Source organism: Cinclus cinclus, chromosome Z, assembly GCF_963662255.1.
Source record: "Cinclus cinclus chromosome Z, bCinCin1.1, whole genome shotgun sequence".
Lineage (NCBI taxonomy): Eukaryota > Metazoa > Chordata > Aves > Passeriformes > Cinclidae > Cinclus > Cinclus cinclus.
Window position 1 is genome coordinate 51,378,236 of NC_085084.1, and position 144,179 is coordinate 51,522,414.

Consider the following 144,179-nt stretch of genomic DNA (forward strand, 5'->3'; position numbering starts at 1 on the left):
AATATCCTTCAAATTCCTTAACCAAAACACCTGTTTTTATCTACAGATTTTTTTCCTGTGTTAGAAGTGGTTAGTCAAGAGCACTCATCTCTGGCGTACATGAATAGTCATTCTTGCATAATTCCTTATAATTTTATTTGTTTCAGGATCAACTTTTGTGTAAATTTAAACAGTTTTCTTAAGTTTTGGTAAGAAGAACATTTTTAAAAGGTACCACATAGGTATTCTTACATCCTACATTTATTCCTGAATGCATGACATAAAACAAAATGAGGGGCGAAAGAAATTTTTGGCTTGGCTCATCCAAGAGAGTGTCTTAGGTCTGATCAGAAGCAATCCAAGTTCCCTCTGTAAACCTGGGTCGATTTTACAGAGGAGTGAAAGAAACTTCCATTTCAGTCCTGTTCCAGCATCAGAGTGTTCTACTTACACATCAATGCTTGTTGCTTTGTGCACACATAACAGTTCAATTAATGCTGCCTCAGCTGTCTAAAGGTCTGATGAGATGCTTGTTAGCACTTTGATTGCTTTTTCTGGCACTATTGCCCCTGCATTTGGGATTTAGACATTACATGTTCATAGCAGAAAGTAATTACAGCAGGTAATAATCTTTGGGATATCCATTAAAATAATTGTTTCTTCATTTTTGTATAACATCTGGGGACAGTTTTTACCTTCCAGTAGTTTTTTTGTTTGTTTAGTTGGTTGTTTTGTTGTTGCTGTTGTTTTTGGTTTTTTTCTTTGTCAGCAACTGAGGAGAGCAGTGGCTCAGAGGCATATGAGAGCCATAAAATGAGTGTTGGTAAATTGTTATCCACAGGGTTACTGCTTAAAAAACCATACCACTTCTGTGTCTGGTGGGATGTGACAGAGCTTTATGTTACATATTCTGCTTCAAATTTTAAATGTAACCTGGTCTGTAAAATGCTTTCATAAGTTTCTAATCACTTCCTGTTTCACTAATATCAATAATATGTTTGTCCTTTTAAGATGAATGAAGAAAATACATCCTGTGAAGAGTAAAAGTACTTGATTCTGGGAAGACTCCTACAGCACTTCTAACTTCAAAGCTGGAGAAAAGTATGAAGGAACAGTCCATCTGACTCCCTCAGCTTCTCGCACAGAACACAAAATGGCTCTCCAGAAAAAAACTGTAGTTGGTGTCTTGGAGGAGTGGTGTTTGGCAGAACCGCTGTTTGGTTGCAGGTGGCACCAGAATGTTAGGAAAAAACTGAGACTGATACGAATTGTAGGGCTCCTTGTCAGTGTAGTGGCCATTAGTACTTTCTCGCTTTCAATGAGTGCCTTTTTCAAGATGGAACCACATAGCATGGCACTGGTCAGCAGCCTAGATAGCCAAAAGCTGGTGCATGGGCACCAAAGAACTCTCTTGGATTTCACAGAACAGAATGAAAACGGCACTCCGGATCCGCATGCTTCTATGAAATATGAAGCTGGGCACGACAATGAAACGGATGATCATGCGAAGGGAGAGTACCCCGAGGACCTTTTCTCTCTTGAGGAGAGAAGACAGGGAGCAGTGATCCTCCATATAATTGGAATGATTTACATGTTTATAGCCTTAGCCATAGTCTGTGATGAGTTCTTTGTTCCTTCCTTGACTGTCATCACTGAAAAACTGGCCATTTCTGAGGATGTGGCAGGGGCAACCTTCATGGCTGCTGGTGGGTCAGCCCCAGAACTCTTCACTTCTTTGATAGGAGTGTTTATATCCCACAGCAACGTTGGCATTGGTACAATAGTGGGATCTGCAGTGTTCAATATCCTATTTGTTATTGGAATGTGTGCTTTATTTTCTAAAGAGATCTTGAACCTTACTTGGTGGCCACTCTTTCGAGATATGTCCTTTTACATAATTGACTTGATCTTGCTAATCATCTTTTTTCTGGATAACTTCATAATGTGGTGGGAAAGCATAACACTCCTGACGGCGTATTTTTCCTATGTGACATTTATGAAGTTCAACGTCCAAGTAGAAGAATTGGTGAAGAAATTTTTAAACAGGAACAAGGTTGAGAAGGTAACAACAGATGCTGAAGGGAAGGTTGGTCAATTTTTAGTTGAATTATGTGTACTAATGTCCTTGTAAGTGCTGAGTCCTACAGCACAAGGGTTCTATTATATAGTACAGTCACTAATATAGAAAAGTTCCATATTTTGCTCAAATGTCTTTTGTTTAATCAAACTAATATTATTGAAAATCAAAAAAACAAGTAGCCTTCTAGTAAATCAATGTAAATCTAGTAAATCAGAATAATCCTGATCATACAGAAAGCAGGAAAGAAACTGCCAGTAAAAAGACATAAACCTTTACTCAGCATTTTGGCACATTGATGAGGTCTGAGCTATTTTTTCCCTAAGCTTTTGGATTAAGCAGTGAGAATAACTGGGGAGGATCTTGTGACAAAATTTGGCTTTCTAAAGACTTTTAATGCACTTTCTTCCTCAGAGAAGGTGCTAATAATTCAGAACAGTATACAAAGATATTTTCATACGTTTCTCATCTACCAATGCTGATATTACAACATTAACTTGCTGTTGTAAATAGTGACAATTACATGAAAAAACTCATGAAAAGAGTAACCACAATGGCAAAAGTCATAGGTTCTCTGTTTAAGGAGGACGGTTTCCCATATGCTATTTGCCACTGTGCAAAGTAATTTTTGTCCACAAGTGGCTAATGAAATTTATGCACAAAGGGCTTGGTTGGGTCTTCAGCAATTATAATAATCTTTTAAACAGTTTTCTTCTTAAAGCAAGCAATATTTAAGGGACCTATGAAGCTGAGCTGGTTAATACTTACAGATGTAGCAATATGTTGGAATGTCTGGGTTTATGGGACTTTGGGTATATTCATCAGATAAGGTTTTATTATGATGTAATTATTCAAATTATCAGGGACCTAGCTGCTCACAGTTCAGTTTCTTTTTTTTTTTTTACCAGTCCTATATAAAATTTGTCTCAGAAGAGACAAATCCACCAATGTAAGTGAACAGGCATATAAAGAAGAGGAGAAAGACATACTAGACAGAGCTGGATATTTTAAAAGTTGTGACAGTCACATTCAGTTCTAGGGCAAGCCATAAACCACCAAAATTAAAAGCCAGAAAGTATCTTTTTTTAAATTTTATTTTATTCCTTAACCAGGTTTAACAGCTGTGCACTTACTTGTGACTTTATCTTTTCCCTTTTGTTTTGGGGTTTTTTTCCCAAAATCAGCATGCTCATCTTCATCTTTCTGAAAATGCATTAATTGAGACTTTATGAGTAGAGTGGAAAGAAAGGTCAACACCAAAAAAATTCTTGCCTTAATTAGCAAAGGGTTTCTTTAACTACACTAGTTAGTTTCTAAATAATCTAAGAGTTCATAGTGCACTGTAAGTCTTTTTTCAGTTAATGCTAAATATATGTGATGATAGAAAGACTATGGTTTATGAAGCAAACTTCATCTGTCCAAAACTGGATAGAAAATATAAATCTGTAACTGGTCTGAAGCAATTATCAATATGAGAAGCAACTGCCTTGCATTATCCAGACAGACTACAAGCTAGGGGAGAGTAGCTGTGTATCAAAGTGTTTAATTATTTTCAGCTGAACAGAAGAATAAATAATCTGTGAGCCATATTGAACACTATTTATATTTGAAGTTCTCTAGATGGACTTGATTTTAAAAGGATACCTTTAGGACCACTCATTTGTTGTTTAACACTAATTACTTAGAGTTTGTTTATAATACAGGTTCATGGGTTTCACATAGGGTTGGGGAAAAAAAGGCTACTTTTCCTAAAATCACAGTCTTTGCATCATATGTTTAATGAAAATATTTTTCCAGAATTAACTTGAATTTAATTAAAATGCTAAAATAATGTATTCATAAATCATTGAGGAGTGAAGAAAGATGGAAGATGCTGTAATTTTGTTGCAATTTAACTAATACATATTTTCTGCTTCAAGGTGTCAGACCATGGTTTTATTCTGTGAGCCATGCTCTAAAGACATATTTTTTAATATTCCACTGACACTTTGAAATTATAAGTCATCATGAATTATATTATTCTTCAGCTAAACACCATTAAGCAGGATGAATGGAATTATTTTCTTATAGCAAGGATGTCACAGATTATGTTTGCTGCATAAAATCCCAGTGAAGTTCTCTCTTAATTTATTTGCTGTAATTTGGTAATTGGTTGTCTTGCTTTTTAAATAATAAAAAAAAAGCAAAAAGAAAAACTGTTATGTGTCGTCCTAAGCCTGATTGAGATGCCTAGGACTTTCAGCTTGAAGTTACTGTCTAAAGCAAAGGATAAAATGCTTTTATAGTCCAAGGTCTGGTGCCTTGTAGTGAACGCAATGCACATGGATGTTTATTTCACATGGATGTGAGGGTTATAAGTATCACAGAAGTCATAGTCTTGGCTTTTGGTGGCAAAAAATATTTCATTTCTGCAGTGTTAGCTGTTAGCCTAGATTGCTTCCACTCATCAAAAGTGTGCATGTACAATTGTATGCATTTAATTAGTATACTGAACACAGAATTTGCAATCTCAGTTGTTTCTGATGGAAACTTTTTCACTATCTCTTCCCCCATTGAGGCAGAGATTTACTAGGCAGCTATCTGGAACTGAGTATGATAAAGTCTCTTGAAATATTTTAATTTCAGGAGAGTAGAGAAAATTCTCTTTCCTATAACCAAAACTCCCTCTGCCTATCTGTTGTTGATTCTGCAGCTGTCAAACTGGGAAGTATTCTAGAAAAACATGTGTGTTGTATTTATCTTTAAGTCTGGTGTAATCTGCAAGCAGCTCAACAAATTTGAGATGTCTAAATAAGGCATCATAAAGCTGGATAGTGAAGGGTTAGGTGGCTTATTAGCAAACAAGTATCAAAGAGTAAAAAACTGATCAGATGGGAGACCTCTTGAGATACTAAAATGTGTTTTATGTTCATGTCAATGCTTTTATTTTCAGTTGCCTTGAGAGGTTGAAGAAAATTTTACATTCTCAAGGGCAGTATTTCCCAAGAGGAAGGATTTTAGATATGAACTGATTTTTTTTTTCTAGCTTTCATTTGCTCTAGGTGTATTCACCAGGTTCCTGGAAGGCTTGTATCTCTGCAGATGAGTCTTAGATTACTATCCCCATTTTTAAAAATTAAAGCACATATTTTTTACTAGAAAACTGTGAATATTTGAACTTCTGATCTTATTTTCTTTGCTGTATTGGTTGAGTACTCTATGGCAGAGTGAATTTATATGAAAATCTATATAAATTTCGTTGTACTCACTATTTTCCTTCACATGCTCTCAAACATGTACAGTCTGGACTATTAAAGTGTCCAATTTGAGAAAATCTGGTAACTTTAATTTTCAGAACAGTTTTGTGACACTGGTGAGAACAGACAAGCTTTTTGCATTTAGAGTTCATAGGGTTCATTGGAAAGGTTCTGTTTGAACTGTGGATAGTTCTGTGTCTTGTGCCACCCCTTAGAAAGCCTGATGGCAGTCTGATACTGATGAACTCCAGAGATCACTGTGAAAAGGATGAAAAAAAAAAAAAGGAGGATAGATGAAAAAGCAAGACAGCATGAGAAGACAAGATAAAAACCAGATGGCTGAGTTCTACAGTGTAGGATGGCATATGGTACATGTGGATCAAGATGGGTCCCTGACAAGTCACACTGAGCTGGCCCTACAGTCATAAAGCCATCCCACCACTAGACAGCCCCAGAAGTCCCTTCCAGTTTAACTTAATATGTGGCATGATTTTTAGGTTTTATGTAGCTATCCTGCAAAGAATGGATGATTTTTAGGACTGAGATGGAGACTTTGGTATTAATTTGGTATCTTCTTCAGCTGAACAAAGGTATTTAAAAACATAAGCTTGAAGTTGATTATAATAGGAAGAGGGAAACAGACAAAGCCAATGGACAAACTTCTTAAAAATAAGACTTTTAAAAACTTTCTGCTAAGATTACAGTCTATTCTTCATTGTCTGTGTTGCTGAAGATATGTTGAATGTATTAAATCACATTAAAACATCATGTGGAACTATATTTCAGTTTTCAGTACTTTTTTTTCCTTTAATGTAGTATGGAGATCATTGCAGAAATACTTGTTCAGTAAATAATTCAAAACAGCTCTGTTTGGCAACTAGGAGAGCAGAATGTGGGTGGTGCAGGGATATTGTGCAATGACATCTGTTTGACTATTATTTTAGATAAATATCTTATGGTATATGCAATACCAAAGATAGTTGCAGTTTTCCTACATTTACAGATAACTGCATTTGGAAAAGGAGCTATTTTTAGCAACACAGCACAGTTATTATTTTATTGCCAATTTTGTTGTCTTGAGAAACTTGAATAGCTTGTGTGTGATATTTTAAGATTCACATTGATCTCAAGTGTTGCCACAGTATACTTAATTGCAGTATTTACATTCTAAAGAAAAGTAACAATATTTTAGTACTTCTCTGCTTCGTGGTTGTATTAGCACTGCACATGCACATTCTGTGTTGTAATATCTGATCTAATATTTATTCAAGGTAAAACACAATTACCTGCATGCATACAGGAAAAACTGAAACTTTGTTTTTCATAGCTTCTTAATTTTGAATCCACAGATCCAGTAACTGTAACTCTAGCTATGGAAAACCTTTCTTTTCTCACTACTAAGATTTTTTTTTTTCATAGTTTTCATAGTTCATAGTGTTTAACGGTTCTTAGGAAGATTTGACTTTTATTCTGGAGAGATTTGTCAGTTGTTCTACTTGTGCAAGAATGTGTGTGAATGCAGAGCTATGAGTATCTGTAGCTTGAAGGACAGTGGCATTGTTTTAAGTATATGCTTGAAATGTAATCGCCAGCACTGACATTGAACCATCTTTTGTTTAGATAAATATCTGTTTTTGTATCATGTTTCACCTGCATTTATTCTCTCAAAAAACTCTCAGTCGACTTCTGTGATAATTTGATGGTACTCCAGTAACAGTAACTACAAGTTAATTTGCCTTGAGTTTTTAGCATTGTTGTTCAATTTAGGACTATTAACTGACATAACCATCGGCTGGTACTTTATATGTGGAACCATTTGTACAGTGAAATAGATACTATCCTCAGTTTCTTTTAGCACTTCTCAGTAATTTATTAACTTTGAAGCAATGATTTTAGTTTTCACCGCTGGACTCTCTGGTATTTTTGGTAATGAGCAAAAAGTGACAGCATGCAAATACAGTGTAGATCAAATGCTCTTAACATATGGCCATCTGCTAAGATACCACCCTTGTTATTATGATGGGAAAAGGAAATCTGGAGTAAACTATCACTAATTAATAACAAGGGGAAAAATATCCATCAATATATTTAAAAATAAAAAGCATCTGTAATTAAAAAGAAGTCAAATGATACATCTTGGAGGCTATGCAAAACCAGCTCTGTTGGCAAATGTTCACCATGCCGTGTCTCAGAACTCAAGACACAGTTAAATTTGTTGTACCAGAAGCTGTACAAAGAGAGGAAAACTGGGGTACTTTATAAATATTTTCCCCTCTGTCATCTCAGCTTTGCATACTTTGGTCCAGTTCCTCCACAGAATATGAGAGCTATGAGAGAGTGTAGGTGGAATTTCACCCCAAATCAATATACCAAAATATCTGCCAGCTTTGGGGTGCTTGATCTCTGGAGGAGCTTTACTTTAAAATTGAAAAGAGGTTCAGAGATCTTTTCTGGCTTAGAGGCTTGTTCAGAAATGCCAGACATGGGTCCAGCAGTATGGTATTGCTCTTCCATCTGACCCATATTCCTCTACTTTTTCCCCCAAGATAGTTCTCCAGATTTATCTCTCAGATAAATGTTTAACAAAATCCGAAGGCTTTTACAAAGCCTTCAGATTTTGGGGATGAGAGTGCTCAACTTCTATGAGATTACATACAGATCTTCCACATTTTAAGTTGGTGCCACACTCATCAGTAGAAGTTTTGAGTGGCAAGGCGCAGCTGACTGACCTACTTTCCTGGCCATGTTTTAGAAGGCTGTAATGACCACTCCACAGCGTATGTTTTAGACTGTGGGTATGGGATGTGGGTAGTGGAGGCTGCCCTAGGGCAGTGTTTGTTGCAGTGTTGAGGGTGCCACATTTGGAGTGTATGATGCTCTGAGCACTGCTGACTTCAGAGTCACCTTGGCCTTTCTGAGTGGTGACATTTCCCAGGCAGCCAGCACTATACTGCCAGGGCCACAGGCCAAAAAATTAGGTTTGATGAAGTGCCTTTTTCCTGCTAATGATCTGAGGTTTTGTTGGTGTTATTAGCAGGAGTCAGTTCTCCACTGCCAGCTGCAGAGGTGAGAAAACAGGCTCTATTGAGTCCTTTCTCCTCTGATTTTGTTCCCTGACAATTAATGGATTTTGCTTTTGTAACTACAGAAGAAGATTATAACCAATTTGAATTTTTTAGTGTGTAATGGATAGTGTGTTCACAACAAAGAGAGCCCTGCAACGAAAGTGATGTAGAAGTGGAGATCAGGAAAATTCTTAAGAATAAGGTATGCGTTCATGTTTCTCTTGAAAAGATCTGTGTGGGATGAATGAGTATTAAAAGTGTTTTATACATGACATATAGAACAGATGGGAAGATGTTTTGGAAATGAGTGTAAATGAACAGCTGTAAAACCTGTAACTCTTAAGACATTCTATCTAGCAACCTCTTTTTTACTGCTTATAAAATAAACTTCAATATAAAGAATAAGACTTCCTTATTTCTCCCCAGACATGTACCAAGTTTTGTCTAACCTGCAAACAGTGACTAGGGTGATGTTAATAACTCTGTAGAGTAAATGGTGTTTCCTCCCCCTTAAACTAGATCAGCCATGTCCTGTTGTTTTCCAGCCAGCTTTTATTTAAACACCACTTTTTATTATTTAACTTAATGGCTGCTATCATTAATCTTTGCAGCAGTAAGTATGCTATTGGCACAAACCAGTGATTCAAATGTTTTCTTGGCACTGACAAGTTTTTTTGAACCTAAAATGACAAGATAGACCAAATACTGGGTAATTGTAAAAAACTTATAATGCACAGATATGTATCATGAGATACAGATGGCTTAGAAAATGAAAGGTGACTAGTTTTGTGATTTTTTTTTCTTAAATTCAAAACCGCTCATTAAATACTCCTGAAAATCACTATCTTCCTTTATCAGTGCAAACCAAATACCTTAATAATACTTAGCTGTGCATTTCAAAATACTGTGAAATTGATCTCTCAAATAGAGTGCCTTATAGAATGCCCCTGACACTGTATTGTTCTGAGACAGGCACATATTTTTAAACTATTTTATTTTTTCTACCAAAGTAATGTGATGATACCTTGTCTCCCTGAGACTAGGTGCTTAGATAACTGCATGAAATCAGTTTCTTTCCTCAGTGGAAAGGAACTCATAGTGGAAAAAGATAAATGTGATTCACAGCACCTGATAAGAAGAATGTGATTTGTCATGTATACAATTTTATGTACAGTTAGCCTGTACATCAGTCTTTTCCTCCTCACCCAAGCTGTCCTTGAGTTGTTGATTATTTATTAAACATAGATGTCCAAGATGTGATTTGAAGTAGCTTGTTTCTCTATATGATCTTGCAATAGATCTTCCCAAGTGTCATCAATGATATATCTGGTAGCAGGCAGCACCTTTTTATATTACAGGACCTAAATCAAAACAGTACTGTTGATGTTCTGTTTTGCTTTTGGGGGAAAGTCAGATCGGATGGTTTGGATCTAGTTTGGTTTTATTGTAAATTTGGGCATTTTAAATTTTTCCAATTGTATTGTTAAGTGTAGGTCAGTGTCACAGGCAAACTGCAAATCCTAAGTTTGAGCAGCCTTAGAGCATGCTTTTGGCCAACAAATTGCAACTGAGAGAATATGTATTGTAATACATTATCACATTTTGTGGTATTTTGCAGGCAATAACTGTGTCTTTGAGGAAATTAGTTATTTGCTGTCATTGGTGGTTTGTTCATTTACCTGTGTTCTGATCTGAAAAAAGGAAATGAGAAACAATGCTGTGTTGGAAAAACAGCCACTGCCTTGCTGGTAACAGAAGTGGGCCTCAGGGTTGGGGAGAGCAATGAGAATTCAGTGTGTTGATCATGTATTTGTTTCCACAGGAGGTGGAGGGTTCAGAGCTCATGAAGCCTCTGAAGCAGCTTTACCTAGAAGTATAGCTACTGCCCTGCCTTAACCACTCACTCACTTTGGGTGATTTTACTGTCCCTGTCAGGTACAATTTCATCAGGGCAGCTCAAAGAACAATTAGTGCTAAGTTACTGTGTTTTGCACATTTCCATTACCATTCCATTGCGTCCATATTGTGATTTTCACGGCCAGCTATAAGTAGTTGTGATCTTGGATGACTTCCTTTAAAGTGAGTGTGTGTAAACAGGCTTAAAGGTGTGTCTGTGCAATGGTATTAGAACTGCTATGAAGTCCTGCTCTTAAGGGAATAATAGATTGGTGCAAAATATTTTCCTGTATGAGGAAGAATAAAGGTAGCAGGGAATTTGTACTACAAACTGTGCTGACAAATTAATCAAAAATTTTCCTCAGGAATTAATCCTGCTTTATCACCTCTTAGCTGCTTAATGCTATGAGTCTAGTCTGAAGTCAGCAGTAATACCAGTGACATTTATTGCATAACCAGCTAGTGTAAACTCTTCACCCTCTCACACTGATGTAAAACAGCTCCAGCTGATATAGATCACTGAGGAAAAGGCATGTGTACTGTCACAGCCTTTGTTTGGTGATCTTCAGGGCATCATTTGAGACCTGTCTAGATATGCAGACTTTTGCCCAAGGGAGAAGATTGAAGTTTGTAACATTAGGGGGTGAGCCCCTCTTTTGGGATTAATCAGTTTTGTTATTTGTTTATTTTTCAAATTCGTGCTGCAAGCTTTTATCAAATTGCTAATTAAAATTCTTCAATTGCTACCAGACACAATCACAAAGTTATCATTTAACTAGAATTTATGGCAATCAAGTGTTCGAATGGAAAACCCCCAGATTTTAGAACTCCAACAATTTCTATGTCCAGGAGTAGTTTGGAATAATTCAATAATTCATACTATTTGTTACTTATGGATTTTTAAAGTCAACTGAAATACTTTGAAAGCATCATGCTGTCTTACAGCTAATTTTTTCCCATATATTTTTATTTAAATATTCCTGGTTTTCTGCTATATTCTTAGTATTAATTGTATTTATTCACTACACTTTCTTTTAATTTACAATGTTTCTGGGTAGAAGCATATTCTGTTTGAAGTCTTTATCCTGGCTGGATTTTTAAATGCTGCAGTGATATTAATATTATTAAATACTCTGCAAAGTTTGAGTTAGGAAGTGGTTAGTGTTTCCTCTCTATATTAGAAATCCTGGAAAGCTGCTAAGTTTTCCAATTCTGAATTAATTTTTTGGAAGCAGATACAACAGTGCTAATTTCTTTCCAGAAGCCACAGGCAGAACACATGAGTCTCCTTGTAAAACCCATGGCAAAATTCCTTTGAAATTTAGTCAGAGAATGATCCTGGGACTACATTGCAGAGGAACATTTCCATAGGTTTTTTTGTTCTGTTTCTGAAAGAAATTCACTACTTGCTGCTGCTCCGAACCATTCTTTGTGCATTATGATGAAGTGGTTTTGTAACCTTTTGCCTGTCTCATTGTCAGTCTGTACCTGAGCCATTTCCCGTTTCTGTGTGTGTTTGGCACACCTACATGTACTTGTGCTTGTGTGCACACCCCATCAGTCTGAAAGGTGCCATACAGGAGGCAAATCAGGAATGGTGCAGTTCTCCAGGATGGTAATTTGCATGCTTTCTGCAGCATTTCACCTGACTTCTGCCTAGTAACCCTTTTCTGTAGGACTCACTCAAATATTTAAGGTTTCTGAGGAGCAAATTCCTCATAGGGTATTTCCAGACTAGTTATTCAGGAAAAAAGTCTCTGTTTTCTTCCTAAATATGGACTCCTTCCAAGCAACAAAAACACTCCTGCCTGAGGATGAGGACATGATGTTCTGAACTATTGACATATTTTACTGTACCTAATGTATCACATTAATGATTCCCTATCCTGTACCTCTACAGAGACAGAAACAGGAGGTCTACATCACTATAGTGGGATGATTTCTTGCTTTGCAGTGAGGTAATCGTGATTTGATTCTGTCATGGGAATGGCCCATGCTGCTATTCTTTACTACATGACATTTCATGCAGAGAAAAGGCATTTCTTATTCAGGTGAAAGGCCTACATCTCTAATTATAGTAACTAAAATTTGTTACATAAGTAAGAAACTGTGCAGTAAGTTGGGGTGAGAATTTATTACTTTATTCATTTAAAGTTGCCTACAAAATGTAAGTCCTTCTAAGCAAAGGAAGAGGTGTTTCTGCACCTATTCCTTAATTATCTCTTACAATACAAAAACACATTGGTAATTATTAGTAAATGTCAGTCTTGAAAATCAGTATTTTCAAGCAGATTAGTATTGAGATTACTTACGGAGCTATTTGGATAACACTGTGTGTCCATTTTGGACTTGCAAGAAACACCATAACGATATTTAGAATGTAATATAGTGCTTATACGTTTAACATTAAAAGAGCCAAAACATGCAGCCTCTTCTTTTTAGGGCCATGGGAAATAAATGTTGATTTATAATCTCATACATAGACACGTGCGAAGAAATACAGACTCATCTTAAAATAACAGCAATAGGCTTAGTAAGAGGCTGGACTGAATTGCAAGCTCATGCCTTAGCTTTGGATTTAAGGGTCAAGATGTGGTTCTCTCATTTAATTGTCTTAGAAACCTGTGGTTTTCAAGCTTCATAGAACATTGTACAGTGTGCTGCAGGAAAGTTTTATTTCTTCTTGCTTCATTGAACTACTGTATGCAAGAAAAGAAAAAGTCAGCATATTGATGGCAAAATGGTCTTGAGGTAAAGCAAGAGCATGGTGGCATCTGAGAAACAGGTGGTCAGGCTTAGTGGAAAGAAACCCGAAACCATACAAAATTAGGCTCTCATTTTGCATCATACTGGTTTTGAAGCATCTTGGTAAGCATATCCCCTTTGCCAAAGCTTAAAATGTAAATTTTCTGCTTAAGAATTCTTCCCATCATTAACATTATTATCCTTCCCTAAAATGTTAGGAAGGATAGTAGGGAAAACATCAAATGGAACTTGATTAAACCCTATATGTGCAGATTTTTATAATTTCAGTAATTATTTTGTTTTCTGCTTTTGTGAGGGAAAGGACTAAACTCAATGAAAGGTATCTTTGAAGTTGATGACAAGTTTCCCTGTTGGTTTTGATGAAAGTGAAATTAAGCCCAAAAGTCAGTTATGATCTGGCTGCTTCTCTGATCTCTGTGTGCCACTGTATGATTCCAAGCCTGAGCTGCTCTCCTTCCATATTAGATCACCCCTAACAAACAAAAAAGCAATTTCTTTTGCACTTGTAGCAAGTGAAACAGGCTTTATCAGCTTTCTGTGCCCTTGGACTCAAACTGGAAAAGGGCACTCAGTGTTTTACAGCATGATCTGTCCTGTCATGTGGATTATTGATAAGTATCAAAGCAATTTTAAGTGATGGGGTCATAATTGTCTTTTCCCAGACTGCTGCTAGAAGTCACTGCTGCTTTCATCCTTTTTCCCTTTTTAAAGGGAAGAGTGAGCATGGGAAAAGTCAGTTAATTCCTTTCTTAAAGGTAGGATAAGCTATTAGCTATTTTGTTAATTAGGTACACATCCAGGCACATTTTTGTGAATGATCAAGTGGAAGAAAACTTTCCTCTGTGAATTAGGTACTCTTCATATTGAAAACTACTCTGCAAAAATACAAAGACTGATTTTCAGATTTAGCTGATCTACATTCAGAATTATCAATGAGAAGCTCAAGATACAGCCAATTGCAGAACCCAGGTCTTGGCTCCAGATTCACCTGGCTTAGCTGTGCTGCCTGACCTGTGAATATAGTCTCCTCATGTCACTTACCTAATCACTGCAGAAAATGGGCATTTTTATAGTGTCATAGATTCATTGAGGTTGGAAAAAGCACTTAAGATTACTGAGTCCAGCTGTTAACATTGTCAGCTCTACCACTAAACCACGTCCTTAAGTACCGCATTGACACAGTTTCCAATTATCTCCAGGTGTGATGGAGAACATTCTGTTCCAATGTCTGACCACCCTTGCACTGAAGAAATTTTTCTTAATACCCAGGTGCAACTTGAGGCCATTTCCTGTTGGCCTATCCATTGTTACTTGGGAGAATAGAATGGCCCCCACCTGGCTACATATTCCTTTCAGGCTAGTAGTGGTAGTGAGTGAGTGGTAAGTCATTCCTGAGCCTCCTTTTCTCCAGGCTGAACAGCCCCAGCCCCCTTAGCCATGCCTCACAGGACTTGTCCTCCAGATCCTTCCCTGGCTCTGTTGCCCTTCTCTGGACATGCTCCAGCCCCTCAATGTCTATCCTGAATTGAGAGCCCCAGAACTGAACACAGGATTTGAGGTGTGTCCTCAGCAGTGCTGGGTACAGAGGGACAATCCCTGTCCTGGTCCTGCTGGCCACACTATTGCTGGAACAGCCCAGGATGCCATTGTCCTTCTTGGCCACCTGGGCACTGCTGGCTCATGTTTGACTGGCTGTGGACCAATACTCCACCAATAGGATCTTTGTTTCAACGTTTAATCCTCTCCTGACCTGGAACTGGGCAAAAATCTCAGCTATCACCTGCAGCAATAGATTGGTAAAACCTGAAAAGCTTTCTCCTGTGCTTTTATTGCAATACCATGAGTAATTACCGCAGCACTGCCTTTTCTAAAACCTGGAATTACCATGACATTGTGTGAGGGTGATAGGCTGATGTCATTTAGCACAGGGTTACCTTTGAGATAGAGGTAATTCTGTTTTTCTGTGCCACCAAGCAAAATAAAATGCTTACATTTATTTAATGTATTTAGTCTGTGAACATTTAATTTGCCCTCTTTCTAGTCAGGTCAATATGTAGATATTACAGATGGTTCCAAACAGGTACTTGGGGAAAATAACCTATTAAGTGAGTCTTACTGTTATTTATAGAAAAGTTATTGGCACTGCAGCCACAGACACTGTTAGTGTACATGATTCATAGCAGATTTTCCTGGATTATCTTTTTTATAAAATGAGGCATCCTTTTAACTTTCAGAGAATTACAATATTGATTAACTACTTAGTCCATTCTTTAATTGATCAAATTTCTAACCTTCCATGTGGATGACTAACATTTACAACGAATGAATTAAGTTGCACAGAGCTCCTAAAATAGCAGGGAAACCCTTGCTAGGATTCAGCAACTCCGGCTTCCAATAGAAAAAGGAAAGGTTAATTTTGAAAATTCAGATTACATTGTTCTTCCTCCATCTGCTTATAACTGTTTTTGCGTGTTTGTTCTTCACAATTAAATGGTAATTGTTGTTTTCAAATATTTCACCATTTAGTGAGGGAACAGAGCCTGCTGTAAGGAGGTGTGTACATACAGCCCTTAACAAAAGGGAATCAATTTGCAGTCGTGGCTCTTTCAGACTTGTTTGTTGAATTTCAGCAAGTAATTTATTTCACAGTGTCTCAGATCCCCTCACAGCTGTAAAATACTATGCCTGCCTTACTCATTTGTGATAAAGAACCCAGACCCTGAATGTCCTTGGATGTCATCCCATTAAAATAATCAGTGTTACATCTGTGTGAAGCAAGATGACAGTGGCATTTCACTGATGAAATGTAGAGCATCATCTGTTTCTTCCTGTTGCAGTGGTTCTGATCATCACCCTATTTTGACATAATGAATAAATCGTCAGAGTAATGATTACCATGTTCTATCAGTGTAAGGGTAAAAGAATAAGCCATAAGTGTAGGAATTTAGTATTGAGAAATGGGTATTTTTGAAAAAGCAAAATTTCTTTTATTACAGTAAAGATGTCATGCCACACTTCATTGTTATGCCTGTGTTACTTCATCCACTGATTTTGTACCATGCCTATTAGTGACCATTGGCCATGGAAAACCTAAAATTTACTCTGTTCCCTTTTCAGACCACCCCTTTGAGACATGAGCACCTTCTTTCTAAATGTAGAGGATGGGTTGGGGGGGATTGGCCAGTGGTAAGCCTCAGCCCCTGCTCCCTGACCTGTTCTAGGGCCAATGCTGGTTGCAATTTGTTCACCAAGCCTCTTAGAGCAAGGGAAGAATAAAGAAAACCATCAGGTTCTGGTCAAGGAGCCTTTACTTACCTGATTTCTTAATATACTAACATTTCTGTTCCAATGGGTCTGCTTTGTCAGGTGCTGTCAGGGACTAAGATTTGTTGCATCACTGTTTCCCAAAGTGTGGGCCAAGAAATGCTTTCTGGCAGCCTGTGAAAGACCACATAGCAAAGTGCATCTTGACATCCAGAGCGGAAGGATCTGTTCTTTCAACTCCAAATGTCAGCCAGGGATTGTGCACTCCAGAGAGCTGAACAGCTGCATGGGACTGGCTTTCTGCTCACAGTAGATGGATATCAGCATTGTTGGTCTTAATGGGTTTTGGATAGATTCAAAGTGCAAGGACTTTATGTAATTGCAGCATGTTCTGTGCAGAAAGTGCTGACCATTATGATGTTGTTCGGCATCAAACATTGCAGAAAAAGGAAGCAGGATTTTCTAATTCATAATGATGTCCTGTACCTTTCTGAGTTTTTGTGTTGGAGGGAAGCTATTCTGCCCAGTATTAACCCCTCCAGCAAGGAGAAGTTTGATAGAAATATAGTTTTTCTAGGCTTTAACTATTACTGTGGTCTGCAGTGTTCCTGATATAAGAAGCTTACTTAGGTTCGTGAAAATATGTGGGATGAATATAAAGTGCAGTCTTGAGCAGAGCTGCTAATTTCTATGATCAGAAATAACTATGGAATGTATCTGTGTTTATGAATTTTACTTTTGATGAATGCAGCACCATTTCCTGTGAAAAATACTGTTGCCTTTTTCAGTTTGCTTCCAAAATATGGTGCTGCTATATTGTCTGCTGGGTGAATTTATTCCTTGTAAAAGGCATGAAAGCTTATAAAAGAAATACAAGTAAAATGTCTTCTGTGTGATTGAACAGTGTGGGGACTTCTGGCAGGGGTCTCCCAGACCTGTGGTGGCTATTCTCTTGCTTTTGGTTAGTTTCACTTGGGTACTGAATGTCCAGGGAAGCATGAACTCTCCAAACTGGAATTTAGGACAAAATCTTTTGTTCAGATGACAAGATTAGATACAATACTGAAAAGCTAGACTCCTTGTCAGCACAAATAGTCATGCTTCTGGTGTTAGCCAGTGTTTTTCTTCAGCAAGATTGGTGGCTTCTCCAGTGCAGCATACACTTGACATGAAGTAAACTTATTTCATTAATTCTGCTACCGCATTAATCCCATTCAAGATTATGAAAAAGTGACTGCATTTTGTCAGAAAAAATTCAGTCATCCTTGTGGGAGTCAGGACTTCTGTAACAGTTGGCCATTTCCATCCAAAGTTTATGGCCTGTTGCATTTTTCCTTACGAGTTTGCTGAAGTATAAGATAGAGTTGACAAAAAAATGTGCTATGAATGGGATACATGAAAGCAAAATAATATTTTACTGAGTCTATTTCTTTGTCCTGTGAGTCAGGAAAGAACTGTTAGGCAGCTTGTATAAGCTTTCAATAAAGCTAAATCTGAAGGAAGCCAATCTGAACAAAGCTAAATAACACCTACAACCTTGAAGCATTAGCAAGTCTGAATTACTATTCTAAATTACTATTCTAAATTACTCTTTTAAAAAGCTATAGAACTAATCATGACACACATATCAGGAGATCGTGAATTAATAGCCACAAAACTGAGCAATGGTTTTCTGTTGTAAAATTAGGAATTAGCAATTAGGAATGTTAAGGCAAATATTTCTTCTCACACTGCTAAAAGATGAGCTGAGGACGATCATGAGAGGTTCAAATGCCAGCTTTCATTGTGCACAGTATTTTTCTGATAGGTACGCAGATGCATTTTAATTGGGTCCAAGATGCACCTTGGATATTCTGGCTGTCTGTTAGTATAACAGAGAAAAGTACATATTATAAGTATGCCTAGGGCTTTTAATCTCCCAGTAATGACAGCAGAGGGTTTCTGCTTACCAAGGAGGAGAAATCAGCATAGGCAAATATGTGTGCGTTCCTGCTGTGATGTGCTCCCATTACATGCTAGTCCTTGAGCAGAGACATACTTAAATGACAGAACAGTCCGTACCTTTCCTCTTCTTATGTCTGTATTTAAACCTGCAAAAGAACATCTGGTTCTCAGAGGACGGTTCCTCTGGAAGAACTTGTTAAGGATGCAGAGATTAAAACAGAGATGCTACTCTTCACACTTGCCCCTAATAAATATAATGCTACAGTAATAATAACACCAGTTCTTCCACAATCAAAAACTTTTTGTGTGTATTAAGAAACTGAAATCAGGATGACAATGTGTAACAGTGCCATCTGGTGACCTTCTTTCAGATTGTAAAGTGAAAATATGTGATTCAACATAAGACATTCCATTTAGAAACACAACAAGTCTTTAGGTTTAAGTTTTTAGATTCAAATTCCCTTAAAATTCAGAGTTATCAAGAGAGGATATTTTATCAGCCCATTAGAGATAGGTGAGGGTATGCTGTTTAAGTGCTGGTATGAAAAAATTGGAGTGTTTGTTTCTCTAGTGGTACTGATATGGAGAAAATACAATTTTTGGATATCCTGATAGGTGCATGTGTCTTGCTTCAGCTGAGAACTGTGGTACCCATTCAGTTTGGTGGGGAATTCAGATTACTCTTAATGCACTCTTTCTTCAGCAAGTCAAATGACACCTCCTGTACAGGCCAGCCTTGCTGTTGCTGATTAGAGCTGATCAGTCACGGCATTTGTCATAGGGCTCAGTCTCCTGTGGGAGCAGCACATTCTCCACACAGATACAAGCTATGACTCTCAGTCTCTTGCTTGATCCTGAGATAATAGGGCTGAAGATCCTGTCCAACTTCTCAGCTGCAAAGAGCCACAATAAAATAAAAATATAGCCTCCTAGCTTTGCAGATGGATCACCTGGAGATCTCTGTACCCCTGCTGGGCTCACACAGAGACGAGATAAGAAATCTGATAATGCATCTTGCTCAGCAGCAGTTGAAAAATGAAAGAACATCTTAAACCTTTTCCTAAATATATTTCTCATTTTCTCTACCTTCTTGTTTCTGAAGCAGGGCAGAGGTAAAGGAGACATGGTTGAGACCTAAAGTAAAACAAACCTATTGCAAGTACACTGTTATTGTTATAAAATATGGTATCATGTTTCCTGCTCTGTAATTATAGTCACTTGTAATAGGAAATGCCCTTTACCTGTCTGTACAGATAATTAGTTATCGACGCTTTAGGCCAGAAGCACTAAGTCCCATAACAGATCAGTCATCAGGTGTATTGTGTGCAGTAAATAAGTTCATGCAAAGGCCCAGATGTGTGTGGGATGATTTTCAGTAGGTTGCCAATGTTGCAAGTATTAACAGAAATGTGCAAATAAATAAGAGCTTTTAACAGGCAACACTATACTCACAAATACTATGATTTTATTTAATTGCAGCAGCTAAGAAAAACCAAACAAACCTGCAGGGCACACACCAACAAAAAGTATTTTGTCCTTCAAGTCCTTAAATTCTGGAAGTCAGATGCCTTTGTTAAATTTTGTAAGCTTGAAAGATATGATGAATGTAAGTTAAGTTTTAAGCTTTCTTTTGTTATTGAAGGAGTTTGAATATATTGCCCTTCTGAGCACAGAGAGTATAAGCAAGCTCATTGAAATAAACAACTTCCATTAAATTATCTCTAATGAGGTTCTCCATTTAGAATCACACCTGGGTTGAGGCTTACCTACCTCTGGAGATTGTCCAGACTCAGCCCACCTCAGGCAGCTCAGCTACTGTGGGTCACGTCAGGGCCATATCTGGCTGGACTTACGAATCTCAAAGGAGAGAGGATCCACACTGCCCCTAGGAAATCTGTTTGACCACCCTTGTAGTTCAAAATAATTTTCTTCCAAAGGTTAAGAAAAAATGTCTTGTACTTCAGTCTGTGCCATTGCTCCCTGTCCTTTCTCTGAGCACTGCTGAGGTGGGTCTGGCCCCTTTACCCCCTCCTGTCAGGTACTTAGGCACATGTGGAAGCTGTCCCTGAACCTGCTCTGCTCCAGGCTGACCAGACCCAGCTCTCTCAGCCTCTTTTCCTACAACATGCTCTGTTCTGCCTACTACCGTGAACATCTGGAATGAAAACAGGCAATTATTTTTTCTTTCCTATGGGCAAATTCAAGTGTTCAGTATCTTTCCTGAATCTGAAAATTGTCAGTATTTTAAGGAGATATTTTCATGTCTGGGTATTAATTTTCAGAGGTTTTTATTTTATACATTAATTTTATACAGAACACCCTCACATTTGTTTTATATTTGAAATTAAAAGGAAGCAAGATGTGATTAGGCTGAGTTATGTATCCTGCATCAATGTAACTATGTATCAAGCAGAATTCTTTTTGGTAACTTCCAAGTCCAAAACCTCTATGTTTTTAGACAGGGCAGCATGTGTTTGCATTATGGTGTATTAAGTGTTGTAGATGTGCTTCTCCCAGATCAATGTTTTAGGTTTTGCAGAATAAATTCACTCCAGTGTATTTCAGTTTACCTAACTGTTTTGAAAGGGCTAACTTGCTCTGCACAGCATGAGGTCTGGAGGAATGGTATGGAGAGTTACTTTAATGTTTATCTGGACTTCTTGCTGCCTATTTAGGGTATCTTAGCGAAAGCATCAAAAAAATGAGTATATGGAGAGGACATAAAAGGACTCATTACCTGATGTCCATGAAAACATGACATAACCAGAGGTGAGCAGGTTGTCCTTGTGGTGCAGATGGACTATGAATGAGCAGGGAATGCAGCACTTTTCTTACAGGGCCAACAAGTAAAAATGTTTGTTGAAAATGCTTAAGATATACTACTTTTTAATAGGACAACCTATTCCTGCTGGTCACTTTGGCTGTCTTGCTCTGGGCAGCCTCACGGCTTTCTCTTGCTGGAAAAACCCTGAGTAGTGCAGAGCTGCTGGAAGAGATTGAGAGATTGATTTTTTGAACAAAAAAAAAAAAGGTAAAAAAAAGGTACCCTATAGCACCACTAATGCCAAATTCTAGAACAGCTGGTGTACATTATAGAAATCCTTTTATATCTCTGATTTCTGTTGGTCCATCAGCCTGATATGAGCTATCTTTGCAATTATGATGAGACAAGTTTAACTGAGACAAAACCTACTTTTATTTTTTGTGTGATTATATTTTAAACCAGTCAGCCTAATGGCGACATTCTGAAATTTTGCCTTTTTTAATTGTAGACTCATTTTTTCAAAAGTCTTGTCACAAGAGAAAAGTTTTTGAGAATTTTTGGTAGCCCTGTCTTATCACAGCAGGTACATTGTCCATCACAGTTTGATCTGACAAGAGAAATGGGAAGCTATATCTCTTTTCTGATAAGTACTTGCTTTTTGCAGTGGACAAATGTAGTTTTGGCATACTGGTTTAGTTGCTTGATTCATATTAAATCTCTTGTGAAAAGCACATAAAATTTGTATTTATGTAAATGAGTTATTCTAACAAAACATACAGAAATGCTGTTTTAATGATAATAAAGTATGAAGCACCTGAAAAACACTTACATGAAATGGCAACAGGTAACATTTTGCATGCAGAATCATACCTTGGTACCTGGCCAGCCTTAGGAGAAAACAGCTGAAATGATGATGTGACTGTTTTCTAGAGATTACTGTAAGCAATTTTTTTACCCACTCTCAAATCTTATAGAAAAACGTACCAATCTCTGATGAACTTTTCTTCAGGCACAACATAAAGAAGAACTAAATTAGTTATTTGATTACTTTATACTGTCATGATGGGTGCCACAGTGGAAACCAAATGCTCCAAATTCTTTCTCTGTGAGCAGTCTCTAAAATATTAACTCAGACTAACTCAATGGGTCTGTTTTCCACAGAAGTAACATCTTATTGGAAACCTGGACTTCCAAGCAGCTCTAAACTGGATTAGAATTCCATGTTCTTCCCAACCATCCCATCCTTTTTGTTTTGTTTTGTTTTGTTTGTTAAAATTAGTATTAACAGAGCTTGTTCCTGAGTAGCTGATATTTTTCTCATGATATGAAAATAGGTTTATTATCCGCTTTATTTTATCAACTGTTTCTTCTTCAATACATTTATCCTCTGTGCCTCACAGATTAAAAAAAAAACATTATATTTACTTACTGTTACAGCAGCATTTTATTTTGGAAGGCAATAAAAATACATAGAAAGCCATATGTGCTTGCTTTCATGTATACCAAGATGAGAATTATCTGGTGTAAGACTATTCTAGTATGGGTATTATGATCTGACTCTCTTTATAGTCCAGAAATAGAAGTAAATACATCTGCAGTGTATATCTAAGACAAAAAATCCCATGTTGCACCCAGAAAGTGTTTGAGTTTTTTTAATTTTGTGATGTGCACGAAAACTGTAAATGTCCATAAGAGTTTAATTACTACATTTAAACTAATGCGCCCTATCTTAGTCAGCTGAACAAAATTTGTCTTTAGTTATGTATTCTCTGCAAGGAATGAAATGTCAATCAAGTTCAGGGCTAACTTCAATTCATTGAATCGCCCTACTATCAGCTGATTTCCTTCCAGTTATTGGACCATGTCTGACAGTCCCTAATTGTGAAAATCCTTCGAAAGAGACATAATCAAGCAAGTATATGAGACATGAAGTGAGGTGCAATGGGGTGCTGCACCCTACCTTTTTAAGGTCCACCTTATTCCCCAGGAAGACTCTTCAGACATGGCTTCAGAAACAGTCTTCAGAAGAGTGATCAAGACTGCTAATACAGGATTGACCTATGTCTGGGATCCTTTTAGCTAGCAGCCATGATGGGCAGGTAGGACACAGTTTTCTGGCTAATGTGTGGCAGGTATTAGGATCACATTGCCATGAACCCTTAAATCAGACTGAATTTCAGTAATTGCAAGAAAGTGGTGACTACCTTCAGTATCTAAATCACAGAGTCACAAAGATTCCAAGGATTCACAATGATTTACCACCCCCTTTGTTCCCCCCCGCAGAAAGTAAATCACCACATCAGGAGGAATAGAAAGGATTAAAACAATTGGCTAGTGAGTAACTGCCAAATGCAAATTGTAAATTATCTAGAGGTGGAAGACGGAGTAGAAAAATCAGCTGGCAGATTGTTGTAGCATTGCTATTTTCTATCTTCTGTATGCTGATGATAGAAAAATATCCTCAATCTTTGTGAAAATAGAGCTACTTTACTGATGAGTTAAACAAGATGAATGGCATCTGTAAAGCAAAAGGGTTAATTTCAGTTTTAATGAGTTATTTAGGAATGGGCAGGAACAGGCAGTGGCCGTTGCAACCTTGACTGAAATAGACACACACAGTTATTTACTTATTTCAGGTTTTTCTACTGACAGCTTTATGCCAGTGTCCTGAACAAAGAAGTATTTATAAGAAATCCTCTGTAGGTACACCAGTGCTTAAACTTCCATAGATATGACAGCACACTATAAGCACTAGGACATAGCACTAGGACTAGGAGAGCAGTAAAAGCTGTGGTTTGCTTATGCCTATCACCAGTGGTTTCAGCTGTCTGCAGCAGCTTGCTGTGGCCTAGCAGTGTTCTTTGCATTCAGTAATCAAAGGCCAATTTTAAAGCAGTTGCCTTGTTCAAACGAGGTAATTGTTGTAGCAGGGAGATTTCTCTGTGTAGGGGTCCTCACTGAATTAGAGCTAACTAGGCATGTTGCATAAATCACAGTGGGACTAAGTAATTTAGTAATGGGCTCTGTGGGGCTGTTATTGAGCAAGAGTGGCAGAAACGTCTCTCTTCCCTCATGCACTGTCGTAATTCTGTGAAGCGAGAACACTTTGTGACAAGACGTACTTGCTGTTTGTAAGACCAAGTCCTTCTGTGGTAGCTTGTACAGTCAATGGCAGGGTGCCTCGTGCTGATGGGCAGTCAAGCCAGATGCAGATGGGAGTATTGTTGTAAAAGCCACCCAAAAGCAGTTTTGTGTCTGAGGATGCTTTGGCATTTTATCTTTGTCTTACTAGAAGATAAAGGCAATGGATGAGGGTAATAGTGAGTTAAGACTATATGATGTCTGACTGAAAATATTTGGGGAAAATTAATTCTTGGACAATGCCTAAGTACTGCTGGATCCTATGTTTATTTCTTCTTTCATGGAAATGTGCAAAATATCTGTGAAATAGGTTCTGAAAAATATAAATAGGTATTTGGTGGTTCTCTGGATAGAAGATAATCTTTCTGTCCTCACAGGTAGAGTGGTGTTTTATCCTGTATATAGAGCATGATATGAAAACAGAGACATTCAAAAGCAATACTACCTTCCATTTATGATCCCTGCTAGACTTAATCTTTTTAAGTTCTTATAGAAGGTTTTTAAGACTTGTATATGATAGCTGAGTCATAGAATGAGGAGAATATAGAAGTGAAGACAACTTTATTATAAAGGTCCTCAAGGAGTCCTCATCTATAGGAAAGGACTCCTCAGACCCTACATCATCTTATGCTTTGCAAAAATCTGTGGAACACTGGTGAATAAAAGGTAATTAATTTTAAGGAAACTAGTCAGCAAGGATAATGTTCCTTCTGTCATATTAAAAGTGTAGAAAGCCTAGTAATTTCTTCAAGTGAGTATCTACATGACAGCTAGAATTTCAAAGCTGAATTGCTTTATTAACCAGCAGGTATCCACATACCAATCGGTTAACCTAGGCTGGTTAACAAAAAAGGGAAGGGAGAGAAAATCATGTTTCACAGAAAGTTCAGTTCTGAACAGGTCTGTGGGTCCTGGTGGTTCAAAGCAAAGCTGTCTTGTAACTTGTCTTTGACTTTCTGTAGAAACATAATTCATTTCAGTCATCCATCAGGAAGAAGAAATACGTGATTTAGTATCATTTTAATCTCTTCCTACTTTAGGCACGGCTCTGCACTTTACACAGACTTAGCATTCATCAGCACTGTTATGTAAACTGAATTATGCACCACTTTGTTGAGTGGAGCTCAGTAAAGCAGGTTGCAATCACAGTTCCTAGTATTTGAACAAGCACCCCATTCTGTAGGTTTAGCTTGGAATGGAATTGTTGACACTATGAGTAGTGGTTACTTGTTTTTTAATTAAAGTCCATATTTGCCAGCACTGTCAACTGAGAAGGTGATTCTTTCACAGGGTCACACAGCTATTTACGTCTCTCAATAGAAGCAACAGAAACTATGGAGTCTCTCAATAGAAACAATGAAATTTCTAATTCCTAAATTGCTGCATTGCAGGATCTGTTATCTCATTTAAGTATTGTGCTGATCCTAACCATCAGATAAATCAACAGCAGCACTATGATTCCTTATATTCATGAGCTGACTTTTCTGGAAACTTCAATATTATTTGGTTTAATGTTCATGTAATATTCATGTAATTCAAGAGTGAATTTCTGAATTACAGTGAATACTGTTAAGAGAGTTGTTTATGTAGAAGCATCTGCACCCCATCATTTCCTAATCCTTCATTTTCATGGACCTGGATTGCTCTGTCTGTGGGCAAGGGAGAGGCAATAGATGCAGAGAACCCATGTAGTGAACACAAGGTCAGGGAGGCTATACTGCTGTTTTTCCTGGGAACTTCTGCAGCAGTGGCACTGGTGGCTGCGTGGTGTCTGTAAACTCTGAGGTGGATTGCTGCACCATAGGGCTTCTGGGTGCTTCTGAAATGTGGTCAGCAGCAACAGAAGTGGCTCTTCAGCAGGCAGGAGCTTTCTCAGAGACAAGGCTGACATTCAGGATCCATCTGTAAGCTGGGGCACAGAAGCAGAAAGCTGCATCTTCCTGCCACCTGGAGTGAGGTACCAAAACTTTCTTCTGTCTTTGTCACCACACCTACTGTGTCCTACTGCCTGTCCCAGCAGGTTCCCGGCTTGTGAACGTGGGCAGAGCAGGACTCCATTTCAATGCACTTGCTCCATGCACTGAATGTGAAGCCAGTGGGCCTCAGGTAGAAATCTGGTTCCAGGTTTCTGTCCCTAAGATCCTCTCCCACCTGGAGTACTGTGTCCAGCTCTGGAGTTCTCATCACAGGGAGGATATAGACCTGTTGGAGAGAGTCCAGGATGCTCAGAGGGCTGTAGCACCTCTTCCCTGAGGAAGGGCTGAGAGAGTTGGGATTGTTCATCCTGGGGAGGAGAAGGCTATGGGAAGACCTAGCTGTCACCTGCCAGTACCTGAAGGGAGCCTGTAAGGAAAAGGGGCAGAGACTTATTACCAGGGCCTGTTGTTATAGAACAAGGAATAATGGTTTTAAACTAAAAGTGGATATCTAATATCTAATTTGGATTAGATATTAGAAGCTTTTTTTTACAGTGAGGATGGTGAAACCCTTGAACCGGTTACATGGAGAAATTGTGGGTACCCCATCCCTGGAAATATTCAAGGCCAGGTTGGATGGGGCTCTGAGCAATGTTGTAGAGTGGAAGAGCTCCCTGCTTGTTGCAGGAGTGTTCAACTCCACGACCTTTTAAAAGTTCCTTACAACCCAGACTGTTCAATAATTCTAAGTTATCTGCACAAGTCTGAAGACTTCTGGAGCTGTCCACGAGTCTGTGTAGTCTCAAGTATGCTTTTGCTCAGTGTTTATTGCAATACAGCTTGTTTGCTATGCCCTGATAAGCAAGAAATATTCACATGATGGTAAGGGAAGATGTCGGAAGAGAGGTTATTGAAGGTGACATTACTTTCAGGAACTGACAAGCCTGCAGAGGAACAGCCAAACAGATTTATTTTTATAAATTCCTTATTAATTTAAGGTAGGATGGTTAAAACAGGCCTCAAATAGCTCATAATGGCAGTTTTTGCTACAATGTGGCTGTCTGGATAGTTTATATGAATATTTCTGTTCCAAGAAAAGAAGATGGCATGTTTAGCCCCAGAAGTTTTTGGCACACTGGTAGGCAATATATTTAACTGAGGATTTTCCAAATTCTGCAAAGAATTATTGGTATGGATCTTTATGAGTAACTCCTGCATGTCAAAAATATCAGCACAACTCTTTGTAAGATGTGAAAAAAATGCTATGCTTATACTGCATTTATTCTTACAATTTGTCTGATTTTATGATGTTTGTTTTATTTCCTGGGCCTTTTAAGTTTTCATTTATAATTCATGAACTCAATTTGTAAATGAAAAGTTTTCAGTTATCTAATGTTACTGATTGAATGTTCATTTCCTATATAGAGAATATTGTATATATTAAGTAAAATTACTTAATGGTAAAATAATTCTGCCATAATATAACACTTAATGTGATTTTTCCAGTTTATATTCATTGCTCGTAGTGGATCTATGCAAGTAATAAAGTGGGTGCTCCTATTGAAACATTGGCTATAAAAGTTTCCTCTATTAGTTAGATTACAATCTATTTCACTAGATAATAGGCAGCAATAAATAGCTGGTTAGAGTTTGACTGCTTTTACAAATTACATACTCAACTAAATATTTTATATCATTATATAAAACTGATTCTAAGTTAGTCAGCTGTTGTAGAAGTATTTAATTTTTAAAGATTATTTTTTTAATTAAGTGTTCTTTGGGATCTGTTAACAATGGCATTAGTTTAACAAGAATTAAAATTGAAAAGATAACTTTAAAAGATAACACAGAAGACCCACAATAATCCATATATTTCTAATTCACACAAAAATTGTCAGTGTCTCCCATGTTCTCAGGAAAAGAGAAGAAATACTTTCTCAGGAAAGACTTCACATCAGGTTTCTGTAGCCAGGATTACAAAGCCATTGCATTTTACAATGTCTGCTTCATACAGCTAGTGCATTCTGATGTGTTACCATAAATAATTGCTGAACAGCATGTAATTCCTTATGCCAGTGCTCTTTCTGGCACCATAGTGCATCTGTGGAGGTACTGAGCTACAGTTCCCTACAGAGCTCCCCATTACCAGCACCGATGCTGCACTGGTTCAGTTATTCTTCTCGAAATGTGAAATCCAATTTTTGCCAGCAACTGAAATAATTTTTGAGTATCCACATGAAAGGATCCCTCCCCTTTCTGCTCATTTTTTAGCCCCCAAGCATGGCAGAAAAACTGCAGAATCACACAATGATGATCCAAAAGGATCATGGAGTTCCAACCCCTCTGACATGGGCAGGGATGCCACTCACTCACATTCACACTCATTCACACTCATTTGCTCGCTCACTCACTCACTCACTCTCTCTCTCACTCTCTCACTCTCTCACTCTCACTCTCACTCTCACTCTTACTCACGTTGCTCAGGGCCCAATCCAACATGGCCTTGAACACCTCCAGGATGGGGCATCCACATTTTCTCTGGGCAATCTGTTCCAGTGTCTCACTGCCCTGTTAGTAAGTAGTCTCCTCCTAACATGTTATCAAAGTCTCTCCTTTTTTAGTTTAAAACCATTCCTCCATGTCCTATCACCCTCTGCCTGTGTGAAAAGTCCCTCACCCTCTTTTTTGTGAAATCTCTAAGCCTATAATACATTGATGCTATTGATTTTAAAACAACAGGAGAAGAAATTATTTCCAATGTGACTAAGCTGTATCTGTGCAGTATCAGATAATGCTTGGAAGTGGTTGTATTTTTTCTCACTTAATGCATTCTTACATTCAGATGCAATAACGTGCAGCAGTTTTCATTAGCACATTTTATATCCCGTTTTAAAAAATAACATTAATGAATTATTTTTTCTAGTGGTGCAACATTCTAGGGGTTTAATAGTATTAGGAGGTTGCTGCACATGATACTGTGTCAGCAAAACCTCTCTGCTTGATCCCATGGGAGGTCCTAGTGGAAGGGCACAGAGCAGGCATCATCAGAAAGCTGTTGCACAGTGGGTAATCTAAATTGTTTCTGAAGCTGATTGTAAAAGTAATGAAATATAAATCAGGCTCTCTTGCCAGACCTTGAAAAAGAAAAATAGGCATTCTAAACCATTATTTTTCTAAAAAAACCCCATTCATAGGACATAATTTCTGATGTGGTGATTTAATTCCTTCCTTCTCCTTGCTCCAGAGACATAATTACTCACAGCTACAATCTGTTCTAGCTCCACCCCCCCATCTCTGTAATAGCTTTAATACATGCTTTTTGAAATTTTGAAAGATTAAAGCAAAGGTCAGAGTTTTCTTGAAGTCCATGTCTCTGTCTTAGCCAAAAATTTACTTACTACCATGCCACATGATCACATTGCAATACTATTGCTGGCAAAAGAATATAAAAGCAGAAGTAGTGAAAGAAGTAGATTGGCTATGCATTTTTCCCAGGGCATTTTAAACAGAGATTTAACTGCTATTCTTGCTTAAAGTAATTCTCAGTCAAAGATTAAAAAGAAATTAATTATAAATGGAAATAATCTGTAGGAATCCTATGAAGAAGTGAGTAGATGCCATAATCAAAAACACTTTCCTGCAGTAACTGCCTCTTTAAAAACCAGACAAACAAAATCATTGGAAAAAAAGGGGATAGGCACTGCTACACAGTGAAGGCTTGCAGCAAGTAATCTCTGAGCTGCAGGGATTGAACTTTTGCTCCCTTCTGAAGAAGGAGGAATAGGAAAGGGGGGAATGGGGGGAGGAAACTTTTAGTCACAGTTGTCGTCTTTCGTGAAAAAAACTTAACCCTTACCTTTTTTGGCCTGAGAGATAAAACCTAAGAAAACAGTCTCTGAAGAAGGGATTCTTCTGGACTGGGACAGAAGATTTGGCCACAGGAAAAATGAATATACTCTTCTTGATTTTCATGTCATGTGTACATTGTTTCCCAAAGATGCATCTGCTTGAATTTTCGTTGATCCCATTCCTAAAGGTTTAAAATTCTGTCTTATCAGAACTTCTGGGGAAAAGCAAATGAGGGTTTTTCTGGGGGAAGTGGCAGAGATAGGAAGGTTTCTGAATCAGTTTCCTAGCCTGTCTACTTCTTAAATCATTAGCAACCATGGATTAGACTGCAGAAGCGTTTGTGAAGGAGTTGAAGGTGCCTGCTGTGCAAGGCAAAATGGCACAGTGCCTTTAAGGTGTCTTCAGCCACCCAGGCTCCTTAAGGAGCCCAAGCTTTGTAGTTTTAAATGTCATCTGGTTTTCACAGTTTGATGCCTGCCAGACCCCAGTGGTATGACTCAGAACAGTGCACTGAATGCTTGATTTAAAATAGGAAATTGACTTTGGGGGTGGTGGTGGGATTTTTAAACTGAAAAAAAAAAGAAGAAGAATAAATGATGACACCATCATCTTTTAGCACTGTTTTAAGGTACGTTTTCTCAGCATCACTTGGACTTTAAGCACCTAAGCATTAGGCGTGGCACACTTTAGCATTAATGGCTTTGATGTTTCATAAAATTAGATAAAACTAACTCATTAGAACTGAATGGGTGTTTACAAGCTGGGTTTTTTTTGCTTTTTAAAACCATAGACAGTGCCACTGTCTATGTATTACACCCAGAATAAGAGGTTGCAACATTAGACTTTCAGCTGCAGGGTTACCTAAATATTCTCATGTTCAAATAAGAGTATTCAAGGCAGTTGAATACTCCTGTTGTACAATGTTTTATTTCTTATTTATACTTGAAGGTCACTATTTCATATGAAAGCATATCACAGTATGGCCACTTTGCATTCAAATTAATAATTGCATTCTTCTTAAGTATCATACCAATTAAATTTCCTTATAAAACACAAATGAAATAATCTGGTTTTATATTGAAGCATTAGAGTAGTATTTATTTGGACTTCCTGTCATAATTTTTAGTTTGGCTTTGTGGGTTTCACATTCAAACACAACAATTCAAAGTATATTGTCAAAATACAAATTTGAAGTAAGTCATATTTGTCTTTAATTTTTGTTGTGACTTTTTAATATTTTATCAATATGGATAAGTGTTTTAGTGGACATACGTTATGATAAATTAAATATAATATTGCATTTATACACTCAACTTAGTCAAACAGATGATTTCCAAGAAAATTATTGCTGTTGCAACATGCATACATATGTATATATGTACTGCCCTTAATTTTAAGTGCTAGTACAACACAGTAAAGATAGCCTTTTGCAATTACTAGGATAGAAGGATGATATGAGTATAGCCCCCTGCTGAGTCCTTGAAATAGTCACTGTCTTCCATAGTTTAAGCATAAAATATCCCATCTTGGTAGACATGAAATTGCATATAATCTTGAATTAATGCTGATTGTCCCTTCACATCTAATTCTACTTTGCTCATCGTAATTCTGACTATAGTAAAAACTTTCAGAGGTTTTTGTTTCAAAATTGTAATTTAGTGTACACAGAGAAAGCAATTATATTAACCTTCTTGCTGTTCCATCACAAAAATAAGCAGATTTCTCAAAGTGACACATGAACATCACTGAGATGCAAAAATGTGCTCACTTTCTGTCACTGAGATTTATTTTTGTAAATGACTACAAAGCTTTCTAAAATATTGTTTCTGTCCAGAGTTCCTTCCTGGGAAATAATTTACCCCAGTTTTTCAATCTTCTCTTCCCCATTACCATACTTTAAGTGGGGAACATTGACAAGATCCCATCCTATCAGGAGTCTGCAGAAGTCTAACAACTGTTGAAGTGATGACTAGAAGAGAATTTTAAAAAGAGATAGGTTTTTCTTCTTAAAATAAAATGTTGTAATAGCAATAATAACAACAACAACAAGAACAACAACAGTAACAACCACCAAATCAAATCCACAAATTGCGCTTCATTCAAAATGTTGTGTTTTGGAGATTGGAGGGGGAATGTGTACTTGCATGTTTTGAATTTTCTGCTATGAATATCAGCTATTAAAATTAAGGAGAATTCTGTAGCTTGCATATCATCAAGTAGATGATATGCTCTTTTGATAAACCCTAGTAAAATTCAAATCTGCTCCTGGTTTTTCATCAGGATATGCTCAATTATTCATTGCAGGACCTGACAACATAGCACTGGCGTGAACCTACTTGTCCTGGTGCTTGAAATCAGAGGCAATTTTTATATGCTATCCTTAATATACACTTCTCAAAGCCACAGGAAAAAGGCAGATTCAAGTGTGGGTGCTCAGAATTTGGCTATTCCTATATGCCAAACCACTTTTTTTCAGGATTAATTGTTTCTATGACCAGTTTATAACCTCTTGTTCTGTCCTTATTTCACTGATGCATTTTGAAAATGCCTTTGTGTTCTCATTGTCATATTTTTCCTATACGGAGAAATAAAGCTTTGTGGTCTCCTCTTTTCTCCTGTTCACTGGCGCCCTTCCCAGCATGTGCCCTAGTCAGAACCCATATTTCCTCCTGGAATATGACTAGAGCTGTTCACGGTCTTGCAGTTGAGCCTTTGTCAGTGCTTTTTTGAAGGGCTGCCAGTCTCTACTGGAAGTTGAGACTGTGAATTATTGGCACATCCTAGCATTTAGCTTTTCTACAGTGAAAATGTTCGTGGCTCATCATGATCCTGTGACAGAATATGATCTTCCTCTTTTTCTGTAATTTCTTACTGATAGCTCCTTGCAACAATTATGTTGCTAGTTAATGAACTGTGATTCCCTCGGTTTTGACTAACTGAGGTAATGGAATGTCTTTATAAAATCCTGTCTCTATATGGACATAATTGTAGAGACCTATCCAAAATATGCAATCTGTTCTTTACTTACTAAAGTAATTTCAGTGATTTTCACTGTTCACTTACTGTAGGTGAATTCTGAAATTAGTTGGCAATCCTTATTTTTACAGCAAGCTACTGCAGCCAATGAAGCTCTTCCATGCACCAAAACATCATTAGAAATCATGCTAAAGAATTCCATTACAATTTTGCTGAATTTTAACAATGTTTAGAAAAAAACAAGACTACTGAGTTCACAGATGATTAGAATCAGGTTTGGCTTCATCAGTACTGAAGGGCATAAAAGGTGATGGGCAGTGAGACAGGGACAATATATCACGATTTGCAGCTTTCTGCCCCAGTAAGTGTCTAACGACACACAGCATGAACAGACTTTTGTTTCCATTGTCTTCTCATAGGTGCTGTTGCTGCTGTGCCTTTTGTAACCAACCTGTACCTTTTATAAAGTTGTAAATTAGGTTCTGTGAAAATATCAAAAGCTTTACAAATAATTTTAAAAGTCAAACTCATCTCTTAACTCATGCACTTCCTTTCTCAGTGTCACAAAACAACTCAAGTGAAAACCAGTAATATCTGAGTATAACTGAGGCAACATTCAGTCTCTTTCTTTGACCTTTTCCTGTCCGTTGGGGAACATCTGCACTGTTTTCATCAAACAAGGACAGGCTTTAGTCAGTGTTGTCAGCCTTATCTCACAGCAAGAGCCATATTATAACACATGCAGGGAAGGACATGGACTGATTTCCAGCACATCATTAGTACAAAGAACTCATCAAATAACTGATACTGCCAAGTTCACTACTTAAGCCTCAACATTCTTCATGAAAACCAGAAAATTATGAAAGACAGTTTAATCAGAAAAAAAAAGCTGTAAGGTTGCTTTGGGAGAATGAATAAAATGTGTATTCATACAAAACAAACCAAAACAAAGAACCTTCCCGGTTTGAGTTTTCTTAGCTTGAAATCAGTAAGTAAAGCCAAAGAAACACTCAAACAATTGGAAGATGCACTATGCATACACCTGTGGATGTAGGAATTCATGCAGAGCAAGAAACAGCTGTGACAAAACACATACATTTTAGTAATTGAAAAGTATACCTATAAACTTCTGAAAAATGTGAAAAGATAATTCTGATTCTGATGATTCTGCTTACATTGATTTAGTCCTTGCTGTCCTTGCTTATAACAGGTCACCATGTTGGTACATGCCAACTGCTAGTCTGACTTATGTTACAGTATTGAAAGGAATGTTTGTTTTGCAAATTTCATAACATGAAAAATAAATAATTCAGAAAATATTTTTAAGATGCTTTGACTCTCTTCTTCAAATTTATATATGCGTAACAACAATAAAAAGCATTCTGAGCATCACACAGAAATAGTAGCTCTTCAAATGTTTGTTTTTCCTCACTGACCAAAAAGCTTTGCCCAAGACACATTGGATTTAACCAGAAGTAGATGGAACTAGAAATTTCAATTAACAGGTACTAGTGAAGATGCTGGATGATTAAATATTTAGCTCATTCTTCTAAATTTTTGTGTGATTGGCAAAGCTCTTCACAAAAAGTCTATGTTATTATCTTAAATTTGAGATGGGGAAACAAACAGCAATACAGTGCACCAAAGGGTCTAGCCCTCTGGTGTCAGTTAGCAGTGCTGGTCTGTAGAAATTTATAACTCTGTAGTCTTTTCTAAATGTGCAGCAATGGTGCAACCCTGTCTAGAAGCAAAGTCATCACAGAGAAGACAATACTAGCTCTTGGCAGGTTGCTCTTGTAGTTGAAATATTTTCTGTGGCTAATAAAGCTGCATATTCACTGAGTACCTGCTTTACAAAGGTTCTTAAGCACACATTTTAGTGGGATCAAAGATATGCTTAATAAGATTTTCAGAGTAGGTACCTCAGTTTCCAGCATTTGGAGCAAATATTCTGTGAGGCTGCAGAGCTTTCACATGGGAAACAGAATTTGCCAGTTATAGAGAAAAGGCAGATTTGGTTTTAGGACTCAAATAACATTGTATGACCTCAATGTTTTACTGTATTCTGTTAGATATATCACAAGAAGCACTTGTAAATATCTCTGTTCTCTTCTCCTCAGATAGGACTGTCCAGGTCATTCAAGTCTTACTGTCTTAATAAACACTAAAGCTTCCATTAAAGCCAGGATTCTTTTACTTTAGGTCACCATTGCCCTTGCAAGACTAGAAAAAGTGGCCAGAGAATATTTTTAAACCTTTCATTTATTGGCAAATGAAGAGCTTAGATCAGCTCCTGCCTTAAAGGAATATAACCATATTGCCTCACTTAGTAATGCTCATCGAGTCAATACTGTTTTTCATTTTGTATTTTAATTAAATAAATAAACACATACAAATTCCACATAGGTACCTGCTTAGATACTTTCAAACTGTAAAATGAAAGGTTGCAGTAACTTGCATGATCATTTTCTGCCCTCAGAATTGTAGATATTCCATCCCTGCTTTTGTTTATAAAGGTTCAGAAGTAAAAGGACATATAAGATTCAGCAGCACTAATTGGTGCTTTGTGGATCTGTTTTAGCATTTAAACCAAGAATTTAACCACAGTGTAAAGAATGTAATTCCATTTTCTGTTCAGAAACAGGAAAACAAGATCTAGGTCAAGAAGTTGACACATTCTTTGTTAGGTTTCATGTTTCTTTCTAGCTCTTCCTTATTGTGCATAATTGAGACCATTTACCTGCCCAAAATGAAGGAAATGCTAAAATAGAAATCTACAAAGCGCTGGTATGAAGTGCTGCTGCTGCTCTACTTGCAGCTGCTTTAGGACTTTGTCTGATCATTCCCCCAGCTGACAAATCTGTGACTCTGCCTTCACGTGCAAACACCTCTGACCAAAATGTATAAACTGGCAAGAGTGTACCCCCTTTTTAAAGGAAATGTTACTAAGATATGGTGTACTGAGCTGAGTACTGTAACTATTGCGGGAAATCTGAGGCTGCTTTACTGAGGTGAATCGAGTTCCTTTGGTGTGTAGTTGTCTGGCATCTAAATAAACTTATGAATTAACATTGTTTAAATAAAAATGTGGGTATATTGAGGGGAAAAGACCTTTCTTATTACGGAGCTAGCATTAGGTTCCCTTATCTCCCAGCAGAACAAAAATGCAGATACATAAGGCTTTAAGAAATGGATATTCTCACACAATGTGGGAGTAATTTTTGTCTTTAAAAAGTATGTGAATGAGTTTTGAGGCTTTTAAGAGAAAAGTATTGTAGTACCCACTGACCTGTGCTAGTATACTCAGGAGATGTCCAGGGATCAATACATTCTTGTTCTAAGAATAGAAATTACAGCAAGTCTTGTTCTCTCTCATCTACCAGGCAAAATTGTGCCCCAGCTCTGTCCCAACAAATCTCAGGGAGGAACGAGATGTCACAAATTTGTCTGGTAAAATGCCAGATCCTGATTATCCTTTACATTTGCATAAAGGACAGCACAGCTGATCTAAGCTGACTGTAAAGCACCTCTGGTAAGAGTGATTTGGATAGCCTAAGGATCTTATATTTAAATGCGACTTAAGTCCACTGCTAATTTTATTCCATTTGAAGGAATATAGATATTTGTGTAAATTACTTAGAACTTACTTAGCTTGTCTGGCACAGCAAAATCCATATATAGATGCAAGTGAGATTTCATCATTGTTTCTGTGGTTCCTTCAAAGGACTGTAGAAACAGTTTGTAGTTTTCTTCCCCAACCCTGCTATTCCCCTTCAGTGCTCATCATCTGTGTGGGAGAAGCAGCAGATCAGTGTTTGCCCCAAATCCACAGAGGACTACTCTTGTTCTCACTTCAGTGGTTTATAGTCAACTGCAGTAAAAGAGCTTTAGCAAAATTTCTGGTATGTTGGTCTATGCTGGTGATCTACGCAGGCATTCATTTCATCTAGATGTAGGAGGGGAATTATGTGACTCCTGCCTTTAGTTGTGTTTAGCTGTACCAGGGATGCTGTGAGAATCTGTACAGGGCAAGGAAAGAGGCCTCATTAATCAGTGTGGACGTGGGCTTCCACTGAGATTTGTCTTAGTCTTCCTGGGACTTACATAAAAGTCTTTTAATAATAAAATACTGGAAGGAGCAGTTCATGTTATTCAGAAAAAGAATCAATAGGAAGAACACTGTAACGTGGATGTAAAGTACTTCACAAGCCATTTGACAGATGGGCAAATTTCAGGTGAAACACAGCAGCCATGTGGCAGCAGACTACAACAGTATATGACAATATAAATAAAAATAAAGAAAACTGTCACTCACCAAAAATATTTAATATAGTCTAAATAGCCCTGTTTTTTTCCCAGAGGTTTCTTATCCTCTCTTTGTCTCAAATTATTGTGTTGTTTTACAGTGAACTGTAGCTGTCTTTTGGAGAAATAAAGCAATAGCCAGAGAGAACAAAAGGTGTTAAAGTCAGCAGGAGTTTAACTTCAGGAGCAGGCTGAGTAGTTTTCAGTTCACTTTTTCAAAAATGCTTTGTAAAATAAACACAATCATTACATTACTTACATAAGGCTTAAAATAAATGAAACTACTGAAATTTCAATGTTGCAGTCTCTTCTGCAAGCTCTCTGACTGAACAAATCAAAGGCTTGGTGTTGGGATATGGGTACTTTATTTTACCTTGCGCTGCAAAAATATTTTTTTATTAATTTTGTGTCATTGACACCAAACCTGGAGTATCTATATCTGAAAGATATGAAAACCATCTAACAGTACACTTAACAAATGCTAATAATATATTCTCTAGAAATCCAAACTCACCATACCCACTTTCTCTGAATGCTGCTCGGATATGCAGATGGTGAGCACTATTTAGTAACAATAAAAATTATAAATATTGTGAAGGAATTATTTTTGTGTCTGTTCAGTTCATTCTCCAAACAAACTGTCTGAAACACTAGTCTTTGTCATCTAAGACTTTCTGACACATACTGTCATTTGGCATGGTGTGTTGTTACAGTATTAACTGGCATGAAAAAAGTAAAGAGGAAAAAAATAATAAAATCAACATTTCTTGAGAAGATCAGCCCTGGCCTGTTGTTGGAGTCAGGCAAAAGATGACTGGAGTACAGGTTTATTGCTGCAGTATCCTTGTCTAATACAGTAGTTATATTTTACCATAGAAACAGACTCATCTTTTTATTTCGTATCATAATCAGTACTGTATTGTTTGATTGGCTTCTAAAAGCTTTTCTAATTTTTCTTTTGTTATTATAATTGCACATGATAATTAAATGCTTTTGGAAGTTAAACTTTCCCAGATCTGGGAAAGGAAAGACAGATAAAATTAAAGAAAATATAAATAGTTTGCCAAAATGGGCACTTCACTATTAAATGAGAAAAAGTATATAATTTTACAGAATGTCTTTATTTTAACTACATTTACTAAAAGGACAAAAGAATGGCATTTCTGTGACTCTGGAATTGTAAAGTTTTGGAGATGAGAAATACCAAACTTATTTCTGCCATGAATGCTGCAGAAATTAATGAGTGGCATTGTCATGATGAATACATTGCCATTTTCCCTGTCATTTGATTATGATTATTTTGAGATATGTGTATGAAATCTCATGTCTAGAAAAGCTAAGATTTTTGCTTGTGATATTAGTGCATGGCACTCAATAAAAGTTATAAGAAATGTATTCTAAGCTAGCTATACCCCTGTGATTGGCCTTACTTGATGTACCAAAAGAAGACAAGGGCTGAGGATATTAACTTTTCCCTGAGTTAAAACAAAGTATCTAGGATGTAAAATGGCAACCTCCAAAGAGCATTAGCTAAAATGTTCCTTTTAATTTAGTTTTGTTGAACTTGCCTGTTATGATGAGCACAGAAATTTATCTTTAAGCAGATTCTGAATGCAAGTGAGAAGAATAAAAGAAACAATGGATGTGGTGAACATCCAGAAGTGAGTGTGGAGAAGTAGTCACAAGTAGTAAGTGGAGCAGAGATGGCCATCAGATTACTGTGTCTGATGCATTTTGCAGCAGGTGAAATAGTGCAAACAAGTAAAAATATGAGTAGGTTAAAGGAAGCAGTGTATTTTATCCTTTGTCTTAATGAATGAAAAATCATTTTAACAGAGAAGGCATTTTCAAATATTTGAAGCATGACATTGATATAACATGTTGTAAGAATGGAAGAAATTTCTGAGATTTATAGTCTTTTCTAACAGAAGCTGAAACACAGAAAATTAGACAATGACAGACAATGATTTCTTCAGCCTTCTTTATATCTCTAAGGAGGCTTCATGCTGAGCATTTAGATTGGAGACAGATCAAAATGCAGATGCTTTATTTGGTCACCTTAATAGCTTAATAGGCTTTATGGATTATTAGTCTCACAAGCCTTTTTGAGCTTATAAAATCCTAATGTATTTGCTATTAAAAATTATGAGCTCAGTCCCAAAAACTCTTACTTGTATGAGCCCCTTAGTGAGTTGCCTGATCTTTAAGGATCTTCAAGACAGCCATTCTGTGGTTACAAAAATATTGCAGAAGACAGAAAGTGCAACAAATTCCCAAGGGGAGCCAGTTAGCCTAGAAAAACTACCTTATTGCATTCCACTCAGTTCTGTGCTAAGGATTTTTGCTCCATTTGCATTCATGCTAGCCAAAAAATAAATGGATTTGTGTGGTAGATGTTAATTAAAACTGTATTTATTTAAAACCTGTGGGTTTTGGTGACACTGATGAAGTAGAGGAGTCATCACCTAGAGCAGGAATATCAGGCTACAAAGTCTGTCCAACTGCATCTGAATTCTGAAATCCAGCTCTTCACATGTACTCTACAATACATCTCCCCTAGTTTGCTATGGTTTTCCCAGGGATAAAGTTACACTGCTCAGTGCTGTTATCCCCTGTTATCACCTGCTAGGTGACCTTCCATTTGTGTATTCTAACCTTGCTTTTCTTTTTTTTTTGCTTTATGATATTGATTTATTTATACTAGACAAAGTCTTCTTGACCTTGAAGTTGATATTAAGTCCCTAAATATTGTCATTCTTGGTTCAAAACTGATGTTCATGAGAGTTTTGCCTTATGACAACACGTCTGGCTGGAGCACTTAGAACAATAGCCTTAAAACATCTTGGAGTGGAGTTACTTGAAAAGGTGTAATGAAGAGTTAGTTATGAAAACTAGTTATGAAACTTGATCATTTCTCACTGTTCAGGGCTCTCTAGTTGACAAGCTTCTTTTTTTTTTATTTAACACTAACAGCTGTTTGTTTGCTGGGTATTTTTATAGGCTTTTTTTCCCATATGTTTCTTTCATTCAGTGGTGTAGTTCAGGGAGGAGAGAATGACCAACCATTGCTGCAGTATATTCTGGCTCAAGTAGAATAAATGTATACATTTTAGGGTGAGCCAACAGGGGTCAAAATTGCATCTCTCCATGACACTTCAAAAAAAAAAAAAAAACACCAGAAAAATTCACTGCCAGCAGAGTAGTTCTGTCTATCTCTTGTGTAGAAGTGAGATTTGCACTGCATGGCATTTTCCTTCCTTCCAGGTATTTAAAGTTCTATCACATCTTTCTGACCATAGCAAAGTTCATGTAACTTTTAGTCCTAAAATCAGTGACAGACATTGCAGAAAATCTGGCAATTTTACAGAAAAATGCAAGACAAGACAGTGAATATGTTGGTGCTATAAAGCTTACAAACGAAAAAGAAAGAAAGAAATAAAATTTATTCAGAAAGCGTTGAGGGGGAAAATATCTCGCACAATTAATTGGTCCTGAGAGTATCAGACTGAAGACCAAAACAGAACCAGACTAAGAGTCCTGAATCATGCCTTTTCTGCAGGAGATTCTGAAATAAGCATGCGAAATGGGTTTATTTCTGTTTAAGACCCTAAAATTGTAATTATCTTTAAAGAACTTTAAAAAGATGTAGGAAAAGGTAATTTTTTTTGTTAATGTGTGAGAGTGAGTCATGTACTACTGAAAGCTGAAGTTTCCCTTAGAAGAACCTAAGAAACTAAGAAAAAGCAGCTATGAAGAAGCCAATACCTTTTACCCATAAACTTTTAAGGAGCCATTGGTCTGGGTGCAGTCATTGCTGAAAAAGTTTTGCTGATACCTTGGGGGAGATAAATACAAAAATAGGTGATATAATATACAAGAAGAAGGTTTGCTTCTCAGTGTATACTAGATTAGTTCTTTCATATTGCCACACAACCATGCTCAGCCCTTTAATTCTGAAATTACTCTTGCTTTAACTTGTTTAGTCCTAATAAGTGATTTATGCCTATCTACGTTTACATGGTTATCCTCACAAGGATAAAGCAGCAAAAATTGCACTTTATAAAGTAAACTGAGATTCACCTTCACAGTTTCTGTAGTCAGTAGAATCTTAGGCAGTCGGCACTAGGCATGTCTTTGAGTAAGTGATAAATAAGGCAAATTTAGAGGAGATAAATGGCCTAGAAGATGAAATACTTTTTTTCACCAGAAGAAAGAAGTTCATAAAATTTAGATCATAGAGCAAGATTTCTCTTCAGCTATTGAAATAAGGGAACAAATGAATTAAGAAAATTGAATGTATTGAAAATTGAATTTTTTTCTACAAAAGTCAGGCATGCAGACATCACAGAAAACTGTGAGGTCCTAGATGACAAAAACAAAGTGCAGAAATTATTCTAATTCTCCTCTCCGTAGAAGGATACACATTTTGAGAGACAAAATGCCTGAAGTAATTAAACAAATTAATGCTCCAATTATCTCTTGGAAGAGTTACATGAAAATTGATAATGAAAGACTTGCTGCAAAGGCGTTAAATCACTCTATTTCAATTAAATAGCAAGCAGGGTATGATTATAGGCAATCCATAGTGCGGTGATGCCAATGAAAAGAACTTCTCTTCCTAAATGCATTTTATGAGAGTATAATCCACAATGCCACATCAGATTTTTACAACTCTGAGTGTAACATGACTTCTTTTTTGCAGAAGTGTTTAGATTTTGTTTATTAGGAGCATTTCTACTTCTGGTTCTTTTGATGTTCTGATATACTTAATGTCTTTAGCTACAAGATACACAGTGTCTTTCTTATTAGGAAATGCACAGCACCTTCATCAGAGACATACAAAGGCCCCTTTGTTGGGTATTCTTTCATGGTCCTGGAAGGCATACTTATAATTTACTTGTGCCACAAATGTTTCATAATCACTATGGCTTTTGTAGAAAAAGATGCAACCATAGATCTCAGGATTAGTCTTCTTTGGGAACTCATGGTTTGAAGGATTTAGCCAACAGGTCTACATTTCTCTGGAAGATTTCTATCCCGTCTTTCTGAGAGATAAAAGTGCCTGCCCCCCAAAAATCAGTGATTAGAATTCAGCCTGCCCCATGATCTGTAATTGCTTCTCAAGCAGAAAAAAGAACACTTTATAGACAGAAACCGTAGACAGTCATTTGATCTTTTATTTTATAAGAAGATAGGTAAGAGGAATGCACCACTGATTCTCTGGGTAGCACATTTACTTGAAGCACACAAAATTTGTGCTTTCTATGTGTTGGCAGCATTGTGTCTGGTTTAGTTTTCCATATCTTGCCTTGTTTTCATCCAAGATACCAAGTCATTTTATGTAGCCTAAACCAAAGAATGAGTTCTTCTGTATTATATACAATTGCAAATTAAGCTGGTATAGTTGTGTTAGACAATTTGTTTCCATCAATGGAATTAATATATGTAGCTTCTCCACAGAACTAATAAGAATCGGGAGAGCAGTTTTTCCAAAGGGTGTACAAAAATGTTGATTCTATGTTAGCCCTTAGCTCCCAAGTCTTTTGGTGAAATGACCAGTCCATCCCCATGCAAATCTGTATTTTGATATTCTCTAGTTGTGCCCAAAATATTGCTAGGGGTTGGAAATGCTGTGATAGATTCTGTTAGTACGACAAAATCTGCAGTCACCCAGGTCGATTCTCCAGACCTTTTTTCACGGATGGGCGTAACTAATCCAGCAGACAGGAGCAGCTCTTGTTTATACCCAACCAGAACAAGCCTTCAGCTAGAAATGAGACATGAAAGGGTTGGAATCCTGTTATAGTTCCTGCTTTGCCATCCTTTAATGAGCTCAGAGAGTAGTTTATAATGTTGTCCTTACTTGCTGTGACTCTGACTGTGGTGGAGGCCAGGAGTGAAAGCAGTGAGTGGTGTGGCACGTGGCTGAGCCACAGCGTGACTGCTTGGTGGTGTGTGAAGCTGCTCTGGCTGCTGTGGTTGGGAATTCTCTTTATCTGGGAGAAACTTGCCATAATTTGCTACAGCCTTAGGAAAGCAATTTTAATTGTGTATTTATTTTTTTTAAACAGATATTACTGTCAGAGTTGACTAGCATAGGTAGGATATGAAGGGGCTTAAATGCTTTTTGCATAAATATTTGGGCAATTGGTCTTGTTGGAGCAGTTGAAGTCTCCAGATCATCAGTGCAGTTTGGTGGGGCTTGCTAGGGTGAGTAACTCGATCCTGAGCCCTCAGTCTTCCCAGCTCTCAGTGTTGTGTGTCTGACACTTGTGACTTTAAACCACACCAAAGTCTTCAAGTTTTTGCATCAGGCTGTTTGCTGGGAGAGGCTCCAGGCTAAGCTGTCAAAATCCCAACAATCTGCAGAGAGAAAGTAGAGCCTGACTGTATGATTTCAAAAGCTGTTGTCAGGAGAGGTCTGGGAAAAGATGTGAAAAAGGAGCACATCCTACAGATAAACTTTATTATCACCATAATAAAAACTGTAATTTGCATTGCAAGATGTGTCTTTTGTTTTCACTGTATATTTCCTCCATATCTAACAAAATACAAGATGGACACCTTCTTTCAGCATGCTGTGGAATAAATATCACCTCTATTCCTGCATGCATCATCAGATCATGCTCTCAATTAATTCAGTTTATGCTAATGCCATGAAATTAATTCCAAGTGGTGTGAAATCAGACTTTGAGCCAATATTAGTTTTGATCTGTTGGGCCTATGCCAGTGTCCCCTGTACTTGTTATTTTTTAATTAAGATTATGATTTTACCTGATCTTCTTAATTTTTGTTATTTACTTGCTAAATCTCTGTGAACTAGAATGCAGACATTTCAATACTTCAGATTTAACTAGAATATTGAATGACATGATTGGTTTGAGAGGATATTTCTGTGATTGTAAATAGAAGAGTTCAGTTTACAAAAAAAACCCTGCTAGCAGGAATTGAACAGTGACAGAACTGATGATTCTGTCCCTTTCAAAAAACAAACAAAAAAATATTTTAATAAAACAAGCACTTCTACTTCAGGTATCACCATTGTCATCCACAGAGCAACTGCAGGAATACTATTCATGGAGCATATTAAAAATGTACATACACAGAGATGTCTATTATAAAACTGCCAGTAAAACAAACCGGAGGCAGGCAGACTTTGGGAGTTCTAATTTGTGTTTCTCCTCATTCTGCCCACACACAGTTTTACAAGTGAAAAGATGACTCTACAAGATTCAAATATATTTATTCCTTTGACTCTCTTGGTCAGCATTACAAGCACAAAAGGTTAATGTAAAAGACCATGTATGGAACCCCATATAATAAAAAGTAACTTAAATTCAAAAAATCCTGATTGGATACTGACAAACTCCCACATGAAGGAACTATGTTGAATGACAATTTAGCTAAAAACAGATGGCAATTATCTAAATCTTAGGTGAATATTGTGAAAAGAGTCACGTGTGCATTGTTCACTGAAATTTTTACATGCTTGCAGAGTGATTGCAAAATCATGTTGTACTAGAAGTATGTAGATTCAATAGCAATGGGAGTTTTCCAGTTTGTGCATTACTTCCAGATGGATAAACACTGCACAGCTTATAGTGATTTCTGTTTCACATTAACTAAATGTTTTCTTTTTATGACTAATTTAATTGTATTAAAATTGTATCCTGGGAACTAGGTTGTTCGCTCCTGGAGCAACCAGATATTTTGTAAATCCAGCAGTATGTGCACTACCTGGAAACAGATTTATTTTTGGATGTTAAAACTAAAAACATCGTAATCTAGAATCTAGCCACAGGAACTGGAGTTACACACAGGAACTATTAAATAATCCACAAATGCATATACTAAGGCTCAGAAAATATTCTTATTTGTCTTACTAGAATTCATACTCAGTGTGTTTCAGTATGAGGACCCAGCTTCACTGTGCAAGTTCAGCTCTTAGTTTCAAATCCCCTCTGTCTTGGGTGACTTCACTCAATGCAAGGGTGTAGTTTTTGTTAAAAAATCCCTGATCCTGCCATTTGGTGTACCTTTGACATTGAAGAAAGAGTGTTTGGGCTGGGGACTCTTGGAAGCAGTGGGATGTAATAGTCCTCTTGTTGCTAAGTGCAGATAGTTATGACCATACTTCTTATTGAAAGCAGATAGCTGAAACAGTGGGAGCATCTCTCTCAGATACAGAGGTGTGCCAGTCCCTGAAACAGAAGTGTTCCTGATGGGCTGGGTTTCCATGGACATTGTGTGATGTGCCTGACAATGAGATAGGAGTTTTAAAAAGGCATCAGGAAAGATACAATGAAAGAAGCACAGGTTCTTGAGAGGAAAAGACCTCATCACTGTGTACAACTTCCTCTCAAGAGGAAGCAGAGGGCCAGGCACTGATCTCTACCTCGTGGTGACCAGTGACAAGAGCTGAGGCCTGAAGCTGTGTCAGGGAAGCTTTAGGTGGGTTATCAGGAAAAGGTACTTCATCCCAAGGGTGGTTTGACACCAGAACAGCTCCCCAGGACAGAGCTGAAGAAGCATTTGGACAGTGTTCTCAGGCACATGGTGTGACTCTTGGGAATGGTGCTGTACAGGGCAGGAGTTGGACTTCATGATCCTTGTGTGTGCCTTCCAACACAGCATATTCTGTGATTCTGTGATTTATGACAGAGGCAGACTGTGCATTTGAGCAGTAACTGATGGCTAAAAGGATGCTTACAGCTGGGGGTAATGGCATGGTCTTGTGCATGTGACTTCTACAGTTAAAGTCTGCAGACTTCTAGATATCAGACTTCAATTTTTATTGTAGTAGAATGGAATTACATAAAAGATGGATGGAGTTACTGTGAGTTTCTCTTCTCTTGCTAGTTGAAAGACCTTGCAGACTGTGATTTTGGCTGGTGTCCAAAATAACATTTCTGAGCAAATGTCTCAGAGAAATTTCATGTTTTGCAGTGTAGCTTATCTGGCAGCTTACAGGTGAATAAATGCTTTTGCCATAGGCTGTAAATGGGATAAGAGGTGAAACACAGCTAAAAGCTGCACCTCAGTAGTACCTATAGCTGCTGAGGCTGCCACCCTCACTACTTCACCATGCTTTCTTGTTGCTATGGTCTCCTATTACATCCATGTAAATCCTTCCTGACTCCACCACATCTGCTTTCCCCATTGCCTTATTCTCTTTGATCACAAGGGGAAATATCCTTGGAGCTGTATGTTTATCTTAAATATTATTTAGGAAGCAGTTTTGGGTAGACAAGACTTTTCAGAGAAGAGCAACAGAGCCACTGCTTCTGCACTGGCCATGGTTTCCCTGCAGGCATCTGAGTCATAGTTGTATGGACAAATCAGTAGTGTGAAAGGCAGTGTGAAATAGCAGACTGATGAAGGAAGGTGAGCACAAAGATTTTCTGTCTATCCTCAGCTATGCCATGAAGGACAATTTCCCTGATGATTGAAAGCCAAAATAGGGGGGGATCTGATTTAAGGTCTGAATGTTGTAACCTTTAATTTAGGAAGAGCACTGTCATTTAGGTCTTTCTGCCTCAGTTTTATCTCTTAGCTCTAAAGGAATTAAAAGTAACCTGGCGCATATATACTGCAGATTGTCCAGAACACATCTGGTGGTCTCCAGAATCCCAGCAGGCAGGGATGCTCTTGAGTTCCAAGCCACAAATCTTAGATCTCTTTCCTCTAAATGCCAAGCAGAACATTGTAGAAAAATAATTGAAAGCAGGTGTAATCAGAGTAAGACAGAAGCTAATGCAGTCCTCTCCCCCCCGCCCCCCCCTAATTTGAAGAAAGCACTTTTGTTTTATTTTATGGTTGTAGATGAAATCTGAATTGCTTTTCTGTCCATTAGCTCCATCAGGCACATTTTCAGTATAGTGCTGATTTCTTATCTTCAGGTTCTTCTGTAAAATTTCTTCTTTATTTCTTCAGAAAGTATTTTCTCCCTATTATTTCTTACCCCTACACCAGGTATAGGACAAACCTTAGATGGTATTTCCATGTTCTATTTGATTATAAGGACCTAAGAGACAGTAATGGAAAAGCTGAAAATTGTTATCTGAAGGATTAACATAGAGGCAGATGGTATTCAGTGTCAGTTAGGAGGACAGTGAGCCTGAAATACTCTTTAGTCAAATAGGTAAAATTAAGATACTTTCTGTTAGTAATACTTTGCTTTGGACATGATATCTAGTTTTACATTGTAAAACTGTTCACATTGTAAAACTGTTCATATTGTAAACCAGTTAGTGTATGAATGAAAATAATTAAACCATCATATTTTCATTTGTTTCCTCTTACAATGTGAGGAACTAGTCTAACATTCTATAGGATGTAAAAAGCACAAGTGTTTTGATTACATGGATTCTCATATAATCTTGTAAACCCATAGGTTCAGACTTGTTAGAGACATAATAATGCAAAAAATTTAAAAATCTTAGATGCTTGTTAGGTAACAAGACACTGTAGGAGGTACATTTTGATCCTTTACCTATAACTATTGGAGATGCTGCTATCAAAGATTTGCTTTGCAGCTTATTGAAATGAACCTTGATGTTGTGCTCAGCAGGAGATGCAAAACCCAAACCAGCACAGTTAATTGCTGTAGAGAGGGCAGTCATACCCAGTTACCTGCCCCTGAAGCAATCAGCTCTTTCCATAAGAACCAAATTCTTTACAAACAGTGTCTCTATTCCTAGTTAACAAATGGGGAAATGGAAGAACATAAGCTGACAGCTAGATTTTGTCTATTAGACAGGAGTAAAACTAATACTCATGTTATTGCAGCCCATAGCTGCCAGAATGCTCTCAGGGATGATGATTTTTTGCTTTGAAAGACAGTTGTTTGAAACATTTGTACCTGAATACTAGCTGTATTGGTGATGCTTTCCTTTAGACCGACTTTTCAGTGTGAGTTAGACCACTTTAAATGTTATTATTGTTTCATGGAAAAGATAGTCCCACAAGATAGCCAAGGCTTTGGCCAGTGTTCTATGTTCCATTCTCTGTCCCTTTCTAGCACTGTGGGAAACATCCACTGTTGGCAATACTCAGCTAGCTTTCCCAACATCATTCATTACTGTATATGCCCCTCACACATTTGCCTTCATTGGTTCTGCAGCCCCTATCTAGAGAGCTCAATCAGGCATTGCTGCCAGCTGACAATAAAGTCAGCAGAGATCCTGATAACAAAAAAGTCACCTGGAGGGGAAAGGCAGCCATGAGATGAGAGAAGTGAGCAGATGTTGGTGGAACAGGGGCATGACTGAGAGGGCAGCTGAGGATGTACTGATTCAGCATTTCCTCCCTGTGGGCTGTGCAGGCTGGTTTCTTCTCTGCAACTGGAGCTGTCCTTCAGGATCTCCAGGGTGCTGGAGGTGGAAAGGCAATAAAACTGCAGCCTTTTTGCCCGTGTGATGAATTCTCTGCAGTATACAGCCAACTGACTGCAGTGAAATTTATTCAGGAGCTGCAAATCAGCATAGCAGCAGCCACAGTTGAGGTTTGTCAAACATTTTCCCCTCTGTGAATTATTGTGACCACTTCTAAGGCAAACTCCAAAACCTCCATTATCTGTAGCAGATCCTTCGTGCATTTAGGCAAGGAAAAGTACCCAGAAATGCTTGTTTTGCTGGCTTCTTACTAAGCCACTCATGTTTGATTAAGTTGCATGAAATGAAAAGCAAACGTTTCCTGTCAGTAGTTGCAGTTCCTATGGTGTAGTTGCAGTTCAGGTTAAAACCTTTCCATTCCCATCCTTACAATTTGCTTCTTGTTTCATAGCTGATTTTACTTCCAAAATTTCTTAAGTTTCAAGAACTTTTACTTGGAGCAGTCACTAATGCTTTCTCCCATAATGTTGTTGATGAAGTAGCATCATATTAAAGACTTTAAATCCACATATTTTAAAGTTAGCCACATAAATCCATACTGAAGTACTTATGGTGTCACTTGTGAATGCATTTTCTGCATGTGTATCAAATGACTGCTAGGTACCTATGTAACTTTTTCTTGTGCCCCCTGCCCTGTTGTTGTTGGGCAGGGGAAAGTTCCAAGGTTTGTGAGCTCTGGCCTTTCAGGCACTCAGCTTCATGGTTTCTCACAGAAACCTGTAGTTTCCAGCCGGCATAAAAAGACCAGGAGAGCAGCTCAGACTTTTTCCACAGGCTGTATTATCATCCATGAAGGGGGCAGGCTACAAATCCAAAGATGGGGGATCACACGTGTACTTTTATAGGGTTTGGGGGGATCTCAAGTAAACCAATGGAAAACAGGGTTAACATATTTTGGCCATCTACATTATCTTTCTTTGTTTGGGACAACCAATTATAAAGAACGAAACCTAACCAATAATATTCTAAAAAGATAAGAAGAAGGGCTTACGTTTTTTCTAAAATGAGTCATTCTAAACAAGTAGTTTTTCTTATCTCAAAGGAGGTGCCAGGGAGCCGTCGCAGGGCTGTTTGCAGAGGGATTCATCTCTTCTACATACCTAGATTTATTTATTTATTTATTTATTTATTTATGGATTCTTTTGCCCTCCTGGAAGTTACACAGACATACAGAGTTGTGGTGGTAAATTATTTGACTCAAAAAATAGCAAAAGGTGACTTCATTAGTAAGTCTTGAAATGAGGATAAGAGGGACAGCTTTAAACTGCGTAATTACTTCTGACACTAAGGTGATTAAAAACGCATGAAGTCTTTAAGCTTGAGCTATTACATTGCCACCCTAAGCCAAAGATACCTGAGTTTAGGCAAGTTCAGAAAAGGTAAGAGACATGGGGCAGACTCTTACTTACACATGATGAATAACTAAATACCATATAATTGGTTATGCAGTCTGACTAGAGGAGCCTTATTTCACACAGTGGGATGCGCAGATATCTGGAATTAAATCAGTTGACCTAACTTTAGCATGTGATTTAGCAACTGATGGCTTACACCATCTATTTGTCACTGCTCAAATCAACTAGGATGCATCTCTTCCAAACATTTATGAGGATTCACTATGTGTATGCACATTGGGTAATTGCATGAATAGACGGGCATAAAAGAGACAACTGATCTGAATTTAAAAAGCCATTTTGCTTTTTCCAGAGCTACAACTTTCACACTCTGCCTCTAAACAAGCCAGACCATCTTGGTCCAGGATAATGTCTTTAGAAGTTCAACCTCTAATTTTTTAAATTCTTCATTTTGATAAGAAAAACAACTTTACAACCTCAGTTTAAAAGAAGAAAGAAGGCAAAGTGAAAGAAAACTTTATAGTATTTTTCTACAGTGTGATTACTAAAGCTTGTTCTTCCTCTGTTTTAAATTAGATCCAAGGTTTCGATTCAGATACTGATGTCTAAGCAGTAATATATAAGTTAAAATCCCTACCATCTGTTTACTATAGCTTAAATACGGAGGTTTTTCCTTGCAGCTACTTACAGCCTTTCTACAAAAAATTATCTAGAGAGTGGGATAATGAGGTGCATCACCTGCAGTTATGAAGTTGTACGAGCTTCACTGCAGCATCTGACAGAGGTTCTGTAGGTGGTGATGGTCAACTTTTATTTCCATGGCTACCTCGAATTTTAATTTAAGTATATTGGGACCACTAGGATTTGATCTTTCCAGCCAACCCTCAGGTAGACAAAGGTTATAACTTTGGATTGTTTTAGAGTATACACAGAAAGGAGCTCTAAGGGATTCTAATTTGGTAAAATTCAAAGATGTATGTATTAAGAAAACTAGATAAAGTATTACCTTCACTTTTTGGTTCCCTCGGTAAGCTTATTAGGCATATTTCTGAAATCTGCCTAGCTGAATTTGTTGCTAGGATTTTAGTTATGTGTTAATGTGACTTACCTTATAATTTCAAAGAAATGCAGAACAGTTCTATTCCAAGTACATTACTAGTACTCCTTAGGATACTGGATTTTAGAAATTAACTAAAATGTCATAGGTTAACTAGATTTACTTCAGCGGCTGCCTTTGGAATCTATGTTGTTTTTCTCCAGTTCTATCTAGCAAAAAACCCTACAGACCTTAGGTGTAAGATTAGAGAATCCTAGAAAAGTGCTCCAAGAAAACTTATCTTCTGTAATTTACTTGAGGACTGACAAGTGGTGACTCACTGCCAGCTGTAAAGTTGCTGTTTCCAGATGCCACTTTTTAAAGCAGTCATAAGAGAGAGCAGGAGAAGTCCTGTGCTAGAAAGCATCTTGAGACAATTATACAAATTCCTGTCTGGGCTCATATAGTATCACAACTGGAGGCACCATATTGCATTCAGAACCACACTGCAAACCAACAAATGTCCCTAAATGTCATTATTCCTAGAAAAGATGATTGATTCATTGATTATTTGATTGATTGATTGATTGATTGATTGATTGATTTTTGACAGCTTTTCATTATTATATTTGGAAAATATTTATTAAGAAGAGATGTGACCCCACAGAGCAGAAAGGGTGTTGAAATCCCATTACATTTTTACTTGGTTTTGTTTGACAACTTGCTTTTCTCATGCTAGGAGAAAAGAATGGGCAGTCCAGTCCACTGATTGTTTCTGGCTACTGAACCTTTAACATGGAAGCTTTAGTTAGTGCAACAACTGCTCGAGCTGCAGACAATCAACTCTCTGATTCTGGTTGTGGACTACACACTCTAACAAATGATTCAAGTTACTAGCCATCTCTTGTTAACAAGGATGCTGGGTGTCAAATACCTAGAGCTTTTTATAGATCCTGCTCCTAGCTGTCATGATGCCCTGCATGTCAAAGGAAAGCACTGGGAGACTCACCAGGCACTTAGTGAGCCATCACCTCTTGAACAAGTTAGAAAAATCAGAAGCCTGGTTTTCAACAATATGTGTTCCCAAACAAGGCAAGGACGTTGTCAGGCTCAATCACTGATAAACTTAGGTCACTGAGGAAGAGAGATGTGTGAAAAGAATACCAGAAACCATTTCTCCATAGCAAGTAGACATGTTTTATGTATTCTTCCTGAAACAAAATGTTTTAAGGCTTTCAGCTCATCTGAAGCAAGATTGAATAAATTATCATTGATGGTGGCAGGAGGATGGACAAATTCTTATGTCCTGCTATGGGGTATGGGAGAACTAACAAATACTCCAGTGAATTCTCTCTAAAAAAAATTAGGGATCTGTCTAATGATTAATCATTTTATAATTCTGATAAAAACACAATAACGGATTGTTCCCCAAATACTTTTGAATAAGAAGGTATGCTAGAATGCATTTTTTTCACTTTGCAGAATCATAATAAATTCATGACTTTAAAGAAGTTAAAACACATAATTCCAAAAGATATTTTTTAGTAGTAAAACCTTCAGAAATATTTGTACTGTATAATACATGGAACTTTCATCTTTTTCTGATCCTAAGGGAACTAACATGCAATAGTTGCCATGATATAAGAACAAACCTATCTTTACAGAAAACACGTGTTTTCTTTTAAATATCATTGTTGAGTGTGTCCACAAATTAAGTATTTGCTCCCAGTGCAAAGAAACCCCACCAACTGGACCAGCTTTTAAGTGTTGTCTCATGTTAAGCCAGCATAAAATGCCTGAATACTCAATGTTTCCTCAAGGGAAAAATTATACTTTAAGATATTTTCTCATGCAGTGTACGATATCAAAACTAAATAGCAAAGACCATGTTTTAAACTTGCTGTGAACAGTAGTAAAATAATTTAATTTTCCATCCTGGTGTGGACAAAATGCCAACCAATACTGTAAACAGCAACACAACTGAATTTTTCACTGTCATAGTTAAAGACACTATTTAAAGGTAGGGGTTTTTTTATTATTTCTCCAGGGTATAATCCAGAAAATATAAGTATTTAGTATCACCAGAATGTCAAACAAGTGTTTACATTCCTGTTTATGAAATTTTCCAGAATACTTTTGCTAGAATATAACTTGACTGGAAAGTTAAACTCAGAAACAATTGGATGGCTAATGTGGAAAAAATAATTTTAAAAATCCATTTCATGGTGTATGCCCCAATTTGTATTGGCAAATAACTAAATTATTTCACACTTCTCTTTCTTTGATGCATATGGCAAATGTGTTTCATTATTCTTTCTCTTTTTTATATAATGATCTTTTACTAATTAAATTATATGGTGCAAATTATTGACTAGCTGGTTTTATGCATTCATTTAGCTTCATCCCATTCTTTTTCAAATAAATGAGAAGTATTTCCTTCAACATGAAATTTTGAAAAGTGATAATCTTTAGACCTTTGTGAGGTAGAAAGTACAATTTACTCAGTTTCATCAATTATGCGTTCTCAGATATCTTTCAATATCAAAAATAAAAAATAGATTTTTTTTTCTTCAGATAATCAATGTCCTGACTGATAATTTTTTTTAACTTCTAATCAAGTTCAACTTTTGCACATTCATCCATCATAGACTTTACTTCTGTAACTATAGTCACTCATCTTTAGGACTCAACTACCCTAAACTGCTTTCTTTTGGAGACAATAAAAGCTTTTCACATCTTGTCCTTTTTTTTGCTTTCTTGCAAATTTTGCTGTGAGATGGATTTTTTTCTGTGAAGGTCCCTCAAAGTACTCACATATAAATTGTGGATTTGCTCATTTGCATGGGTTTGTATCTGAAAGACACATGAACATTTATCATATATAACCATACATATGTACACATTAGACCATTTTCTAAGATGCATCTACTTTTTAAATGATATTTTAGAACACAGATTTTGTATTTTCTTTCTGTTTCTTTTTCTTTTTATTCCTTTCAAAGTTATTTTTGTGATAGCTTTCTTCAACAGAGCATATATTGTTTTCTCACACAAGTATAGATTTGTTTTAGAGGTAGCAGATAGTTCTTTTATTAGAACAAAGATGTTTTTGTTGTCTGATTATCTTTTCTTTTAATTAATAGAGCTCTAGCAGTACATTTTTGACAAAGAGTTTGGTTCTCGTTATCCTTGTATTTATTATGGAACATAAGGGATTTTCTCTGTCATCAGCGTTTGTTGATAGCTGCTTGCTTTGTACTTAACCTTCAAGGTTAATTAACCCAAAAGGCATGCCCAAAAAATTACTGTTGATTGTATCCAAAAAATGGGTTTCACTGAATGGGAGAGAACTTGTTCATTGGAACAGTGGTGATGTAATTTGTTTTCTGTGTATTACATAGCAATAAAGAAGATTCCTTGAAATGGAGAAAATAATTTAACACCCATTCAGAGTCTCATTTTCCCTCATGGCCAGTGTGTGCCATGTTGCTTGCCCTTAATCAGAGCTGCCAGTTGGAGGTAAATGGTAATTTGTAGGGAGTGGTTAAACTGAAGCACATTTTTTCATTTCTTTGCCTAGTCTCTTCCTGCAAAACACCAAGCTTACTCCTTTTTAGGCTTCTTGTGGAACAGTTGCTCAACCCTGATTTTCTTGTTGCGTTTAGTCTTCTGTCTTCACTCTCTCAAACTGGTTGCAGTACAGGGAGTTTGGCTCCCTGGGTAATTTGTATGAAGTGAACATTGTGATCTGCAGCCCAGCTGCTGTGCCAGGCCCTGAAATGACAACAATTCCTGTCCAAGAAACTGACAAGAGTTAAAGACGCTTGCACACTGCAGTGTGAATTTACTGATTTGCTTGATCAGTAGGATGCCTTGAGTGGTTCAAAAATCTATCACAACAGAATTCATAGGAACAGACATGTGTGATGTTCTTCTGCCTGTCATTCCCTATGTGCTCCATCTGACACTTCTTTTTGTTCTTTTTCCCATTCATGCAGTCACCTAATGCTGGAGACAAGGATGACCAAACCTTGACGGTAGGCAGTAATTATGTATCTGAGCATTTGTTTCTCAGGAGGGTGGCGAGGCAAGCCTTACACTGTTTTGGCATGCATCAACATTTTTCTAAATTACTGGGATTTCTTTTTCCTCCTATACTGCTATAGAGTTTAAATAATTTATTTCCAAACATAAAACAATGAATTTAGCTTCTTTATTGGTTTCCACAATTTATCATTTTTATGTGTATGACACCAAAGATTAATCCATGTATTATTGCCAAATATTATTTTCTTCAGTGTTGTTTTTACCCCTCTAATTGGATTTCAGAGTCTTTCTAGTCAGTAGCCTATTGGCTCTCACTATGCTTTGTATTGAAACCAACAACCACAAAACAGTCTTACTCTGTGAGATATATACAGTGCATTGGTTATTGTACTAGATGATTGCATGAGGAACAGAATCTCAGAATATGTTTTATATTTCATTACAAGCACACAAAGGATGCTTGTACATTAGATTCATTGCTGTAGATGTCTGTACTGCTTTCCACAATCTCAATCTCTTTTTGCCATGAGAATCCAGTGAATTGAGCCAAAGTGAGGAGCGTATTTCTGAGTGCCATCAAAGAAAGTACTGTCTGCCCTTTTTCTCCACAGTTTTGATCATACGCACACTTTCAATGTACTGAAGTAATAAAATTATAACTTACTTCAGGGATTCAGACAAAAGGCTCTATAAAGAAACTAATTATTAGTTCTTCCTGATGCAAGTATGAGATTTTAGTTTTCTTAATGCTTTATGAGTTTTCACAAAGAAGGATTCTTTTTGCGATGGTTTTTTCCTGAGTCCTGGGAGACTAATGGTTGTTCTTACAATCCATGTCCTCCTGAGAAATTGTCTATACTTATGGCAATGAGTGATAAATTCTGTTAAAATAATCTGCTATAGGCGATATTTCAAAATGTTTTGTTGTGCAGTGAGGTATGAGATTAATTCATACTGTTTCAGACATCTTTCCACAGAAACAACAAAAAAACCCTAAATTCTTCACCATGTTTTTTACCCTAGACCAAGCCACGTCTCCAGCGGGGAGGAAGCTCTGCATCTCTCCACAACAGTCTAATGAGGAACAGCATCTTCCAGCTCATGATTCACACACTCGACCCACTTGCTGAAGGTATGCCTAATATTTTTTTTTTTTTGCTTTCCTGATGCAAAAGAAAACAAATGCCTTATTTTTCCTTTCTCTCCACAAAACTATTGCTTTCATCAGTCTTTTCTGAGTGTGTCTGGATTTCCTGAGAGAGTTCTGCACTTTTATGGTGTGATATACATATTCCCACCAAGACTTTCGACTTAGGAAATGTGTTCATTGCAGTGAAACTAAAACTTGGTTGATGCATAACTACTGATTCTCTTCTCTTCTGGTGTCAGCAGCAATGTAAAAGTTACGCAAACTCTATCGTCCTGTATTTTCATAAAGATTTTTGTTTGTTTTCCTCTCTGGTTTTGATTTTATTTTAGAATAATGTCAAAATGGTGGATAATTTGTCATGTGTGTTGTAGAAAAGAGATTCTGTTGATTTGACTTCAGGTTGTTTAATGCTGACATTAATAAAAATGCAGCCAACATACCTCTGTGTGACATGCATGTAAATGGTTTACTTGCTTTATCCAAGTGTGGTGTGATTTATTATTTCTTAGACAAATTAGCAAGAAGACCACTGCTTTGATCTGAGAAACTGGCAGGAAAGCCATATTGGCTTTGTAATTGTGGGGTGATCTGACTCTCAAATTCTAGTAGAACCAAAAAAATTCAAGGCCTTGTGTTATTTGATGTCTGTGTGTCTGTAGGACTTCTCTTGCTGCAGTAATAGATGTCTTGAGAAATAGCACTTGTGAAGGAATAGGGAAGTACTAAAGGGACCTAAAATTTTACTGACAGACCTTTCAAACTTCAGTAGTCAAAAACTATTTAGAGCACTTCACATGAGCATACATGACAGATTGAAGACTATAAGAAAGCTAGAATTGTTGACTGGAGAACAATTTGAACCTGATGTAAATTGAGAATAAGGTAATCTCTTAGATATTTTTCAGTTGCTCAAGTTTATTTCACTTGTTTCCCATACTTAGCTTGTTCAGTGTTCAGACCTGTCTACTTTTCTGCAGTAGTAAGCTTGTACTCTGTAGTGTGATCCAGAGGCTTTCCTCTTCACGACAGTGAAGGACAAAAGGGGTTTGAAATCTGAAATTTATCTTGGTAGAGACAAAAGCCCTACACTTCTAAAAATTATGTATTACTTATAATTGTTTGTCAGATAACTCAATCCTAGTTTTCATTATGTCTGTAAAACTACTGAGATCAATGTGGATTGATAGACATGTTTGCAGTGCATAAATCTCACTTTAATTAATTCAGTAACATTTTCTTCAGGGTTTCTTTGCACATAAGACTTCACTGTTTACAGATTTTTTCCTTTCCAAAGTCTTACATTTGTCCTAGAAGTAGTATTCTTTAAAAAAAATGGGAATAGAAATATGTTGTGGCCTTCAAGTAAGTGCAAAGCAGTAGCCATTTCATTATCTGCACATTTCATTAAAACTAACACAGTGAGTTAAATTTACAAAGTGGGAAAAGAATCTACCTGCATTTACAGTAAACACTGTATTTTAATGCAAAACTTTCATGGAGAAGTGGCCAAATAACTGCTGGAAAATAGCCTATGTATATGCAGATATTTAAGTTGGTATATACAAAGAAGCCAGTATTTCAAGCTTTTGCTGACTTTACAGAATTCAAATTTTAGTTCACAAGAGCATGAAAATGCAATTCATTCAATAATTTGTTTCTGCACATGGAACTCTGGTTTTAGCTTTTTATTAACCAGCTTATGACTGTAGGAAAAATCTGATAAAAATGCATCCATGTTTCATATGGTCACACATTATTAACCTTTTCTGAGGCAGCAGCTCATTTGTCCACAGACTCAGCTTTCAAGATCTTTTGCACTGCAGTCAGTTTGAAAGGCAAATATGAGGAGTACTGAATGTCTCCACTGAACACACTCATGTTTTTTTCCTGAGATTTTAAAGTTTTATATGTCTGTATTAATTAGTCTGTATTCAGTTTATTCTGCAAACTTCTGTGAAAGAAAAGGTGATTTCATTTGATGTAAATACAGCGTCTGGTTAAGGCATGTAATACTAGTTAAGAAATTTGGATGTCATTGTATTTTAATCTTACATTCACTTAAAAAGTATGTGTGAATATGGATGTGGGTACCCACCGTATACAATATTAATTATCTATTTGGATCTGTATGAATTTTACCTACCAAATTCTCCCCATGCTTTCATATTTTAATCTGTGTATAATGGCATTGAAGAAGCAAATTGGTGCATCGTCTTTATTTTAAGAGTCTTTTGCCAGCTAAGTAATTTTTAAGCTGATAGCATTTGCTTATTACAAATTGAAAGAAATAGTATTTATTAAAAGTGTCTGAGAAATGTAGTCCTTCGCTCTATAAACCGATTATTTGGGAAGATCTAGAAATATAAAGGATTATCTGGTGCCTTCTCTGGCCCATGTGGCTCTCTCCATTTACTTGTCTTTTCCTCTACTGAAAAAATCTCAATAGCTTTGAGTTTTGTGTAAGCAAAGACAATTAACTCTGCTGCTCTCATGTAATGAATGATGATGGACCTGCTGCATGACCTGGGAAGCTAAAGGGTTTTTTTCCAAATAATTTGATGCAAGTTTGGATCAGACTCAAAGGAATAGCAGAAAGATGTTATAAAAATTTTCAGTCTTACTTCAGTCAGCTTAAATTTCCTCAGTATTTCTCCCAGATAATGATTTAGATCAATAGGTCGAAAACATTGCATCATTTGCTGAATTTGTTGGATTTGTGGAAAAAGAACGGTTTATGAAAGCATTAAAAAATGCCACTCTCAAAGAAAAAAGAATTTGAAAGGCGTCTATCAAAACTAACATACCTGGGGACTCTGGCAAGCCCTGCACTAGGGCATACTCCTGACATCCTCCTCCTCCTTGTCGCATTTCCTTGTTCCACGTTTCTCTAGCATTTACTTCTTTGCCTTTCTCACACTGTATCTCACTCACCTGTACCCATCTTCTTTCAGCCTTCTCCCATAAGACAGCTTCTTCAGCACCTGCTGTCTTTCTGGGCTGCTGGGTCCATCAGTCAGATCGCTTCCTGATCAGACACCAGCAGCACTGTGGCTGTCACAGCCAAGTGGGAAAGCGTGGATAAAATCTGGGAGCTCTCTGCTTCATTCTTGAAGGCTTCAAGGTCAAATACTGCCTTTAGAAGTTGCATTTCTAATTTTTGCACTGATGCTGAGAGATCCAGATTTTCTTCCTCTTTAAGTCAATAATAAACTTCAGTGTTACATTCCCATGAATAATTGCAAGGGAAATGGGGGCATCGGGAAGCACACTGCACTGTCATTTGGAGTTGGTGGATTTTGCAAGGGTGACAGAAGAAGTCCCATCTGCATCCTCTTAGTAACAAAAGCAGTATAGAGTGAATAAACAGGCCGTGTGACTATTAAAGATCAGCTTGACCTACACACCATTATTACTGCATTAACATTCAGTGTATTTATAGAAAACCAGCTCATCAAATTTACTTCTGAATAATTCATTTGTGTTGTCAGAACCAACCTCTACCGCAATTGAAAGCATCTTAAAAATGCACTTGATTGCAAGCAGGATAACATGAAATGAGAGGGTAAGATTTATTTTCCACAAAATGTGGATAAACAGAGCAGTCCCAATTCACTACTACGCACTTGTGTACCTGTTCTTCATTTTCCCTTTTCACATAGATGTAGTTTTGGCTTGTGGCTGTCTTGTGAAAGCCATCTTGCAAACTCTCCAGAATCAGTAGGCTTGCAAGGTGTTCAGCCCACCTCTGACAGATGAGTAATCTGAGGAACTGCTGGATATTTGGCTCTCTGTATTCAGGCATGTGTGCAGTCATGCTGTGGATTTAGCAGTCTAGACAAGGAAGGCTTCTCCCCTTCAAAATCTTGGTAGCAGCGTAAAGCTTCTAAGAAGATAAGAGTTCAACCACTAGAACAGGTGAATGTGTAGTATGTTTGTTAATGGGACGTGAACTTTACAGCTGAGACATCATGATTCATTAAAAATATAAATATCTATATGACACTAAGTTTTTGTTTGCTTTTATCTTATCACAGAAATAATGACCTTGATAGACATAATTTCCTGTGGATTAAGATTAATGACTGCCTGTGTTTCAGGCTATCATCAACTCTCAGCCAGTCATTAATCCCCAGGAAATCCTATGCCATATTTGCTTCTGCTTAAGTGCCAGTCTGGCAATCCAGCTGGTCTGTTCATAACATTACCCATATGAATAAGGATGGTATCATCTGACCTGCTGTGTTGGTCAGGCCCCAGTCCAGAATCCAAGCAACCTGAATATAAATTATGACAATCACTGATCATTTGTAACTGTTTTCTTCTGAGTCCTGTACCTCAGATATCTTTGTCCTAGTTTTGAAAGGGATATTCCTGGGTTATGGAAGCGTAGGTTTTACCAAGATCTCTACATTTTTTAAGAGAAGATGGCTGTTGTTGTTCAGTGGGAGAAGGGCAAGAATAAGATGGTGAGTATTTTTTATGAAAGTGTGCCATGAACAGTAATCCTACCTTCTTCCTGTAAGCTGCAGGTTGCTTTAAAGATGACTCCTTCAGGTGTGTGGAGGGAGCATTTTCTCTCTATAGATACTCTGTTGAACAGGGTAGATACCAGCACTGAAGTGAGGATTTAGAGCACCAGTGCAATCTGAGGCTACATTGTTTTTCTTGCACAGCTTTATCAAGATGCAGGAAGAATGAGGTCTTTTCATTATCATAGCACCCCTTTTCTGACTGCTGATAAAGTGCCACAGGCCAGAAAAACATCTCCCACAAGTGAGGATTTAGCTAGTTGCTGACTTTCTTTCTCCTGTGTGACAAGGCTATAACTCATATGCAAATGTCATCCTCTGCATGAAAATGAGTGTGATATAAATCTCTGTCATGACTTAGTCCCCAGTGAGAAGTAGGTATCTTTGGCAATTTTCTCCTATTCCCATCTCAAGTCCTATTTCCAAAATGGAAAACTACAGGATGTACTTCTGCAGAAAATGAATTGTTTATCTTATGTGCTGTACCTTCTCTTTTGAAGATATAAATATGGTGCATGTTATTGGTGAGAGAAGTAACCTTCTGTTACATAAAGCTGAGCTTACAATTCTGTCACTTCCTTCACTGAATGTGGAAAAATACAGTACTGTCACTGTTCTGACAAAACAAAAAATGAAACTTGCATTCATACTTCTCAGGAAAATAAAGAAGAATCCTCGAAGTTTTTGACATAATAGTGAATTATTTATAATGGCTTGGTAGATGCTGTTGTGTTCCTACATCCTGGTCTTAAGAAATTTCCAAGTTTTCCATTAACCTCAAACTGTTCTGCTTCATTTGCTGCTGCTACTTGAGTACTTTTCTTAGATGTTGTGGAAACTGTCAGCTCACCCCAAAGACATCTGACAGAGGTTGGGTATCCTTTGCTTGCACGGTTGCTCAGCAGCCTCCCAGTATTTGTCTCATTTTACAAAAAACTTACGTTCTTATTCTTCTCATGGCCTATGTGAGCTGCACCATCACGTCTGTGCTCACTGCCATTGGCGCCATTGGAAACCTTGTTTGCCTGAAGCTGTTTACTTGCTATAGCCTCAGAGAAGTAAGGCCAAGCAGCTCAGCTTACACCAACTCATGGGTGATGCTCAGCTCCTGCATGGGTGAAGTAACCTGAGCATTTCCACTTTCCTCATCTCCAGAATGTGGATCTCAGACATAATTTTCAAATTTAATTGTGCTTTGAATTTGTGATGTTCCAGGACTTGAGTGCACTTCACAGAATCACAGGATTACAGAATGAACTACGTTGGAAAATGCCTTTGAATTAATCTAGTCCAACCTATGACCTAACACCTCCTCATCAGTTAAACCATGGCACTGAATCTTTTTTCAAATACCTCCACAGACAGTGACTCCACCACCTCCCTGGGCAGACAATTCCAGTGCTCTATCACTCTTTCAGTGAAGAAATTTTTCCTGATGTTTAACCTAAACTTCTCCTGGTGCAGCTCAAGACTGTGTCCTCTGGTTCTGTCAGTTGTTGCCTGGTGAAAGAGACCAACCCCACCTGACTACAAACACCTTTCAGGAAGTTACAGACAGTGATGAGGTCACCCCTGAGTCTCCTTTTCTCCAGGATAAACAAACCCAGCTCCCCCAGCCATTCCTCACAGGGTTTGTGTTCCAAGCCCCTCCCCAGCCTTGTTCCCTCCTCTGGATGTGCTCAAGCATCCCAACATCCTTCCTAAACTGAGGGGACAGAACTGGACACAGCACTCAAGGGGTGACCTCACCACTTCCTAGCATCATGCCAGAGAAGGAAGAAATATATCTTCAGAACTATATTAGCACAAAAGTGTTTTATTTAATATGAATAAACATGCAAATCTAGACAAAATTAACAGAGTAATTTTAGATGTTATTAACTATCTTTTCTTTAAATCTTTTATCATTCTTAAGCATCCTTTAGGCATACCATAGTCCTGCAAAAAAAAGCTAAGCATCCTTCTTCTTGCACTATTATTCTTACCCAACTTGTCCTTGGCTCTTCTGTCCCATCAAGAAAAAACAGCTTTTTTGAGCACATTGCTCCGACTGTTCTGGCTCTCCTCTCAGCTGCAGACTGAAATGTTCACAAGAGATTTCTGCTGGAGAAGATGGAGGCTTATCTTCACAGTGTAGTGTTGTGTCAGGCACATATTCTTGCTGGTTTTATGCATCTAGCTTTCGCAAAATTGATGTGTTTTTTCTCATGTAGGTTGAAAGGGACTTCTTGCATTACAGAATCCAGCTAGTCCAATCTCCTGCTCAAGCAGGATCAACTTCATCAGGTTGACTATGACAGCTTCCAGTCATGATTTGAAAATGTTTACAAAAAGACTCCACAGTCTTTTTGGGAGACCCATTTCAGTGTTTGCCCATCATCCCAATATGTGTCCAGATGGAATTTTCTGGTTTTTAGATCATGTCCACTGACTCTTCTCCTGTCAGTGGGTGCTTGTGAGGGAAGTACTGTTCCCTTTTGTTCTTTCTGTCCCATCAGGTGCTTATACATGGAGATAAGTTCTCCCTGAACCTTCTTTCCTCGAGGCTGAACAGTCCTAGCTCTCTCAGCCTCTCCTCTTACAAGCAGTGCTCTGTCCCATCATGATCTTTGTGGCCCAAGGCTGGAATCCTTCTGGTATGTCTACGACTGCCCTGTTCTGATGAGCTTGGGACTAGTCCCAGCACCCACTTATGTCCCATGAGCACTGGCAGAAGGAAAGTGTCACCTCCTTGACCTGGTGGCAGTGCTCTCCCTAGTGCAGCACCCTAAGGTTGCTGTTGGTTGCCTCCACTGTGGTGGCACTTTTCTAGCTTTTAGTGGTATGTCTCTTCACACAGTCATTAGCAAGAAGTGATGCCTTGGGGTTTAGCTTTTATACTTTTCAGAATCTCTGCTGCTTAGTGTGTAACTCTGAAACTTCATATTAGGTGTCAGTAAGTTCTCTTCACAGGGTAGTTAGACAAAACAATCCCTTCCCAGACAGAGAATCAAGGACAACCTTTACCCAAAAAACATAAACTCCAGCGAGGGAAAGAGGGCAAGCCAGAGGGTTGAGACTTCATACCCTGGGACTGTGGTTGGACAATTGACCCCAATATGTAGGTGAACCAGAACTTATGAAAGTGCAAAACTTGTGACCAGGATTCATCTTGGATTTAATTTGGGTGTAGCCCCAGCTGGATTCTTGCACTGCCCAGGTGTATCCTTTCACTATATACCTATTTTATTCCTTTTGCTCTGTCTAGTCTCTGTTCCAGGTCAGCCTTTCCAGGAAACAGAAGAAAGCTTTTTCTTGGGGAAGTTTTCAAACAGCTAAATGAGTTAGATGAAGAAATGGGGCACATCATTCCCCAGCAAGGTCTTCTTTCACCTTTCACTATGTTTCAACTACCATAGAGACCACCAAAATTGTGGTTCTAATTTAGATACCTGAGATTCCATTATAATGTAGATAAGATGAGTATTTCAAAAGTATCTCCAAGGTCAAACATCCCATGCTGCCAGACTTAGCAACAGTATAGATAGAGTTGAAACCCATACGGGTTACATGCAGCTAAGGGCACTTATATTTAAACAGGCAGAGACAGTATTTTAGATAACCTAGTTAATATCTGTCAGAAAGAGAGAGAAATTATATAGCTGTCTCCCCCAGCATTACTTAGGACTTCAAAGCCAAGCATGGATAGCAGTTGTATTTACAAACTTTCTTGTAACATAACTTTATACACACAGAAGATATAAATGTCACTGTAACAGCTGTGGAACCTGAGCTGTTTATAAAAATGTGTGATTTTGGCATAGAGAAAAATGATGTATTGGGCTAGTGAAGTGAATTTTGTTATGACGCTTTTGGTTCAGCTGAGTTTTTTATATGTCAGTCATAAACATATAGTGACAATCCACAAAGTAGACATTCAAAGTCTGAATTTTTTTATTGAGTGGATCTATTTAGCTTGCATACAGGAACCATTTCATTTTTGTCATATTTTGGGGTCATAGGTCTTGCTTTTTCTAGATAACAGAGGCTGTGCTTCCATGACCATAGGGTGAGTGGGTTTGCAACTTTTATCCTAACCACAGATATTAAAAATTGACTGTGTTCTTGTTATATGTAATTTCTTGGACAATGAAAGCCTTGCAGACTTCTCTCAGAAAGCTGTTCAGTGGGGAAATTCTGTTCTTTGTGATAATGCTCTCCAACTCTGTAGCAATAAATATCAGATCTACTTATCTTCAGAGGTTCCCAAAACTCAGAGAGAAGGCACAACTCATTGTTGTGCTAATTTCATTGAGAGAATTTCTAGTTACATAAAATTGAAGCATGGATCTCCTTTTAAAATGGTCTTTGTAGGTGGAAAAATTTAAACAATGAAAGTTTTCTGGTGGCTTTTTAATTTAGTTTTGAATCTGAAATATAATCCTTGTGTTTGTTTTGTTGTCAGTTTTCACAATTTATTTCTGTATGCCCTGCTTTGTTGTTTTAACTATAACCTACTCAACCTGTACTCTGCAGGCAGAATTCTTGTTTCTCTTCTTCATAATATTTTTCAGTGATTCCCTGTTCTTCAGACAGCATATTCTTCTTGCAGTTCCCTACAGAGGATGCAAGGAAGACATGAATATTTAAATACAAGCATGATCCCAGCAGAGGGTACAGCTGTCCTGACTGTGTGTTTACATGCTTGATGGCTTTAGCTTCATTTTAAGTTTCTTCCTAACTCAATATTTATTTGTTAAAAATATTAACAAGAACATAAATTATATATAAACCTGTACAGGTCAGGGAATAGTAGTGTCTGTGAGGGGCTTTCTATTGAAGCTGAGAGTGGGAGATTTCATTTTTAGATTTTTAGTACAGTTTGCACATGACAGATGATTTCATCGTCCACAAGTTGGTTGGATTTTATGACTGGCTAGTGAAAAGAAGGCATGCTGTCCTTCTGCTATTCTTCTTGGATATTCTGGAAAGCAAAACAGCTGCAACTTACTCAGTTGGAGTTGTAGGTTTCCAGACTCTACAGTACCCGGCCCAAAAGACACTCAAGGAAATCCTGATCCCACAAGAACCAGTTGTTGAACTCTCAGTATTATCAGCATAATGAGGTTTTTACTTCTACACCTTGGAATTCCTATTTTCAAGTATATTTGAGAATTGTTTGAAGATAAACACCATCTTTAAAGTCATCAGGAATTGTGTTTGATCCGGGCCAAGTCACTTCTGTTGTATTGGTTGTCTTTTGGTGTTAATACATTATAGAGAATGTTTGGCACTTGTCTTCAAGAGTTGACGGTGGATGGAACAAAGGTATCTTGTGAGGGAAGAAGAAAAGAAGCTCTCAGGAACAAGCAATTTCATGCTTTTCTTTAATTTAAGAAAAATAAAATCACCTAAAAATATCAAAATCTGGGCCTGACATGCAATAGTAATTTAATTTACTTTCTGCTCCATCGCATATGTCATTGACCATCCCCTTAAAAATATTTGCTCTTCAGCCCATATCAATTAAAACCCCAACAAATTTTCTTTTGTCACCACAAGAAGATTTGTTAGATGGTATGGATGGGGAACAGTGGATTTTTACTCTTGATTTTTAATGTTGCACTAAGAGCAAATTAATATGTAGCTTTTGGGTGTTCTCATTATCTTAAGCTGCCCAGAACTCTACTGATATGATTGCAATAATTTTTTAGTTATATTGCTATTCACACTACAACTTGATAAAATTGCAATTAATCAGTTATATAAAAACAGGCAACTCTAATAAAATTATTTTCAGGGCAAAAACACCTAAAATAAAAAAATAAATAAAACAGGGCAAGGACACATTAGGGGAGAGAACAGAAATAGAAGGCTTGCAATTTAAAGACAGGAAAGGTTACGACGTGTGTTATTAGAGCTCAGATTCACAAAGTAGTAAATTATTTAGTTACTCCAAATGTACTGCCCGATAGCCAAGTACCTGAAAGACTTCATTTATATTATTTTGTGTGTTTTTTTAGGAGTATTAATAAAGCGGTACTGGTAGTATTATAAGCAAAACAGATGTAATTCTGAAATGCAATGCAATTTTTAACTGTATTACTTATATCCCAAAGGGATCTTTTTATATTTTCCACAGGAACAGCTCAGTGGCAAAGCCTCCATTTTTGAAGAACTGGCAGCTGGAAGGTCCACAAGTGAAAATGTAGAGTACAGCATCTGATTATCTGGATGTAGTAGGAGAATAAGTATTTTGCTTTTTAAAAGAATATTTGTTTTCTCTCCTCTGCATTCTGCAATGATACTACACACAAACTCCCACACCAGTCCCAGTCTGCCCCAGATATGATATAATTACTCAGTAAGAAATCTAAGAGGTTTATGAAGTTTGTTAATGGTAGGAGTCCAAATAAGATGAGATTCACTGAAAAAAATTATTTCAAATAATTCTTTCTTACTAAAATTCACAATTCCTGATACCCTACAGTTGATGGGATTTTTTGTGTGTTTTTCCTCTAATAGTGTAACTGCAAAACTATTTTATTTTTTTTTGTTAAAGATCTCTTAGAGGTTAGGACTCTAATTTTAAACCTGTAATGTTAATCTTCACTAGATCTTTCACAAGTTCATAGCATCAAGATAACTTTGTTCCTAAACTAACATCATTGCAGAAACCAAATCAAACTTTGATTCCAGTTTAGTTTGGATAGTCACTACAACTCATCTAGAAGGGTTTTTAAAGTGCCCTCCTTTTTCTGTTTATGGATTATCTAATTAAGTTTTCTCAAAACCTCTCAAAAACTCTCATGACATCTAGAAAAAAAGACCAGTAAAGTAAATCCTTTTGCTCCTTGAGGTTATCATAAAAATTCCTCTAATTCCTTTGGCCAGTTTTTTTTAAAAATGAAAATAAAAAAAGGACATGCTGTTAAGCATGATTACAATAGTAAGTGCAAATCAGAGGTCATATCAAAAAGATGTAAAGGCGAAGAGTGGGTTTCCAAAATAATGTATTGGTAACCAGGAATTTGCTGACTTTCAGAATTATGTGTACAGCCTCTCACATGGAAATGCTCTTCTGTCTCCAGTACTCAGGCTTTATAAGTTTAGATTTTTTCATTATTAGTTACTTGCTTTTAAGTTGAAGTTCTTTGATACATACATGTTCTTAGTTTAATTACCAGTTTTGAGCCCTTAATTTCACTTTTCTTTAATGTCTTAGGTATTCAACCTTTTCATATTTTGAATTTATGAGTATGAAAATTTGGGAAAAATTTCTCTATCTGCTTGTTCCAGAATGCCTCAAAATTTCTTTTAAGTCAAGCTCCCACTGTTGTGGATTGAGGATTAAGCCTTGATACCTTCATGACTGTAGAAGTCAAATAAAAGGAGCATCTAGTAAATGCAACAGTGGAATTGTACTAAAGATTATGAGATTGCCATCAGTAATTTCTCTTTACCAGTTTTGTTTTAAATAATAGATATACTTAAGCTTTTAATTAATTTGGAGGAGCATGACATGAATTCTCATACAAATATATTTTTTTATGAAAAGTGAAAGTCTCATGCTTGTTGAAGAAATTCACATTGAGTTTCTCTCATTTGAGAGTCTGACTTAGTATTTTCCATGAAGGGATACATACCTTTCGTAATGCGGGTTGCTGTTTCTAAAATATCTGTATGGCTTATGAGTGGTTCTAGAAACTCTGAGACAGGCTCATTTCTAACCTTGCTAGAGTCAGCTGCAGTCTGTATCTGAGATCTTAGTCACAGGAGAGTGAAGAGAAATACTGGTTCTGCTTTTCTTCTATGGCAGCCTGGGACTATATACTTAAAAGACAGAAATGAGTATTTTATCCCAGATGGTATGTACTATACTTAGCGAGTGACAAATAAACTGAGTTATTAGCTATCTTATTTAATGGAATCATAGAATAATTTGGTGCAATGGACATTTAAAGATCACCTAGTAAAATCTCCCTGCAATGAGCAGGTACATGTTCAATCAGATCAGGTTGCTGAGAGCCATGTGCATCCTGACTTTGAATATGTCCAGGCATGGGGCATTTACCACATCTCTCTAAGCAATCTGGGACACTGTTTCAACATCCTCCATATAAAAAAATGTCTTCCTTATGTCTAGTGGGAATCTACTTTATTTCTACCACAGTAACTCCTACTAAAAAGTTTGTCCCCATCTTTTTTGCAGTTCCCCTTTAAGTGACAGGCTGCTCTATGGTCTTCTCAGAGCATTTTCTTCTATGGACTGAACAACCCAAATGTTCTGTCTTCATAGGACAGCTGCTCCATCCCTCTGATCATCTTGATGACCCTCCTTTGGACTGTCTTCAGCAGGTCCATGTCCTTTCTTTCATGTGCTTTGACCCCAGAGCTGGGTGCAACACTGCAGGTGGGGTCTCACCAGAGCAGAGCAGAGCAGAGGAGAGCAGAGGGGCAGAATCTCTCCCCTGCTGCCCACACTGCTTTGGAGGTAGCCCAGGGCATGTTTGGCTTTCTGGGCTGTGAATACTCATGGCCATGTCATGTCCAGCCTCTCATCTACCAGAGCCTCCAAGTCCTCCTTGCCGGGGCTGCTCTCCATCTGTTTATCCCCCAGCCTGTGTTGGTACCAGGGGCTACCCCAAACCAGCTGCCATGCCTTGCACTTGGTCTTGTTTCACTTCTCATGAAATTCCCATTCCCATTTGTCTAGGTCCCTCTGAATGACATCCTGTCCTTCAGATGTGGCAACTGCATCACTTAGTTTGATGTTGTCTTCAAACTTTCTGGGGATGCACTTGATCACCCCTGTCGATGTAGTTGATGAAGATATTAAACAAGACTGATCTCAGAGGCGCACCACTCATTGCCAGTGTCCATCAGGACTCTGAGCAGTAGACCACTACCCTCTGGATGCAACCATCCAGTCAATTTCTTTACACTAAACAGATCCATCTCTCTCCAATTCAGTGACAGGGAGAATGAGGGGATCCTACAGAAGTCCAGATAAGTGACATCTGTAGCTCTTCCCTTGTTCACTGATGTAGTCGCTCCATCATAGAAGGTCACTACGTTGGTCAGGCAGGACTTTTCTCTTGGTGAAGCCATGCTGGGTGTCTTAAATGTAATTTGAAATCACAAATAACATATCCCCATTAACCAACAATTTTTTGGTTGGTTTGTTGTTTTGTTTTTTTTTTTTGTTTTTTTTTGCTTTAATGTGGTGTGATACCTACAAACACTGTAGAGAATAGTAGGTAGTAAGACAAATGTTGCTGTAATCCTTCAGGAATGTCAGACAAGATTACCAGGAACCTTCTGTTCTTTTCTGGTGTAAAAATATGCAGAAGGGAACAAGCTGATTCAGTGACTCTGTAACTGTTGGGGATCAGCTGTTAAGCTGCATCTCTGCATCCTCTTTGTTTCATGTGACCAGCAGGGATGAAGGTACTGGCTGTTGTCCAGTCTTTCTACTGTGACCTCACCATGGGAATTGCATAGCATGTTCACAAAAATGGAATTGTCAAGTTTTAATTGTATTGGATTTAGGGATAATTTTTCAAGTATCCTTTTCAATTCCATTTCAAACAAGTTTACTACTAAAGCTGTGAATTTTTTCCAATACATTTTTTTCCTGAAACGTACTTCATTTTCTGTTTACTTAAAGTTATATTAAACAGAATATATCTTGATATAACAGAAGAACTTGAAAACAACAAATAGATTTAGTCAAAATTTTACAGCAGAAATACCATATATTGGAGACAGACTGTATAGAGGCAGATCTGTCATGCTGCCAAGCGGCACTGACCTAAGTAATCTTAAAACCCTCAAATATAATTTATATGAATGCATGCAGCTGATGCTTTCTGGCATCATTGTAGTGCACTGCAGTCAGTGGGCTGATGATTGTATTAAGTCTTCCACTATGGATATAGGACTATAAGCTTTGGAGAACATAATCTAGCCAGCAAGATAAGAGTTTTCCTGGAAATAATTTTGCTAACTGCAGGAATTAACCTAGTTTAATCCTTGGTGTGTTGAATTACTGAAGTGCCCAGAATATGATTATTGTCAGCATCAAGCACCGTCATGCATCACCTTGTTTCTCTTCTCTTTCAGCCTCTGTAAGGTCAGATTGACCCTTTTTTCTTTTCCTGTTTGTCTTTTATCTCTCACTTCAGATGGGAAGCAAATAGATTTAAATGGATTGCCAGTGTGTGAAATGTCCTGCCTTACTGCGACCCTGTTTTTTTGGGGTTTGTTTTTTTTTGAGATTTAGAATTCACAGTTATTGTTGGTTTCCTCTGAAGTCTCTTCTGCTTCATCTGCTGAGTCAGAAGCCTCATGTTATTCTGTTAATGCTGAAGTTTGTTGCTGTGGTGCAATGTTCTTCTCAACCTCATTCATGCAGTCCTTCTCTGCCAACATTTTGTTCTACATGTGACTCCCCTTCTTTATTTACTCTTACACTCCTTTTGGCAGACTCTTTCTGACATATGTGTTCCAGTCCTGTCCACAATCTCCAGTGAATGCCTCAGCCCAGGTTCTAGCAAAACACCTGAGACACATGAAGGCAAAGATCAGTGAGAATAGCTATAAGCAAAGGTGCTGCCCGTAGAATCAGCAAATACTGAGCCCTAATTAAATAGGACAAGTTATTCCAAATGCTGTATATAGGGAAGTCAATACTGAAGTTAATTGGAAGTTCTGTCCAGGTAAGGAAATTAAATCTTTAGGGCTAAAATTAGGATGGTAAGAAAATAGCTTCTTATATGTACTAGCAGCTACAAAGATTTTGTTGCAAGATGAAGAACATTTTTAGAAAACAGTATATGCATTCCTTATTGCTGTAAAATAGTACAATTAATTCTGTCTTTAAATTACATTTCCCTTTGCTTTAAAAGAGACTTAATGTCCTATCATATTCCAAAAAAACCCAAAGGATAACATGCTAGCAAAAAGACTGCAAAAAACTCACATAAAATTTCAGCCGAAGGGTAAGGATTCTGCTGGTTTGTGCCGGCTGGCCGTCCAGTCTCAGGTCCAGATTCCTGAGATTGTTGAACAGTCTTGGAGATGGTTATCTCTTTATAGAACAAAGAGATAGCTTCCCAAGGTGTCGACAAGCCAAAACAGAACTGCTCAGGTGAGAGCCGTTTTCCAGATATGATGGGGGGTCCAGGTGATCTGCTCGGGCACCAGCTGTAATTTTTGTTGTGCCCCCTGCCCTGTTGTTGTTGGGCAGGGGAAAGTTCCAAGGTTTGTGAGCTCTGGCCTTTCAGGCACTCAGCTTCATGGTTTCTCACAGAAACCTGTAGTTTCCAGCCAGCATAAAAAGACCAGGAGAGCAGCTCAGACTTTTTCCACAGACTTTATTATCGTCTGTGAAGGGGTCAGGCTACAAATCCAAAGATGGGGGAATCACACGTGTACTTTTATAGGGTTTGGGGGGATCACAAGTAAACCAATGGAAAACAGGGTTAACACATTTTGGCCAACTACATCATCTTTCTTTGTTTGGGACAACCAATTAAAAAGAATCAAACCTAACCAATAATATTCTAAAAATATAAGAAGAAGAGCTTACGTTTTTTCTAAAATGAGTCATTCTAAACAAGTAGTTTTTCTTATCTCAAAGGAGGTGCCAGGGAGCCCTCACAGGGATGTCTGCAGAGAGATTCGTCTCCTCTACAGGCTCACTTATGGGCAAGTAAGACACTGCATTGTACTAGCAAGAGTATAGGAATACTTGTAAGTTTCTTTATAATAAGCCTATGAAAAATAATTACAATTCAATCATATGTACTAAGAAAATAACAATTATAATATCCTATAAGTTTTAGTTACATGGGATAAGGCATTCTCTGTCTCTGCAAATGATGTAAGATTCCTTTTTTTTTTAATAAATCTCTCAAAGTGTCAGATTTGGTATCATCACAGTATTGAACAGTTGAAAACTAGTAGCCAGGCTTCAGCTGAAATTTGCCTTTATGAAAAATTGTTGAAAAATCATTGTGCATTGTTGAAAAATAAAATAATTTGGTATCACTTCTGCAATTAACTGCTTAAGCTGTTTGATAAATATGAAAAGACAATCTTTTCAAAGAAAAAAGCATCATCAAACTGTTAAATACCAATTCTTTAGTGGTTACATTCTGTCAAAGGTTGGATGCTCAGAAACTCAGTTGCAAAACTTTCCATTAAAATGAGTGGTTATCCACAAATTCCTCAGCCATTTGCAAATTCCTTGTTGAACTTAATTTTTCATTGTCCTGTGTTTTAGGTTTATATTAATTACTGTGTTTATACATATCATAACATATATGCCAAATGATAAGAAAAAGGCACTTCAAGAAAAAGTGTAAAGTCACATCTGGAGTAAAAAGGTGATTTCATGCAAGACTATCACACAGAAACAAATAGTAGTAGCCCTATAGACCTGGAGACCTCTGTAATTCATTCTTTTTTCTGCCCTGACAGAATATAGTAATGCGCTATGTTCAGATAGATTTAATGATTTAATTCATTTAGCTCTTATATCACCTGATGAAGCAAGTAACTTTTTTTCTGATTTCACAAGTGACAAGAGAGTGGTTAAATAAAGTAGCCCCTCTAAAGCCAGTCAACAATCAGCACAGGTATCAAAACAATGTTTGGGAGACAGCATCATGAACAGTTCCTAAAATTATGTGTTTTGAGACTTTTTTGTTTAATTTGGATACAGAAGTATTTGAATGTCTGACCTGAGGAATGATAAAATATCTTAGTTTGAAAAATTACCACTATTTAGATACTCTTAAGGTCTATTATATTTTCCCAAATGTAAAGGCACCAAACTGTCAAGAAACTTGAAAAGGCTAAATTCTATATTTCAGTGCTTCTCCTACATCTCACTTTAGCAAGTTTAACACTTTAGCTAAAGTCAATGACTTGTGAAATTTTGGAGGGGGAAAGCAGTGCCACTTCTGTAATCTGTGTTTCGTTGTCCTGGAAAATGTTTTGCATAATCACTGTTCCAGTTTATGAAGCACATGCAAAAACATGTACATTTCTTGAATGTCTGTTGGTTCCTTATCTCTGTGTCTTTTACTGTGATGTTATAGAGCTTGGATCATATGGAAACCTAAAATATTATGACACAATGACTGAAGAAGGTAAGAAATATTTTAGAATTGTTTATATGAGCTTTTTTTGAAGCCCTCTGAGCGCCTTTTATGTGTTTACATTTTCCTTTGTTTTTCTTGGTCCTATTTTCATTTTCTCCATTTTTGAATAACTCCTTTTTGCATGTCTTTTTTAATGGCTCAATCAGTTATGACTCTTTTTTCAAGTTTTTGTTTTCAACATTTCAGTTCTGCTATTTCAGGTAAGGAAATACAGTGGGATGCTTTTAGCAAAGAACATGTGCAAAACCATACTTGCAAATTATATGGCATAGTATAACATAGATTGTAGGTGCTTATTTGATACTATGTTTTACAGTGCATTCAAGAAGAGGAATTAATGTCTGGATTTTCAAATCACTCAGAAAAATTACTAAGTGACTTCGGTTTACTGTATTATTGAAAAGTAATGAATAACCTTTGAAAATCAGGCATGTTTATTTCCGGAGTATTAATTGTATGCTTGACTGCAATGCAAAAGAATTGCAGTTTGAAATCTTCATTCTAGCACTACAAGAAGGAAGTAATTAAGGCCTGAATCAGGGCTTAGCAAAATCTCAGGAAATTTTTATGCTGATTCAATAGCATTGCAGTTCTATCGTACTAATTCAGGAAAGCAGTTAACTCTGTACTAAATTTCCAGCACATGTTTTTCATCCTACTGCAGTCAGCATTTCTACAATTTGGAATTATCCCTGAACTGAGACCTTACAGACTTATTGTCTGTAGGATCAAGGCCTCTTGTCCAGCTCTCCAATTGTAATGCCAGACAGATGTTTTCATTATGTTATGTTTAGAAATTAGCATCATGTTTGGGGATGGGAAAAGTCTTGAGGCCTGTAGAAATATTCCTGCTTGTTTTTAATCTTGGTATTTTAAGACAAATACCGTAATTCTCTCTTTTTAAAATCACAGTTGCTTTCTAGTGTCGAATAATCTTGAAGATTTTAAGAGAATCTTTTTTACATGAGTTACTCATGATCGCTCCTCAGGGAGGATGGAAAGTGGTAACATCTATTTCCTTCTTTCTGTATCTGCTGTTGATACACCGATATAACCATTGGGTTCTGGGGCTGGCTGTGGAAGATGGTCCCATGCACCTTTGCACCAGGTGTTGGGAGACGCTCTTTCCATCTGCGGCAGGCCTGAACTTGTAGAATGGTCTTGCCTCACTGCACTCCATTTCCCGTCTTAAGCATCTGGTTCACAGGGGTGGCACCAATATAAGAAAATATGTCTGAAAGTAGATTTTAACAGGCAAACAGTGGTGTCTGTGTTGTTTAAATACACTTCTCAAGCCATTAACCTGGGCCACTCAGATATGGCTACCAGAGGTAAAGCTTTTGCAGTATATCTTATCTCAGTCTTCATTACAATAAAGATAAAAGGGTAGTTTTGCATTGTAGCCTTAAGCCTGGGTATGTTAGGGTTTTTATTTTTTATGGTGAAGTACTAAATCTGGTATCTCAGAAGTAGCCTTCTGAAATTCATAAATACTCTATTGACATCTAAATTTGTAGGGTAACACCTGTTGCACTATAATGCATACATATATGTATAGTATTACTGTGCCTATGCAGAAATAATGATTTTAATATTCAATGTCATCTCAGAATGCTTTTCTCATGAATGAATAATTCAGGACCATACTCTATCAACAGGAAAAATTCAGTAGCAGAAATAAAAAGGAAGTTCTGCGATGCAGTTTACCTTCTCAAATACAACCATCATCATTTTAACTTGTCTTTCACAAAGCAAGTAATGATTAGTGTATCTCAGAAGTTGTATTTTGATCAAAGTGTACTATATTTTCAGCTTTCTGTTCAGATTTTCAGAAGTTTAATTGCTATCACTCTGCATCAAATTTGCTAGCATTACCCATTTTCTTCTTTCTCTTCCTTTCTTTGACTGAGGTTTTAGTACCTTTTGCACAGCAACTTAGTCCCAAGGGCACACAAATCCCGTTACAAATCCATTGATTTTTTTCTGATAAAGTACATCCTTATGTCCAGTCCTCAAGCCTGGAGTGGAGATAGGGAATATTCTTTCAGTCTTCCAGTGAAGAAACTCAGGTGCATTTATTCTTTCTGCTGCATCAGAACAATCAGACTAGACTTAATGGTTAAGGTATAATACACTATCAGATGCAGCCTAATGGCCAGAGCACCGTTGTGCTCTGTATATTAGAAACTGATTTGTATTGTTTTGATCATTTCTCTTTGGTCTGAAAGTGACTTTAGAATGATTTTGGATTATTCAGGTCAAACTGAGAGAGTAAATTTGCCCTACAAGATGAGAAGAGACCCTCACTGCAAACTTGTTCTTCACCAAAAGCCTACAGCATGTCAAAATTGTATGCATTCATTTGACACTTCTGCTTGATCTTAAAGGAGGAAGCATGTAGAGTGGATTTCTGGAATTGATTGGTAATGACTCACTAGTTATGTTCCACAGCAGATCATGAGGAGAATTGTTAAGTACAGTTTGGAATGCTCAACAGCCACAGATTTGACATGTTCAGACTCATGAAAGCTTAGCTATAGCTACAGAGATAGAGTAATTTTCCTTTGATCACAGGCTGAAAACAAGGCAAGTGGTAGAGTCTTGAATTTTTTAAATTAGTGAATTTCTGAAGTGCTTTCACATCAAATCAGGTATTTTTCTGAGCCAGGGAGCCTATAGACTGCAATTCAGTTTGTAGATAAAGGATTGGCTTTTTAATATATCCTTTATCAGGAGGAGAATCTCTGCCAACTGATGCCAGCTGGAGATACTTATGCAGATCAACACATATCTACATTATACAATACTGATTTGTTTGTATCTATTCAAATAAAACCAATGTAGTTTTAAGCTACCTTCTTTGGTAACCATCTGGCCTTGATCACCTCTTCCTTCTACTTCATTCTTTGCAAACTAAAATGAGCTGCCAAATCTGTTGGAGTTTAGTGAACCTAGATTAACTAAGAATTTTCTCTAGTGATCTGTCCTATTTTAGGACATGCATGGAAGCATGTCCTAAAGCATTGTCATTCACCTAAACTTTCATTATTCCAGCTGTTGTGAAAATCTCTGTCACATAGTCAAACCACAGTACACAGGACTGTTCCAGAGGAAACATAGTCACCTACTTCCAGAAATAAGACCAGTGACATAAGATTCATATGCTTTATTTAATGACCCCAGCTAAAGATTAGAAGAAAGACATGAGAGAAGATCTGTGCCTAAGAATGACCCTAGTGGCTTTCTGAAAATTGGAATGACTTAGATGTATCCTCAGCTGGTCCTTTTTCTTGGTGGCTCTGTGCTTCCTCTTCAGTGAGCAAGTTATGATTTGGTTTAAAGGAGGAAAATGGTAGAGAAAGAGAGGGAGGGAGGGGGCATTGCTCTGCTTTCGTTTTACTTTTCTCTGTCTTCATGCAAGTAAGTAATACTTATTTTTTCAGTTTCATGTTTTTGATAGTTAATGATGTCCTCTAATAATTTCATTGCACTTCTTTTACTTGCATTGAGTGAGTCTAATGGAAGGTAATTATGGAAAACAATGCAAATGGAACCACGCATCTACTGAGAAATAGAACTGAAACAAAACACATTTTCCATTTTAAATGTTGATTTTTAACTCCCATGACAGTGACCTACAACTGCAGAATAGTCTCCTGAATGAAATGCTGTAACTTAAAATTCTTAAAAGTCAGTTTCAGAAATTATTTCTAAAGATTCTGGGAGTTTTTTGTAAATGTGAAAAAATTGACAAATTCAATTAAACTAATCTAAGCCAGTGTGAATCTCTGCAAAGATATTTTCTTTTCAGTTCAATAATGGCCATGTTTCTCTGTTAAGAAAACCTACAAAATTTTACACAAGCTTAAATAAAATACTAGAATATCTTTAGGTTCTTCATCATTTTAATTAACCTCTAAAACTGAACCTTTAATTGAAAGTTCCTACACCATCTTGGAATAGGTGGAGACATGGAGGGCTCCTCAGATATTTTTCAGAAAATGTCTCAGCTGCATCATTTTCATTGCTTGCATACAATGAGGCATCACAAGCTGAATTCTCGAACATATAAAATTGAGTTGGAGTCTGAAAGCTAGACAATCCTTTAGCAAACTGAAATTATATCAGACAACTTTTAATATCTACTCATTCTTCTGGATAAGCATTTTGAAATGCCCCTACTCTTTCAAAAGAAGTTAGGAACTGCAATGACTCAGCATTTTTCCTTAAAATACTTGGGGGATATGATTTGTACTTTTTCAGTGGTTTTTTTCCTCTTTTATCTGCTATCCCAAAAAATTCCTGTTCTTTCTCTCACTCTCTCTTCCTTTAACTCTTTGTTACTTCTTCCCTTCTAACTAGAATCTCTGCCTCTTACTCTGTACAGTGAAATAATGAGATGCCTTGTTTTTTACAGTTGTGTTCTATGCTTAAATACTATTCTGCAGGCATTTTACTCCAGGCACCAAAAAATATAATATTTGCAAAATATTGTGATTTTCTAATTTTGATTTATTTCTTTTTTTGGAGCATGATATGTTTGTGAAAAGGTAGGGACTGCAGAAAGGACAGTACTGCTTATTAAATATTTGTGGTATTTTTATTATTTTCCAAGTGGTTTGCTGTTGAGAAATTAGTTCCACTTCCCTGCAAATGGTAACTGCTAGTCCCTGTGAACTGCTCATATGCTTCTTCACGTACAAAAGTGTGGGTACAGGGGTTTGAATCTTCTGTTTTATGGAGGGAAGAGAGTATTTCTTTCCTGACTAAAGATTTATCCTTGTGTGCTTGGAATTTCTCCAAGTTTTAAACTTGGCAACAAGTGACTGTTATCCAAATAACTGAATTAATTCATGACTTCTTACTTTTACTTTCCACTGTTAGTCTTCTATATAATTCCATTGAAATATCTTCTGGTCTTAGTCTGTGCTGGTTTTGCTGCAGAGACACCAACAGTTTTCAATGGAATTTTTTATGTGGTGATAAAGAATTAAAAGAGCTACAGGCCCTGTATTGTAATAGTATTTTTAATTAGAAAAATATGATGTAAAATAGCCACCAGTTAAACTTTTAGAAGTATTTTAAAATACTAAAAGTTTAATAGCAGTCAGGATAAATTAGGAAAGGTAGATACATCGACTTTCTACATAATCATAGGCTATCATAAGATGTCCAAAGAGTTCTTACATAGAAAGACTTATCAAGGCAGAACAGGGTTACATTTCACTTAAGTTTTGACATCATAGACATTGCCTTGTTTTAATGTATGATTTGAACACATGTGGTCAATAAAGAGAGACTAAACCCAGAGAGAGTATAGAGGTTGAGCTGCGTGGTTAACTTCATGGAGTCTAAAAACCCCCAGCCTGGCAGGTTTAGAATTTACCTTTGAGAATCTGATATGAAAATAATGTATTCTGGAGATTTCTTCTTCCCTGCCTTAATCACAGAATCAGAATATGCTGAGTTGAAGACAACCACAAGGATCATCAAGTGCAGCTCCTGGCCCTGTACAGCACCATCCCCAACATTCACACCCTGTGCCTGAGAGCACTGTCCAAACACTTCTTGGACTCTCTCAGGCTGATGCTGTGACCACTGCCCTGGGGAGCTGTTCCAGTGCCCAGCCACCCTCTGGGTGAAAAACCTTTTCCTGATATCCCACCTAAAGCTCCCCTGACTCAGTTTCAGGCCATTCCCTCAGGTCCTGTCACTGGTCACCACAGAGGAGAGATCAGTGCCTGCCCCTTCTCTTCACCTGATGAGGAAAATGTAGACTGCAATGAGATCTGTCCTCAGCTCTGCTCAAAGCTGAACAGACCAAGTGACCTCAGCTGCTCCTCACACAGCTTCCCTTCTATCTCCTTCACCATCCTCATGACCCTCCTTTGGATGTTCTCTAACAGTTTAATGTCTTTCTCATACTGTGACACCCAGACCAGCCCCCAGCACTGGAGGTGAGGCTGCCCCAGCTCAGAGCAGAGCAGGACAATCCCCTCCCTTTCCCAGCTGTGATGCTGTCCCTGATGTCCCCAGGACAGGGTTGTCCCTCCTGGCTGCCAGGACACTGCTGACTCTGGTACAACTTGCCATCAACCAGGACACCCAGGTCCCTTTCCATGGCACTGCTTCCAGCATGTCATTTCCCAGTCTGTCCATACATCCAGGGCTGCCCCATCCCTGGTGCAGAATCCAGCACTTCCTCTTGAACTTCATCTGGTTGGTGATTGCCCAGACCCCTGATTTGTCAAGGTCTCTCTGCAGGACTGCCCTGCCTTCAAGGGCATCAACTCCTCCCAGTTTTGTATCACCTGGGAACTTGTTTGTTATCCCTTCCAGTCTTACATGCAAGTCATTTATGAAGATGTTGAAGAGCAGAGGACCAAGGATGGAGTTGTGTGGAGCCCCACATTCACTGTAATCCTTTGTGCCTGACCTATGATCCAGTTGCTCACCCATCCCATAATGTGTTTATCCACACATAAGGGCTGTGGGCTGGGCATTTGGTCCAGAAGGATTATTTGAGGGGCAGTATTGCAAGATTTACTGAAATCCAAAAAGATCCCATTGATTGGTTTCCGTTGATCAACGTGTGGTGGTAACATGTGGGTGGGTTACCTTGCCATAAAAGGAAATTAGGTTTGATAAGCAAGACTTTCCTCTCGTGGAGCCATGCTGGCTGTGATAAGGGACTGTGTTGTCTTTCAGATGTTTTTCAGTAACTCCCAGAATAATTTTCTTCATAGTTTTACCAAGCACTGGAGTAGAAGTCATAGACACATAGATGAGTCCAAAGTGACAAAGCTGACAACACTCATGATAATGCAACATATGTGTTAATATGAAATTCTGTTCTATGGTACTACTAATTGAGAACTGAAACTGTTTGTGTTTGTTTATGATGTCCTGATTCATCTGTATTCATCTTCTGCTTTGGTTGAAATCTTACACCAGCATTTATAGGTGGAACTTTACTGACTTCTTCCAAATAAACATAGTTTTTGGTTTCAATTTCTTGTTCTGTTAGCTGCTGAGTTCTCAAACAAAAAGTACCACAAAAAAAATAGAATAAAAAAAAAAACCCAACACTGTATACAGGAACATGAGGTAGTGTTAGTGTATTTGCTGTTTGAGAAGAAATTGAAATGGATTATCAGCAGTGATCTATGGAGCCTAAGCTATGGCACATAAACTTTGCATCTCAAAATGGCTGCATGTAATAATGGCAATGTTTTCTTTTAGGAAAGTTCAAGGAAAGGGCCTCAATTCTGCATAAGATTGCCAAAAAGAAGTGCCAGGTGGAAGACAGTGAAAGGCAGAATGGAGCTGCTAATCACGGTGAGTGCAGCATTACAGATTTATCACCTGCTCCTGAGAACCTCTGTCACTGTTTTATCTTGTTTGAAAATTGTTAATCATTGCTTTCTCCTATATTATGTATGATATTTTAGTAAAAATACTCTGATTCTCTGTACCAAAGACTGTGAAATTTATGGATGGGACAGAAGTTAAATGCAAGAAGGGAAAGCCAGTCAAGGCATATAGAAAGCCTTCTAGAAGGTTGAAAAGATAAAGCAAAGCTAATTTATGTTATGTGTTGAGGTGACAAAGGCAAAACATCCTTGCAGAATATATGGGAAAATTTAACTGATTTAATAAAATGTTCTAGTAGAATATGTGTTTTATATGGTACCACCCTCATCACAAAAAGCATCACCTTCATATTTAAGACTAGATTTGTCTGTATACTATTTGCTAGGAGTCACTCAGGCCCATCTAGTTGTGCAACATTAAATTACTAGGGTTTGCCATTAAGGTAAAAACTTATATTTTAGTTCCAAAGTTCTTATGCTAAAGGAAAATCTGTACCATGACCTGTTTTCTCTACTTTACCTCATCACATTATCTGCATTAGAAAACCAGATACAAGTATGTTCAATAAAATCTGAATAATTTTATTACTTGACACTTTTTCTGACTTCGTGTTATGTTTACATATTATTTGCTTCCAAAATCAGGCAGTTGGTTGGAACAGTCTTTTATTAAACCATAATGCTGACTGTGGGGTTAACAGACAACACACATATTCTGAAATAATTACAGATAGTCTGGCGCTCCGCTGTGGCTGTGATCTCAGATTTTTAATTTAGAAGAATCTCAGGATAGCAGTAATGTAACTAGACAGCTGTGTTTACTTCTATGCACAAGAGCATACCATAAGGCATTTTGAACTTGAGTAAGGCATTTCATACTGCTATTCCTCATTTGTATTGTCCAAAGGATTTTTGGCCATTGACACATTTATTTACTACATACTTATAGAGGTAATTAGTGCTTAGACAATTCCAAGATAGTCAAAGTAAGAATAAATTTTAATAAATTTGGCATCAGAAACCAAAACAGAAACTTTATCTGTTTAACTCCTATGGAAGTTTAGCACAAGGACTACAGGATTCTGTTTTAAATATTATTGTCTATTATTAGATATTATTACACCATCTGTTCACTCTTTCCCACATTTTTGCATGGAAGACAGCAGGATTACAGCTTGGAAGAAATTTTACTAACTGGAGGGGTTAGTGTGTTATAAAACTTAGATTGCTGAATGTATCCCCTCAGCTGTAAATGCAGCATGGTGTACTCTATAATGTCAGGGGTGAATGCTGTATGTCACTTTTTACCTGAAGCATTAGGCTCAGTGCATTTAACATAAAGAAGGAGCATTGAATATTGCAATGAACTTAAATATTTCAGAAATGCTAGCTCACTGCTTGGAAAAGTTTTATTCAAAATGTGTACTAGGCAAATTTTTTCTCTCTCTTTTAACACAGATGTTGGGTCAACCTTAGTATTTGATAATTTGCTCAGACTGAATGTGTGACAGCTATTTCACTAGTATATTTGTAATTAAATGTTCTGATCTCTTGTTTTCTGCTCTTATCTATGGATGATACCACAGAGAAAGGTGCAAAAGTGGAAGTTGCAGTTACACCACCGAGTGATTCAGGACCAGTGCAAAATGGAATCGCCCATAATGTTGAAGAGGTTAATGAATTTTAATTCTTCTTTTTATTCTTGTGTTAGTAAATATATTGCAGGCTTGATTGTGCTTTTCATTGAAAGCAAACATATTAATAGGATGAAGATGATAGTATGAATATGATACTATCAGCTATCAGCTGATAGTATGTCTACATATTATTTAGTTTTCATTTACAACTGAACCCAGTATACATTTTGCCATATATAAAAGAAATTGCCTTCTGATCCTGCCCTTCTATGAAAGGTAAGGAGAGAGTCTGAAATCTATTATTTTGGGAAACATCTGTAAAGTATTTTTACTTTACAGATAAGATGTTTGCAGTCCTAAATATAGCTAATAGAAATTGGTTGTCACATTGCACAAAACTTGTTCTCTTAAGAGAACTTGTCATGATATGCATCATGGAATAGTCAAAATTCATTATGAAAGAGGACATGTACATGAACTTCTTCATCCTTCCTTCTGTTATCTTGCTTCATAAGTTTTTTCCCCTACTGAGATTGTTCAGTGAAAACAACGAAGAAAAAGGAATCTTAAGCAATCGCATATCACAGCAATGTCCGCATGTTATCAATTTACATTGCAATAAAACATTCCCTAGGCTTGTTCAGAAATCTGCAAGGTCAAGGTCTTTTATCGTTTGAGATAATGGTTTCAGTTTCAAGTCACTGTAGTGGAAGAAAGGAAAATTATTGCAAGAGTACATTACTCAGCAATGTGCAATTCCTTTAATCTCCCTTTGGACAGCTTAAATTTGCAGTTATGAGAGGCTTTGGAACTTTTATGTTAATTTCAGCAAGTATTAGGACATTCTGAACAATGATTCTTTTGTATTAGATGTGGGATACATTATTTATCCTTATCTAAATGGCACAATAGAGCAAAGCAGGGAGATCTGTAACTGGTGGAGGAATGAGTCTGCAGATTTAGCTCCATCAATCTGAATGAAAGGATTTCAGGTATCTGCTGCAAAATAAAAACTAGCAATCTCCTAACAGCATTTTGAGATGGTCCATGCTGGATTCCTCTGCAGTGGCCTGTCCAATTCTGTCTTCTTCCAGTGGTAACCTGGCAGCTTTCTTAGGCTGCTTGAGTTGTTGAAATGCTGAAACCAATTCTGTAATTTAAAAGTACATGCTGGAGTTTTTGAGAAGTTGTAATAAAATAGTCTATTCATCCATGGGACAACTAAATAGGCTTCCATAATACTTAGGATTCTACTTCACTGTCAGGGTCTCTGCCAACTCTGTAGTGTACCAGAGCCTCTCCTCAATGTATTGCCTGGCTTTTTGTGCATAGCTTCCTTAAACACCTTTCTAAACTCTGGCATCACTCTGAAGCTAAAACGGTGTGGTTCAGTTTCCTTCTGCTCTGTATATTGACTTCATGGACACTAATAAGACTACTCTCAATTTATAGAAGACAACAAAATTTGAAGGCAACAACAGAAGACAGCCCACAGCATTTCTGTGACCCTTTCCATTGATGAATATTAAAACTTAAAGAAGGGAAATTGGTCGTTGGCCTCCTAAACCTTCTTTTTAGCTTGCTCAGACTTGACCTACAAATGGTCTTGAATTTTGATCTTTTTGTAACCAAGTGGTCTCCGTTGTATATTGGTACCATTTGCTTCTGTTTCTAAGTAGAATTCAATCAAGTAGCTTGAAATTTTGATTATTTTTCTGTACTCTAGTGCAAAAGGAATTGCTGTAGTGTCAGAATTTGGAAAGACAGTATAAAATTGCTTCTCTCTGGTTTTCAATTTGTGTGGTCTAAAGATAAGGTTTGTGATCCGTAAGTGCTGTTGAGAAAAATCTCTTAAAAGAACTGTTAGTGCCTCCATGTTGTGGTAATGATAATTTAGAACTGAGAAAACTAGAGACACTGTCAATCTGGACTGCCAAAACTTCAAATATGCCTTTGGGGGAAAAAAATGTTGTCCTGAAAACTGCAGGACGTGAAATGGATATAGTCACATAGTAGGTCATCCTGAAGCCATGTTTGCCATGATGATACAGAAGACCTGTATAGGCATCTAATTCTTTCTCCTCCATTGACGAGTTCCAGTCTGGTCTTCATGCTTTTCCCTCTTGCAAAACAAGCATACTTGTGTTTTTTTTCTTTTTCACTGATACAGATTATAGTGTCTGGGTCTAAATCCCTAGACACAAGCATTTTAGCATACCAATCTCTATATTTGAGTTAGAATTGTCTGAAAATAACTACATTAAATAATCTGTGTTCCTCTAGTAAAAACAAAATATGCATATAAACCCATTTTACTTATAAATCCCCTATTATTTTGAAATTACAATGTTGAGGAAAAGACCCTTGTGAAAAGACGGCCTCAGGCTAAGACTGCAAGAAAAGCAGAAAAAGTAGCTTTCATATTGTATTTTAATTCTGATATATTTGTAATTTTTTTTAAAGCATAATTGCTTTTAAAATTGCCATGATTTAGTTTATCATTTAGGGGTTTTTTAGGAACCTTTTTATATTTTTTTCCAATTCTTTTTCTTTCCTCCTTTCCTTCTTTTTCAAGAAAAAAAAAGAGAAAGAATATTTCTTTTTTCAAGAAAGAAGGAAAGGCTTACACAGAGCTGAAACACTACACAAGACAGATGCAAGGACACTGTAAAGTTAATGACTTGTGCAAGGTGTCATGACTAGATGGATTTCACCTAATTTATTTGCGTTTGGTTTTTTTTTTGGTTGGTTGTTTTTTTGTTTTTTCTTTACTTTTTCATTTCTCTCTTCCAAACTCCAATGTCTTGCTTTTCCCTTTTTCCTAATACCTTAACCCCATTTTTCTTACTCCACTGTCCTCCAAGGAAATCCAGCTGTTCTCTTTCTAGCTCAAGCCCTTGAGCAACAAGAAAAACTCTCTTCTAATGCTTCTTGCTGAAATTAAAAAAGGGTGTCCAGAAAATGTACCCAGCAATCCAATCATTTGTGCCAGATAGTGAGACTCCTATCACCCCACTTAACTATAAGCAGCAGCCAATATCCTATTCTTTGATAAAACTGGGATCATCAGCTAAGGACAGGCAGCTGTGGTCTCCTTCCCATTCCTTAGCCAGCACGGGAGGGAACAATACCTCCTCCCACCATACCATCTGTAAGACATTACTGCTTTATTTGAAGTCAGAAATTGCCTTCCTTTCTGCTGGATATTGCATCTTCCTTGGGGATTTTGTTCTACACACAGCATTCTGTCTCTTAACCTTTAGCAGGTTGCCACAGAGGAGAAGATTCTGTTATATAAGACTTCATAGAGTGGTACCAAGCATGCATAAGAAAATGAAAGAAGACTAAAAGGACATTTACTAGCTCATTAAATGTTTTATAAAGTGCCCTTCAGAATGTGATCCTTCTGAGAAGACCAGTTCCACCCCCAGCCACCTTCTTAACTAGCATTTGGTAGTCGTTTTAACCTGTGGCTTACCTAAAAATAGTTTCCAATCTGAAGATAACACCTTTTTCTCCCACCTACACACGCACGCACACATGCACGCACACATACACATACACACGTACACATGCGCACATTTTTCCCTGTTTCCCTGGAAACCCCGCTGGAAAGTATTTACATGCCAACCATGACTGAGACAACTTTTCCATGAAAAATATAAGACAATTTTTATGTCATAGGAGAATGGTGCAAAGGCTTCTTTGCTTGCATTGGATTTAATCTGCTTACCTGAGCAACAGTCCAGCAAAGTATGTTTTGCCTTCCCCACTGAAGAGCAGCACGACCATTTCAGGACAGAGCACTGATGGGGACATATCTCCCCTTCCCTGGAATACTCATTCCATTCACATCAAATTAGCTTGGTGTGAATGGGAGTAGCATTGCATTCTCTGTCTCAGGGTATTAATCTGAGCTATGTTAAACATTACAATTTCACAGAGAGAGAGGATAGGGAAAATTAGAACAGCCTTCATCATAGGGCTGTGATATATTCCAGCATGCCTGGTATTTGTTTGATTCATCATAAAAAAATTATTTTCCAAAGCCCAAATGCATTTTCAGTTGCCACACTTGGTCTAAAGTAAATGTCTGCATCTTGTTTGCTCACTGTAACTTATAGAGAAGTGCTGCTATCAAAAGGGGTTTATCTTTATTTTCACCATGCAACTCAGTTGCCTACTCCAAATTTTTCACTAATTTATACCAGTTTTGGCTTGAAAATTAGGACTGTGAAAAATGGCAGGAAGACAAAGGCTTATTCTGTAGAAGCACTTCTGTGATACCATAGCTGTTATTTCTCCTGGTGAGCTGACTGCTGTTTTGTGTGTTAGATTCTGAGAATTTCTTCTCAAGTTCCCCAAAGAGTGCTGGCAATAACATAGCATAAAAACCAGCATGTAAGTTTTTGGAGCTGTGATTTTATTTATTTCTGGAAGTGCCCAAGAGGACACAAGCAGCAATAGGAGAGTCTGGACCAAACACTTACCTGACCTTACTCCTTCCCATAGGATCTGCTCAAAAGGTATCTCTTTTCAGTGAGTTGATGGTGCAACAAGGATTAGCACAAATTAGCTCTCCTAAGAAGAGCATCCAGATATACCAGAATGCATTCTGAAAGATAATGGATTTAATATTACTATCTGTTTGAATTCTACGCAGGAATTTGTGATGAAAGATGTTGCTTTCTATCTTAGTCATCTCATAGAAATTGCATGCTCTTGCACTAGCTTACTATCTCACCTTGTTTTGCTTTTGTTTTTTTTTTTAATTACATGTATGAGAAGATAAATGAGTGATGTGGGTAACAGACAAGAAGCAGAAGGCAGAGACCTGGTGCTGTTCATAATAAGACTCCAATTACCTTTCTAGTGAAACAGATTAGTGTGAGATGTGCCCTTCTAAAGAAAAAAAATAAACCTCCTTTTGAAAATCATTACATACCTCTGGGACAGAGAACATTTGAGACCAGTCACATCAGTTTTTCTTTACTTACTCATTGTAAAAGTTGGGTTGTACACAGCTCACTTCCAAAAAGACCTCACAAACAAGCAAACAAACAAACAAAAACCCACCACCCCACCCCTCCCCCCCAAAAAAATACCTGAGCAGTCTTTTGCAGCAAAGAAAAAAATTGCCTTTTTATAGGTGGTGCAATAGCCATGCTATAGCATAATAAAATGTCATAAGCATGAACACATAATTCCTGTCTTAAGTTTCCCTTCTTCTGGAGGGAAGAAAGTTTCCCTTCTTCTAATTCTTTATTGATTAATTGTGTCAGCAGTCAGAGCGCACATGAAATGTATAAGCATAAGAATTTCTATCTTAGCTCTTCATCTTGGACTAACAGATAAATCCTCAGAATATGATATTTATAGTTCATATGTTCTAGCTGTTATACAATATGAGTAGTTGGTGAACAGTTGCAGATTCAGTATTTCTGATAAGTTTGAGGCGATTCTTTGTACTTGTTTTCCATTTTCTTCTAATGTGTGGGGAAAAAGGTGTAATGTTCTGTTTAATGTTGTGCCAGAAAAGCAACTGTTCTTCCTAATAATAATATGTAATATTAATAAGATGGGTGTAAGCCTCCATGGAGACAATGATTTTGTGATGTTTGCTTCAAGGAGTGACTACCTTGTGACTTTGGGAGATGGAGTTTGCTCTAAGTTGTTGTTCATAAACAAAGTAATTGTGGGTGAAATGTCATCGTATGTTTGTACTGTTTGCATAATGTGAAACACACCAAAATTTCCTCTGTTTGGAAAAATTTTACTGGGAAAATTGGATAGATTTAGATTAGATACTAAGAAGAAATTGTTTGCTATGAGGGTGGTGAGGTACTGGAACAGGCTGCCCAGAGAAGTTGTGAATGTCCCAGGTGGAACTGTGGAAGTGTTCAAGGCCAAACTGGGTAGGGCTTTTAGGTGGTCATTAAGGTCCCTTCTAACCCAAACTATCCCATGTTTCTAAAATGGTCCTGAGCAAACCAGTAAGTGCTTTCTTCCCTGGGATTACAGATAAGTATTTTGATAGATGTTCTTGCATAAAGAACTGTGGAATATGGAACATCCACAGTTTTAGTACTTTTTAAATTGTTTGTAATGATTTAAATAAAAGAAGAGCTGAAGTAGCAAAAATAGAATTTTGAATGTAGGTAGATTGATTTTAAGAGTTATTTGTTACAAATGTATCGAAGAGAACACTAAGCAGGGTAACACTTCTAATCTGATTTCTTAAGATGTAAAGAGGGCATTTCCCTAGTAGAGGATTCATTTCCTTCTCGTCATTATTATTATTATTATTATTATTATTATTATTATTATTATTAATAATAATAATAATAATAATAATAATAACAACAACAACAATAGCAACAATAAAATATATGCCAGGGTACCACAATTATCCCATCTGTGCATTAGTATACATTTGATATTCAGCTCTGGAAATGTCTCTGTAACAATAAGACAGTCTCAAACATCAGCAAGAAGAAATGAGGATCCTGTGCATAAAGAGTAAAAGTAATTATGACAGAAGGATTTCATAGAAACACAGTAATGACAACTATATGTGAAGGCCTAATGCAGATACATTTAAATCTTTAATGACTGGTTAAGGGATGAGAGGCACAAGTACGTCATTCTGTATTCTTCCAGTTGCAGGACATGATGTGGGAAGAAACAGGAAGAGTCAGAAAATAATAACTGCTTCGAGAGTGGTGTCACCAGCAGAATTTTAGGTTTTTTTATCATGGATTGGCTTAAACAAGTCTGGGCCTGCGGATGACTTACAGGGTACACCTGTCTCAAAGGAGCAAAGGGATCAGAGTTGGCAGGGCTTATTGAAAGAGCCTTAAACTAGATATGAAAAAAGAAAGGGATTAAACCAGGCATGCTAGAGATAAGCCAAGGAGTTGGCTTATCATCAAACATCAGTGTATGAGGAACAGTGTGCTAGTGTGATCCTTCATTCTGCTCCATCATGTGCTGACTACACTAGGGCACTTTTGAAATGTCTCTGTAGTAATTCACATGGCACCTTCACTCTCTCAGTGGAGGTGGTGGATCAAGATCCAGATCCACATACAGCTGCAGAGATCTAAGCATCATCAATCCATTAGAAGCATGAGAAGCACCTGAGAACAGTCACAGTAATTAATGCTTCTCCCCCCCAACATATAACAGGACTAATAGCCCAACTAAAGTACATCTACACCAACACATGCAGTATGTACAACAAAGAGGAGGGACTGGAAGCCATTCAGAAGCTGGAAAACTATGATGCAATTGCAGTAACATAAACATGGTGGATTACTTGCACAACTGGAGTGATGCAATGGATAGCTATAAAATCTCCAGAAAGGATAGGCAAGGAAGGAAAGGTGGTGTGGTAGCCCAGTATTTTATGGAGTGTTTGACTTTCTAGAGCTTGATGATGGTTTTAAAAGAGTTGAGTATTTATTGGTAAGACCAACAAAACCTATATCCTGGTGGGAGTCTAGTATAAACCATCTAACCAGTTGAAATAGGAAGGCAAAAATATACTATAAGCACCTGGAGGAAGTCTTACAATTGCTGGACCTTTTTCTTCTGGGACACTAACATGCCAGATACCTGCTGGAAATACAAAACAACAGAAAGGGAGCAACCTAAGAGGTTTCTGAACTGTGTGAAATGTGCCTTGATATTCCTGACACAGTGGGTTAGGAAGCCAGTCAGGGAAGGTACCCAGCTGGACCTGCTGCTTGTGAAGAGAGAATTAGTGGGAGAAGTGGTGGTCAGAGGCCATCTTGGGCACAGAGACCACTAAAGGAGAGCTTCTTTCTATTCTCAGATCTGTAAGGAGTGCAGTCAGTAGAACTGCTGCCTGGGATTTCCAGGTGGCAGACCTTGGCCTGTTTACAGGTCTGGTTGATAGTGTTCCTTGGGATGTGGTTCCAAGGGGACAAGGGAGTGCAGGAAGGCTGAACATAGTTTGAGATAACAATCTTAAAGGTGCAGAAGCAGGCATGGTCAGCTCCCAGGTCCTCATGTGATGAAAGAAGAGCTGTCTGGGAAGAAGAGTGGCCTGGCTGAACAGAGCTTAGGCTGAGCTCAGGAGGAAAGTGAGAGTTTATCACCTTTGGAAGAAGGGACAAGCAGCTCAGCAGAGCTACAAGGATATTGTAAGATTATGCAGGGAGAAAATTAGATGGGCCAAAGCCCATCCAGAACTTAATTTGGCTTCTGCAGTTAAAAAACAATGAAAGATGTTTCTAGAAATGAAAGGTGTTCTAGAAGGACATCAGCAACAGAAGGAGGGTTAAGGACAATATCTATCCTCTCTTGGATACAACGGAAAAGGTTGCGATGAGGAATAAGGGAAAAGCAGAGGTATGGAATGCCTTTTTTTGCCTCATTCTTTAACAGCAAGATTGGCTGTCTTCAGTGTCAATCAAACCCCTAGGCTGGAAGACAAGGATGAGGAGCAGAATGAAGCCCCCATAATCGAAGGGGAAATGGTCAGTGACCTGCTATACTGCTTAACACATGTGAATTTCTGAGGCTGGATGGGATCCACACAAGAGTACTGAGGGTACTGATGGAAGTGCTCACAAGCTGCTTTGCATCATTTACCAGCAGTCCTGGCTAAATAGGGAGATCCCAGTTGACTGAAGTTGGTAAATGTGATGCCCATCACAGAAAAGATGGAAAGGAGGATCCAAAGAACTACAGGCCTGTCATTCTGACTTCGATGCCAGGGTTGGTCATGAAGCAGATCACCCTGAGTGCCATCACACCGCTCATGCAGGACATCAAGGGGGTTGGGCCCCACCAGTCTGGGTTTGTCAAACACAGGTCGTGCTTGATCTCTCCTTCTATGACAAATTGACTCGTATAGTGAATGATGGAAAGGCTGTGGGTGTTGTCTGCCTTAGTAAAGCATTTGACACCATTTCTTACATCTTTCCTCTGGAAAGACTGGCTTTCCATGGTGTGGATGGGTGGACTGGGTTAAAAACTGAGTGGATGGCAGGGCCCAGAGGATGGTGATAAATGGAGGTAAGTCCAGCTGTCAGTCACTGGTGGTGCTCTCCAGGGCTCTGTACTGGGGCCAGTCCTGCTTAATGTCTTTATTGATAATTTGGATGAGGGGAATCAAGTACCTCCTGTCATTTTGCACATGATGGAAGCTGGGCTGGAGTGTTGATCTTCTGGGAGGTAGGAAGGCTCTGAAGAGAGGTTGTACAGGCTGGATTTGTGGGCTGAAGCCAGTGGTGTGAGGCTCAGTAAGGCCAGATGCTGGGGTCTTGCCCTTGAGTCACAACAACCCCATGCAACGATGCTACAGGCTGGGGAAGAGTGGATGAAAAACTTCATGGTGGGAAAGGACCTGGGTGTCATTTAGATCTCCAGAGGTCCCTTTCAGCCCTGACTATTCTATGATGCTGTGATTCTGTGCTGGCCAACAGCAGCTTAACATGAGCCAGCTGTGTCCACGCGTCCGAGAGGTCCAGTGGCTTCCCAGCTTGTATTAGCAATAGTGTGGCCAGCAGGACCAGGGCAGTGACTGTTCCTCTGTAACCCTGGCACTGGTGAGGCCACACCTCAAATCCTGTGTTCACTTTTGGGCCCCTCACTACAAGAAAGACATTGAACTGCTGGAGTGTGTCCAAGAAGAATGATGGAACTGGTGATGGGTCTGGAGCACAAGTCCTGTGGGAAGCAGCTGAGGAAAGTGGGTTTTTCAGCCTGGAGAAAAGGAAGCTCAAGGGAGGCCTTATTGCTCTCTAGAGCTACCTGAAAGGAGGGCATAGCCAGGTAGAGATCAGCCTCTTGCCCCAAGTAGCAAGTGACAGGACAAGAGGAAATGGCCTCAAGATGTGTTAGAGAAGGTTAGATCAGATTTTACAAAAATTGCTTCATGGAAACGGTTATCAAGCATCGGATCAGTTATCAAGCACAAAAGTGGTTGTGTAACCATCCGTGGAAGTATTTAGAATATGTGTAGGTGAGAATATATGTAGGTGTGGTGCTTGGGGACATGGTTTAGTGATGGAACTGGCAGAGTTAGGTTTATGGTTGGACTTGATGATCTAAAGTGTCTTTTCTAGCATAAATATTGCTATGATTCTATGAATCTGTGGAAGATGAAAAACTATGCCATATTCCAATACTTACTCTCTGAATGCCCATATCTGACCATAGCAAGGTACTGGTGTAAATTGGCTTTTGTTCTGACTTAATACGGCACTTTCTTTCTAATGGATTGTCATCAGAGTTCATCATATCAGGTGATGCAGCTTTCCATTTGTCCAGCCCAGTATCATTGAAGTTAGCTACAGAGTCTTAGCAGGGAATGAGTTTCGGGGTGGAGATGGGTAGGTAGTAGTATTTCAGCTGCCCTAAAGAAATTATCTTTGCACAGTGGTGGCAGGTGTGTCATAAAGTGAGCAGAATATTCTTCACTTCTGTTAGAGCATGTGGGGACCAGGGCAGATACCAGAAGGTGTCTGAAATGACATCATCGTATGTGTTTAGGCAACTGAATTCCTGGGTATGTATCATGTTATAATTACATTTTCTTCTTAGCACTGCAGAACATGATCATACTGAACATTGCAAGTATAGAGTTTTCATCATACAGACAGAAATAAAACTATATTTTCAGGATTAGTTTCTACAAAATGTGATAGTGCATATTCAGTACATACATGGCTGGAGCCACAGACAGTGCATTAAATCTCTGCCATAAATCTGTTCTGAGTCATTTTCTGTCACTGCTGCTTAGTCCACAGCATGACACTTGCATTTGTGTAGTTTTAGAGCTGCTGAAATTATTTCCCATTCTTTTCTTCAACACCAGTGGATAATTTAGTATTGCTTTGAAATTCATGGAAGCTAGATCTACAAATACTTTGAACTTCATTACTTCCACTGATTTTTTGAAGGTCATCATTGAAAATGAGATGCCAAATCCAATTCACATAATAGGAAAAGCATATCCATTTTGCAACATCTGTAATGTATCCTGGAGTTAAACTAGCAAAAAAAAAATAAAAAAACAAACAAACAAAACTTTTTTTGCCTGCACTGTGAACTTCTGTTTGGCCTTGTATTTTGGGGATAGTTGTTTTGGAGAAAGGGATGACGTAGCATCCTATTGGAAGGTGGGAAGATCTTCAACAGATAGATCAGGGTTTCTCAGGAAGATCTGGCAGTCCCCAAAAGCAATTGTTTGTGGTTCTTTTCTACAGCCACTCATGCTGCCTCTGTGTTCAAGTACACTCAGTGGTGTTTGACTCAGACATGAGAATAGAACAAGGCCCAGTGTTGAGCTACAGTGTGTACTGGTACAGTATTGCAGGAGCAAACATAGGCATTACTGTCTAGATATTTTTAAGACTCATGTGGAAACTCAGACTAATGTGAAGTTTTGTTGTGATTAAATATAATTGTTAATCATGGCTAATCTCTAAAGATGGCAATTCAGGAAGTACTTTGCCACTCAGTGCTGTTTATGCAGCAGTCACTTAGAAAGCTTTATTCCAACTGAGTTGGCTGATTGAATTACACAGAGGCCATTCAGAAAGTTACCTAGGCAACCCTTCAATTGGTCCTTTTGTGATCAAATTTTATCTCAGCCATCATATTTCAAAGCTGAGCCTGTGTCTCAGGTTGATTTTCCCTCCTCAAAAGCATCTACCATAATGGAAAATGAATGACTTTGGCTTTGGGAAGTTGCTCAGAAACTTCTCCTCTAGCACAGTTCAGTAGATTTCCAGCAATTTTAGGTCCACTTCAGTGAAGAGCTGAAAGCTAAAGGCATAAGCTAGCCTCTTAGGCTGGTCATGAGCCTCTGAAATAGTGTTTTGAGTGCTATAAATTGTGGTTATTAATTATTTTTTTTAATTATTATAACCATTATGACCTGTTCTCTTTACTGTTGTCATACAGTCAAGCAACTTGGGAGTTTCACAAGGTATAGGGTTTAGCAAAATGTCCTCTGTTGACATCAACACGCAACTCAAAAGTAGCTGCAACTTGTCAGCGTGTCAAGAGGTAAATAGGAATTTGCTTCCAGTCCATTGATATCAGGTGATACCTTCATAGTGGAAGATCCCAAGCTAAGAGCTGAGCTTGCTTCTTTAGGTACTGATCAGTTCTGGCAGTTGAACAATTCAGAAGCTCACAATAGTGAGCAATGATCAAGACCAGTTCTTCAAAATTAGCTGTAAATAGAAAGTGTTGCTAGTAGTATCAACATGGGGTGACATTTCATCAATAACTCTTTTGCTTAGAAAAGAACAACTGGTGTGGTCATTGAAATGATTGCTTCATATAGCATTATCATAAGGTTTATGTAAGCAACCTTAATACAGGGCAATAACTGAAAAGAAACTGATTACATATCTATAGGAGGGGAAACATGCATATTGTGGAGATGTCTCAATTATTATCTTTTTTCAAAAACAAAACCCAAGAACACTACCTGAAGAATTAGTCATATATCACTCACATTGTCAAAAATTTTTCACTGGATCCTCTTTTCCAGACTTTTTTAACTTTTATTGAGCTCTCTAAATATCTTTCCTCAGTTTTAACAGCATCTGCATTACACATGTCTATGTGAAAGTATTGTTCAGGTCATTTTTTCAGTTGCCTGATTCTGCAATTTATGTGCAGTTCTGGAGAATTCACCTACCAATTTTAACAATTTTAAAGTTATTTTAATACATGTGTGCAAAAGGCTGAGTCATGCCCACCGTACTTGTTCCATTTTGTTAGCAGAAGCAGTCTGAGGAAAGAGAAATGTGTGGCAGCCAAATGTTTTCTGCCATAGGAGAGGGATCCTGTACACCTACTCTATAATAGGTATGGCAGGTGGGCAGCTTACACATAAATGGAAACTAGGGACTGCTGTGAAAATCAGCAACACAAATTGGAGGCGACTATTTTAGCACCAGGTTGTTAGGAAAACTGCTGTGTTGTGACTGGTCTGAACAGGAGAGTATGTGGGTAGAGACAAGGAGAAGGCCTTTCCTCTTGTGGACAACCCAGCAATAGTGTTGGGGCCCAGAGAAGCTGGGCCATCTCCATCCTTGTTGGTGTCACAGTTTGAATGGGCAGAGCCCTGAGCAGCCCAGTTTGACCCCAGCAGCTCACCACTAGCACTCCACAGGTGCCTGAATTTCTCTATCTCCCCGTGGAGAAAACAATACTTGCAAATATATATATATGCATATATATTTAATAGTAAGGTTTCAAGTTACTCGCAAAAGCTTAAGAAGTTAGATACATGTATACATCTATATGCACGTGTGAAGATGCACGTCCGTGTGTGTGTGTGCGCACACAGGCACATATGTGCACATGTTCTCTCTCTCCTGTCTGTGTGGTTGGGCTCAATGAAGCCCAGACAAGTCTTAACCCCTGACTAGACTAGCCCACATCCCAAGGGAGAGCCATGGGAACACCTGTCAGAGACACCCTGTGCATCCCAAGGGACATTGTCAACAAATGGACATCCTCAGGCAGCCTGTGCTGTAGGGATACCTCACAGTCCAACCAAAGTCTTTTCTGGTGTGTCCTAGCTAATGTTGCTAGGTTTGTGTGGTATTAATGCAATGTTTTCAGATGCCGTAGTTCTCCCTGAAACACAACACTGTCCTTGAACTCCTTTGGAAAAAATCCCTAACTTCCTTCATCCACTTTGATAATCTGCTCACTGGAGCTTTTCTTACAGAATGAAGAGGATGAGGAAGAACAGCCTCTCAGCCTGGCCTGGCCTGAAACCCCACGCAAGCAGGTCACCTATCTTCTCGTGTTACCCATTGTTTTCCCACTGTGGGCTACCCTACCAGATGTCAGAAAACCTGTAAGTAACTGTTGTTGTAAGTCGGTGTGTCCTGCACAAAAGTGTGTCTCTCTAGTTAAATGCCAAAAAAAGGACTAGAGCTATTGTGTTTTTTTTAATCGTTTCTTCTTTGAAGAAGAGGTCAGAACACTTCAAAGAATATTAGGATTCAAATCTTCAAATGCAAATGCGTCTTTGTGAGCAACTGGTTGGTAAAAGCTCTATAAAGATTATAATTTGTATTCACCTGTACTTTGTGACATAAAGTGAATGGTCTGAAAAGTTCTTTGGGGTCTTCACATTTGTATTTCTGAATCTCTGCTGAACACATGAGTGCTGAGTATCTGTCTATCTGCAGTGCCCTAAAGGGTATGACTGGAAGGATTTTAGACTGTCTAAATTCTTTTGTAGTTCAAACATAAAGATATGCATTTCTCTTTAATTTGTGTTCTATTAGACCTTTCCCTTCTACCCATAATCTTGTAATTTTCATACTAGGATGAGATCTGTAAGTCCTTTCATGTATAAAATACTTACTAGTTTTGTCCTAAACACAGCTTGAAGTAATATAAGACTGACAAGTTACCAAGGCTCACCACTTTTATTCTCACATATACAAATAGACCTGACTGGGAAGGCTCATGGAAAGTAAAAGAGAGAGCATCAAGAGCTGAAAAAAGAAAAATCTAGTGGTGTTTTAATCTCTTTTCCTTTCTGAATCAAAAACAGGTTTAAAACTGCTGCAAGAGAGGCATGCACAGCATGTAAGTTTATAAATCAACACCCTGTATTCCTTTTTCCTCCTCACACACACTGAAAAACTTTCCCATCCCACACACTGAAAAACTGCAATTCAGTGTAAGAAAAAAGCTAAAATAAGATCTCTGACTTGTTTTTAGATAAAAGGTTCCAAAGGCTATAAAGTGACATTTTCCCTTCTGATGCTTTTTCCCTTCCCAATCTTTAAGCTTTCCTAAAGATTACAGAAAACTCTGGGAATCATTTTTGTTTCCTAACACACAGAACATACTTCACGAATGTCAAGATTGTTTATTTCTGAATTTATGCCCTCCTTTTGTCATTCAAAACCATCCTTGTAATTTTTTTTTTCATAATTTGATCTAAAATGAGCGAGAAATATTTATGGGAAATACTTTGAATTTTGAAAATCTGGAATTAATATAAGTAGACCTATAGCTTTATCCAATATTCTGTACTGTACAAATGAGAACAGTTTTGTAAATAATAGTTTTGGAAAGTGAATATCTTGACAAGTTGCCTGCAACTGTGTGATGTGGTATGTTTATTAACACTAGTACCATTCACATTTTAGCTGCTGACATCCAGCAGCTAAAATACCCTGCCATAACACAAAAGATAAACATGGTTGTATGTGCCAGATAGGCAAGTGGACAACAGGGTTTTAAAACTCCATTCACTGAAAGGAATAGTTTTTTACACAGAAAAAAAATGTAGTTTGTAATTACATGTAGATTAACAGAAGAGGTAATGGGCTGTATTGGTCTGACAAGCTGCTTACTTTGAATGTTGCTGTCAAAGAATTAACCAGATGATTGCATAAACTATCTAACATTTGAAGTATGCATCATTAATGTATCTTCAAAATATTCTCACTTATTTCCGTGTGCCATCCCTAGTAATTCCTTCCTAATTAAATGATGCCTGCTATCACAGCTCAGTGTGTGCATCAGAAAACAATTTTCAATGAAATCTGTGAGATAAAAGTTAAAGCAAACCTAAAATAATACTCAACTAGACTTTTTAGATAGGCCTGCCATCAGGGGCTCAATTTGCAAGTGTGGTAATTTTAGTCAGAAACCCAAATTCTGCATCATGATGCTCAGATTAGCAAACTCATATACAAAGTAAATGCATGTGTGCTATATACTGATTTGAAATGGAGCCTTTGGCATCCTCTGTGGGTGTCCACTTTTCAATTAGTTCTTCTTTCCACCTAGAGTATTTTTTCTAATGCATATTTTATCTCCACTCAAAGAAGATGGTATGCCTGCATTTATTTTTACTATTCTGAGATACATTTAGCTCCATGAAACCCAGAAGCTCTAGAAAAAATATTTTGTAGACAAGGTCTCTGTTTCTAAAGTTAGCAAAAGCCTGCTGCCTTATTATGCTCTGGTGCACATATATGCAGATTTTTGTACATTTAGAGTAGATTATGCATTAGCTCAGCTAACTGTCAGCTGATTGACTAGCTGAGATGTTTTGATGTGTTTAGTGCCTTAATAACACCTGCTCACAGTGTTAAGCCAGTATATATTAAAACCCTTACTACAACATCAATAATGTTGTTGGCATATCCCAGAAGTAGGTGTGCCCTTGGGGAATTTCTTTCCTGAATTTTTGCTCAGGTGTTTTGAACAATAATGGATATTTTTCCTGTACTAATGGCTCATTTCCCCAGTGGCTCTGTAAAGGTCACATATGTAATTGCTTACCTCCTCAAGTAACAGATATTGAAAGACTGAAAGAAAAAATATGTGACCTAGGTGCCCTAGTGGGTTAGGAGCGGATATTGTACACCACCTCTTTTATTATAACCTTACTCCACTGTCCATCCCTTTACACTACAAGCCAGAAAAATTACTTTTGAGGCTCCAGTCCTGCCATCACTGGATCCATGTGGGGGAGTTCCTTTTATCTCTGCAAATTCCCATTACAAACTAAGAGCTACAACTTCCTTGAACTCTTGTTGCCATACAGAGATGTACTGTTACCAAGGGGACAAGGACAACATGTTCCTGTACAGATCCACTTAGAGGAGCAGATTCTGAGTAATCAGTTAAGCACTGTTAAGTGTGAAAGAAAGATCAAACTTTGCAATGCAGATACATCTATGAACGAGACAAACATGTTGAATCATTCAGGTTAAAGATGTTGGTAACAATGCTGGCTAAATTTAGAAGAGTTACGTTCCAAATTATTCAGCACAGATTACCTTCCAGGATCAAGCTCTAGGAAGAAAGGCCTTCATCCCTGGACTGTTTTTGCTACATATAGCCCTGTTCTTCAGACACTGACATTAAATAAATACATAAAAATGTATCAATAAAAATGTTCTTAAGGTTTCTGATAGATGGGAACAGTACCAATCCATCTAATCTAGAGTGGAACTACAAAATCTTTTTGCTTTTGTTAAAGGAAAATAGCATATGAACTGAGTGAGCTATGGCTTCTCTCATTTATCTGATACTAGAACCACAAAAGAGCCAGTTGCTAATAAACTCTGAACTCTGTCTTTACAAGGCAACCACCAGATGGAGAGATGTATTAAGAGATGTATATAAGATGGAGAGAGTATTGCTGTCTGCTGCCTCTGGCTAATTATTCTAGGAAAATGCTTAGAATTGGCAGCTCTCTGTATTTGAAAGAGCTAGGGAGTAGGAATTGCATAAATCTCAAAAGAATGCTAAAATTAGTTACAAAACAAGCATGATTACTATTGTTACACTCTGGAATAAAATTCAGCATACAAAAAAAGAATCAGCATTCTTGTTATGGCTTTTTTAAAATTTTCATCTATATGGAAATTATATAGCAGCATCCATTGAGTCCATTTTTTATTTCATCACCTGTAAAATGCACAATCTTTAAATTTTGCCCTTTGTGAATTTAAATGTTCCCCATTTTAAAACAGGTAATTTAAGTGTTAAGCCTATTAAAGTATCTTGGACTACTGCTTATCAGTTAATTTTAGTGGGAGAGGATTAGCTAAGACAGGCAAGGAGTACACATGCTGCAAAGTTACTGACTCGTAATTCTTAGCCATCCAAATTCCGTGGGTGTCTTACTCAAATAGGCAGCGTCTTCTTGTTTTGCAAGAACCATTTGGTGTGTATAGTGACAACATCAGAGAGCTATTACTGCCCAGTATGATTCTAGTTGTACTAGTTTTGCTTAAGCCAGTGTATGCTTAAACCTTGAGTATTGTGCAGTGATCATTCAAATGGCATTGCTGGAAGGTGCTCTGTGCAGGTTTTGTGACCAGCCAGTTCCAACAAGTTCATTGCTTCATTGTCTCATTAACCATATGTCTTGCCAAAAGATCACAGCTTTTACAAGGAAGATGAAAATGTTGAAAGTTGGCTACTAAGAATGGTGAAAACAAAGTTCTAGCTGTTTAGTCTTGAAGGAGGAAATTACTATTTAGATTCATTTATTTCTACCAGTCTTAATTCTGCTCCTACTGGTGTCCAATCATTGTAACAGCCATTGATATGTTTATTTCAAATTGTGTTCCTTTTCACATGAAGGTCTTCTGTCCCCCAACACATATAAAATTTTGATTTTAAACTTAAAAGTCCATCTGAGTAGGTTTTAAATATCATAAGCTCATTATCATATTTTCTGGTTTGATAGAAATGTAGAACTCTCTTTTGAAAAAGTAACTCTCTAATGAGTTAAGAAGCAATTAAGAAATAGATCAACCAAAGTACCCTGGGCAGTTCTAAAAACAGTGTTTGTGACAGTAGTGAAATTTATATGAAAAGGATGTCTCCAAGTGCCATGGTGGTTATTTAAGGGTAATTAGTTTTAAACACCTCCTGGACCACTTCTTTTACTCCAACAGAAGTTCAGTTATTTATATTATGGGGAGTTTAGAATCACAGATTCATAAAATGGTTTGGGTTGGATAGGAACCTTTGAGATCATCTAGTTCCAACCCCCATGACATACTCAGGGACACTTTCCCCTAGCTCAAGTTGCTCAGAACCTGGTCCAACCTGGCCTTGAACTCTGCCAGGCATGGGGCATTCACAGCTTCTCTGTTCCACTGTCTCACTGTTTTCATACTAAAGACTTCTTCCTAATGTACAATCTAAACCCACTTTCTTTCAATCCTCTTGTCCTGTCACTACATGCTATTGTAAACAGTCTCTCTCCATCTTTCCTGTAGGCTCCATTCAGGTATAGGAAGGCCACAATTACGTCACCCCAAAGCCTTCTCTTCTCCAGGCTGTACAATCTAAATTCTCTTAGCCTTTCCTCACAGAAGAGGTGTTCAATCCCTCTAGTAGCATTGTTATATCTGTACCAAATTTGATGTGTGTTCATGTGTATATTAAGTTGTGAAATTGTATAGGTAACATCAGTCAACTTGCTTAGTTTTCAGGAGGACATGTAGCATTATGTGAAGTACTCACAGGGAGTGAGTAAGTGCTCTGTAGCACAGCCAGGAGCTGTACCTGCTGCACCAGGTCCATATCTGCTCCCTCTATTTGTACCATGATGTAGATGAGTGTGCACAATGACCATTGTTGACTTTACCCTTTTTGCATCAGTTAATGTACCAACCTCATTCCAGTTGCATCAGCAGAAAGTCTACACAGTCTCACTGAGCTACAGGCTCATTGTTTTCAGCTTCAGCTGGAAAAACACAGTGACATTCCTGCTTGATCAATTCTAATGGCCAGCCAGCCCAAACAGTGATCATCTCTTGGTCACCCTGTGGTTCCATGGTGATCAGTTCCTAAATGAAGCTGTTTCATATAGTTGCCTGCTGAGTCTTTTATATAAGAAAAGCTGGCTGTGCAGCTCTCTAAACTTCCTAAAAAGGAAGTGTTTATTATGGCTTGAAGAATCTGAATCAGAGTCAAAACAAATGGTACTTTCTCTCCAAAAGTCACATTGAGGGAAAGCCCTGCAATCCCATCTACTCCCACAACATCTAGGAATGATCCATAATCTCATGAGCCTCCTGGTGCAGCAGAGGCATGACCTGCAATGAAAGGGCACAAAAATTCTGGAGTGGAAGTGGATTTAGTGAGGACCAAATAGGAAGAAGTACTATAAGACTGAGCAGCAGCTGAAAGAGGCTTTCAGAGTGGTATAATTTACTTCCACAGACAGTCCTACTGGTTATTCATGCAAATTTATAGGACTCTGCTAGTCGCATGTCAGAAATCATCTGAGGTAAGATCTGCATTCAGAAGGTCAGTGACCATAAAGAAAGGTCAGTAGAATTCATTCACAGGACAAATTTAAGTACTGGTTTGATTTAGATTGTGTTTGCCCAGTGCAGTGCTGCAGTTTTGTTTCCTTCCTTTAGTATTAACTTGATCTCTTTTTGTTACATAGATTCAGTTAGTCACTAGTAAATATGGAAAATGCAAAAGATTGGAAAGAACAAAAAAAACCCATTAATCTGAATATAACACATCCATTACCTGCAAGAACACTGTCTGTTCAAAATCTGACACTAGTAAGGGAGACAGTGAAAATGAAAATTAAATTACTTTGGTGTTACACAGAGTTTTTAATTCATTGAAGTGCCTGACAGTATGTTTTGCACATTTTTGCAACATTATAACATTGAATTTCTATACAAAATGAAGCATGGAAAGTGCATGCTTAACATAATGAGACACTGAGTAGTTTTCACAAGCAGAGTAAATAAATTTTAGGTGTGCATGTTTTTAGCTCTGCCATATGGCAGTCTTTGTTATACTGACTGTGAAATTTGTTGCAAAATGTTACTAATGCAGGAAAGAAAGATATGGGCACCTGTTGAAGCAATTTGAAAACATTCATTCTGAAGAAACCTGGAATTATTAATAAATTTAGAAGTCAAACCACTATTGAGATAAACACATATGAAAACTGCATCGCAACAAATTATGATAAAAATGACAACACAGAACTTGCTATTGATCATACAAGTTCTTATTTTATGACTGAAGCAGTTGGAAGAATGAGGCATAGGTAAGTAAATACCAATGTCAGGGCACCTGTTTCTTAGCTTTCTTGACAGGTATTTTGACAGGATCATCATCTGATTGTCAGAACAGTTACTTAGAACAAGCCATTAGGAAAAACAAGAAGCCACTCTCATACTGAGAAGCAGTTAAGAGTATGGCATGTCATCCGTCAATATAGGTTTTCACTGTTTCTCCTTGTTTCTGTTTCAGACATCAAGAAAATTTTTTCCTATCACATTTTTTGGCTCTATCAGCTGGATTGCCTTCTTTTCTTACTTGATGGTCTGGTGGGCACACCAGGTAAGGAGGTGATGCTGGTACAAAATAAAAGCCCTGCATTATGTTTTGCACTGTTAAAGATCATTTCTAATCAGAGTCCATCTATCTCATGCTGTGTGCTGCTTTATTTTGGGAGCTGTAACCATGGATGAAGTAGATCAGTATTCACTAAATGGAAAGTAGTTCGGAGGGCTATGGCTGGCCTGACCACAGGACTTGATCATTCTTTTAACATCAGAAGCATCAGCAGCTGCCTGTCAATACCTTATGCCTCTATATAAAAGTCTTATCTTTCTCCTGATACATGGGGAAATCTGTGAAAACTCGGATCTTGCCCAGTATTCTCCAAGGTAGTGGGAAAGTCCAGGACAGCTGAAAACATTTCTTCACTGCAGGACTTTTTCTGTTTGGTTTTTGTGGTTTTTTTTTGTTTTTTTTTTTTTTTTAAACCCTTCTAGGTTGGAGAGACCATTGGTATTACTGAAGAAATCATGGGATTGACTATTCTAGCTGCTGGCACATCCATTCCTGACCTTATTACCAGTGTTATTGTAGCACGCAAAGGTCTGGGGGACATGGCTGTATCCAGTTCTGTTGGAAGCAACATATTTGACATTACAGTGGGGTAAGTTCTACACCAAGAAAATTGTCTACTTTAAACAAGTCTTTTGTTCTTAGCACATTGCTCTGGTATTGCCCACAGGCAGCAACCTTTAAAAAGGAGAGTGATGCAAATATGCAGTGAATGTTACTGTGGCAAGTAGAAGTTTATAGATGTCTGCATGAAGAAATGTTATAAATTTGTTGCCTAATCCCTGCTTTGATATATTACAGAGAGGCTTAGGCAAGTGAATTGCACTTTAAAATTGTGCAAGGGCATTGTTCCGAAAGGGAATTTCATAGCTTTTTATACTTTTGTGAGGTTGCTGTTTGCTTTCTGCTACCACTCATTGTGCTTATACTAGAGCTTTATTTATAAATGTTGATCAGGAACAATTCATTGCCTCTGCAGTATTCAACATGTTTGCTGTAATAAAAACAGAAAGTCATTGTCTTGCATAACTCGTTTAGGCTGCTGTTGACAAGTGATTAATTTTTTTCCTATACCTGACAAGTCCTAAATTACAAACCAATTCTCTGTTAACAAAAAGGACCCTTTTTATAGCTCTGACAATGTGAAGCTACATGAGATTGTGCAGAAATTTTCTTTTTACACTTCACTGCTTCATGGCAGCTCTAAGGTAATGATTTCTGGCATAATGCTGTAATTCAATTTCTTTTTTATCTTTTGAGACCAAGGCAGATCAGGTTCAGAAGTGTAATCAGTGTTTCAGTGTTTCAAAAATGTGCAGGAAATACACAGATAAATTCTGCTTTTCTTTCTACATTCCTATCTTCAGCACAGGATGGAGGTACTGAAAATCATGCCCATACTTTCAATTTCTCCATCTTTGGTTGTTTGTTGCTATCACACACAAACAGAAGAACAGCTCTAGTCATAGCTATAGTGCCAGACAGCCTGGTTGTACAAGAAATCATGGCTTGCACAGCTGAAAATATACCAGCAACTGCACAAAGGTACAAAAAAGATCCTGAAGTTAGAATGTATAGTAAATATCTTTTACTTTATCTGTGAACTTGTGGCAGTACTTTAGACATAGTACAAAAATGGTCACTTTTCTATTGATCCTGAAGCATTGAATCTTTGAAATATCAAAATTATTTCTCTTTTGCAGTGCTTTCTTACTTCTTAAAAAATGTTTAATCTTCCTAATTATGGAAATGGTTTTGTCCTGCACCAATCTGCCACATTTATAGCAGAAATGGCACAGTTGAGCTGTAGACTGGTGTGGTTAGTACTGAAGCTATAATAAATTATTCTCTCCTGAGCTGCTTATTCAAAGTTTTAATGTTGTGAGCTTCTGACAACTCACTTCATGTTTTCTAAGCCTGCTAAGCTCCAATCAGTGTCTTAAATATTTATTTCAGCTTGACATCTTGCAGAGGGATATTGTCTCCTTCCATGGCGTGAGAGATGAGAAATGCAATGACAGCAATCACAGAAATAGAAGTTAAGCTGAAGTTCAATTGAAGTTCACAGTTTAACAGGGGTTTATAGAGTAAATGTGGACAAATATATTTAAAGGTGAAATTTTGAGGGCAGTGCCTTGCAGACTGCTGGTTCCTCATAGCAAGGACGTGTTTCTATACAACTCACCCTCCCATTAGGCAGGCTCTTGGAAGGAGTGCAAATAGCTTCTGCTGATGGTGTGAAATCTAGAAACAAATTAAAGGGGTTTTCTTCTTCATAGAGGAAGATGATTTGCCAGCCAAGGGAAATATAATTCACCTCTTCCTGCTTCACTTTATACAGGAAGCCTTTGGTTGTGTTTTGAATTGTCACCAGAAACTTCCTAGTGCTCCCTTCTGCACTTCTGCAATGTTTTAAATTATTTTTTCTGTTTCTTAACAGCCTTCCTCTTCCATGGCTCCTGTATGCTGTGATTAACAGTTTTGCCCCGGTGACAGTCAGCAGCAATGGTCTGTTCTGTGCGATTGTGCTCCTCTTCATCATGCTGCTCTTTGTCATCCTCTCCATTGCTTCCTGCAAGTGGAGGATGAATAAAATCCTGGGTTTCCTCATGTTTGGGCTTTATTTTGTGTTCCTGATTGTCAGTGTCCTTCTGGAGGACAAAGTAATCCAGTGTCCTGTCTCCATCTAGTGGAAAGTGCTGTTTCTCGACAAAGCAAAACAAAACAAAACCAAAAAGAAACCCAAAATAAAAACAAAATGTATATATTTATTAAAGAAAAGATACAAATGTCAAAACAGCAAAAAAACCATCGTGGAATACTTCAGTGGGAATAACCCATGGATCTGTAAATTTCCTCTTCCTCAATTTTAAGAGTGAAAGAAAGAAAAGGATACAAAGGGTCGATTTCAGAGCTGAAGAATGGCTGCTGCTGGACAGTGCAGTTACACCTGAAGGGCTGAGTCCAGGTGCACCGAGGGCTCCTCTGCTGTAGAACATCCTCTCTGCTCAGTACTGGGCACGCTACGTACACACGACAACACTGAAAGTTACTGCTTCTCCTCTGCCTACTGTACATACCCGCAGACTTCTCCTTCTCTGTAGCAGTATACAGACACACAGTGTGCTCAGTTCTTAAAGCTCTCCTCTCCTAAGGGGAATGCTAATATTAACTTTGTGGAGGCACCACCCCCCACATACCCTGGTACAGGATTTTTCTGATAACCTGCTGAAACTCCCGAGTGGAAAGCACATACCAAGCGATGAGTCATAAACAGGGAAGGGCTTGTATGTCTCTTCATGTAAGTGGATTTATATGATGTGATTTCAGCAAAGCCAGGGAATTGATCAGTGTTTTGATCGTCTGCATCACAGGTCTGTAAAGGCAATCAGCAGGATGTTAATGGTGGTTTTTTACATCTTGCAAAACTCTTCAGGTTCCAGAAACTCTGTCTCTGGCACTGAAGGAGCCATGATGCCTGACCATTTTGTAACTGGTGCAGATTTTCATTGCATTCTCATGCAAAGACCAGAATGGGGATAATCTTTCTTCTCTAATAGCAACGCAGCATGCAGTGACATCATACAGCTATGTGAACACACCATTTTTTCTAATGCAGCAATATCAACAGTACCAATGGCTTTCAGATGCTGTTATGAGTTTGCCTTTTCATGCCAGAATAAAAAGGCTAATTTGCTTATGCATAGTATTTCATACAGAAAATAGAAATAAAGTGGCAGCCTAATTGCTAAGTGAATATATACTTTGTAGGCTTTCACTATTACTTGGAGTATAAGGACCTTCACAGCTACATATAGTTATTGCCAGAAGAGATCTCCAGCTGTTGTATAAAGCTGAGGCAGTTCACATTTGCTGTTAGAAATCTTGAAATTAGGTAGGAGAAACACAATTTAAATACAGTGGAGCTGCAGGAAACGTACATGAAAATTCTTCAGTATTGCTGGAAGTGTGCATGTCTAAAGAAACTCAAGAAGGAGTGAAAATGCAACATCCTTTTCCTGACATACTGAGAAAAGGAGGTCCAAACCTAGAGAAAAAAACAAAAAAACAACAAAAAATCAAGAAGGGAGAAAGCAACTAATGTTCATCTTTCTGTAGTTTGGCTGATTTTTTAAAAATTATGGAACTAGAATGAATACTAAGAAATTATTTCAGATAATCATCATTTGTTTGTTCAAGTCTTTTATGCAATTAAGAGTTCATGAAGTTTCAGTGCATTTCTGTGACCTGTTTCAGCATTGTTTTTTATGTGTATTGTGCTCACAATGGCAATGCCATTCTCATATCTGTGTAACAGAAAGCTCAGCACATTTTGTCTTGTCTGTTTTTCTCTGCTCCACACTGTTTCTCACTCATTCTCCTTTGTCCTTTACTGTTTTCCTGTTATATGTGTTTGTATGTAACAGTGTATGATTAGAAAGTAAGGACTTGACAGAAAACAATGGTAGAGAAAACAGTACAAAAGTAATATTAGGAATATTAATATGTGTTATCATGAAGAAAAAGTGAGATGTTGATGAAATAAAGGAAGGATACTAGGAGTTGCAATGTCTGCTACTCATATATTGTCCAAAGTCCTAGCTACATACAGAATCAGTATTTGATCTTAATCATACAACAAGCAACATCTCTTACTTCTTAGTGCTTTTTAGAGTGAGCTTCTCACACTGAAAGCAAAAACTTGTATTTGTATTCAAAATCCTCCACTGGTGCAGAATCCCTACCTGTCTTAACGATGGTGCTGTCCGTCTCTAACATTTGTTCCTACAGGTGCACGCGATGGAAAGGTGGGTGTATGTACATAACTGTGGTGCCCTCTGCTGACAGAACAGCGACCTAAAGCAAATCTATAACCCAAATTCTGACCTCAGCTGAAACGGGAGTCCCAAAATACAGAGCTGACTCCACAGTACAGTCTATTCCAGAGGAGTCACTAAATGGTTTTGTCTCTGATGACAGTGCTCAAAACAAGCAATCCTTTCCCAAGTAAGCAGAATCAGACATAGAACTGATCTAAAGGAAGGGCCGTGTAGGCGGGCACTTAAAAAATACTGCAATGCCCAGATTTGCTGATCTGACATTTCAAATGGAGAAACCAGACCAGCGTCTGATCTCTGTTTAGTACACTACTTTTTTCTTTTTCATCTTTTCTTTTTTTCACTTGATGCCATCATGGTGTAACAGCTCACACACTGGAATAGGAAAACTCCTACCTGACCTTCAGAGCTCTAAAAGCACTCTGGTGAACTCAGGGCATCAGCAGCAGAGACTGCTGCCCCACTGAGGGCAGGTAGGGAGGGAGTAGAGAGTAACTGGCATCAACAGCCTATCGGAAGACCTTTATGTGTACCATTAAGGACTGGTATCCTATACTGGCATTTCTATACTGTCTTAACATGTGTCTCATTTCTTTCCCATGTTTCTTTGTCCCTATCATTTATCTTGGAAGATATTAAAAATAACTTCTCCTCCTCCAGAATAAGACATTTCATGGCTCCACTGCCTTGTATCTGTTGGGCAGATCATTTTTCAAATGGCTAGCTGTGTTTTTCAAATGAATAACTGTGCCAGTGGTACCTCAGATCTAGAGGTAATAGGACAGATTTCAATTGTGTGGTGCTTTCTGTGAAGGCTGTCTGTGAACAGTGTTTGTCTTTGCCAAGGCACGTTTCTGCTGCTGAGGTAAATTCTTCATGGATAGTTGGATGCTGATGTGCTCTTTGATTACAAGACAATAGCTCTGCTGGCTGGTAGAGAAAAAGAGGAGTGGGATGAAGGGAGAAGCTTAGTCCCTTATCCTGTACAGAAGGAATTCAGTCTTAAACTGGAATGCTGAGAGAATAGTCAAAAGCTGCTCCAACCCAGTGACTAGATGTCAGTGAGTTGTCCAGGCTCAATGCTGTCAGAAATGCACACACTTGTTGCAACATTCCTGTTTTACAGTGTCAGCAAATTTCCCAGCATAAAGTGTTTCTCATTGTTCATAACTATTACAGTGTGGGATCATGAACTCTTCTCAGCATTGCACACCTCGAAGCCAAAGTTTAGTTTCCATTTTCTTCACCCAAAGTTCTGAACAACTTCACTAGGGATCAGTCCTTCACACTGCCCAAATTCTGCAGCGAGCTGGTTGGTGTTGAAAGCCTCTTCCACCTGCCTGCATGCCTGTGCTCACTTAATTGATACTGCTGTCTGCATAATCCTTATGAAGTATAAATGAATAATTAATAGAAAAAATGGCATTATGATAAAGACCCTGTTCTAGCTTAGCACTTTCAGGACACCAGCTTTGCAACACCGCAAGATAAGAATGCAACTTCAGGTTGAATAACCAACCCTCTGTGGCACCATCATCTCTGAATGGAATCAATGTTGAATTTTTGGAAGGGATTTCTGATAGCATTTGAATAGGATCATGGTTCAGATTGTAGCCAGTTTTAAAAGTTTTCTGCACTAACTTCATTGGCATTAAATATGAGACTGGGCCCCAGTGGTACAAAATACCACTGGAGTTCCACAACTGTTCTGTTTTCCCTCTCCAGAAGCCACCCTGGTCACAACTTGGTAAAAGCTATAAAGTGTGATTAAAAGTGTGGTGAAGATTCTCTCCTTAAGAACTAAATGTAGACATGGAAAAATCTTTCAGCAAAGCTCTATGTATTTTAAATTAGCTATTTTACTGAAAGCTAGTGCTTTTTTATAGTGCAGACAGGCTCTTGTGTCTGTATGCTTCTGCTTATGTATCCAGTTGATGTGGCTGACTGCATAAATTTCATGAAGCATAAAGCACAGTGGGTGACAAGCAATCTTATCTAGGTGTCATTTGTTTGTAATGGCAATGAACCTACCATACAATTTCCATATATACTACTCTAAAGTAGTTTATGGTCACTGTCACTCATGGTCTGTTGTGTGTGGATATGAAGGTCCACAAAGTGGTAAGTTAAACATGTAGTTAATCCAAGTACTGTGAAAAAATAGATTCTTAGAAATATTATTAATGTTTGGGTGTTTTTTAAGGGATTATTTCTCTGGTTGTCTTTTACTTCATTACATATTTTGCAAAAAAAAAGGGGATATTCAATGTTTTTTTAATTATTATTCTTTCAGCAGTAATTCCTTAAAATAGCATCTTGTGGTCCATATAACTTATGTTCCGAGTCAAGTATGAGTCTGTATCAGATGGGTTTTTTTTATTTATAAGGAAATTTATTTATTATAAGGAAATAATCCCTTCTCTAAGAACTGGCCCAACGAAATACAGACAAATTCTACCATTAACATGGACAAGATAAAGACTTTTATCTTACGTTCCCATACTTCATAAATGCAGTTACTTAACAAACCTAATTTTCCTGGGAGCTATGTACAAAGAGATAAATTATATTCACTTGTATTCATGGAAACATTTTTACCTCTTGTAAATAACAATGACACAACTAACTGAGAAGGAGGCTTTGAGCAGGTGATTATTTTTTTTTTCTGCTATTCCTGAAAAGTTAAATGGAAGAATTTGCACCTGTAAAAATACTTGCAGAAAGTGATTCTGAGATGATCAAATGGGATAGTTTGCACTCAACACTGTGGAGAAGCATCCTGCTCCAGTCCTCCAAAAGCCATGGGTTTCATTCCTGGCTGATGTTAAAATTATCATTCTTGGGTCTGTTGCCATCAGTTACAGGAATATCAGTATTGAGATATCCATCATTTCCATTGGAACCAGGGAGAGTCACTTCCAAATTGAAGTTCTGCAGTTCAGCGCACCCACCAAATACAGCAGTCACGTATGGCTCACAGCCCTGTGGTTCAGACAAGCCATCCTGCAAGTCAGCAGTGTGTTGTTAGGTTCCAGTGTGCAGCATCCCAGCCTTGTCTGCCTGGATGGCTGCAGATAGTTTGAGCCTTCCCCCGCCTGTGCTCCTGCCTAACCAGATGCAAGCTGTGTCTTCTCCAGAAGTCATGTCATCACATTAGCATGACACTGAGCCCATGCTCCAGCCAGCCAGGCACAGGTCAGCCCCAGCCTAGAAGCCGTGTAATCCCTTGGAGTGTGGGTAGATCAGACACATAATTGGACATATCATTCCTACACGAGCCATAAGTGAAACAGCCCAGGACAAGACTGAGTAATTTGAGTTTGGTAAATGAACTGTACATTCATGTAGATTTATTGTAAATTCACCACTCATCAAACTCAAAACCAATCCCAACAATGAAATTTGTACACGTTTTTAAAGATCGTGCACTTTACTATTTTATTTTTATTTTTATTTAATGTCACATAGTTGTCTTAATGCAAAAAGAAGCCATAAATATACCCAGAAGACTAGTATGGGGTTTCTAAGTAAGGGGATCATTAATTTTAAAGTAAGGAATCAATTCCATGTCTCTGTTTAAGGTATAATGTCACATACTGACAAATAAATGTACAGCAAAGCAGGATCTGGTTTTGCCTTAGTGATGCTATAAATTGGGGGAGTTTGTTCCTCATACTCTTGAGTTTTCCTGTGGGGCTGTACAAAATGCTGCACACTACCTTTGCAGTAGGGGCTCAATCCTACCACCTTGTTTACCCCAGGAGAAGGAATAAAATGCTTGCATAGTCATGCCCAATGAAGCAATTAAGTCATTCTGCTCTCTGATATTTTCTCCCACTGAGATCACAGTAAAGGAAGCTCCTTATGTTTTAGTAACTTTATAACAGATGAGTTGCTTCTGTCAGTTTTTCAAAAAGTTTTCAGGGTCAGGTTATCCAGTAGAAATCAATGATTTATTTTAATCCCTTATCCAAATTATGTAATGCCAAAGGATTTCACTTGGTTTTGTGTTCATTTCCATTATCAAGATGTCTGTTGCAGTTCTAATTTTGCAATCCTGACTCTGGGGAGTTGACTTACATGAATTAAAATTATTTCTGTCGCTTAAGATGGCAAGATCAGGACATGGTATTGCAATGTGAAAATAACAGTGTGTTATAACTGACAATCAGATGCTATTTTTGTAATAAAGTGTTTTTAGCATGTTTGTTTCACTTTGTAGTTTTCATACTCTTATCATCCCTCATTTTCAGCCTATTGTAAGAAAAATCTGAAGTCCTCCATCTTTACTCATTTCAAACTTTGAAAGTAAAAATACATTGTCATGTATTTTTTATTTTGCAAGTCCAGGCAACTCCCTGAAAATTCCTGTTTTTCTCATGTGTTTAAGTGTATGGATCATTATTCACTAGATGATACTCTTATATGTCCGAATCAGTATATTCTCTGTGAATATAAGTTTGTATATAGTATGAAAGTTACCTTTATTTGTACATAGGCTCTTGGAAATAATCCCTTCTATCAAGGTCCTACTTCACTATCTACAGAATGTTTCACTGTGGCTTGTACACTTTCTCACCTTACCACATTAATACAGAGTTCTTAATATGAATCACTTAATGTAACTGAGTTGTCTAAGTGTGAATAACAATAACAACAATAAATATTAATAAAAAGACTAAAGAGGTGTCAATTTGCTCAGTATCTTTTGTCTTAATTCTCTTGGGCTTGCTTTTACTTTGAAAATAGCATTTTATCTACTTTCTCTGGGTTGAGTGATGGTCTGCAGTGCTGCTTGTCATCACTGGTGTTCAAGCTGCACTTCTTCTTGCCTTTTGCCATGTCCCAGTGCTACCTTCTGTGTATACACAGAGTAAGGAAATTGCCTGTCTTTCAATGAGCTTAAAATTTTGTTAGACAAGAATTTTTCATCTACAACCCAGTGTGAATCCAAACTACCTAGAGCTGTGTATGTCTGGAGCTCTGTTGTTCTGTTCAGGATCAAGTTCCCTTACATTTCTTTACTGATACATTTGATCACCAGATGTTTTGAATGCCATTCTTTACTTTACCACCTTGTTTAATCTCCGGTCTGTTGTCCTTACCAGCTAGGTTTTTTCCTTTTTTTTTTTTTTTTTTTTTTTTCGGTCTGTCCTTGGGTGAATGACGCATTTAAATAATGATCTTCAATAAATTACAGCAAAAGAAAGTAAAAAATACTAAAATTTTCCCATAATCAACCAAAATTTCAATCTTCACAAGTTACAAAGCTTTGCATTGCACATAGACATTATTACTTAATATTTTTCCCATAGTAGCCCCAGGAAGTCATCCTCCCCAATGAATTAAGGTGTTTTTTGAGAGGTATCCTGCCAACACTGAAGGTGTGAGCTCAGAAGAGAGGCTTTTCATTCATCTTTAACCTTACTCGAGCCTTAAAATTTTAGATTGGAAGCAAAAGAAATTTGCAGATAGCCTAGGAGCTGAGAATGGTGATTGTCCTGAGACATTCATGCCTGCCAAACAACAAAAAGCAACAAGGTCAAACACATCCTACAGAAACCAAAGTTGGTGTATGTTCCAAGTCACAGAGGCACACGTGGAATGTTTAGAAATGTAGGTTGGAGATAGAGTGTTTGTAAAAAGACATTTAGGCTTTATCTGAGAAGTAAACATGCACACATACACACAGAGGTGTTCATAGTTTTGTTCTATGGGTGTGTGTTCTCTTACCCTACTGCTTGCTATCATTTGATCCCTTCCTCAACTGCAGTGACTTTTGTCAAGCGGCAGATTTTAAATCCTTCAGTACCACAGCAGGCCTTGATGGTAAATTACTGGGTTGAGCAGAAAGGAAAGAAAAACATATTATATATCCACCACAATCCTGCCTGGGGGAATGAAGGCAAGTTGCCTTACTCTGTGTCCACAAGCAAGTACTTCACTGCCTTACCTGTAGTGCTGAAGAAAACATTCACTTTCACTTTTTCCTTTACAAGTAGTTGTATTTGGAGTGTTCGTTGACAAGGAGAAAAGCAATGTGCATGTTAAAACTGAGTGTGAACTTTCCTTCCCTGGAAAGACTTCAGAATTTCCCTTTAAAACAAGGAATTCCTTTTCAGTCAAGACGTATCTCAGAGAAATAAATATTTGTGCCAGAAACATGCAAAGAGTACAGAGAGCTAGACTACACATTTTAGCCCTGAAGAGATGTTTTTCATCCCTTCAACTCTTATTAATGCAAATTTTCACATCATGATTTGAGCAACGTGCATATTTTGTGGACAAGGGAGTGCTTTTTGGCAGGATGATGCAGTACTAGCAATTAACTGTAAATCAACAGTATTGCTTCTGAAGCATCAAACCCAAACCAAACCATTTCTTGTCAGCTAAATATAAGGATAGTCAGAGAAGTCACCAGCATGCTGTAAGTTTAAAGCACTCCCAACAGGATGTTTGAACAACAGTTTCAGAAATAATGAAATTTAGAATGAATAAAAGGTGTCCCACAAACCTTTGGGTTGCTTGTCCACCAGCAATGATGAGAGAATACTGGCCCTCACCTACAACTTTCCAGTAACTGCTGCTAAAAATGTGAAACTGCATGTGCTGGTTCTGCTGTGTTGGAGGATTGCCTGTAGTGGGGTTGTGTCAGAGCCGAAGAGCAGGTCTGGCTTGGGCTTGCTACCTGAAGCACAGGAGGCAGAGGAGGAGGTGGGTGGGAGGGTGTGTTTGTGGGTACTGTCTGGCATGGGAAAACATGCCTCTTCACTGGACTTTGCCTTTGAAGCAGTGATCCAGAGAGCAGGCCAGGAGGGAACACTGTGAGAAAATCTTATATAAAAATAAGTAACAATTTATGTCTAAAAGGACATGTAAAAGATGGCTTTCCCTCCTGCCTCTCTGCAACCCAGTTTAATTTTGCTGTAAAATGAAGAAATACAACCATGAGTAACATCCTCTAGGGGACACAGAGGGGTTGGACTCAATGAGACCACTGGTGATGCCTTCCAACCTTACAAATTCAGTGATTCTGTGAATGGTTTAGTGCACTGTATGGTAACAGGGAAAAGTGCTCCCACTGCCTGTTCCTCACCCCTACTTATTACCTATTCTTTGTTACTAACTAGTATGGAGGAAAATGGAAACTACTCCCAGAACTGTCAAATTCCCTGTGAAGATCTGGACCTGCTCTTGTCATGTACTGCCTGCCTGCCTGCTTGCCTGCCTGCCTTGATACCATGCCATATTGATGGTCAGTATTTGCCTGTCACAGCAGCGACCAACTCTTGCTCATCTTGTTGCTGGATTTTCAAGACTAGGAGATTGTAGCCTGATCCTCTGGAACTAGGACTTTCTGCTAGCCAAAACTAGCTCTAAAGAGATTCACTAAAGTTCGCAAAACACAAGAGTATAGAAGAAAAATCAGTTTGAGTGTTGGAAACATGAGCTTGTTGTCCTGGATTGAAAAGACAGGCATGCTAGGGAAGAGCAGGGCCTTCCCTCAAAATGGAGCAAACAAGTTCCTCCCACCGAATCAGTATAATTTTGGAATTAAGGGGCTCTCAGGCAAAGATACGGGGATAGGAATAACAGTTCTGTAGTACTGTTTTATATATACATGTAACATAACAAGATAAACAAAACAACAACAACTACTATGAAATTACCAACAAACAGACCAGGACCCCAGCAGCAGTTCTTTTGGCTGTGAACACCTTTCCCCTGCAGTGCAGTTCCCATCCCACTGGCAGTCAGTGCCAGCAGCTCCCGGGGGCAGGGACAGATGCGGTGACTCCTGGCTGCAGGAGTGCTGGGGGTGATGGAGGCTGTGTCCCCATGGGAAGGGTGGAGGAGAGGCTCTGCTCACGGGTCCTTGGGGCACTGTCGGTCCCAGTGCTCCAACAGGATGCTTGGAGGTGGCAGGCTGAAGCAGGAGAGTGTCGGAGCAGGGATGCCTAGAAGAGGCAGCTCCCAGTGTTGGGATGGCAGGGTGAGGTTTTCCAGCAGCCATTTCCCCTCTGAGAGCCAAAACGAGCGAGGGTGAGCAGCTGCCCAGTTCCCCTTTACCTGCCCCTGATCTCGTGGTGTTCCCCCTCTTCTCCCCACTGCACCCTATGAGAGCAGCTCCAAATACGGACAGGGAGCTCCCCCCTCCCACTATCACTAGCCATCTTAGCATGTCAATGGGAAAAAATTCCACACAGAGAGGAGAGGGGGGAAAAAAAGGAAAAAAAACCAACCCCCAACACTTGTTCCAGGCTAATGTGCTATAGAATTCAGCATTTGTGCCTCAGTCAAAAGTATTGGTAAACCAGTATAATATATGATATGATATGATATATGATATATGATATGATATGATATATGATATGATATATGATATGATATATAATATAATATAATATAATATAATATAATATAATATAATATAATATAATATAATATAATTAATATAATTAATATTTTTTAATTTTTTTCCCCTAAAATTGATTTTAACTTTCCACTCAGAAGAACAACTTTCAGCAAAGCTTTTACCAGAAACTGACTGAAAACAGAAATTTCTAAAGGTTCATGACTGCTGATATGCAATTTTTCAAATAAAAAATTATCCTGGACAACTTTCCCCCACCATTATCATCTGTCCTGCTAAAAACCCATTTAAAACATGCCAAGGTGTTGTCCTGAGAAGAGCTGGGACAAGCATGATGGAGCCAAATCTTCCCTGTCCTCAGGCCTGCTTTTACTGCCTTGGCTCCCTTGACATTCCTATCCTCTCTGTTTCTAACACTGCCCAGCATCCAAAATAATTCCTGCCACAAATGGTGCCCCAGCAAGTGGAGGAAGGTGATGCTCAAAGCAAGAAGGTCTCAGGACTTTTGACGCCTCATAATGCTCAGGCAGCAGAAAGGACCCTCACCAAAAAGTAAATCCACAGCCCTGAATGAAATAGCCATTATGTAACTCACGTTCTTTCTTCGAGACTTTGGTTTATGTATTCCTGGGATTTTTCACCTTTTCTCATCTTAATTAGTATCTCATTAGGTCATTTGTATTTTTGTAACCCATCACACCCCTTAGAGAAGTGTGGGTTTTGCTCACAGAAGACAGCAGTGTAAGGCCCACATGATGCTCCTTCTGGCACACTGCCAGCACTGCCGTCCTCCAGGCAAGGCCAGTTTGTCCCAGCTGGCACCACAGCTGACACCACTTCTAGCTGTCTGTGGTATCACTTGCCAGCTAAACACAGAATGGCTAGGTCAGCTCTGCAGGCACCACCAGGCACCGTGGAAGGAGCAGATAGCAGCTGGCAGAAGCAGGGCATCCTCAGTTGTTTCACAGTGGATTTGTGAAAAGTGTGGGTACCAACAGAGAGGTGACGCTCTGTATTTGCACCCACTGCCTCACCTGCCCTGATGAGGTCTACCATTCCTGCCCTACTGAAGGAAGTTTACTGGGATGAAGGTACTTTGACACCTGTACCAGCTTGCCTAGAGCTGCTAAAGTAACAGACCCCAACATGCACACCTTGTGAGCAGACATTTCTGTGAAAGGGAAAAAAAAAAATCTCTTAGCCACCAGGTCTGCCACAAAATCAGGCATCAGGCAGAGATGAGCACAGTGATCTCCCAGAGAAACACTAATCTTCCAGAATGTCAGGGGAGGTAGGTGGACTGAAACACAAACAGGTCATGTCCTCAGTCCATGGAAGGTGGCTTATCTGGATTAATAACTGGTGCTGGCATGGTTGCTGAAGCTTTCATTTTCTTGGAATTAATAGCAAAGTGTCTGGTAGCAGGTGTGCTTGCAGACATTTGCAGGCAATTATGTCTGCTGACAAGGAGATATAATAAAACCCTTAATGCAGGAAGAGAGCAAGGCATAGCCAGGCAAGGACATTAAGCAGGGCAGTACATCTCATCGTGTCCTTGTTCCAAATATACACTTAGCATTACAGCAGCTGTTCTCCAGTCAAAACCCCTGCTGGCCTTCATTGCAACAAAAGCATCCTCCTCTGGGCTGATTTCAATGCTGAATGTTGAAGAATAAGGGCAGTGACAGAAATCATAAAGAGTGCACTAAATAGTTATTATATTTGCCAATACAGGGCAGGTGTCTAAACAAATCTCTAGGTTTCTCCAGGCTGCTGTACCAGCCCAAGGTACAATAAAGAGCAGTTGGGGTTGGATGGAATTTTGCCTTTCGGCACAGCCTATGAAGGGAATGTCTTCCCACTTAACACTCCCATGGGGTGAATTTTCTTAGCCCCACCATAGGCCTCTGAAGAGCTGCGGATTGTATTTTCCTTCTAGACTGAGATTCAAGAGATTTCCTTCTGTTCACTATGTGTTCTGGTTGCCATGCCAAGTAATGGAGTGAATCCCATCATTTCCTGGGGAAGGGATGGTGAAGGTCTCTGCATCTCCAGGAGGGCTCTGGGTGAAAGCACACATCTGCTCAACATTCGGAGCTACACAAACCCACAGTGAAACATGTGGCCTGCCAGCAGGCTGCAGGGAACACCTTGTCCAGACTGGATGCTTCTGAAAGCCTTGCTGATTTTGATCTATGGACCACCAATGAGTCAGCAGCAGAGTAAAAATTTTTTGTCTTTGAGAAACTTGTCAAGCTACAAGTTGAGAGCAAGAGCTTGCATCTGCAAAGAAAGGAGGCTCAATGAACCAATCTCTTTCTCTCATGGCGCTGTCTGGTTTTAATCTTGGTTAATATGCAGCTAATTTGAAAGACATAAAAACAAGGAAAGCCAAATTCATATAGGAAAAGTAGTTTCTCTACTCTAAACTGTGCTTCTTACTCAATTTCTCATATACTGGGGGCAGAGTTAGTCTGAGAAGATAATACCTTTCTTTGGCAACAGAAAAAGCAGTCTAACCACAACTGGGTGAAATCAGGTGAATGTATTTAAATCGGCCTTCTGTGCAATTGAGAGACAATATCTGGGCATGAATTTGTTGCTTGGAAGTTTGGCTTTGCATGCTAATGTGAAGGTATTGTCACTGAAACTGTGACTGTAGCAGAGCAATCATGTTTTTATTAGGCTGGTAGCATTTTTTGACCATAAAATAAAATGCTGCTGGAACACTATATATTTCATTTTTCAGGGCAATATATGGTAAATAGCAGAGCTTCTGACGAAACAGGTTTGAGGTAGGTGTAAAGAACCATGGAATAATTTCAACTGCACATCCTGGCCAGAATAAAGTAATGCCTTGATTTTCTAATGCTGAAAAAATATTGAGAGTTTTTGTTTTTCCCACAGTTTCAGTGACAACTTGGCTGACAGCTTTTCTGCTACTGTCTTTTCTTTAATCTAATACCACAAACTTTAACATGCATTTCAGCTTTTCGTCCACAGCAGCATGACTGAGAACCCAAAAGGAATGACAATCTCTCCTTCCTGAGACACCTAGCAATACATAGTACATTTTTGTAATTGACAGTGACTGTCTGAAGGAAGGTATTTCTGCTGCGTATGAACAGTGTTCAGACCTTGAATCTGAAGAACTGCTGTGAGCCCTCCTAACTGTGGGATGTTATCTGGGTCAAGGGCAATACTGGTAATCATAGGATTCACAGAAAGGAGGAGAAAATGCCCCCTGAACAGCTGCAAAGAACAATCTATTTAATTTACCTTCAGTGCTTTTGTCAGGAGGACAATTGGGGAAAGTTCAGGCAGAAGACTTCAATGACAGAGCACTCTAAAGCCCTCAGATTAAAACCACGGACAGTACAGCTGTGCAGCCTGGGTGATGATCATCTTGTAGTTGCAAATAGGTCAGGGAGAGAATACAAAACTGAAAGAATTTTCTTTCTGACATAGTCTTTTGTCTTGTTTCTGTTAGGTCTACAGTTCTTTATTCCTTTTAACTGGTCTGCATTAGTCCTACTGGAGTCTGCATTCCTTTAATTTTGTAGTGCAGCCTGAGTTTACCAAGCCAGCTTATTTCACAGGCTGAACAGTGTCTACAGGACTGGCCTTGTCCTTAGTGATAGCAAAATCTCAATGGGCTTCACAGTGGGAGATGAAGTAAATGTATGAGGAGTGAACCAAAAAGAGTGACTTTATGTCTTACTTGCTGGACTGTTGCTTTCAGAGATTGCATAAAGAGAACTAAAGGTAAGATAAATCCATTAGTGCCAACGAAAGATTAAAACGACAATCAGATGGGTATAATTTGTGCAGTATTTCTTCATGAACAAAAGGGCCAGGAGGACAGTACAGAAGTTCAAATTCACTGTATTGCTGTAGGGGAAAAAAAGATAAAATACATCCTGTGGAATGGTAATTGCTGATTTTAGATAATTACCTCAGTCTTCCAAAGTGTAATGAAGAAATATCCAGAAGGTATGAAGTCTGTTGCAGTCAAAATAACAAGGGATCAACAGAAAAGATTTCCCAGTATCTCAGTTGTCCTTCTTTGCTTAAAAAGCCTGACATGATTCCCGTATAAAATGTGACAGGATACCTGCTTCTTCCAGTGATGACATATTCTTGTATTTTACTCACTGGCTAGTTTCACTCAGCTTTGACAGAAAGGTGAAGATCCCAAAGGCAATCCAGTTTCCACGAGCTACCTGTGCTTAGTGCAGAGCAAATAGTTGCTATCAAGTGCCTCTGTTTAAAAAGAATGACCTGCATTTTCAAGCATAGAGAATTCCTGGGAGGGAGAGCCAGAGAGATTATAAATACCCTAATAACATGGAGGCTTTCAATTTGTAAGGCAGAGGAGGAACTCTTCCAAGTTCAACTTCTTCAGCTTGTGGAGCTCCCCCTGTTTGCTTTTCCTGGTTGGCTGGCTGGCTGGCTGGCTTTTACAGAAACTAAAGCCTTTTCTGTAGCAGCACTTATGCAAGTGTTGGTTGGAGTTAGCAAAACCACAGAGTGCTGGAGGGCATGGTTCTGAAGACACAGATTGCTTGCTACAAGACCCTACCTAGAGTCCCCAGGCTGGGGCTGAGGTAGGCACCAGCCCAGTGACAGTGCCAGTTATAGGAGTAGAGGACAGATTGTTATCTCAGGTGATTGTTCCCCAGCAGGGCTAACAGTTTAGCAGTGCTGCATATACAGTCAGTCTCCTGGGTGGAAGAACTACATGGATTTTTGAACAAGCAAAACCCGACCTGCATATCATACTCCTTTGCAATGGGTAAGTAAATGCCAGAGCCAGCAAGATATGCTCAGAGCTTTGGGAAGACCCAGAAGTCAGCAGGAGAGAATCTGAAGGGCAGCTTTAAGAAATTCCAGCCACTCCAGACAGAAAGTCAGCCTCATTGGGGGCCCAGTTTAAATGTCTCTATGCTAATACAGACAACGTGGGGAATAAACAGGAGGAACCAGAGACATGTGCCTGCCCACCTGCAAGGATATGGCTTTACTGGCATCACACAAACATGGTGAGATGACTCCTATGACTGTAGTGCTGGAATGGAAGGAACAGGCTCTTTAGGAAGGAGGGGCAAGGGAATCAGGGAGGCAGTCTTGCCCTCTACTTCAGTAACCATATGTAGTGCATGGAGCTCCACCAGGAGCTGGATGAGGAGCTTAGACCTTAGGGTCAGGAATAAAGAGAGGGCAGGGACAGGTGACTTTATAGTGGAAGTCTGCTACAAGCCACCTGACCAGGAAGACTGAGCCAATGAGGCCCTCTAAGAAAGAGAGGAGCAGCCACACATTCACAAACCCTGGTCCTCATGGGGAACTTCAACACCCTGACATCTGTCAGAGGGGCATGGGCAGAGAGGGCATGGGCAACTCAGAAGATTTCTGGAGTGCCTTGATGACAACTTCCTCCTCCAAGTGATAGAGGAGACAACAAGGAGAGATGCATGCTGAACCTTATTCTCACCAGTGAGGAGGGGCTGGAAGGGAATGTGCAGCTCAAGCAAAGCCTGGGCTACAGGTGACCATAAAGAAGTGGAGTTTGAAATCCTTGGGGCAGGGAGGAGGGCACACAGCAAGCTCACTACCTGGGACATCAGGAGAGCAAGCTTTGGTGTCTTCAGGGATCTCCTTGGTAGAGTGAAGTGGAAAAAAGCTCTGCAGGAAAGAAGGGCCAAAGAGATCTGGATGATATTCAAAGATTATCTCCTCCAGGCTATAAAGTAATGCATCCCTACTAACAGGAAATCAGGGAACAATGCAAATAAACCTGCATGAATAAGCAAGGACCTCCTGTATTAACTGAAACACAAACAAAGCTATAAAGATAGCTTACAGAGGGTGGAAGCAAAGAAAGATGGCCTAGGAGGAATATAGGAAATTGTCCAGACAGGCAGGGATCTGCTTAAGAAAAACTGACAGATGTGTATCTGGTCAAGGACATCAATAGTAACAAATTCAGCAATAAAAGGAAGACCAAGGAAAATGTGAGTTCTGTCACAAAGATATGGGTTACCCAAAAACATGGAGAGGGCCAAGGTACTCAACAGCTTTTTTTGCCTCAGCCTTCACCAGCAAAATGTTCCAGTTGCATAAGGTGAAATCAGAGACTGGGAGAATGAAGAACCATCTGCTCTAAAAGATTGGATTTGAGATCATTTAAGAAAAATGAAGGTTCACAAGCCCATGAGACCTGATGAGATACAAGTACAGGTCTTGATGAAACTGGCCAAGGAGGTGGCTAAGCCACTATCCATCATATTTGAGAAGTCATGGCAGTATGGTGAAGTTCCCACCGAATGGAAAAGGGGAAACACCATCTCCTTCTTTACAGGGCAAATAGTCATGCATGACATCCTTCTCTCAGTTGGAAAGTCATGGATTTGACACACGGACTACTCAGTGGATAATGAATTTTCTGGAATTGCACTCAATGGTTTGATGTCCAAATGGAGACCAGAGATGAGTGGTGTTCCTCAGGTGTCAGTATTAGTAGCAGCTCTGTTTAACATCTTTATCAGTGTCATGGACAGTGGGATTGAGCGCACGCCCAGCAAGGCTGCTGACAACACCAAGCTATGTGGTGCAGCCAACATGCTGGAGGGAAGGGAAGCCATCCAGAGGGATCTTGACAGGCTTGAGAAGTGGGCCTGTATGAACCTCATGAAGTTCAACAAAACAATGTGCGAGGTTCCGCACCCGTGTCAGTGCAATACCAAGTACAAACGTAAGCAGGGTGGAAGAGGATTCAGGGCTGGTGGTGGATGAGAAGCTCAGTATGGCAATGTGTACTTGCAGCCCAGATGTACATCTGCATCCTGGATTGCATCCAAGGCAGTGTGGCCAGCAGGGCAAAGGAGGGGATTCTGCCCCTCTTCTCTGCTCTGTGACACCCCACCTGGAGTGCTGGACACATACATAAAAAGGTCATGGACCTACAGTAGGAAGCCCAGAAGAGGGGCACAAAGGTAATCATGGGGCTGGAGCACCTCTCCTATGAGGACAGGCTGAGAGAGTTAGGGCTGTTCAGCCTGGAAAAGAGAAGTCTGCAGGGTGACCTAACTGTGGCCTTCTAGTTTCTGAAGGGGCATACAAGAAGGCCAAAGAGAGACTTTTCACAAGGATGTGTAGTCGTAAGTGATAGGACAAGGGAGAATCCTTAAACTGAAGGAGTGTAGGTTTAGATTCAATATTAGGAAGAAATTCTTTACTGCAAGGGTTGAGAGGCGCTGGAATGGGTTATCCAGAGAAGCTGTGGATGGCACACTCTGAAAGTGTTCAAGATTAGGTTGGATGAGGCTCTGAGCAACTTGATCCTGTGGAAGGTTGTTGAGGGTTCTAACTAGAGGATCTTTAAGGTCATTTCTAATCTGAACAATTCTATGACTCTGTGATGATTCTAATACTAAATCCATTCTTCTATGTGTATCACACCACATATATCTCTGAGGTGTATCCTGGCTGAAAATGTTGGGGGGATTTTGAATACCATGAAAGGCTTATATTTGTCAGAGAGTTTAATTTGCTTAACATGGTAGGATTTTTAATCTGGGTACTAAGCAATTTCAAACATGCAACAGACTGAGAAACATCTTATATTTAAGAAAGCTTTTCCAGTCTTTATTAAAAAGGCTATCAGGATTATATCAAGAAGGAAATTTGACAGCCGTCTTCTCCTAATGAAGACAACTGGAAGGAAACATACATAAGATAGCTGACTTTTATGCTTGAATTGCAGATCTAATACTGATAGAGGGTAACGTTTTTGCAGTCTTCTTTCTCCAATGGTTGCCTATTGGATTAACTCCTAGTCTTCTGATTAAAGTTCAACTAAGCATGTTTTGAGAGACAGAAGATACAAATTTTCTTTCTCTAGTGATAAACTTCAACAGAAATATGGGTAACCTTCTACTTCACGTTTTTTTTCATGGATCTTTAGTGGCAAGAGAATTACATTTCTAGAAGAAATTTCTAGAGGCCTTTCCCCAGTGCTGACTGAAAGCAGGAGAATCCTTGCAACCTGTCTTCCTCCTAGTATCCAATTAACAATGGCCTGATGAATTTGCATCATAATCCTCACCTACTGGGGTTTTATTTGCTTTTAAAGCCTTCCTTCTTGAAGGAGCATGGTTTGACATTGGCCAAAAGCCAGGCACCTACAAAAAATTATTCACCCATTCTCCGCTGCTATAGTTGAGCAGAGGAGAAGGAAAGAAAAACCAAATTGCTCATGAGTTAAGAATCAGGAACAAACACTCTAAGGGCAAAAGAGGATCAAATTCAAACAGTATAGAGAAATGTTATTAATAAAGAGGGGTTAATGACAACTAAAATAAACCTTTAGAACACTTTTTTTCCCCAGTCCCTCCCAATTTTTCACCAACAGCATAGAGAGACAAAGTATGAGATTTTTAGTCAGTTGGTTATTTCCACAAATTTTCCTTCCGTTTGCTTAGGGAGAGATTTTTTCCTGCTGTGCTGTGGGGTCCCTCCCATGGGAGACAGTTGTCTGTGAGCTGTTCCAGCATGGTTTTATTTCTCACAAGTAGCAGTCTTGCCTGCTGCAAGATGAGTCCCTCCTATGGGCAAACAGTCTTCCCACAATTATTTTGTGTGGGTCATTAGTTCATGAGGTGTAACTTTTAAGGATGAGATGTTCTAGTTTGGAAGCAAGGGTCCTCTTTCTCTATCTTCTCTCTCTGTTGAAGTTTCCCACTAGGTTACAGCTTTTCAGCATCCACTCGCTCCAGCGCAAGCACCTTTACTCACAGGTTGCGAGTGGATTTCTGCATCCCCCCCACGCACTTCATGAACTACAGGGGAACAGTTTATTGTATTATAGTCCTCACCGCAGTTTGCAGAAGAATCTCACTTGCAGTTTTTGGAGCACCTCCTCTCCCTCCTTCCTCTCACTGACCTTAGTGTAATCATGTTGCTCTCCTCATGTTTCCGCTTTTTCTCTTTCTCTGACTTGTGAGAAAATTGTTGTCTGCAGGTTCATTTGTTCTCAAGTTCCATCAATCAAAGAAGTTCTTACAGCGTTTTCCAGTGTTGAAAGGTTGATCTCACCTGGGCTCCGCATCAGGGAATTGGTCGCCATGCCCATCACTGTTGGCCACATGCTCCCTGCCAACACCGCGTGGGTAGTGCTGGATGCTGTGGTGCCTCTCTTAATGTGGGGTGCCGAAGGAGAGAAGCTGCTGCCACTGCTCCTGCCCTTCTGCTCACAGCACAGCTGGTTAAAAGTGGCTAATCACACAAAGTACATCACAAGCCATGGCGGTGGTCACATGGCCCCAGTGCGTGGTCCTGGCCGTGATGCCCTGGCCGTGTGGGTCCAGCAGCCACGCGGCCCCTCACAGTGATGGGAGAACCCCGGCCACAGCACCTCCCACCCCTCAGAAGAAGGACTGTGCATGGTTTTTTTCCCTTCTTAAATATATCATCACAGAGATGTTACCAACTTCTCTAACTGGGCCAGCAACACGTCCATTGTCAGAGCCTTCAGAGGTTGGCTCTGCTGGACATAGTAGAAGCTTCAAGCAGCTTTCCATCTAAGAAGCTGCTTCTGTGATATCCTCTGCCCCCTAAAAAGCAGCACACAAGGAATGAATAATCTACCTCATGGAGAACCTATCTTGCATGCTTTAACAAGATTTCTCTGTCAGCTAGCATGAATTTGGTACTATGGTGTGTACAGATTCTTACCCATTTTTCCTTAAAGCTTTGACCTTATAAAAACAAGGTCCAGGACTGTACAATTTTTCATTTGCACATTTATATAGTCACAAATAATGCCACATATGCTTACATTTTACCTATGCTTTACGTGTACAGTGTGTGCTTTACATTTCGTTTTCTATTGTATGAGTCATCCTTTTCCTAAAATGAACATCTGGGGTCAGAGAAGGGAGGAGCAATGGGAGCAGAGAAAAAAGTGAGATCACTGCAAAATATTTCAAAGTTTTTTTTTTCTGTTAGAATGTCCACTTTTTCCTGACAGTGTGATTATTGCTAGGAACAGCTGAAGGGTCAATCGTATCTTTCATTATGAATGGAGGAGAAAAGAGCTGGTTTCTCACAGAAAGAACATGACATGAGGTCTCCTGGAGCACATAAGCTGTCATTCAGCTGCAAACCTGTCAGTGATTTCAAAGCGGTTTCCACAGTCAAGACATTTTTTTCTATGCATTTTCTTCACACAATCATATTCCAATTAAAGAGTATAAATAATATAAAAATATAAATAATATTAAATATGAAAATATAACTTATAATACAATATAATAATATAATGATTATTATGATGATGATGATGATGATGATGATAATAATAATAATAATAATAATAATAATAATAATGACAGCTCATACTGCAGTTCTGGCCTTTCCATTTCTGATTCCAGCTGAGATACTAAATGGGCTGAAATTCCCAAGGTTACAATTACTTCCTAAATCCTGTTTAGGTTCAAGTAATAACATCACTAATACTGCATACAGGATATGTGGTACTTTTTTTCTATGATGCAACACTTTTATCTGCCACAAATGCCACCAGGGGAAAAGATTTCTGTGATTTTTCCTGGTCTATCTTTCACTCCATGTTACATTTGTCAATGTACTGCCTGTGCTATAGCTTTGATTCCTTCAGGAATCAGCAAGATCACAGAGTGACTTGTATTATGAATGCCACATTTAACCTTCTCAAAAGGAAATATCAATAACAAAAGATTATAATCTACTGTAAATATGTAAATAAGGTGTGGTTAATTACAATAGTAAGAAGTATTTGCTTATCTAAATGCTCGGCTTTATTAGAAACAGTCATAGAGCAAAAACTAATGTTTGCATTCAATTGCTGACCAGGATAAAACATGCAGTTTCAATTTATCTTTATTATTATTCATATTGCACATAATTATCAGCTGCAAAACAGCATGCTACAGTCTGAGGACTGACAGATCTTTATTCTTCAGTTTTCCAAATATAGAAATATTGAATAAATACTCTCCCATTTTACAATTAAATTCTGATATTCATAGTTAAAAGGTGCATTTGAGGTCATCACAGTTCAGTGGAGAACTGGCTTTTCATATAATTTACAGCAATGTGCAGTATTAAGATAACACAGTCTTCAGAGAGCAGCTGATCTCCCTCTTTGGAAGTGATGCAACACCTTTCACTTCAGGGAGAGCACTGTTTATGGAAAGGTCTTTATATTATGGCTTACATTAAAATTTATTTTGCATACTCGGGTCCAATGTATATTATGTATTTAGACATTTCTATGCTGGTGAACACTGCAGCCACAAAGTGCCACCAGTATCAGCAGATTAGAAGGTATCTAACAGCTCTGCTGTCTGTATTAGTTTTCAGTGCTGCAATCTTTGGCAGTGGTTGTGCAGACAGAGAATTAAAGATTTAATAACTCAGTCTAGCAGAGGTATGAGTTTGAAAGCCATGACACAGCAGTTTTATTTGTTGCAGTGAATAAGATAGAGAGAAAAAGGAGAACTACAAAGACCTTGAATTGTGAGAGTACACATCAGGTTAACTAGCAAAATAGGTAACTAGCAAGGGAAGATTTGAAGAAAATGTACCAAGCAGTAAGGTCAAAAGACAAGGCTGCTGTGCCACACAGTCTGTGACTGCAAAACACCATGAAAGTGCCCACCATTATTACTTATGATATTGTGAGTTATTTTCCTTTCCTAAGCATTTTATACCTTGTAGTGTTTCTCCCTTTCTGCAGTCAAGCTAAAACTAGTATTGGCAATGCACATTGCAGCTCTTACCTCCCACACTAGGCTTCTCCCCCTGCCCAGGCTATTTATCCCTTTTCCCTCAGTGGTAAGACATAGTGCTGTCTATCACAGTTCAGGAAGTGACATAAAATAAACACAGAGCATGAAGTAAGAAGCGTTTGTTAGACAGATAGCAGATGCAGCCTTGCCTTTGGTGGATGCCTCATGTCATGGTCTATGAGGTGTGTCATTAACCCTATTCCCCTGCCTTGTGCCCCTGGAGAAGACACGAGCCACTTAGCCAGTTTGCTCCTCACAATCTCAGCTGAACAAACTTCCTGTGACAGACACCCAGTACAAGGATTTTTGTCAAGAGAAGACCGTTCATAAAGACACCTTAGTTTGACAAGGGTACAGCACTACAGTGTGAAAAGAAACATTCAGTATCCATGAACTGATGTCATGCTGCACTTCCAAGATCAGGGGACCCAAGCAAGAGAAGCTCTGGCTTCTTCATTCATTTTCCTGAATGGGTGAAGGGCAGATCACCATGACTTCTTGATGATAGGCCTCAGTTCTGCATATGGATTGTGATGTCTGGTTCCATAGAAGCAACATGAATTGTTGACTTTAGTCTCAGAGGTGTAGCTCTTATTTAAAACAAGGAATGGAAACTTTGCATAAGTATGCAAGCTAATACCAGAAAAAAGTCTTGCTTGCCTAAGTTTAAAATAGTGTAGTTTTTGACACAAACTTCATGATCTTGGGGAAATACTCATAATAATCTATATAGAGCCTGACTGGCTTGACTTCATATCAGACTTCATCTGGTACTCAGATGTCTAAGATACAGGAAAATGTCACTGACTTTAACAGGAATTTCCCTAATCACCTGTGAGCAGAGTTGGACAGCAGTATATCAGCAAGTCTCTGCAGATATGGGATATGGTTGCAGTAGCATTTAATGGGATTCATACAAACACATACATAAATATGCCAGAGCAATCCTATTGAGGTATGCTTTCAAAGGCATTGGAAATTGATTCTGCACTGCCAGAGGAAGGATTTACATTGACTTTTAAAGGTAGGACAGCATCCTAAAACAGACACAAAAATCAGTTCAGCAGCTTTTCATAACACTGCATCTTCAGGACTACCAGGAAAACCATGAGTTAGGGCATACAGAGATAGAGAATTTGAGACATGGTATAATCACAAGCACCACAAGTAACAAAGCTAAAGATGTCTGGGAAAAGTCAGAAGTGCTAAATCCAGTCCATATAATGAGGGGCAAAGAGCAGTGCAGGACAGGTTACGATCCTGCTCACAGGTTTAACATTTCATTCTTCCAGTAACCCTAATAACTGCCAAGAGTTTACAGCAACCAAGACAAACCATCCAATTTATAAAACTAATGCAGGCTCTGGAACCAGATTGCTTCAGTACAACTTTCAAATTAAACTTTTCTTATTTATTTCAAGTACCATAGTAGTACTACAATGATACTCCAAGTTAGGTACTCCATTTTTCAGGATCAGGACTTATTCAGATTACAGAAGTGGATTAGTAAAAGTCATGTTGTGATTACACCTCTCACTGTCTCTACAAGAAGATATAATAGGCATCACTAATATATTGATTGACTTCTGCCATGGCTTTTTGTAGTGTTTTGGCTTTGGTTTTTGTTGTTTGTTTTTTGGGCTTTTGTTGGTGGGGGGGAGGGTTGGTTGGTTGGTTTCACGATTTCTTTTACAGCTAAATTCAGAAGGCAAGCCTAAGTTAACATCTTCTCACCCACTGCCTGATCCATCCCTTTCACTGGGGCTCACAAAGGTGGCAATCTAGCTGGCACATTACCCAGGGGACTTCTGCACCATCAAAGCCCTGACTCAGCCTGACATGTGAGTGCAGGACCAGCAGGAAACCTTCCCCTATGATATCCTTCTTCCTCATATTGCACAAATGTGTTGCTAGTCTTGCAGTCTGTCTGCTTGTTGCCACTGCTTGTGTGACTGGAACAAAGAGAAAATGTGGCTACTGCAGCACTGGAGTCTTTGAAAAACAGGCCAGGCAAAAGCCTTCCTGAGGCATTTTTGAAGGCAGTGAGCCTGCTTGTGAGCTGCTGTTGATACACATGACTTCCTGAGATTTCTAGCCCTATTTTGCCATAATTTCATGACAGGGGACTTTGTAGGTGGGTTTTGCTGTATTGATCAACTTCTCTCCTTTTAGCAAAGCAGCTTAGCAATTAACAAAAGGTCCAGATCCTGTGGTCAGTGAGACAGACCGCATCACTTCTCTGTGGACATATTATGTGCAGCTGTGAAAGTGTTATGCACAGTGTTGAAACCCTGAGTTATCTGTTTGCCTAAGACACTGCAATCCTTGCTTGGTGCACTCTGCCAGCAGAGAAGCAGACCACAGCTCTGTAGACAGACTTATAAGGAGTGCATCACTCCAAAATGTGCTCATATGGAGAATCACGTTGCAGTGCTGTATGGGTTTCCACAAAAAACTAGGTCATCTTCTCTCCCCTGCAGCCCTCTTACAATGCCCACTTTTTGTTTTAGGTTTTTCCCTTCACAGTCTCTCCCTAGGCAGCTGTCTGCTTGTGACTTTTCCCCTCCTGCCTACCAGTAAAGCCATCATTCAGTTTCTTTGCCACTTCTTCATGGACAACTTAGCAGTTTCCTCTTGTCAGGGGAACATCTTCCCTGAACACATAGTCACCTCCATCACAGCCCTTTTTCCCTAACAGGCATCTAGTAAGGCACTTGTTTTGCATACCAGCTGTTAAGTAATTTCTCCACGTAGTCATTAATGTCAGTAACAGGCATGACTTCTATACAAACACAATATTCACCCTTGATGCAGATTTTTCCCTCTGGTTCATTGTTCAAATATGTACATTTTTTGTTTCCCTCAGAAGTTTCTGGGTTTTTTTTATTATTTTTGGGGGTTTTTTTTGAGATCATGTTACTCACTTGTCCCTGTAAACTGCTTCTAACTTCCTTTTTCATGGAGAAAGAGTACCTGACACAACATGGTCACAATGGATACATTACAAACAGAGTGAAGTCCCACAGCAAATTATGTAAATATTAAGTGTATGTAGTGCTTTTGAATAATTATCTTTTTTTTCATTAAATGTATATTTTTTTATCCAAGCACTTCTACTTTCATTTTGTACCTGTGTGGTTGCTGATGATGTGTCTCTCAATACTTGAATTGTTCATACTGTGACTATATTGCACTGTTCTTTTTTGATCAAAATATATTTTATCTTTCATGCAGTCCCATGGAACTCATCCAGACAAAACTTCCAGACCTCTTATATTCTTTGAACTCTCCACATTCCCCATTGATACCAAGGTTATATGAGAGTATGAGAATCAAAACCGCCCCCTTCAAATTCTGTTCTTGTTTTCATAGGGTGTTGGTATTTTCCTTCTTTAGTATTTATTAACTGATCACTTTGTAATTTTAAGAATGTTCTATGAGATAAATGAAAAACAAATTTTACAGAGTTAACTGACTGTGTTGGTTTGGCACAGCCTGCTTTTTGGTAGCGGGGGAGGGCCACAGGGTTCTGTGAGAAGCTGCTGGAAGCTTGCACCATGTCCAACAGAGCCAATCTCTGATGGCTCCCAAGACAGACCTGCTGCTGGCTCCATTAAAGAGGTTGATAACGTCTCTGTGATGACGTATTTAATAAGAAAATCGAAACAGTGTGGGCAGAGTAGCCATGTGCCACCACCAGGAGCTAAACTGGGTGTGGTGTGTGGCAAAGTGATGCCGCTGCCATCTCTGTGTGGCCCGTGGCTTCTCCTTGCCTGCCTGGCTGCCCCTAGCCAACCATGCTCGGGGCAAAAGGGGAGGAGTGGTGGCAGCAGCTTCCCCTTCCTGGCACCCTGCATGAGGAGAAGTGTTGAAACAGCACCAGCGCCACAACACCCACCGCTGCTCGTGTGGTGGCAGCGGGGCCACCTGGCCAGCAGCAGAAGCATGACAAGCAATTCCCCGATACAGAACTTTGATAAAATCCATTTCTTGTCACTGCAGGATCTTGCAAGGACCTTGGAATTAGTGGAATTTGTTGACAATGGTGCCTATGAGCAGTTTTTCTTCTGCTCAGAGAAGAGGAGGAGTATGTGAGGGAAAACAACATGGTGACACCAAGGTGAGTGGAAAAGAAAGAGGAGAAGGAGGTGCTTCAAGTGTCAGAGCCAAGATTCCTCTGCATGCTGTGGCGAGGACCGTGGTAAAACAAACTGCCCCCTTGTAATACACAAAGTCCACAGGGGATGCAGAGATCCACTCAGAGCCCATAAGAAAAGTGCTCATGCTGGAGCAGGTGGATACCAGAGAGAGCTGTGGGAGACCTGAAGAGAGAGAGAGAGAAGGCCCTTGCTTCCAAACTAGAGCAGCCTATTCTTTGAGCACTGCATCCCGTGGACTAATTACCCATGCCACAACAGTCTGAAAAGGGAGGAATCTCACAGCATATGAGAGAAAAGACTTGTCTCCCTGAGTGAACAGAAAAAGATCTTGAGTGACAAACTGACCAAAACCCCCTTTTCCCTGTCTCCCTGCATTGTCAGTATAAAGGTGGGAGGGGTTGGGGGAGAAAAAGTGTTTTAAAAGCTTCTGTAAAAGAAGTAAATTCTCATTATCCTCCTCTGACTCTGTTAATGATAAATATACTTTTTACCTTTAAATTTGAACCTATTTTGCCCTTTGAGTGTTTTTTTCTCACAATCTTTATCTCAACTCGTGATCCTTTAGTTAATCTTTTTTTCCCTTTCCTCTGCCCAACTATAGCGAAAGAGCATGAGCAACTTTCATGGGTACCTGTATTTAGCCAATATCAAACCACAGCACTGACTCAACAGAAACCTTGCAACACAGTGAAGTGCTATACTTACTTTGGCATTGAGGTAAGAACCCTAACATAAAGGGAATAGAGGCAGAACTGCATCACTTCTCAAAATGTTTTGTAAGAAGCTTTAGAGAATCATAGATTCATGAAATGGCTAGGGTTGGAAGGCACCTTAGGCACCTTAAAGATATCCTAGTTACAGCCTCCCTGCCCTGGAGATGGACATGTTCCACAAGACCAGGTTGCTCAGAGCCCCATCCAGTCTGGTCTTTAACACTTCAGAGATGGGGCATCCACAGCTTCTCTGGGAAACCAACTGCAGTCTAACTACTCTCACAGTAATGAATTTCTTCCTAACATATATGCTAAGTCTATCCTTTTTCAGTCCATTCCCCCTTGTCCTGTCACTATATGCTCTTGTAAATAGTCTCTCTTCATCTTTCTTGTAAGTTCCCTTCAGGTAGGCCACAATTAGGTCACCCCAAAGTCTTCTCTTCCCCAGACCGAAACAATCCCAATTCCTTCATACAAGAGGTGCCCCATCCCTCTGATAAACTTGTTGACCCTTCTCTGGACATGCTCCAACAGGTTCATGCCCTCCTGTGCTGGTGACCCATGAGCTGGACACAGAACTCCAGGTGGGTGTCAGAGACTGAAATGTTATAATTCATGGTTCAAATATTGTCATGAAGATTTTTACCCATTATGGCAAACTGTATAACAAAGATGCACCACCTGAATGGGTCTCCTGGATGAACCACTGAATGGTGAGTTAAACTGCCTAAGGCAATTCAAGATACAAAAAGTGACATTAATGTTTAAAGCATCTCAGGCCTGGGAAGTAGTGGATAAAGCTGAGAGCACTCACAGAAGCACCAAACCCATCAGTTTTGGGGTAGAGGCCATAGCTCCGGGCTTATCTGTTATCAAAGGTCCCCCTGAACAGGGTACCCCAGACCCTGCACGTGATGCAAAATGATGCAACTGATCCAAAGTTGAAAGTGGCCATGGCTCTTCTTGACAGACAACTCTTCACACTTGATCCAACTACTGATGCAGAGGGAAACTCCTGTGCCACTCCTTCTGCCCTGGTACCTTCTGTACAGCTTATAGCCAGGCACAGCTGCACTCCAGTCATGGGATTCATCCCACAGAGTTTCAGTAATGGCAACAAGGTCATAACTTTCTAGCATCACATAGTCTAGCATGTTTGGATTCCAACTCCTGCTTATTGCCCATGCTGTGAGGATTGGTTTAAGGCACCTCAGCTGGGCTGTCAGAAGTGCCTACTTCCTAGAGGTGCACCCCTTAATTCTTTTGAGACATTTCCTTGATGTTTCTCTGTGGGCTCCTCTTACCTCAGGAGTCTCTGGCTCATTTCTGTAAGACTGCAAGTGTGCTCCAGCACAGCTCAGACTCCAAGGGCCCTTGCCAGCACCCTGTCCCTCTAAATTTTGCCTCTTATGCCACAGCTTGCCAGGGACAAGACTGATATTGGCCCCCTCCCCAAGCACATCTAGTTTAAAGCTCTGGCAGTGAGCCCCGCTAATTCCTAAGGAGACTCCACTGAGAAAAGTGAGTCCCATCTGATGTCAGCATATCCAGTGCTGTGTGGGCCTTTCTATTTCTAAAAATCAGCTCAGTTGTTTAGAGTATAGTGCTGATAACACTATGGTCAAGGGTTTGATCCCCATACAGGCCATTTACTTAAGAGCTGGGCTGGATACTTCTGAGTCCCTTTCTTGTCAGAGTATTGTGTGATTTTGTATATTCTGTGCTCTCCAAACAGACTGGTCCTTGTAAAGTGTCACAGCCGATTTCCCATAAGCATGATCATGGCTCGACCTTTGTGTTCCTGGATTCTTCCTAACCTAGGAATCTACACAAATTTCAATGACAATTACTTTCCGGTAATGCCCACAATTATGCTCTTATGTACAGGTGGTATTTTTCTGCCAGTGCAATCAGGCCAAGTACTCATCTTTACCACTGCCCGCAATTCATTCTGTCCAGCCCATGCGCACAGAAAAAAGAGGAAAAAAAAAAAATAAGTGCCCGAGTCTTCAGACTGTCAGACCACTACTCCATAGTAGTAGTACTACTCACCAACTATTCCATATCCCTCTCCCAAGGCAGGATCAGTAGGGTCTATGTCCTATATAAACACCTACAGCTTCTCCAATTGCTCCTTGAATATCTATCTTCATGAAGAGAAACCAATCCTCCACAGTCTACTCCTGTGTTTCCAGCATCTACCCTCTCTTAATGCCTTGAATCTTTGCACACTTCCTTCTGCATACTTGCATCATGTTCTTATCTATCTCACACTGTTTTTTAAGGCTACATCTCTTTCTCCATACATGCCTTTAGTTTTATCCAACTGCTGGTAATTCTCGTTAGTACTCTCTGAAGGAAAGGATTTCTTCTGGTCTTACAGGATTTTTTTCAGTATGATTTTGGGTTTTTCTTTTTAATGAGGTGATGTATTACTGTATTATATTTGGCTCCTGATCCACACTAATCCTTCAGTTCTTGTAGTAAGAACTCTTTTCCTAGTAATTCTGCATTCACCATTGTCAATAATAACTATACAGGTTTAATATATTGTTCTTACTCAATTTTGTTCTTGGGTTTTTTACAATTCAGCCAACCACCTTTGGATTTTAGACTCCTTTCTCAAGGTACCCACAAATCTTCCCAGACTTTGTCAATAACTTTTATGTGGGCACTGCTGAGCAGTTAAACAGAAGGTGACCCAGGAAGGACTTTCTGCTGAGGTCCACTCTACACCTTCTTCTGATTTTATAATGGATCACCTAGGACAGCTCAGAAACAGCTATCCAAAAAATTTTACAGAAATCCACAGACAGAACTTCTATCAAACACAGATTTTCTAGCACTTTTATAATAATGTCCTGTCAAACCATGCTTACGAGTCAACCAACATCCAATAGTAAAGTTTCTTCTACAGCCACAGGGACAACAAATTCCCTGTTGTAGAAGAAAACTAAATTAGGTAGCCACAACCTGTTTTTAACCAACACCTATTCACCTCCTCACTAAATGCTGGAAATTTACAAGCAGGTTTTTAGGGTTCCTACGTTTGTGGCAAGAAGTCACCTCCTTCAAACTGCAGTCTTTCTCAGCTTGCACTGAGTTTAACTGACAGCCTGGAGTATTGCAATACAAGACATTGCCAACCAACTTCTTGGGGGAATTTCTGCCTTGTAAGTTTGGAGCAAAATGTTGATCTCTGTGTGTTACACTAATTCCTCTATCTCTGGAACAGAAGCATGTGAAATTCCTTCCATGTGTAAGGAGCTCTGGATGCTGTAGCTGGTACACACCACAGGGAAAGTGAATCCAGAACTTGAGCACTGCTTTGATTTCCTTCCTGGATAAGTTCTCTATCACTTTAACAATAGCTTGTCTCAGAGGCCTGGCTTTTCTACCTGGCCATCTTTTGCACAGTTTGTAGAAAATGACCTCCAAGGCTCTTGCCTTTGTCAGATTTGGACAAAATGAGCACAGAGCTCTGAAGCTATCAGGGAAATGCAGTGGTATGATGATGCTCCTCTTGTTTCCATGGGAAACCATGCCGATAAATTTCAGATAAGAGCAGACTGAGTGACACAACAAAATATGAGCCAACCCACCAGCTGTTTTTCAATTTTTAGCAGCTACAGACATTAATTCTGAGTGAGTAATATTCTTGAATATGCTTTCACACAACAGCTATTTCCAGCTTGATTATAACTGCTTACAAGGATCCATGAATGTCTCAAAAATGGTCTTTTACACGAAGTGAGAGGAACCATTTTAAAAGAGAAGCAGGAGGGGAGGGCAGGTGCAAGGCTACTATATAGCCGCAATCTCACTCCCTTAAGTTGGAAGTGCAGTCTTAGATAACAAACACTGAAGGTTCCCAAATCATTCTCCCAGATGTACTCACTCTGACCCAGTCTTGTCTATTTGTGGAAATACAGGCCACTCATTTTTAACTATTTCTTATCTTTGTTGATTCATGGGCTTGCAGTTTTCAAATATTTCTTCTAGTTGCAAAAACCAGTTTGATACACAAAGTAATCGCTATCTCATTAATTAATCTAATGCAGTCTCCCTCCTCCCCACGGAGTCACAATTGCTGAAAACTGTGGAAGGAAAAAATTATCGTTATGGTTCAAGGCATTATACTGGCAGCTGCATTCTTCTCCACAAACATGGTATATGAAAAAGCAAACAATATTTACTTCAAATACAGTTTAATGCTGCCAAGTATTACATGTTTTATACAAACATTTCGTATACAGACTTAAATGGAGATGGAAGAAACCCCAACCCTACACCACTCCCTACATAGTATTTCTTGACTGGAAATGACTGTAAATTGAGTGTTTGCTACCACTGAAAACTAACCATAGTAGGTTTAAAAACCTGAAGTTTAACATTAAAGGAATGATGGATATCCCAAGTCAATATTTACAATATGCTCAACATAGCATTGCATCCCACTAAAGAGACTAAAGTACTAACTGAACCTGAAGACTAGGAATTAACTGACTTGCTGCCGGCAAGGAAAGAAAGCATTCTGGGGCTTTAAAACCTGCAGGTGCATATAAATCACTTTACAATGTAATGTAATACATCTCCTTGTGCATACTCTATCAATCTGTATGATCCAGGGCACAAACCATTCTATATGCATATCATATACTTCTTTGGGTACTAATATTATTGTGTAGATGCAAACTGTAAAACTGAATCTTGTAAAAAATGCGTGATTTTTTATTTTTAAAATAAATGCGGCTAATTTCAGTTATGTAAGTTAATATTAATTTAATGTAAAGTGTAATAGCTAAATCTAAATGTGAGCTGCTGCTACAGAGGAATACTCCAACTAGTTCTACAGTGAAGCTCTGAACAACACATAGTAATCTTTTTTTACAAAATCTCCCACAAACGGTAGAAAGGCTAGAGATTAGATAACAAAAATACAGGATGATTCTTGGCCTTTTATCTGCATTCATTTACTTCTTCAACAGCTGAAAGCCCTACTGCGATTTTTTAAATTATAAAATTACTTCTTTGTGAGCAGTTAGACTGCAGAGTAGAAGACAGCAACTGACAGCAGATTAACTAGAGCCCTTTGAGTCAGAAGTTGCTTTCAAGCAAAATATTAAGTAGAAAGGCTCCAGTCATTTTGAATAGTACATTATGTCTGCAGTTATTAGGTTCCCAAGCAATACTGAAAATAACTAACTTACCATAACATAATAATTTAGCAAAAGCTATCAAAAAGTCTTACTCAAAGTAGGGCCATGTTAGGCATCAGAAAACTTAGCTGGGTTCCAGCCAGCAATCCTATCTGTATATGGATCTAATAATAGAACTTTTAATACCTGAGAAGTGTTTGAAGCTGAGCATTTCATAATCAGGGGGAGAGGAAATAAAAGGAAAAATAGCTGCTGTTTCAAAGAGTAACAAACATGCCTACATAAGTTTTTCTAAACAGGTTCCATACAAAAATTCTATCACTAAGCATCAAAAAGAAAAGATATTTCAAATCTACTAGCAAGTGTTATAAATATGTACTGTTCCATTTTATGTCTGTCCTGCTTTTAAGATTTGGCAGTCACCTGACAGTAGCCTACTCACCTATTTTGAAGGTCTCATGGAAAAGTCGTATCTCCCACTAACAAATTCTTCAAGAGTATCAGCATATACCTTACTTCTTGCTTTCTAAGCATAAATTTTAATATAAAAGTCTTAAAGGTTTTTAAATGCTAAAAAATTAATTCAGCCCAGAGTTCTTGCTAAAAGCCCCTTTCATAAAGATGATATTGTATAGAGTACATTTTTTGCATTGATAAAAAACAAGTACAACATGAAATGTGTAAGCAAAAGAGAAAATCATATTTTGTGGTCTAATACTAAAAAAGGAAATAACACTTAATAAAAGTGTACGTTCAAAGCCTTATTTCACTTAAGAGTTCTGATATTAGAGTTCTGAAGAATGTGAGTAGGCCCTTTTTATTTTTTACAAAACTGCAGCTATTAGCAGCTACAATTGCTCATACTTAAAAACATGGCTGCAGATTGCACCATTTTTTAAACCAGGCCTTGTATTAATTGCTTGCAAGAACTATGGCCATTCTTGAAACTCACCATCAATAATCTTAAAATTAAAGGGACCTAGACATCCCTTACCTTCAGAAAATGGACTGAAAACACCAAGAAAATTAGAATCCTTTTCAAGAATGCAAGACTCAATATCACATCTCATTGCTCACTGAAATCTAGGTGTTCAGCTTGGTTTTTAAGCAGTTATCTACTTTTTTCCTAAGTATAACCAGCAGAGCATTGGACTATTTTTTGCATCACTTTGGTGAGAAGTCAGGTCTCAAATTAGACGTGCAGTTAGGCACCTATGAGTTTTTATCGTTTAATCACACTGTCACTCAATGCTGACCTGAGATCTTACTGAAGGTAATGTTCACACTTCTGTGAGCACATCAGTGCCAAGTTCAAAACCAAGTATGTCCCAAGAGGTAGAAAGGGATTTCTATGACATTTCTGCAGGAAAAAAATATGCAGCATACAAGTATTCACAGGACAGTGAAAATACTATAAAATCCTCCAACTTCTACCTAGTTTTAGGGACTTTTGTAAGCTCCCTCTGCATTTACATAGCCTAATTGCACTTATAGAGTAAGTCAGCTGCAAACACTCATCTCCTGTTGTACTTGGGGAAACAACCATGCATTCTGTGATCCAAAGCAATGCACAGCTTGAGTGCCACACCAGGTGGGAACACCATGGGCTTTGAGCACACTCTTGTGGCCATGTGCAAAAGCAGCAAAATCAGAGCTAAGAAGGACACAGGGTGGCATGTAGGCATCTTGGAGTGCTTTCTTTTGCAAAGAAAGTTATAAAAGAAGTGGATCAAGCACCAAAGGTGACCTACTACAAAAAGATCATTCCTTGACCCTGGTATTTGAAAAGTTTTTATGCTACATCAAAAACACAGCACAAAACACAAAGAAGCCATTTTGTTACTTTAGTGTTCAAGTGCCCCCATGTTCCTGTTTCCTCTCTCTTCTTCAGAGAGGAATGAAGACACTTCCCTCTTCCTATGACACTTGAAGTGCTGCCTATCTTAGGAAGAAGAGAAAATACAACAGTAGTTATTTATCATTATATAAATACTGTCTGTGCTGGAGTGTAAGTAGAAAATCTATCCCCATTCCACAGCTTCCAACTTCATGTAATCTTCACAGATCTTTTTTTGTGTGCGCAGAGAAGGGTGACGTAGGGAACTCCAATGAATGCCCACCTTTCACTGGGCCAGAACTTTATGACAGGGCCCTGCTCAGGGATCTCAGAGGCAGCATCAAAGTAAGCAAAGCAGACACATCCCAGATATGCCGCAAGGCAAATCAAAATGTGCCTGAGAATAGCCACCCACACACCAAGAAGGGAAAAAAAAAAGAAAAAAAGTATCAGTAATATAAATTCAGTAAAGCAATCAACTGTATAACCATAATTTAAAATCAGTCTGCCCTTCATCATCTTCTCACAAGCACCCCATAGGACTGCTGTCTGTCCTTTGCATGGAGGCAAACAATATTTGGAAAGGAAAACTAAAAAACTGTAGTTTATCCCTGGTCTAAACAGGGTCCAGCTTTTTGGCTTCTCAGATTTGTGCAGAAATGCTGAGATATGGCACCTCAAATAAGTAACTGTGATTTGCTGGGTAGTAAAAGAGAAAAGACATCAAAGCCCCTCACTGCTCTTCCATTTCATCATCATTAATTAATCACTAATCTTCATTTATCATGAGGATTACCATCATTATCAATGGCAGTTTAAGTTTTCACAGTCACAGCTGTGGTTTTTCGTAACCAGTATGGCAAGGAATTCAGTTACAAATAATGAATCTAGTGCCCTAAGAATACAATCAGGCCAAAGAGACTCCTAAATCTGCCACCCTGAATAGCACAAGACTTGTTCTGGACTTAAAAAAAATCTTACCATTTATTCTATTGAGAACTAACCAGAAATAGCTACCAAAGCAACACAGAAGGGTAATGTGGTAAGGACAGATAACATCTGAATCAAACTCTGGACTTTATATAACACTTACCACACACAGTGCAAATAGGGAAAGTTAAATGAGGACCAGATCTCACAAAATGCTTTGTCACTGATCCAGCAGAAAAGTGCTAGCATCCACCAAAGACCTGAAAAGAGACCCAATTTGTATACACGCAGGTTTTCACACCTAGGGAGAAAAACATAAATAAATAGTTATAAAACAATCGCAGCCATGTATCATTAAAATGACTCCACCATAAATGTACTTAACAGATGAACTTCACTTACAGTAAGTCTGGCTGTGATGCAAAGCAGAGGTGAGGTAACAAAACAAACCATTTTATCAGTAGCTGTGCTCTGACTGTTGTCTTAAATACCTGTGTACCAATGGTGGGCAAACATTAAACTATTCCTATATCTAGGGAGGGGTGTGACAGTACTTACACATGCAGGTCATTAACAACCTGCCATGCAGCAAATGCTCAGATTTTATCACATTTGTTACTGTATAAAGACTTCTGTTAATGCTAAGGCATTTATATTTCTCAATGAGAGGTACTTTTCCTAACAGTACTAAACCATGTACCTAAGCAGATACGCATATGAAACAATTTTGTTTATTTAATGGATAAAACTAGACTACTGAGATGAATACTTGTGTGTTCTGACAAAGGAAAGGGTGTGTGTATTAAGAATTTAAGGCTTTCCTGGACCTGCTTGAAGGAGATAAACAGATGCAACTGCATCCCATTTAAGATAAAGAGATTTGGCCTCAGACTTAAGAGCTCCTTACTCTTACGTGACCTGACTACCTAAATACCAAGCGGAAAAGGAAATTAACCTGCATGGTTCAGTGAATTCAAGGCTGCAAAGGAAAGGTTAAGGCTTACTCACCCAGTACAAGATCAGCCATAGCAATGGTACTGACTGTAATGACAGGTTTGCTCAATACCACCATGACATACTGCAAATTACTTTTATAAACCTAAGACTAGATGTTGTAGGGTGGTCTGCAAAGGGCTACTTTAAGGCTGAAAGATCACAACCTGCTGGAGTCTGTAATACTCCTGGGTTTCCTGAGATCACCCATCATGGAGTCTTCAGTTTCTGCAGTAACTGTGCTTCAAATGGGGTGGAGGACATGCTTGCTGAGGAAGCAGGAGACTGCAGAGTCACTGCTTTTATCACAATGAAGAGCTGTAATGCAAATACCACCTGGACACGTAGCCTTTCTTTTACTTCTCAACAGACATGGACACCGATAAGAACGGAAACAGAACTTGGTAGCTGAAGGTCTAAAAAACACATTTATGCTGCCCTGATCCTATCCTACTCTATTCTGAAGGAAACTGGATCCCATAAATCTTGCATTTCTACTTCCCCTTTCATCTGCACAATGCACAATGTCTTCTGTTTAACAAAAACTAGTTATTCTAATATCAACATTTCTGCAAACACTTGTGACCTCCAGTCACTTGCTATTTAAGGGACACTTAAATACGCACTTCCAGCAACATTATCTTATAATGTCCTGAAATCCCCCAAAAAGCATTCCAGCTTTTCTCCAAACCAGTGCAATGTTGACTCAATGTTACACAGATATCTCCCTTTCTATCCTAAGGAGTATTTTAAACTTTTAACTAGCTTTACGTTTTAGTCAAGGGAATAAAGGAACCTTCGATAATGAAGCAAGGCTCCCTGCACAGTCAGATTTCTAGTAGAAGAATCAAATAATGGTCAGACCAGAAACTAGGGTAAAACTTCACTGCTCAAGGCTCAGAAATCAGCTGAGCAACAATATTCTATCAATATTCATCATCTATCTGCATGTGGAGGAAGTTATATGCCTGATGGCAACTCACTAAATAGCTACTAACTTGATGACATTATAATCTCCGGCTTGGACTAGAAAAATCAAAGGATACACACCCACCTTCCCACTGATACCATCTTCTAGTAGAGCTTTTTCCTTTTTTTTTTTTGTAAGAAGCACAGGAAGGGATTTGTTGTGACAGCAATTAAAATGAAATTTAACAATTTCTCTGTCTTTCAAAGTCACTAGACTACCTTTTGCTCATTTGATCACCTCCTACCCACAGTACTTCCCAACCATACACTCTACCTTACCACGTCCACATCTAAGAACATGTCACTTTTCTGACAATATTATCTCCTCATCAGAGACAAACATTATACAGAAAATTTTCATTTGAAAACACAGTGGTTCTGATTCCCCAAAATTCTGTACAAAATTGACACAATCTAGAAGAGGAATAACAACAAGGAGTTCTGCTCTAAAATATCAATAACTTCAGCATGAAACAGAAGCGACTTGCCCTTTCTTCCCCAAATATCTATTTCACAGAAAAATTTCCACTGCAGCCTGCCAGACTTGGATGTAAAGTCCCCTCCTGGCTATGGTAGCACAGAACAGAAAAATAGTAAATCTTTTAAATAATGCTTAGATTAATTTTGCCCCTGAAAA

The 144,179-nt window shown here is 38.5% G+C and overlaps 2 protein-coding genes across 3 annotated transcripts in view; one reads left to right on the top strand and one right to left on the bottom strand.

Annotated features, from left to right (window-relative positions):
• The first annotated feature begins 1,132 nt into the window (after nt 1–1,132).
• SLC24A2 (solute carrier family 24 member 2) lies at nt 1,133–106,428 on the top strand. 2 transcript variants are annotated; one of them, XM_062513129.1, is made up of 10 exons: nt 1,133–2,065; nt 54,961–54,999; nt 56,033–56,141; nt 73,777–73,827; nt 81,082–81,177; nt 82,799–82,884; nt 96,579–96,710; nt 103,637–103,726; nt 104,164–104,330; nt 106,179–106,428. In XM_062513129.1, the coding sequence occupies exons 1-10, from the start codon at nt 1,133–1,135 to the stop codon at nt 106,426–106,428; spliced, it is 1,953 nt and encodes a 650-aa protein (XP_062369113.1). The 2 variants fall into 2 exon arrangements, with proteins under 2 accessions (XP_062369113.1, XP_062369114.1); XM_062513130.1 differs by lacking the exon at nt 73,777–73,827.
• A 34,212-nt stretch (nt 106,429–140,640) lies between these two features.
• ACER2 (alkaline ceramidase 2) overlaps nt 140,641–144,179 on the bottom strand; it is a 16,519-nt gene continuing 12,980 nt past the window's right edge. The window contains exons 5-6 of the mRNA XM_062513392.1: nt 141,744–141,881; nt 140,641–141,047 (exon numbers count right to left, since the gene is read on the bottom strand). Of these exons, the coding sequence (XP_062369376.1) occupies nt 140,861–141,047; nt 141,744–141,881 (325 nt within the window). The 3' untranslated portion in view covers nt 140,641–140,860. The remainder of the gene's footprint in view (nt 141,048–141,743; nt 141,882–144,179) is intronic.

Excerpts from the sequence above, each read along its gene's own strand:
- SLC24A2 (XM_062513129.1), top strand. The coding sequence starts at position 1,133 with ATGGCTCTCCAGAAAAAAACTGTAGTTGGTGTCTTGGAGGAGTGGTGT. Across the intron at positions 55,000-56,032 it reads AGGATGACCAAACCTTGACG|ACCAAGCCACGTCTCCAGCG; the intron begins GTAGGCAGTAAT and ends TTTTTACCCTAG. Across the intron at positions 81,178-82,798 it reads GAATGGAGCTGCTAATCACG|AGAAAGGTGCAAAAGTGGAA; the intron begins GTGAGTGCAGCA and ends ATGATACCACAG.